The 144,179-nt window shown below is 43.3% G+C and overlaps 4 protein-coding genes across 7 annotated transcripts; 2 read left to right on the top strand and 2 right to left on the bottom strand.

The window, feature by feature from the left end:
• The first annotated feature begins 58,548 nt into the window (after nt 1–58,548).
• NR2C2AP (nuclear receptor 2C2 associated protein) lies at nt 58,549–68,503 on the top strand. The gene is made up of 5 exons (XM_056518201.1): nt 58,549–58,738; nt 61,119–61,209; nt 62,984–63,089; nt 63,179–63,247; nt 68,015–68,503. The coding sequence occupies exons 1-5, from the start codon at nt 58,701–58,703 to the stop codon at nt 68,128–68,130; spliced, it is 420 nt and encodes a 139-aa protein (XP_056374176.1). The 5' UTR covers nt 58,549–58,700; the 3' UTR covers nt 68,131–68,503.
• Nucleotides 68,504–84,200: 15,697 nt separating this feature from the next.
• Nucleotides 84,201–110,328, bottom strand: RFXANK (regulatory factor X associated ankyrin containing protein). 2 transcript variants are annotated; one of them, XM_056518196.1, is made up of 9 exons: nt 110,188–110,328; nt 103,871–103,999; nt 103,534–103,614; nt 96,287–96,352; nt 96,101–96,201; nt 95,189–95,314; nt 92,030–92,096; nt 91,572–91,652; nt 84,201–87,790 (listed from the first exon to the last, which is right to left on the bottom strand). In XM_056518196.1, exons 2-9 carry the CDS (start codon nt 103,995–103,997, stop codon nt 87,738–87,740), a joined length of 702 nt encoding a protein of 233 aa, XP_056374171.1. In that variant the 5' UTR covers nt 103,998–103,999; nt 110,188–110,328; the 3' UTR covers nt 84,201–87,737. The 2 variants fall into 2 exon arrangements, with proteins under 2 accessions (XP_056374171.1, XP_056374172.1); XM_056518197.1 differs by having other exon boundaries at nt 110,194–110,309.
• On the top strand, nt 110,319–122,690 carry BORCS8 (BLOC-1 related complex subunit 8). Of its 3 annotated transcripts, XM_056518198.1 has the most exons (6): nt 110,319–110,437; nt 110,511–110,639; nt 113,178–113,290; nt 116,149–116,213; nt 118,234–118,355; nt 119,554–122,688. In XM_056518198.1, exons 2-6 carry the CDS (start codon nt 110,603–110,605, stop codon nt 119,568–119,570), a joined length of 354 nt encoding a protein of 117 aa, XP_056374173.1. In that variant the 5' UTR covers nt 110,319–110,437; nt 110,511–110,602; the 3' UTR covers nt 119,571–122,688. The 3 variants fall into 3 exon arrangements, with proteins under 3 accessions (XP_056374173.1, XP_056374175.1, XP_056374174.1); XM_056518200.1 differs by lacking the exon at nt 118,234–118,355 and having other exon boundaries at nt 110,332–110,437; nt 119,554–122,685; XM_056518199.1 differs by lacking the exons at nt 110,319–110,437; nt 110,511–110,639 and adding an exon at nt 111,382–111,521 and having other exon boundaries at nt 119,554–122,690.
• Nucleotides 122,691–123,869: 1,179 nt separating this feature from the next.
• On the bottom strand, nt 123,870–138,674 carry TMEM221 (transmembrane protein 221). Its single transcript, XM_056552079.1, has 3 exons — nt 137,501–138,674; nt 126,830–126,915; nt 123,870–124,880 (listed from the first exon to the last, which is right to left on the bottom strand). The coding sequence occupies exons 1-3, from the start codon at nt 137,785–137,787 to the stop codon at nt 124,327–124,329; spliced, it is 927 nt and encodes a 308-aa protein (XP_056408054.1). The 5' UTR covers nt 137,788–138,674; the 3' UTR covers nt 123,870–124,326.
• Between the last annotated feature and the right edge of the window lie 5,505 nt (nt 138,675–144,179).

Here is a 144,179-nt window from a genome sequence, read left to right as displayed (position 1 = left end):
ACACCAGAAGGCTTGTTTCAATACAAGGTGTTACCCTTTGGTCTACATGTCGCTCCTGCTACGTTCCAAAGGCTAATGGATATTGTGCTTCGGCCTCATCATCGGTAGGCCTCAGCTTATCTAGATGATATCATCATTCACAGTACAGACTGGGAAAGTCACCTACCAAAAGTGCAGGCCGTTGTAGACTCCCTCAGGAAGGTTGGGTTAACTGCTAACCCCAAAAAATGTGCAACTGTATTAGAAAAGACCAAAAACCTGGGGCATGTCATTGGGCGTGGAGTTGTCAAACCCCAGGTAAACAAAGTAAAGGCCATTCGGAATTGGCCATGACCTGTTACTACCCAACAGGTGAAGTAATTCCAGGGGATGGTGGGTTACTATATGAGGTTTATCACCCACTTTGCTACAATAGCTGCACCCTTAACAGACCTCTTGAAGGGACGCAAGTCGGTAATGGTGCATTGGAATGAGCAGGCAGAGCAGGCTTTCTCTGCTTTGAAGTCGGCCCCATGTGGGTCTCCGGTTTTGGTCACACCCGACTTCAAAAAGGAGTTTGTAGTACACTCGGATGCCTCTGAGGTAAGTCTCGGTGCTGTACTTTCACAGGAAGTCAACGGGGAGGAGCATCCCGTTGTCTTTCTCAGCCGCAAACTTACCCTGGCTGAGACCAGGTATGGTATAGTGGAGAGAGAGTGCCTGGCCATTAAGTGGAAACTCGAGACTCTCCGCTATTATTTGTTGGGGAGGAAGTTTCATCTCATTCCCCTGTCAAGTGGATATGCCAGGCTAAGGACAAAAATGCCAGGGTAACCCAGTGGTTTTTGTCCTTTAACCCCTTAAGGACCCAGCCCATTTATACCTTAAGGACCCGGCCATTTTTTGAACATCTGACCACTGTCACATTAAGCATTAATAACTCTGGGATGCATTCGTGACATATTCTATTTTATGTTTGTGGTAAAACTTTGTCGATACTTGAATCATTGCTTGGTGAAAAATTCCAAAATTTGATGAAAAAATTGAAAATTTTGCATTTTTCTAATTTTGAAGCTCTCTGCTTGTAAGGAAAACAGACATTCCAAATAAATTATATTTTGATTCACATATACAATATGTCTACTTTATATTTTCATCATAAAGGTGACATGTTTTTACGCATGGACGACATCAAAGGGCTTCAAAGTTCAGCAGCAATTTTACAATTTTTCACAACATTTTCTAAATCGGAATTTTTCAGGGACCAGTTCAGACTTGAAGTGGATTTGAAGGGCTTTCTTATTAAAAATACCCCATAAATGACCTCATTATAAAAACTGCACCCCTCAAAGTATTCAAAATGACATTCAGAAAGTTTGTTAACCCTTTAGGTGTTTCACAGGAATAGCATCAAAAGAGAAAATTCTAAATCTTCATTTTTTACACGCATGTTTTTTCGCATGTTCTTGTAGACTCAGTTTTAGAATTTTTACAAGGGGTAATAGAAGAAAAAGCCCCCCCAAATTTGTAACCCAATTTCTCTCGAGTAAGGAAATACCTCATATGTGGATGTCAAGTGTTCGGCGGGCGCAGTAGAGGGCTCAGAAGGGAAGGAGCGACAATGGGATTTTGGAGAGTGAATTTTGCTGAAATGGGTTTTGGGGGGCATGTCACATTTAGGAAGCCCCTATGGTGCCAGAAAAGCAGAAAACCCCCACATGGCATACCATACCCACATGTGACCCCATTTTGGAAACTACACCCCTCAAGGCACATAACAAGGGGTCCAGTGAGCCTTAACCTCCCTGGCGGTATGATTCTGTCTGGAAATTTGTACCGAAAGTGGTACAATTTTTTCACTGAATTTCACATCTCCCCCGTCACATTCCCCCTCCCTTGTCACATTCCCCCTCTCCCTTGTCACATCCCCCCCGTCACATTCTCCCCCCTCCTTGTCACATTCTTCCCCCCTTGTCACATTCCCCCCCTTGTCACATTCCCCCCTTGTCACATTCCCCCCTTGTCACATCCCCCCCTTGTCACATACTCCCCCTTCATGTTACATTGCCCTCCCCCTGTCACATCCCCCCCTTGTCACATCCCCCCTTCATGTCACATTCCCCCCCCGTCACATCCCCCCCTGTCACATCCCCCCCCCCCTCTGTCACATTCCCCCCCTGTCACATTCCCCCGTCACATTCCCCCTGTCACATTCCCCCCATCTGTCACATTCCCCCCCCCGTCACATTCCCCCCGTCACATTCCCCCCCTGTCACATTCCCCCCCTCTGTCACATCCCCCCTGTCACATTCCCCCCCTTGTCACATCCCCCCCCCCTGTCACATTCTCCCCCCTCTTGTCACATTATTATCCTGCAGCAGCATACACTAGGTTTGCCAGGCAGATTTCAAATCTAGTGTATTTGCTGCAGAACAAGCCCTTTCCCCTTCAGCCAATCACAGGCTTTACACCACTGTGGCCTGTGATTGGCTGAAAAGTGAAAGGTCCTGTAAGATGAATAGTGAAGAGAGCAGGGACCAGAGCGCACGGAGGGGAACAACATCTTCAGGGACCGGGATTAGGCAAAAGGCTTTTTTATTTTATAACTTTTTCCTTTTACACTTAGCTCAGTGTTTTTCTAACAGGGTGCCTTCAGCTGTTGTGAAACTACTACTCCCAGCATGCCCGGACTTTTAGTATTTTTCTTTACCTGCTCTGGCCGGCCCCCGCAACGGGAGCCAACCCGAGCAGATAATCGCATGTTTTCCCGGGGGCCGCATCGCTATATCGCATTGCTTTTTTTTTTTTATAATATATTTTTATTAACCATTTTGCAAAACAAAATTATAAACATACAAAAAGTGACAGTATAATAAACTGTTCTAAGAGTAACAATAATAAAGAACCAAACAATCCCCTTCTTTCACCCCTCGACTCCCATGGGAGTCCATTTGTCATCTAGAGTCATTGATCCATCAGCTCCTAACTGTCTGGAAGCTGTAGCGCTCCCAAAGTGCCCTTTAGGAGCTCCAAAATATACCACTCTGTGTGTCTGAATGGTCTAACTATGTCAGCTGTCCCCTGGGAATCAAAGTGTGTTACAATAAAGGACTTCCATTTAGAGAAGAACTTCTTTGTTCCTGAGTTGCGATGGCGTTCTGCATCTAAACGGTCTACTCCCATATAAACCTTCAATTGGGTTATCAATAAGCTTAAGTCTGGAATCAGCAGTTCCAACCACCTCAAAAAGAGACACCGCAAAGCCACCAGTAGCACAACATGAATGATATGCGGTATATGTCTACCCTCCCCCCCCCCCTCCCTCCGGTGGCCTAAATTGGTGAAAGAGCAGGGCCTGAGGTGTGAAAGGGAGAGTAATCCTCCACTTATCATGTATATAAGTACATACCATCCGCCAGTAGTCAGCCGTGTCCGGACAACTCCAAACTCCATGATATAGATTAGTCAAGGGTGTGGTACATTTGGGACAACTCGTGAGTCTATCAGGAAATGTGGGTGAGGGTAGGATATTAAATCCGTAAAGAGCTGCGTGAGATAATTTGTAATAAGTCTCCCTTCATCTCTCGTTGATGATGTGTTTGCGCACTAAACCCCAACCCGACAAAATTATATTGTGTATATTCGTGTCCCCCGTCCAGCGTTCCCATGTGGGGAACAGTTTCTGCGGGTCCAGTTTAAGAAGTCTATTCCGAAAAGAGGAGTAGAGCGAAGAAATAGACGCTCTCCTCGGCTCCAGGCCAATAACATGGTCAAGGGGGTGATCGACAGCTTCCCCTGATAGATCTCTCAACCTGGACGAGCAGAAGGAGTACAGTTGGTTGGCATAGAGTAAATGTGACTGGGGCAAACCAAAGGTCCTTAAGATATCCCTGGGTGAAAGCCATTGTGCATTGTTCTTGTCGATAAGGTGACCCGCCGTCAGTACCCCCCTAGATTCCCAAAGTCGTAACCAGTGAGAGGTGACACAGTGGGGCAGTTCGGGGTGGCCCCTAAAGGGCATGTGTTTAGAAAGGAGAAAGGGAAGGCGATACAGCTTGCGCACTTCCCTCCAGGCCACTATAGTGTCTCGTAACAAGATAGAAGACTTGACCATAGGAGGCAACTTAGCATACGATGTGTGAAGTAACGCACTCAGAGACCAAGGTGCCGCCAATGCTCGTTCTACCAATATATTAGAGTAATAGGTTGTGCCATGCAGCCAGTCCCTTACATGCCGGAATAAGCACGCCAAATTGTATCCCCGCACATTCGGGAAGTTGACTCCCCCCTCCGCCTTGCTCAGCATGAGTTTTTGTAGGGCAATTCGTGGGCGTTTCCCCTGCCATAGAAAGCGGGTGAAATCAGCATTAAGTTGACGAATATCAACATGTCGCAAAAGTATAGGCAGCGTTTGGAGAGGGTATAGGAGGCGAGGAAAGCTAATCATCTTGACCAGGTGACAACGTCCCAGAAAAGATAGTGGTAAATTTTCCCAGCGTTTTAGTTCCAATGAAATCTTCTTAAGAATGGGGGCGTAATTTAATTTATACAGGGTGTCAGACGTGCGCCCTATGCGGATCCCCCGATAGGTGATATGAGACATTGTTACTGTCACCCCCAAGTCTCCCGTGGAGAGTAAGTTTCTAGGGGTCCCAGTACCCAGAGGTAACAGCATGCTTTTGCTTGCATTTACCCTATAACCCGTGAATTGACCTACTTCCGTTAGAAATTCCAATATTTTAACTACATCTCTCACAGGATTATTGAGATAAAGTAGGACATCGTCCGCAAACATGGAAAGTCGTAATTCCCTGGAGCCTACCATGATCCCCTCAAATACATCACCCGATAAAAGTGCTCGAGCCAGGGGCTCGATAGCTAAGTCAAACAATAAGGGGGATAATGGGCAGCCCTGTCTCGTGCCCCTCAACAGCGGGATAGGGGGAGATAGGAAGCCTGGGGTTGATACCTTGGCAGTTAGACCATCGTAAAGGCCAGATAAAAAGGAGCTAAATTTCCCACTGATCCCGAATTTAGATAAGACCAGTCCCAGCCAGTCCCAGCGAACATTGTCGAAAGCCTTCTCGGCATCAAGCGTCAGCAGTGAAGGCTGGGTGTCCGGCTGCGACTGACCCCGGATCCCATCCATCACCGCCAGCACCTTACGTATATTGGTTACCGCAGATCTGGATTTTACAAATCCAACCTGGTGATCCCCCACTAAATGAGGCAAAAACCGAGCCAATCTATCTGCTAATATCTTAGAGAGTATTTTCACATCCTGATTGATGAGGGAAATGGGACGGTAGGAGCCAGGGTCCAGGAGGTCTTTCCCCGACTTGGGCAATACCTTGATGTATGCCAATTTGGCAGTCGGGGAAACACTTCCCGTTCTATAAATTTCGTTGAAGTAAGCCGTCAGGGTGGGGGATAGTTTGTCCTTTAATGCCTTATAAAATTCTCCCGGGTAACCATCAGGTCCCGGGGCCTTGCCCCCAGATAGGGAGCCTATTGCCTGACGTACTTCCTCCTCCGATATCTCAGCGTCTAGTTCCTGACGCTGTTCGTCCGACAGAGACGGCAAAGTCAGTGAATTAAGAAATCGTTCGCCCTCTCCATCGGAGTCTCGGGGTGCCGCATATAAATCGGTATAATAAGAACACAAGATATGGTTCAGCTCACGTGGGCCATGTTTAGTCTGACCCTGTAGGTCACGTAATGCCAGGATTTGGGATGGGGCCAGCGTCGCTTTAGCTAACCTAGCCAACAGCCGTCCCGATTTGTTACCATATTTAAAAAATTCCGTTTCTATGTGGGACCTATATATCCGTTCCCTCCTATCAAGCCATAACTCATAGTTAGATCAAGCTTCCTGCCATTTCAATTTGTTAGGCGGAGTGGGGGAGCCAACAAAGCGAGAGTACGCATCAGATAACTTCACACTAGCAGCCTCGAAACCCTCCCTGGTCTTACGTTTTAAGGAGGAGCAATACATCATAATTTTTCCACGGACCACTGTCTTGGCTGTTTCCCAATATAAAACTGGAGTGTCCCTGTGAGCTGCATTGTCAGTCTCAAACTCCACCCACCACCCCCGTAGCAGGTCCAAGAACGAGTCATCAGTGTGTAAATAGGTCGGGAATCGCCAAAGGAAATCAGTGCCCTTGGGACTGGTTGGCATGATGTCTAAAGTCACAGGAGAATGATCAGACAAGACCATCTCCTGGATGTGTACCTCCAGTATTCTAGAGCACAGGGATGGGCTCACCAGAAAGTAGTCAATCCGGGACCACGTGTTGTGTGCGTGGGAGAAATGAGTGTACTCACGAGCGTCAGGGTGAATGTGACACCAGGCGTCTTGCATACTGGTTTGGTCGAGTAGAGGGGGGAGAACCTTGTCACTTTGACGGATGACCACTGGCGGGTTCGATGTCCCAGATCTATCCAACAATGGGTTCGCCACCGTGTTGAGGTCTCCACCCAGTAGAGTGAGCGGACCTGCAACGCGATTGATAGTATCTGTTAAAGAGGTGAAAAAAGAAGCATTATCATCATTAGGCGCGTATACATTAAAAACATCATATGTCTGACCCTCCTGTTCAAGTGTGATATGGGATATACGACCCTCAGCGTCATGTACGTGAGAAATCAGTCTGCAGGGAAAAGCCTTGTGTATTAGCGTTAACACCCCAGACTTGCCATCTACTGCGGGCGAGCCTACTACCTGTCCCACCCATAGTTTGCGCATCCTCTGATAATCACCCTCCATGAGATGCGTCTCTTGCAGTAATACAATATCGGGGCGGAGACGTTTGAGATACCTCAGAATGGACATACGTTTCTGTGGCGACTTCAGGCCCTTAACATTCCATGAAATGACTCTACACATGTTTACAATAGCCCCCTGTCCCCATAGGCACAGGAGGACAGATGATAACAGATGATACTCGTCCTCTCACCAGGGACATCCCAGCATGTGGAGAAAAAGAGTGGGAGCGGCAGACATAGTAGCAGGCGGTGCGATGAGGATGAGAGTAGTTCAGGAAGTTGTACTGAGGACAGTAGTGGAACAGAGTGCGGTACAGCAGAGAGGAGAAACAATCGAACCAGATCAGCACAGAGAATGCGAAGGAAGATAGGAAAGAAATAGGAAACAAATAACATCAGAATAATAAACAATATTAAGAACAATCCACCATATAGAGGCGTCCAGGATGACACTATGGACGCCATCAGGGTGGTATGAGACTTCTCTTTTTTCGGACACATAGCGAGGCCAGTACTCCCGCCCCCACCTCGCTGAACAATGGACAGTGACCACCCCATGATATCTTGTGAATAACTCAACTAGCAGTAACTTTTCACTGCAAAGACAGTACCTAGTGTTGGGTCCCCGGAGTACCCAGCGCATCAGCAAATTTGCCCCGGACTACTCACAGCAATGACAGGAATACAGGACCCATAACCCATGAACATTAATAACTGATATAACTGGATCCCCATCTGTCTCCTCTCCTACCTGTACCACCACCCCTGAGCAAATGTCATAACAAGAGAAAGACAATCAGTCCTCAGTCCGGGGAAGAAGATCGGCTGCTGCGGCTCCTGCTGCGTCGATTTGGCGACTTCCTCCTTTTCCCATGGTCATACAGCGACCGAGCTCTATCGTCCCGGCCTGGAAGATGTTTCACCCCTGCCCACCGGGGGTGTTGAGGAGCGTTGGGTGGGAGTCTGAGGTCGATCAGTCGTCTGAGTTAGCAGTTCCCGAAGCATGGTCGAAGCATCCTCTGGGGTCTGAAAGGATCTGTAGGAGCCATCCGGCAAAAAGACTTTTAAAATGGCTGGGTATTGCAAGGAGAAGTGCTTCTTCGCCCTGTACAGTGCCGTGCATACGGTGCTGAAAGCCTTGCGGCGCTTGGTAATTTCTGCTGAAAAATCTTCAAAAATCTAAATTTTTTTGTTGCGATAAGTCAATGGGGAGGTGCGCTTTCGGAAAGCCTTTAGGATTTCAATCTTGTCGTTGTAATCCAGCAACTTCAGGATCACCTGGCGTGGGCGAGAAGCAGCGTCATCTGAAGCTTTCGAGCGGCTGGGCTGTAATTTTCCCAGACGATGTGCCCTTTCAACTCGGCACTTGTGTTGTAATCCCAGAGCTTTAGGGAGGTCACCTTCGCAGAATGCTTGTAAATCAGAATGTAGGAGAGTTTCACTCACCCCCACCAGGCGGAGATTGTTACGCCTGGATCTATTTTCCAAGTCATCTAGTTTCTCGCTGACGTTGCATAGGTCTTTTTCCACTTGCCGAACTCTGGCGACTAGCCCTCCATTCACTTCTTCCAAGGTAGTTATACGTTTTTCCGCCTCTCCCAACCTGATATCATGATCTTGCACTGCAGACTGCAATTGAGATAATGACGAGTGAATCGTGTCCTTCACAGTGTTCTGTATAGTAGGGGCGATCAGTTGCATTAGGGCAGCCGCCAGAGATTGAAGGTCAGCGGGACAGTTCAATATAGCATCCGCCGCCCCCCCCCCCGTGACTGGGGGGTGATGTGGAGGCGGGGCAGAGGTGTCTTGACCTGGTGCGGTTTGGGAAAAAAGCAGTTGGCTGCCTGTCACCTCCATCCGTTCAGAGGGAAAGTTTACACCCGCAGGTATTGTCTGTTGCGAGGACACAGCCAGTGGGGGGTTAACTTGTGAGGCCTTCAGGCCACCCACCGGGTCCCGTGCTTGACCCTTGGTAATATAGCGGTCCATAGGCTCAACAATATTGCTGGAGTGAGGACAGGAGGATCCTACCAGTGTGGGAGAACGTTCAATGGATGGTTGTGATAAAAGCTCCCTCCAGAGCAAGTACTGTGAATTGCAGCAGTGAGGAAAATAAAGATGATCAGGAACCACCAGATCTATATATGAATATAGCTCCTAGTAATCTGGACCCTTGAAGGTAAGTATGCAGTCTGTGTAGTGGCTGTGGATCACCACCAAGAGATATAATAGGCAGCAGGAGCTTAAATTGAGAACGTTCCTTATATTGTCCTCATCCAGGACAGGACTGATCAAAGGGCAGGGCACAGCACCCAGAGGCGCAACAGGGCTATATAACAGTTCCAGCAGTGGCACCCAGATAATGGAAGAGGTGACCAGGTCGTGAGGGTAGGTACAGTTGCTGTGCACCCCAGAGATACCTTCTGTGTAATTCCGGGATCCACTCCTGATCGTAGAGCTGCTGTGCTCCCCTCCTGTGGCGCGATCTCCTGCCCGCTGTAGATAATGAAGATGGCGGCGGGTTGGAGCTGCGTGCGGCCGCACCTGAGACTCCCTGCTGCCGTGCGATCCCGGTGTCCGGGTGGGCCGAATACAGAGTCCCCGGCAGTGCTGGCGTGTCCCGGGGCAGTCCGGTACGTACAGGGAGCGGGGCCGGTGCTGGTACTTTGCGGGTACGATAGTGGTGAGCAGGAGCTCCGTCTCCTGGCTCACTACAAGGCCGCGCCGGAACCGGAAGTCATATCGCATTGCTTTTGTGATATATCGTGCAGCCCAGCCGGGAACTCTGCAATTCTACCCCGACTCGGGGTTACCGATCCTGGCAGGGAAAATTAACCCCGAGTCACGCTCGGGATTACCGCGCAGGAGGTTAACACCCCACAGGTGTTTGACGACTTTTCGTTAAAGTCGGATGTGTAAATGAAAAAACATTTTTTTACTAAAGTGCAGTTCCCTCCCCCCCAAATTTATCATTTTAACAAAGCGTAATGGGAGAAAATACCCCCCAAAATTTGTAACCCCATCTCTTTTGAGTATATAAATACCCCATGTTAGGATGTAAAATGCTCTGCGGGCGAACTAAAATGCTCAGACGAGAGGGAGTCATATTTAGCTTTTGGAAAGCAAATTTTGCTGAAATGGTTTTTGAGGAGCATGTCGCATTTAGGAAGCCCCTATGGTGCCAGAACAGCAAAAACAAACCACATGGCATACTATTTTAGAAACTACACCCCTCAAGGAACATAACAAGGGGTACAGTGAGCCTTAAAACCCCACAGGTGTTTGACGACTTTTTGTGAAAGTTGGATGTGTAAATGAAAAATTATTATTATTTTTTTACTAAAATGCATTTTTCCCCAAAAATTTTTACATTTTTACATTGGGCAATAGGAGAAAATGACCCCAAAAATTTGTAACCCCATTTCTTCTGAGTATGGAAATACCCAATGTGTGGACGTAAAGTACTCTGCTGGCGCACTACAATGCTCAGAAGAGAAGGAGCACTATTGAGCTTTTGGAAATAGAATTTGTTTGGAATGGAAGTCGTGGGCCATGTGCGTTTACAAAGCCACTGGCGTTTGACAGACCTTTGGAACAGTGGGCTGTGCAAATGAAACATTTCATTTTTCATTTTCACGCACCACTGTTCCAAAAATCTGTCAGACACCTGTGGGGCGTAAATACTCACTGTACCCCTTATTACATTCTGTGAGGGGTGTAGTGTCCAAAATAGGGTCACATGTGGGGGGGTCCATTGTTCTGGCGCTATGGGGTCTTTGTAAACTCACGTGGCCTTCAATTACGGACAAAATTTCTCTTCAAAATCCCAATGGCGCTCCTTCTCTTCTGAGCATTGTAGTTCGCCCGCAGAGCACTTTACAACCACACATGGGGTATTTTCTTACTCAGAAGAAATGGGGTTACAAATTTTGGGGGGCTTTTTTCCTATTTTCCCTTGTGAAAATGAAATATTTAGGATTTAGGGTTTAGGATTTTCCCATCCAACTTTAATGAAAATTTGTCAAAAACCTGTGGGGTGTCAAGGCTCACTATACCCCTTCTTACATTCCGTGAGGGGTGTAGTTTCCAAAATGGGGTCACATGTGGGTATTTAATTTTTTGCATTTATATTAGAACCGCTGTAAAATCAGCCACCCCTGTGCAAATCACCAATTTAGGCCTCAAATGTACATAGTGCGCTCTCACTCCTGAACCTTATTGTGCGTCCACAGAACATTTTATGCCCACATATGGGGTATTTCCGTACTCAGGAGAAATTGCGTTACAAGTTTTGGGGGTCTTTTTTTTCTTTTACCGCTTGTGAAAATAAGTATGGGCCAACACCAGCATGTTAGTGTAAAAACATTTTTTTTTTTTTTTACACTAACTGGTGTAGCCCCCAACTTTTCCTTTTCATAAGGGGTAAAAGGAAAAAAGCCCCCCAAAATTTGAAGTGCAGTTTCTACAGAGCACAGAAATACCCCATGTGTGACCCTAAACTGTTGCCTTGAAATATGGCAGGGCTCTGAAGTGAGAGAGCGCCATGCGCATTTGAGGACAGCATAGGGATTGCATAGGGGATGGACATAGGGGTATTCTACGCCAGTGATTCCCAAACAGGGTGCTTCCAGCTGTTGCTAAACTCCCAGCATGCCTGGACAGTCAGTGGCTGTCCGGAAATGCTGGGAGTTGTTGTTTTGCAACAGCTGGAGGCTCTGTTTTGGAACCACTGCCGTATGATACATTTTTCATTTTTATTGGGGGCGGAACAGTGTAAGGGGGTGCATATGCTGTGTTTTACCCTTTATTATATGTTAGTGTAGTGTTTTTAGGGTACATTCACACTGGCGGGCGTTTAAGGTGAGTTTCCTGCTAGGAGTTTGCGCTGAGGCGAAAAATTTGCCGCAGCCCAAACTTGAAGCAGAAAACCTACTGTAAACCCACCCGTGTGAATGTACCCTGTACATTCACATGGGGGGGGGGGGGGGGGGGCAAACCTCCAGCTGTTTCAAAACTACAACTCCCAGCATTACTGACAGACCGTCCAGGCTGGGAGTTGTACTTTTGCAACAGCTGGAGGCACACTGGTTGAAAACCTTCAGTTATCTAACTCAGTATTTTCCAACCAGTGTGCCTCCAGCTGTTGCAAAACTCTCATCATGTACTGATCGCCGAAGGGCATTCTGAGAGATGTAGTTATGCAACAGCTGGGGGTACTCAACTACAACTCCCAGCATGCCGAGACAGCTGTTTGCTGTTTGGGCATGCTGGGATTTGCAGTTTTGCAACATCTGGAGGGCTACAGTTTGGGACCACTGCACAATGATCTCCAAACTGTGGCCCTCCAGATGTTGCAAAACTACAAATCCTAGCATGCCCAGACAGCAAACTGCTGTGTGGGCATGCTAGGAGTTGTAGTTTTGCAAGATCCAGAGGGCCACATTTGGATCACTGCACAGTGATCTCCAAACTGTAGCCCTCCAGCTGTTGCAAAACTGCAAATCCCAGCATGCCCACACAGCAAATAGCTGTCTGGGCATGTTGGGAGTTGTAGTTTTGCAACATCTGGAGGGCTACAGTAGAGAGACCACTGTATAGTGGTCTCAAACTGTAGCCCTCCAGATGTTGCTAGGCAACTCACCGGCTTCCGTAGGATCCAGGGAGTCACATCGCCGTCCTCTTCTTCCTCCGATCCCTGTCCCGATCGCAGCCCGCAGTCATCGCCGATGGGTAAGTGGCCGATGGGTAAGTCGGTTTCCCCGTCCTGCACCGCCTATTGCGGGTGGGCAGAACGGAGAAAACGAAAGTTAACCCCCGCCCCCAATCTGCTATTGGTCATCGCGTCTTGACGACCAATAGTAGGGATAGGAGGGGTGGCATGGACAACCGCAATCCCACTTATATTCCGGGTCACCATAGACCTGTATGACCCGGAATTGGCGCAAATCACAGGTGTGAATTCACTTGCGATTTGCCCCAATCGCCGACATGGGGCATTTGCGCGGGGTGCCTGCTGATCGATATCAGCAGTCCCCCCGGTCCGGTCCCCGCCAGTCGCACGGCAGGGACCAAAATTTCCGCGGGCGTACAGGTACGCCCTGGGTCCTTAAGTACCAGGGACCGAAGGCATACCTGTATGCCCTAGGTGCCTATGTGGTTAAGTTCACAGTTGAACACAGGGCTGGCCAGTTGCTAGGCAACACCGATGCCCTTTCACGGGTCCACTGTTGCACATGTGTCCACCCCCTCAGGGTTGAACAAAGGGGGAGGTATGTGAGAAAGTGAAAGGGATAATAGTGGACAGTCGATGTGTGTCACCGAGGTTCCTGGCCTCGGTGAAGTGAGAGCCGGTAATTATTTCAGTGTCTGTGCTGCATGTTGCATACTGACACTGCAGCTGTAGTATAGCTGCAAAGCTAATCAGATACGGCTCTTACTGGGAATGGTCAAGTGTTGGGTGGGGGCCATTCCCCACAATCCAGGCAACCTTTTGTTCGCCTTAAAAGCAGCTTGCTTCACCAGCTGGGAGAGGATTTGCTAGTTGCAGCTCACACTGCCAGAGAGAGCAGTGTGTAAAGATCTTCCCTGAGAGTTTGGAAGCTGGTGAGCAGACTGCCTGGAGGCTTGGAAAAGACTTGCTTGATGCCGCATGGCGTGTGAATAAAACACTGAACTTTTATTTGAAAAGTCCTGTTTCCGTACCTCTATACTGCAACCGCACCTGTCTGCATGAGCAAGTCATGACAGAAGCGACTGATTACAGTTATTTTTTCCAAAGGGTGTGCAACCAAATATTAAGTTAAGGGTGCCAATAATTTTGTCCAGCCCATTTTTGGAGTTTGGTGTCACTTTATGTCCAATTTTCTTTTTTTTTGTCCCTCCCTTTTTCAGTTTAGTTTCAATACACAGAAAGAGAATAAACATGTGTATAGCAAAACATGTGTTACTGCAATCCTTTTCTTTGAGAAATACTTAATTTTCTAGAAAAATGTCAGGGGTGCCAACATTTACAGCCATGACTGTTGTACTTTGATAAGGCATCTGTTTACTGCAGTTGTAGTTACCGCTTGTTTCCTGAGATGGGAAAGAGATGGAGAGAGATAACAGTTAGAGGTGTGTGAAGTTGAGAGGTGTTAAATTTTTTTTACATCATGAAGATTTTCCAACAGCTTTTAATTACCATCAGTAGCTATAAGATGGGTAAATTAATGCAGTGATTCTTCACTGGCTCGAATGCTGTGATTGTGAGGGGGAAGGGGATATTTCAGATTTGATAGTAACATATCCTATCACATTTACATAGAATTGTTAATATTCTATCCACAACACAGTCAATGGAAAGGTTGAGAAAATCTTTATTCATCACCAGAGACTTCAAATAATAATAATAAGTGTATTGGGAAATACAGGTACATTCTGTTTTATGGGTTATTGCAGTGTATTGAATGGCTGTTCAGATCATGATAGCTGTGTATTATTGGAGCTGCAACTTAAATTTTAGTGAAAATATCATATACTAAATTGTGACCATAACCAATGTAACAACTGATTAGTAATGTAGAAATATTTTAAAGGGGTATATCAAAGGGGAAAAAAATATCCAATGGTTAGTATTAAAAATCAGGTGAGATAATATTGAGCAGAGGGAGATCTGTTTACTAGATTAGTGATTTTGCATCTGCCAAATACTGTAACTAGACTCATCCAACAGATAAATACATTTCCATGTTCACACAGATGGTTACAGCCACTTTAAAGGGGTTTTCCAGAAGGGGGGGGGGTCCTAACCATTGGCATTGTGTGGGATATAAAAAAAAAAAAAAAAACTCTACTTACCACCAGCACTCCCACAGTGCATCCAGTGTTCTTCTCTGGTCCTCCAGTGTGATCGCCTACCTGAGCTGCAGCGTGACATGTCTAGCCCGGAAAGCACCTGGGCCCAATGTGTCATACTGCCACACAATTTTAAATATCCCACACAATGGGCATAGTTAGGAAACCCCCTCCCACTTTATAACCCCTTTAAGTTATACACTTAGCACTTGCACCTTAAGATTGTTGGATTAATTCTCTTGAACAGTTGCATAACATTAACTTGAACTTCCACTTTATAGCAGTTTCTAGGGGCTAGAGAACCATAAGCAACTCTTTAAGATGCCTGTGAGCTTTTTCTTGTACCATCTGTGCCACTGTCAGTCTCTGAGTGGCCACACCCTGCCACAGCCTACCCCACCTAGGCATTTATCTGGGTCACACCAGTCACTTATGTATGTTTTACCAGTCATCTGATAACTGTGGAGGTCATTGGAGTACAGTGAACTCATTGTCATGTTCAAGAAACCAGTTTGAGATGACGTGAGCTTTTACATGGTGCGTTATTCTGCTGGAAGTAGCCTTTAGAAAATGGGTACACTGTGGTCATAAAGGGATGATATGGTCAGTAACACTACTCAAACAGGCAGTCATGTTAAAACAATGCTCACTTGGTACTAAGGCACCCAAAGTGTGCCAAGGAAATGTTCCCCACACCATTTCACCACCACAAGCCTGAACTGTGGATACAAGGCAGGATGGATTCATGCCTTCATGTTCTTAACCCCAAATTGTGACCCTGCCATCTGAATAATGCATTAGGAATACTCTGAATTTGAACTGTTTGTAATGGTACCACTTTTATGTGTTGACATTTATGTTAACACATAAAAGTGGTACCATTACAAACAGTTTAAATGCTTTCTACTATCCCAAGTATGGTCAAGATGCACTGTTTAGACTTTATTTCTCTTATATGTAACTTATAGTAGAGTTTTGGAACAGCTGTAATTGTATTCTTTCTGGACAGCTTAGCTTAACTATTCATAACTAATATGTCATCAATCACTAAATATTCTTCATATAACAGGATACAGGTTAAACAATATACTGTAAACTTGTACAGCTGAAGTAAGAGATGCACTCAAAAGTTGGTGCAAGTATCACTGCTGAACTCTGGCTGTCAATTGCTCCTGTCTGCATGGGAGGGGCATGGCAAACACAACTGTAACAGCATGCTGTGACTGTATAACCAGTCATGACTGCCGCATATAAAGTTACATTTCTGCTCTCTGCAGCATCACAGACAGCTCAGGAGAGCAGCATCGTAATGCTGTCCTCCTGACCTGTCAGTTCCTGGGGCCAGTAAGTTAGGCCTCAGGAACTGATAGGTTCTCTGTAAGAACTTATAGACAAGGGTCTATCCTAACAGGATCAGTGCCCACTAACCAAAATATGGGCACTTGTAAAGTGAAATCCCAAGGACATGGCAAACGTTTTCATCAGTCGGCGTCTCATTGCTGCGACACCCAATGTTCAAGGAGAACAAGCCAAGAGAAATGTATGGCATTGCTGTTTACTTCCTAGCTTATAGTGATCTTTGTCTCGCTCTACATAGATTTATAATGGAGCAGCAAGGCAAAGATCGCTACAAGTCAGGGATTGAACAGCAATGACCTGCACTTTTCCTGGCTCATTCTGCTGGTCAGTGGGGGTCTCAGCATTGATACCCCGACCGATCAAAGCTTCTGCCAAGTCCTGCAACAGAAATGTATAGAAATGTATACACCATTCACTTGACCTGTCTGGTTCTGTATGTTTTACTAGTGTAGTCTTTGTTATGTCATAAAGATATTGGTGATAATTTATCATGTGTATATACTGGTAAATTTATCAAAATGGCACACGATGTATAATAAATCTGAATGTAAACCATGTGCACAGTGAATGGCTTCAGACTGTTTGCCGGAGTCAACTTGTGCAAAACAATTAGTCTTTTTTTAAGGTTACCTTTTATAAATCTAGATACCTAAAAGTGAGGCAACATAAAAATCATTTGTGGGGAGCATACTGATAACAAAAGTCACATTTTTACTAACCTAAATGCTTGTGAAAATATTTGCGACAATTTCACATCTAACCTTAATTGTACAGCGTTGATAAATTCCCCCAATGTAACATAAAATATAAGTGAAGGATGTGTGCTTTTTTGGATACCATATTTTTTTATTATTATTGAAACAATGCTTTATGAGACTGGTCACTGAGAAATGTCCCCCTCGTTGGTTGTTATATTGCCTTAGTGCAGATGTCTATTGTGCTTGGGGATGAGCATTGTAACATCTTCTGCAAACATTCTAGAAAACAACTTGGAAGTTATAGTATGATTAAATGTGAAGTGTAATTACTGAGCCAGTGAGCTTGCATAATTTGCACTAAAGGTCCATCACAAACAGGTGGTATCCCAGCAGGCAGCCAGTTAAATGCTGCATATATTTCTTCCATAAAAACATGTTGATAAAACATATTTGCAATAGATTTTTCCAGAGAGTCTATTAACAAGAGAACAAAGGAAGATCCTCAGGCAAACAAAAGAAACGTGCAAGATCCTACTTCTAACATGATAATTAATGCAGTGTTCATGCATCACCAATGGCAAACTACCTAACATGGAAAGAAACAGCAGATTAACTACAACAAATGAAAATATGTGTATATATAGAAAGATAAACACCAGTAGAAAAACACTACCTGGTCCATATAGTCTACCCTTACATTATTTTCTTTTAATTATCTTAGAATAGACATATGTGTAATGCCCTCGAGAGAGGCTCAAAGCAAACAGGTTGGGTGGCACAGCAGGTCCTATACCTCTTGCCAGTTACAATATATTTATCCCAGGATTTTTTAAATTAACCCCTTAAGGACCCAGCCATTTTACACCTTAGGACCCGGCCACTTTTTGAACATCTGACCACTGTCACTTTAACCTCTTAAGGACCCAGGACGTACGGGGACGTCCCCGCACCCTGGGCCTTAAGGACCCAGGACGTCCCCGTAGGTCCTGGCGTTTTCCGGTCTCTGCCGCTCGCCGGGCAGAGATCGGAACTGGATGCCTGCTGAAATCCTTCAGCAGGCATCCAGGGCAAACGCCGAGGGGGGCCATGTAGGCCCCCCATGTCGGCGATCGCCGCAAATCGCAAGGGAAATCGCCCTTGCGATCTGCGGCGATACCGGCTGATCGGGTCTCTGGGACCCGACCGCCCGGTAATTTCGCATGATCCCGGCTGTCACAGACAGCCAGGACCATGCTGGAGTATCGGAGCGAGGTGGCAAGCCTGCCACCTCCTCCGATCCCCTGCGATCCGTCGGTTAGTTAACCGACCAATCGCAGGAGGGGGGGCGGTTACTTCCTCCCGTCCTGCCCGGCCCCTGAAAGTCCGGAGAGGACGGGAGGAAGACCGGAGGACGCGGCGGGGGACGGGGGAGTGCTCGGGCCCGGCCCCGGTACTTACCTCGTCCCTGAAGACCCGGATCCAGACGATGAAGATGGCGGCGGCGGCGACAGGTGAGTTCCTCTTCAGCCGCGGTCGGGCCCTTTACAGCAATGCACGTCGCCGTAAAGCGACATGCATTGCTGTAATAGGACCCTGTAAACTACAACTCCCAGCATGCCCAGACAGCCCTTGGCGTCTGGGCATGCTGGGAGTTGCAGTTTTGCAACATCTGGAGGTCCACAGTTTGGAGACCACTGTGCCCTTCCAGATGTTGCAAAACTACACATTCTCAGCATGCCCTTACTGTCCAGGCATGCTGGGAGTTGTAGTGCTGTAACATCTGGCCCTTCAGATGTTGCAGAACTACAACTCCCAGCATGCCTGGACAGTTTTGGCATACTGGGGGTTGTAGTTTTGCAACATCTGGAAGGGCACAGATTGGGAACCACTGTATTAGTGGTCTGCAAACTAGTCCTCCAGATGTTGCAAAACTACAACTCCAAGCATGCTGGGAGTTGTAGTTCGGCAACATCTGGCTCTAAAGATGTTGCCGAACTACTACTCCCAGCATGCCTGAGAATGTTTGGGAGTTGTGGTTTTGCAACAGCTGGAGGCACACTGGTTGGGAAACATTGTTTCCTAACTCAGTGTTTCCCAACCCGTGTGCCTCCAGCTGTTGCAAAACCACAACTCCCAAACATTCTCAGGCATGCTGGGAGTAGTAGTTTTGCAACAGCTGAAGGTCCCCCCCCCCCCCGTGAATGTACAGGGTACACTCACATGGGCAGGCGGCTTACAGTGAGTATCGGGCTGCAAGTTTGCAATGCAGCAAATTTTGCGCAGCAGCTCAAACTCGCTGTAACCCCCCGCCCATGTGACTGTACCCTAAAAACACTACACTACACTACCACATAATAAAATAAAAAGTAAAAAACACTACATATACACATACCCCTACACAGCCTCCTCCCTCCCCAATAAAAATGAAAAACGCCTGGTACGCCACTCTTTCCAAAATGGAGCCTCCAGCTGTTGCAAAACAACAACTCCCAGTATTGCCGGACAGCCGTTGACTGTCCAAGCATGCTGGGAGTTTTGCAACAGCTGGAGGCACCCTGTTTGGGAATCACTGGCGTAGAATACCCCTATGTCCACCCCTATGCAAATCCCTAATTCAGGCCTCAAATGCACATGGCGCTCTCACTTCGGAGCCCTGTCGTATTTCAAGGCAATAGTTTAGGGTCACATATTGGGTATCACCGTACTCGGGAGAAATTGACTAACAAATCTTGGGGGTCTTTTTCTCCTTTCACCCCTTATGAAAAGGAAAAAGTTGGGGTCTACACCAGCATGTTAGTGTAAAAAAATAAACTTTTTACACTAACATGCTGGTGTTGCCCTATACTTTTCATTTTGACAAGAGGTAAAGGGGAAAAAAGCCCCCCAAAATTTGTAACGCAATTTCTCCCGAGTACGGAGATACCCCATATGTGGGCGCAAAGGGCTCTGGGGGCGCACAACAAGGCCCAGAAGGGAGAGTGCACCATGTACATTTGAGGTGATTTGCACAGGGGTGGCTGATTGTTACTAGTGTTGAGCGGCATAGGCCATATTCGAATTCGCGAATATTCGCGAATATATGGACGAATATTCGTCATATATTCGCGAATATTCGCATATTCGTTATATTCTCGCTTTATTTTCGCATATGCGTAAATTAACATATGTGAATATTAGAATATATTCAAAATTAGCACACGCGAAAATTCGCATATGTGAAATTTCGCATATGCGAAGATTCGCATATGCTAATTTTCGTATATGCGAATTTTCGCGCACGCCAGTCTCACACAGTAGTATTACAGCCTTCTTTACACCACACAAGCTGGAAGCAGAGAGGGATGATCACTGTGATGTGTACTGTGAAAAAAAAAAAAAAAAAAAAAAAAAAAACGAATATTCGTAATTACGAATATATAGCGCTATATTCGCGAAATTCGCGAATTCGCGAATATGCAATATTCGCAAATAATATTCGAATTGCGAATATTCGTGAGCAACACTAATTGTTACAGCGGTTTTGACAAACGCAAAAAAAAAAAAAAACCCACATGTGACCCCATTTCGGAAACTACACCCCTCACGGAATGTAATGAGGGGTGCAGTGAGAATTTACACCCCCACTGGTGTCTGTCATATCTTTGGAAGAGTGGGCTGTGCAAATTAAAAATGTTGTACAGCCCACTGTTCCAAAGATATGACAGACACCAGTGGGGGGTAAATGCTCACTGTACCCCTTGTTACGTTCCTCAAGGGGTCTAGTTTCCAAAATGGTATGCCATGTGGGGGTTATTTTGATGTCCTGGCACCATATGGGCTTCCTAAATGCGACATGCCCCCCGAGCAAAATTTGCTCTCAAAAAGCCAAATATGACTACTCCTCTTCTGAGCATTGTAGTTCGCCCGTAGTGCACTTCAGGTCAACTTATGGGGTACCTCCATACTCAGAAGAGATGTGGTTACAAATTTTGGGGGGTATTTTCTGCTATTAACCCTTGCAAAAATGTGAAATTTGGGGGGGAAACACACCTTTTAGTGATTTTTTTTTATTTTTTTTTTACGTATGCAAAAGTCGTGAAACCCCTGTGGGGTATTAAGGCTCACTTTATTCCTTGTTACGTTCCCCGAGGGGTCTAGTTTCCAAAATGGTATGACATGTGTTTTTTTTTTGCTGTCCTGGCACCATAGGGGCTTCCTAAATGCGACATGCCCCCGAGCAAAATTTGCTCTCAAAAAGCCAAATATGACTCCTTCTCTTCTGAGCATTGTAGTTCACCCATAGTACACCTCAGGTCAACTTATGGGGTACCTTCATACTCAGAAGAGATGGGGTTACAATGTTTGGGGGGTATTTTCTGCTATTAACCCTTGCAAAAATGTGAAATTTGGGGGGAAACACACATTTTAGTGAAATTTTATTTTTATTTTTTTACATATGCAAAAGTCGTGAAACACCTGTGGGGTATTAAGGCTCACTTTATTCCTTGTTACGTACCTCAAGGGGTCTAGTTTCCAAAATGGTATGCCATGTGGGGGATTTTTGCTGTTCTGGCACCATAGGGGCTTCCTAAATGCAACATGCCCCCCAAAAACCATTTCAAAAAAACGTACTCTCCAAAATCCCCTTGTCGCTCCTTCGCTTCTGAGCCCTCTACTGCGCCCGCCGAACACTTTACATAGACATATGAGGTATGTGCTTACTCGAGAGAAATTGGGCTACAAACATAAGTATACATTTTCTCCTTTTTCCCCTTGTAAAAATTCAAAAATTGGGTCTACAAGCACATGCGAGTGTAAAAAATGGAGATTGTGAATTTTCTCCTTCACTTTGCTGCTATTCCTGTGAAACACCTAAAGGGTTAAAACGCGGACTGAATGTCATTTTGAATACTTTGGGGGGTGCAGTTTTTATAATGGGGTCATTTGTGGGGTATTTCTAAAATGAAGACCCTTCAAATCCACTTCAAACCTGAACTGGTCCATGAAAAATTGTGAGTTTGGAAATTTTGTGAAAAATTGGAAAATTGCTGCTGAACTTTGAAGCCTTCTGGTGTCTTCCAAAAGTAAAAACTTGTCAATTTTATGATGCAAACATAAAGTAGACATATTGTATATGTGAATAAAAAAATAAATTATTTGGAATATCCATTTTCCTTACAAGCAGAGAGCTTCAAAGTTAGAAAAATGCAAAATTTTCAAATTTTTCATAAAATTTGGGGATTTTTCACCAAGAAAGGATGCAAGTTACCACAAAATTTTACCACTATGTTAAAGTAGAATATGTCACGAAAAAACAATCTCGGAATCAGAATGATAACTAAAAGCATTCCAGAGTTATTAATGTTTAAAGTGACAGTGGTCAGATGTGCAAAAAAAGGCCGGGTCCTGAGGTGTAAAATGGCTGGGTCCTTAAGGGGTTAAACATTAATAACTCTGGAATGCTTTTAGTTATCAATCTGATTCCGAGATTGTTTTTTCGTGACATATTCTACTTTAACATAGTGGTAACATTTTGTGGTAACTTGCATCCTTTCTTGGTGAAAAATCCCCAAATTTGATGAAAAATTTGAAAATTTAGCATTTTTCTAACTTTGAAGCTCTCTGCTTGTAAGGAAAATGGATATTCCAAATATTTATTTTATTTTATTCACATATACAATATGTCTACTTTATGTTTGCATCATAAAATTGACAAGTTTTTACTTTTGGAAGACACCAGAGGGCTTCAAAGTTCAGCAGCAATTTTCCAATTTTTTACAAAATTTTCAAACTCACTATTTTTCAGGGACCAGTTCAGGTTTGAAGTGGATTTGAAGGGTCTTCATATTAGAAACACCCCACAAATGACCCCATTATAAAACTGCACCCCCCAAAGTATACAAAATGACATTCAGTCAGCATTTTAACCCTTTAGGTGTTTCACAGGAATAGCAGCAAAGTGAAGGAGAAAATTCAAAATCTTAATTTTTTACACTCGCATGTTCTTGTAGACCCAATTTTTGAATGTTTGCAAGGGGTAAAATGAGAAAATTTTTACTTATATTTGTAGTCCAATTTCTCTCGAGTAAGCACATACCTCATATGTCTATGTTAATTGTTCGGAGGGCTCAGAAGCGAAGGAGCGACAAGGGGATTTTAAAGAGTACGTTTTTCTGAAATGGTTTTTGGGGGGCATGTTGCATTTAGGAAGCCCCTATGGTGCCAGAACAGCTAAAACCCCCCACATGGCATACCATTTTGGAAACTAGACCCCTTGAGGAACGTAACAAGGAATTAAGTGAGCCTTAATACCTCTCAGGTGTTTCACGACTTTTGCATATGTAAAAAAAAAAAAAAAAACTATTTTCAATAAAATGTGTTTCCCCCAAAATTTCATATTTTTGCAAGGGTACTCACTGTAAGCCCCCTGCCCATGTGAATGTACCCTGTACATTCACGGGGGGGGGGGACCTCCAGCTGTTGCAAAACTACAACTCCCAGCATGCACAGTCTATCAGTGCATGCTGGCAGTTATAGTTTTGCAACAGCTGGAGTCACACGGGTTGGGAATCACTGAGTTAGGAAACAGACAATGTTTCCCAACCAGTGTGTCTCCAGTTGTTGCAAAACCACAACTCCCAGCATGCCCAGGCAGCCGAAGGGCATATTGGGAGTAGTGGTTACGTAACAGCTGGAGCAGAACAGTTTGGGGACCACTGTGTAGTGGTGTCCAAGCTGCAGCCCTCCAGATGTTGCAAAACTACAACCCCCAGTATGCCAAAACTGTCCAGGCATGCTAGGAGTTGTAGTTCTGCAACATCTGAAGGGCCAGATGTTACAGAACTACAACTCCCAGCACGTCTGGACAGTAAGGGCATGCTGAAGATGTGTAGTTTTGCAACATCTGGAAGGGCACAGTGGTCTCCAAACTGTGGACCTCCAGATGTTGCAAAACTGCAACTCCCAGCATGCCCAGATGCCAAGGGCTGTCTGGGCATGCTGGGAGTTGTAGTTTACAGGGTCCCATTACAGCAATGCATGTCGCTTTACGGCGACGTGCATTGCTGTAAAGGGCCCGACCGCGGCTGAAGAGGAACTCACCTGTCGCCGCCGCCGTCTTCATCGCCGGGATCCGGGTCTTCAGGGACGAGGTAAGTACCGGGGCCGTCCCCAGCACTCCCCCGTCCCCCGCCGCATCCTCCGGTCTTCCTCCCATCCTCTCCGGACTTCAAGGGGCCGGGCAGGACGGGAGGAAGTAACCGCCCCCCCCCCCTGCGATAGGTCGGTTAACTAACCAACGGATCGCAGGGGATCGGAGGAGGTGGCAGGCTTGCCACCTCACTCCTAGGCTCCAGCATGGTCCTGGCTGTCGGGATCATGCGAAATTACCGGGCGGTCGGGTCCCAGAGACCCGATCAGCCCGGTATCGCCGCAGATCCAAGGGCGATTTCCCTTGCGATTTGCGGCGTTTGCCCTGGATGCCTGCTGAAGCATTTCAGCAGGCATCCGCTTCCGATCTCTGCCCGGGGCGCGGTAGAGACCGTAGAAACAAAAGGACGTACTAGTACGTCCTGGGTCCTTAAAGCCCAGGGTGCCAGGACGTTCTAGTAAGTCCTGGGTCCTTAAGGGGTTAAAGGGGTACTCTGGTGGAAAGCTTTTTTTTTTTTTTTTGTTTAAATCAACTGGTGCCCGAAAGTTAAACAGACTTGTAAATGACTTCTATTAAAAAATCTTAATCCTTCCAGTACTTATTAGCTGCTGAATACTACAGAGGAAATTCTTTTCTTTTTGGAACGCAGAGCTCTCTGCTGACATCACAAGCACAGTGCTCTCTGCTGAAATGTCTGTCCATCTTAAGAACTGTCCAGAGTAGGAGAAAATCCCCATAGCAAACATATGCTGCTCTGGACAGTTCCTAAAATGGACAGAGATGTCAGCAGAGAGCACTATGCTCCTGATTAAGCAGAGAGCACTGTGTTCCAAAAAGAAAATAATTTTCTCTGTAGTATTCAGCAGCTAATAAGTACTGGAAGGATAAAAAATATTTTTAATAGAAGTCATTTACAAATCTGTTTAACTTTCGGGCACCAGTTGATTTTAAAAAAAGTTTTCCACCGCAGTACCCCTTTAATGTTTTGTGGACTTACCAAGCAAATCTTCGAATCAAGTATCCACTAATATTTCAGCAAAGTAATATTTTCTGACTTCTAAAGTCCTTTAACTTCTCCCGGGGACATAAACAAAAATTCTACACTAACAATCCAGATTACAGATTACATAGTAACATAGTAACATAGTTCATAAGGTTGAAAAAAGACCAGAGTCCATCAAGTTCAACCTATAACCCTAATAAGTCCCTACTGAGTTGATCCAGAGGAAGGCAAAAAAACCTTCATACTAGAGGTAAAAATTCCTTCCCGACTCCAAATATGGCAGTCAGAATAAATCCCTGGATCAACGTTCTGTCCCTATAAATCTAGTATACATAACCAGCGATGTTATTCTGCAAAAATGCATCCAGACCCCTTTTAACTCGCTAACGACCACGGATGTCTATGCTCGTCCAATGGCCGTTAACGGGGTATGACGCAGGCTCCCGACTCGAGCCCACGTCTCACCAGCTGGCGGCCAGCTATTAAACCTTTAGATTGCTGCTGTCAAAGTTGACAGCGGCGTCTAAAGGTGCCTGTATCCAGTCCCTGGTGGTCCAGTGGGGTAGATCGACCACCCCCCTCACCCTGCAGCGCGATCGCGGGGGGGGGGGATCCACTTCTGAGGTAGCCTGAGGGCTTACCTTTCCTGCTGCGGTGGCTCCGGTGCTCAGAATGATAAAGCCTGGCAGGGCCAGGTTTTATCAATCTAGCGCAAAGCACACAGATCATTGGGATTGTATAAAAGTGTAAAAAAAAAAAAAGTTAAAAAAAACACACATTAACCCCTTCCTTATTAAAAGTTTTAATCACCCCCATATAAAAAATATATAACCATAATAAAAATAAACATATATGGTATCGCCACATGCATAAATGTCTGAACTATAAAAATATATCATAAATTAAACTACATGGTCGATGGCATACGCGCAAAAAAAAATTCAAAAGTCCAAAATAGCATATTTTTGGTCACTTTTCATACCATAAAAAAGGAATAAAAAGCGATTAAAAAGTTTGATCAAAACAAAAATAGTACTGATTAAACCTTCAGATCACGGCGCAAAACATTAGCCCTTATACCCCCCCGTACGTGGAAAAAAATAAAAGTTATAGGGGTCAGAAGAGGAAAATTTTAAATGTATTAATTTTCGTGCATGTAGTTATGATTTTTTCCAAAAGTACAACAAAATCAAACCTATATAAGTAGGGTATCATTTTAATCGTATGGACCTACAGAATAAAGATAAAGTGTCATTTTTACCGAAAAATTTACGGCGTAGACACGGAAGCCCCTTAAATTTACAAAATGGTGTTTTTTCTTACATTTTGTCGCACAATGATTTTTTTTTTCTGTTTGACTGTAGATTTTTGGGTAAAATGACTGATGTCATTACAAAGTAGAATTGGTGGTGCAAAAAATAAGCCCTCAAATGGATTTTTAGTTGCAAAATTGAAAGCGTTATGATTTTTAAAAGGTAAGGAGGAAAAAACGAAAGTGCAAAAACAGAAAAACGCTTGGTCGTTAAGGAGTTAAATTCTTTTACAGAGTTCACCATAACCACCTCCTCCGGGAGAGAATTCCACAGTCTCACAGTTCTTACAGTAAAGAACCCGTCTGTGCTGGTGTAGAAACCTTCTTTCCTCTAGACGGAGAGGATGCCCCCTTGTTATAGATACAGTCCTGGGTATAAATAGATCATGGGAGAGATCTCTGTACGGCCCCCTGATATATTTATACATAGTTATTAAGTCTCCCCTAAGCCTTCTTTTTTCTAAACTAAATAACCCCAATTCTGAAAATCATTCTGGGTACTGTAGTCCTCCCATTCCCTGTATTACTCTGGTTGCCCATCTTTGAACCCTCTCCAGCTTCACTATATCTTTCTTGTACACTGGTGCCCAGTACTGTACACAGTATTCTATGTGTGGTCTGACTAGTGATTTGTACAGCTGTAGAATTATTTCCTTGTTATGGGCATCTATGCCCCTATTGATGCACCCCATGATTTTATTTGCCTTGGCAGCAGCTGCCCGACACTGGTCACTACAGCTAAATTTACTATTAACTAAGACTCCCAAGTCCTTTTCCACGTCAGTCGTCCCAATTGTGCTCCCATTTAAGGCTGGGTTCCCACTACGTTTTCTCCCATACGGGAGCGCATATGGCAGGGGAGAGCTAAAACCTTGCACTCCCGTATTTAATTCCTTTCAATGAGCCTGCCGGAGTGAAACGTTCGGTCCGGTCGGCTCATTTTTGCTCCGCATGTGCTTTAACAACCGGACCTCAAACCGTGGTTGACCACAGTTTTAGGTCCAGGGAAAAAGCGCATACGGTGCAAAAATGAGGCGACCGGACCGAACGTTTCACTCCGGCCAGCTCATTGAAATGAATTACATACTGGAGCGCATACAAAGGCATACGGGAGAGCGAGGTTTTAGCTCTCCCCTGCCGTATGTGCTCCCGTATGGGGAAAACGTGAAGTGAACCCAGCCTAATACATAATCCCAGCCCGGATTTTTCCACCCCATGTGCATTACCTTACATTTATCAGTGTTGAACCTCATCTGCCACTTTCCAGCCCAAACCTCCAACCTATCCAGATCCATTTGTAACAGTGCACTGTCCTCTATTGTGTTTACAGAGTTTAGTATCATCTGCAAAGATTGCTACTTTACTATTCAACCCCTCGACAAGGTCATTAATAAATAGGTGGCCTGACGAAGCGCCGGAGGGCGTGATACGGACCGTGTTCAGCGTCTGAGAACTCCCCCACTCTATCTCCTGCGATATTCCTGATGGACCGAGGATAACCGATGCTGGAATCTCTGGTACGGCCACTGACTCCGGGTGAGTGCGCTCTGAATTCTTTGGATGTATCATATGTAATACCTTGTTTCTGATAGAGGAGCACCACCCACAGTCATATTGCAGTCTACCCTCATGCCATAGACTTTATGTGCTAAATATATGTACCTATATGTACCGGATTAGAGGACGTGTATGTGGCCGTACGACCGGATGAATATATAGCTGTGTATGTATCTAGCGGTGCCGGTGATTTCACCTCTTTGTATGTGTAGTCATTAATAAATATATTAAGTAGAATAGGACCCAAGACTGGCCCCTGTGGTACCCCACTAGTAACAGTCACCCAATCAGAATAAGTACCATTAATAACCACTCTCTGTTACCTATCACTGAGCCAGTTACTTACCCACTTACACACATTCTCCCCAGCCCAATCCCTCTCATTATATGCACCAACCGTTTATGTGGCACCGTATCAAATAATTTAGTAAAAATCCAGATATGCGACATCCAGCGATTCCCCCTGGTCCAGTCTGGAGCTCACCTCTTCATAAAAGCTGATCAGGTTAGTTTGACAGGACCGACCCCTCATAAAGCCATGCTGATATGGAGTCATTCATTTATTTTTATCAAGATATTCCAAAATAGCATCTCATAGAAAACCCTCAAACAATTTACATACAACAGAGGTTAAACTAACAGGTCTATAATTCCCTGGGTCAACTTTTGTCCCCTTTTTAACCCCTTGGGGACGGAGGGTTTTCCAGTTTTTGTACTTACATTTTAAAAATCATAACCCTTTCAATTTTGCAGCAAAAAATCCATATGATGGCTTATTTTTTGCGCCACCAATTCTACTTTGTAATGACATCAGTCATTTTACCCAAAAATCTATGGCGAAACGGGAAAAAAATCAATGTGCAACAAAATTTAAGAAAAAATTCAATTTTGTAAATTTTTGGGGGTTCAGTTTCTACGCAGTACATTTTTCGGTAAAAATTACACCTTATCTGTATTCTGTAGGTTTATACGATTAAAATGATAACCTAGTTATATAGGTTTGATTTTGTCGTACTTCTGGAAAAAATCATAACTACATGCAGGAAAATTTATGCGTTTAAAATTGTCATGTTCTGACCCCTATAACTTTTTTATTTTTCCACGTATGGGTCGATATGAGGGCTAATTTTTTGCACTGTGATCTGGAGTTTTTAGCGGTTCCATCTATGTATTGATCGACCGTTTAGATCACTTTTTATTCATTTTTTCATTATATAAAAAGTGACAAAAAATAAGCAATTTTGGACTAAGAAATTTTTTTGCGCGTACGTCATTGAATATGCGGTTTAATTAACGATATATTTTTATAATTCAGACATTTCTGCACGCGGTGATACTACATATGTTGATATTTATTTTTATTTACACAGTTTTTTTTATTAAATGGGAAAATGGGGGTTATTCTAACTTTTATTAGGGAAGGGGTTAAATAATCTTTATTAACTTTTTTTTTCCACTTTTTTTTTTTTGTAATGTTATAGCTCCCATATGGGGCTATAACACTGCACACACTGATCTTTTAAATGGTTCAATGGTTTCTCATAGGAAACCATTGATCAAAGATTCTGCCGCTTGACTGCTCATGCCTGGATTTCAGGCACTGAGCAGTCATTCGGCGATCGGACAGCAAGGAGGCAGGTAGGGACCCTCCAGCTGTCCTGTAAGCTGTTTGGGATGCCGTGATTTCATCGCGGCGATCCCGAACAGCTTTCTGAGCTAACCGGCAGTGCTTTACTTTCACTTTAGCCACGGCGTTCAACTTTGAACGCCGCGTCTAAAGGGTTAATAGAGCGCGGCACCACGATCAGTGCCGTGCGCTATTAGCCCCGGGTCCCGGCCGTTGTTAGAGGTCGGGCGCGACCCGCTATGATCCCGCATTATACAAAGGGAGTGGGCTGAGGGCGTATAGGTACGCCCTCCATCCCCAAGGAGTTAAATATTGGCACCACATTTGACATGCACCAGTCCTGGGGAATAGTCCCTGTTACTATAGAGTCCCTGAATATGAAAAATAGGGGTCTGTCTATTACATTTTTTTATTTTTCTCTCCACCTCTACCTCTACCCATATTGACTCCACATTATCGTTTCCCTCCCATATATCCTCCCGCAGTGTAGCCTTCAGACTGGACCTTACATAAAGACAGACTCCTCCCCCTTTCCGTTTTGTCTGATCCTTCTTGAATAGACTATAACTCTGTATGTTGACCGCCCAGTAACAGGTATTGTCCAACCAAGACTCTGCTATACCCACTATGTCATAATTCTCATCAGACATCAACCCCTCCAGTTCCTCTGTTTTATTCATCAGACTTCTGGCATTAGTCAACATGCAATTTAATGATGTATGTTTTTTCTTACTATGAAGCCTATCCCTATTAACTATTCTAACCCCTCCCTCCGGTCCACCCCCAGGTACATTAATAAGTCCCCCCTCTCTATCTACAGTATCTTCCCCCTCTATGTTGTAGGTTCCCTCCCCCCCCAGTCCCTAGTTTAAACACTCCTCCACCCTTCTAGCCATCTTCTCCCCAAGCACAGCTGCACCTTCCCCATTGAGGTGCAGCTCATCCCTACGGTAGAGCCGGTAACCGACAGCGAAGTCAGCCCAGTTCTCCATGAACCCAAACCCCTCCTTCCTACACCAGCTTCTGTACCTCCCTGATCTCCCTCTGCCTCTCTGGTGTGGCTCGTGGTACAGATAATATTTCAGAAAATATTACCTTGGAGGTCCTTGCCTTAAGCTTGCGGCATAAGATTCACAATTCTTATAATAAAGAAGGCTTGTCGCTTTTGGAGATTAAACCTTTCTTTCTTTAGGCTGAGGTAGCACCCTCTTGTCTTTTGAAGGCAGAAGGGGGGTTACCTGGAACAGCCTTTAACCATATTTTTTGAACAGGCCATTTAATGTGTACCTGTCAAGAGATTTAAAAATAAAATAAAAAGATATATAAATAACTCCTCCCTCACTCCTCAGAGCAGACAACTGGCTGCTCTGTCCACTGGGGCTCTGTGATATGCCCCCGGCTCACACAGCAGGCTGATTGACAAGCTGAGAGCATGCACAGAGCCCTGCTTGTACCACCCACACTTCCTGTATTTTGTCTAAGCACTGAGACACAGGCATTTGCTACAGGCACAAGACAATGGAAGGACCCTAGTAGAACGAAATAAAAAGAAATTACTCACCCAAAAATATACACATTTTTTAACCAATGTATATTACAAATATACATATATTTTTATTACCTACATGATATAAAACATGTTTTGCAAATGACAGTGCTAATTTAAAAGGGTATGCTGGAGAAAAACAAATGTTTTCAAATCAACTGGCAGAAAGTTATACAGATTTGGAAATTACTTCTATTTATCAATCTTAATCCTTCCAGTACTTATTAACTGTTGTATGTTCCAGAGGAAGTTGTGAAGTGCTCTCTGATGCCACCTCTGTCTAAGTCACAAACTGCAGAGGCGAAAGCTTCAGGGGTGCAGGAATACAGGCGCTGACCAAGAAGGGGACCAGTGAAGTCAGGTAGATATCAAACAGCTTTAATCCAATGTGACGCGTTTCACCGCGCTTCCTGCACCCCTGAAGCTTTCGCCTCTGCATTTCTGTCGATTCCAGGAAGGCTGCAGACCCAGTTCACTATACTACAAACGCAGATCCTTGTTGTGTGGGAATTTGCACAACCTGGCAGGGTGAGCCTTCATTTTTACCCTCCCTTCTCACGCACCTGTGATCCCGTTGATTCTCCACAAGGGAGCGCCTGTTCTTCTTTTGTTTTAAGTCACAAACTGTCCTGAGTAGGAGCAAATCCCCATAGCAATCCTGTCCAGAGTGGGAGCAAATCCCCATAGCAATCCTCTCCTGCTTTGGACAGTTCCTGACATGGACAGAAGTGGCAGCAGAGAGCACTGTGGTAAGATTGGAATGAACTACACAACCTTCTCTGGAGCATATAGCAGCTGATAAGTACTGGAAAGATTAATCTGCACAACTGTCTGCTACCATTTTTTCCCTTCAGAGTACCACTTCAAATACTTAAATACATTAATCATTTCTTCTCATACTAAATAAGACTAAATAACTAAAATCTGACCTATCCTAAGGTCATAGATGCTTGGGTGCTGGAGTATTTTTTGCCCCCCCCCCCCCCCCAGAGAGTGTGGCTATATTATTACCTACTCCCCTTTACAAAAGATAATTTTCCATTCTAATCCCATATTCCTCTAACTAGACCTGTAATTACCAAATAACACCAGTATACAATGAGAATTACATCATACTCCAAATATATTATCCTCATACTGTTACTGGCCAAATCCTGTATACTAAGACCATTATTACCAATATAAAAGGAGAAATATTACCACAAGAGATATTACATAATACTGTTGACCAAATCCAGTATACTTAGACCAATGTAACCAATAACACAAGTATACAAGGAGGAATATTATTACCATACAGATTACCATAATATTGTTACAGACCAAATCCTGTATACTGAGACCAACATTACCAATAATTCAGAAATACCACGACCACCATCAGGTAATGACTATTACCACCACATTTCTACTGAAATAAATTTACTATGCAAAGACTAATACTCCCCCTATATAATGACCGCATAGAGGTAGATACCAGCACTACACAGGCTCTACAGACCATATAATTCAGTGACTCACAGTTGACATCTTCTATAAGTGAATGACAGGTGAAGTCTACTTTATTTGCAGTTGTCAACATTTCCTTTTCTTCCCCATTTGGTCCAGTGGCATATTGAAGATTTCTCCCGGTTACGACTTGTCTTCACAGAATGTTCCACACAAGCATTTTAGGCTTTTTGCTTCGGCAAAATCCGAAGAAAGATGAGAGAGGCCTGTCATTTTCATTATAGGTATACCTCAACTATAAGAGACATAATGAGAAAAAAAAATCCATAAAATCCCATTGTCTGATTTTTAAAGAATTTATTTGCAAATTATGGTGGAAAATAAGTATTTGGTCACCTACAAAAAAGCAAGATTTCGTCCCTCTGCTTAAGCCAGTATATGTCCGGGCCCATCTGAAGTTTGCAAGAGAGCATTTGGATGATCCAGAAGAGTATTGGGAGAATGTCATATTGTTATATGAAACCAAACTAAAACTTTTTGGTAAAAACTCAACTCGTCGTGTTTGGAGCAGAAAGAATGCAGAGTTGCATCCAAAGAACACCATACCTACTGTGAGGCATGGGGGTGGAAACATCATGCTTCGGGGCTGTTTTTCAGCAAAGGGACCAGGACGACTGATCCGTTTAAAAGAAAGAATGAATGGACCATGTAGTGTGAGATTTTGAGCGAAAACCTCCTTCCAACAGCAAGGGAATTGAAGATGAAACATGGCTGGGTCTTTCAGGATGACAATGATCCCTAACACACCGCCTGAGCAACTAAGGAGTGGCTTAGTAAGAACCATTTCAAGGTCCTGGAGGGGCCTAGCCAGTCTCCAGATCTCAACTGCATAGAAAACCTTTGGAGGGAGTTGAAAGTCTGTGTTGCCCAGCAACAGCCCAAAAACATCACTGCTCTAGAGGAGATCTGCATGGAGGAATGGACCAAAATACCAGCAACAACGTGTGTAAGAACCTTGTGAAGACTTACAAAAAATGTTTGACCTCTGTGATTGCCGACAAAGGGTATATAACAAAGTATATTATGTCTCTCATAGTTGAGGTATACCTATGATGAAAATGACATGCCTCTCTCATCTTTTAAAGTGAGAGAACTTGCACAATTGGTGGCTGACTAAATACTTTTTTGCACCACTCTATGTATATTGCCCCACACAATAATAAAGCCCATTTTGTGTCCCCATATAGTAGTTAGGTCCCCTATACTACAACCATATAGTTCTTAATCTATATAGTTGTTGTATGACATGTAATCTCTTGGAAGACCAAATAAAGTATTGAGGAGAATCTCTGTGTGGACATCCCGCATACTGCTGCATAATATGCTGGTGCTAGGACTGCACAAGAATACGCCATCTCAGATGGCTATGCATTCCGTGTGGACTCCGCACAAAGAATGAACGTGTTCATTATTTGTCCGGACACAGAAAATGGAATTTCCGTGCTGGAAATATCTGGCACGAAAATTCTGCCATGTGCACAGACCAGAAGAATCCTGTGAAATTCAACGGGCACTATATATGGAACGCCATATGGGGGCACTGTAGCTATAGGGGGAACTGTATTAATGAGGACACTGTATACATTGGGGCACTATATTCTGTATTTATGGGGGGCACTGTATTCTGTATTTATAGTGGGGCACTGTATTCTGTATTAAAGAGGGGCACTGTAGATATGGGACACGTTTTGGGGACACTGTATTCTGTATTTATGGGGGCACTGTATATTTGGGACACTATATGGGGGCACAGTAATTATGGGGCACCGTATTCTATCTATATAAAAAAAGAAATGGGTATTCGGCACTAACACTTTATTCAACTAATGCATAAATCATGTTCACGATAATCCTTAATCTGTATTAAGAGGTGCGTCCCATAAAAAGGGGTCAAAAGGTGAACCCGGGAATTAAAGAGCTGTTAGTTTAACCTCGGTTGTATGTAAATTGTGTGAGGGTTTTCTAAGCTATGCTATTTTGGAGCATCTTGATAAAAATAAATGAATGACCCCATATCAGCATGGGTTTATGATCAGCTTTTATGAGGAGGTGAGCTCCAGAATGGACCAGGGGGAATTGCTGGATGTCGTATATCAGGATTTTTCCAAAGCATTTGATACGGCCACATAAAAGATTGGTGCATAAAATGAGAAGGATGGGACAGGGAAGAATGTGTGTAAGTGGGTAAGTAACTGGCTAAGTGATAGGAAACAGAGGGTGGTTATTAATGGTACTTATTCTGATTGGGTGACTGTTACTAGTGGGGTACCACAGGGGTCAGTCTTGGGTCCTATTCTACTTAATATATTTATTAATGACCTTGTCGAGGGGTTGAATAGTAAAGTAGCAATCTGCAGATGATACTAAACTCTGTAAAGTGGTCAACACAATAGAGGACTGTGCACTGTTACAAATGGATCTAGGTAGGTTGGAGGTTTGGGCTGGGAAGTGGCAGATGAGGTTCAACACTGATAAATGTAAGATAATGCACATGGGGAAGAAAAATCCAGCCTGGGATTATGTATTAAAGGGGTTCTCCGGTGCTTAGACATCTTATCCCCTATCAAAAGCTGTCACGCCCCCTCCCGTAGGCTTACATTGAGGGGCGGAGCGTGACGTCACACGGGGGCGGAGGCGTGACGTCACACGCCGCCGGCCCTGTAGTCGCCCGTAATCAGACCCGGAGCGAACACGCTCCGGGATTGATTACAAATGGGGTGCCGCGTGCAAGATCCCGGGGGTCCCCAGTGGCGGGACTCCCGCGATCAGGCATCTTATCCCCTATCCTTTGGATAGGGGATAAGATGTCTAAGCACCAGAGAACCCCTTTAAATGGGAGCACACTTGGGATGACTGATGTGGAAAAGGACTTGGGAGTCTTAGTTAATAGTAAATTTAGCTGTAGTGACCAGTGTCAGGCAGCTGCTGCCAAGGCAAATAAAATCATGGGGTGCATCAATAGGGGCATAGATGCCCACAACAAGGAAAAAATTCTACCGCTGTACAAATCACTAGTCAAACCACACATAGAATACTGTGTACAGTACTGGGCACCAGTGTACAAGAAAGATATAGTGGAGCTGGAGAGGGTTCAAAGACGGGCAACCAGAGTAATACAGGGAATGGGAGGACTACAGTACCCAGAAAGATTATCACAATTATGATTATTTAGTTTAGAAAAAATAAGGCTTATTGTATGAAATACTTTTGTTTTTACATAGTTGAATGTGCTGACAACAAAATCACACAAAAATGATCAATGGGAATCAAATTTATCAACCCATGGAGGTCTGGATATGGAGTCACTCTCAAAATAAAAGTTCAAAACCACACTACAGGCTGATCCAACTTTGATGTAATGTCCTTAAAAGAAGTCAAAATGAGTCTCAGTACTGTGTGTGGCCTCCACATGCCCTCCCTACAACGCCTGGGCATGCTACTGGACAGTCTGTGGTGCAACGTGGCGTTGGTGGATGGAGCGAGACATGATGTACCAGATGTGCTCAATCAGATCCAGGTCTGAGGAACGGGCGGGCCAGTCCATAGCATCAATGCCTTCCTCTTGCAGGAACTGCTGACACACTCCAGCCACATGAGGTGTAGCATTGTCTTGCATTAGGACCAACCCAGGGCCAACCGCACCAGCGTATGGTCTCACAAGGGGTCTGAGGATCTCAGTACCTAATGGCAGTAAGGCTACCTCTGGCAAGCACATGGAGGGCTGTGCGCCCCCCGCCCGCCCAAAGAAATGCCACCCCACACCATTACTGACCCACTGCCAAACCGGTTATGCTGGATAGTTTTTATGCAGTGCACTGTAAAACTGAAAGTATTTTTTATTATGTGTGTCAATACAATTATAATGCTACCCAAATAATATTTTGTATATATTATATCCATGCCGTATATATATCCATAGAAAGAAAGGAAGGCGCCTCATGTGCGGGATCAGCAGATCTTGCAGGTGGGGGTAGGGGAAAGTGATTCCCAAGCCGCTTACCGAAGTTGGTTGTGCGCCCACACACAACAAGGTTAGGAGCAGAAGAAATATGAAGGCAGGTCCACTGCAGCCCTCCTGGATAGGCGTAGAATCAAAGGCGAATGACCAGGGAGTCAGGAGTTTGTCTGGCGCAGAGAGGAACCATCAGACAGCCAAGTAAAATCAATGGATTTATTAGATGCAACGCGTTTCGCTGCGCATGCGCAGCTTCATCAGGCAATTGATGCCTGATGAAGCTGCGCATGCGCAGCGAAACGCGTTGCATCTAATAAATCCATTGATTTTACTTGGCTGTCTGATGGTTCCTCTCTGCGCCAGACAAACTCCTGACTCCCTGGTCATTCGCCTTTGTATATATATCCATATATACAGTGCCCAATAAATAAAGAATACAGTGCCCCCATAAATACAGAATACAGTGCATAAATGAAGAGAAATGAGAAGAATGGTTCACTCACCAGATATTCTAGTAGCTTTTCTTTATTTCAGTCCATAAAGTGATAATGCGTGCTGTACAGATGGGAATAAAAAACGGAAAGGTATAGCCGGGCGGCTGGATGGCAAACAGCGGGGGTACAAACACACCTGCAACAATTGTTTCGCGCTCTGTTTGCGCTTCACCAGCCCGTTGAAGCGCAAACAGAGCGCAAAACAATTGTTGCAGGTGTGTTTGCATCCCCGCTGTTTTCCATCTTGCCACCATGCTATACCTTTCCGGTTTTCATTCCTGTCTGTACAGCCCGCATTGTCACTTTATGGACTGAAATAAATAAGAGTTATGTCACTTAAAAGGCAAAGTGGAGAAAAATAATACACAAAAATGAAAATAGGCCCAATCCTTAAGGCCAAAACAGGTTGCATCATTAAGGGGTTGAATTATGAGACATATTCTGCAACAGAGCTCCTGGCCTGATGTGTAGCCATTGATGTTTCTTTTGCTGTTGCACATCAAATAGGATCAAATACTTGGCTCATGGTTGCTAGTAAAGCTTCTAGATCATCAAACAATATGTCGGGCTGGGATACTTGGCTGCCCCCCTCCATCTGGTAAGATTGTAGCTTACCTCCAATTATGAGGTCCCTGCAAATGCACTGTTCACAGGTTCAGGTTGGGGAGACAGATGTGCTGAGCAGCACTTGTCAGCCAGGGTGGTGTCTGGAGCAGGATGTGCTACATTCTTCCCTCCTTACAGACCCGCTTTTCCTCGGCAGCAACTCCTTCTCCCGCAGTGGGTTACTGATCCAGGGATTTATTCTGACTGCCATATTTGGAGTCAGGAAGGAATTTTTACCTCTAGTATGAGGGTTTTTTGCCTTCCTCTGGATCAACTCAGTAGGGACTCATTAGGGATATAGGTTGAACTTGATGGACTCTGGTCTTTTTTCAACCTTATTAACTATTTTACTGAGAGTAACCAGCGGTTCAGAGTTTCAGTTGGGGGGGCTGTGCTCTGGTGCTGGATCAGTGGTCCGTCAGCGGCGCTCGGTTTAGTGAGGCGAAGTGCTGGTTTGGACCTGGTGCTTGGTCCCCTGGCAGAGTGTTCCCCATGGGATATTGTTTCCTTAGGGGTAACGTTCTTAGAACTAGTACTAAGTTGCCTGGCTTATGAATCTATAGGGTCACTCACTGTTTGGCACTTGGCACGTCATCTTGCGTGCTGCTGGCGGCTTCTGACCTCTGCTGGGTCCCGCGCCTGGTCACATGTTCCTCAGCTGGAAACACTGCGTTCTGGTTTGAATCACCCGTGCGAGCTTTAGCAGTACAGCTGGCAGTTGTCAGGCTACCGAAACACTGTTTTTGTGGCCTTAACTGTTAGTATATCTTCCTTAGTATCTCCTTTCTAACATGGGATTCCAGCTAGCAGGCAATTCCTGCTAGTTCCCGAGTAGGTGTGGGTTAAGGTTCTGGGAAGTGGGAAGGGGTAACATCCAGTTCACAGTATACATCTCCAAGGGAAAGAGTGCACTATCTACATCCTAATGCACTGTGACGATCTCTTCAGCTGTGGTAAAGGTATTTACCACCCCCAAATACGTGCACTATAACACGTTATACATATGTCATTATTCCACGTACACATTTACAAATACATTCACTATGCTACTTAGCACACAAGTTACTTTACCACGCACGCGCTCACTATCATGTTCACCATGCATGCGTTATTATGCCCCACTTATGTTATTATGACTCAAAGACACAAGGATGCAAGTTATTATCCATGAATACACATATAGCAGGTTGACATTATTATACTGTATAAATAAAATAAAAATCATCATTGAATTTACAAGGATCATACGCGCATAGCATTTAGTATAGATATATACGGTTTTGTAGCATATATAAGGTGTACATGTTATAGCATTACTAAGTATCTGTTCATAGCATATCATAGCATAGCAATTATACTATTTATAAGCTCATAGCATACATATGGTGCATACATTCATAGCATGTATAATATGTACAGGTCTTCATGACATTATGATGTTTTGTTCATAGAATTTAAAATGTTTTTCGCTTATAGCATTGATAAGGCATATACGTTTATAGCGTTTTAATATGTAGGCGGTCATAGTGTTTATGATGTTACAAGTCAACATTACAATGTGCATATGTTGTCATGCCTTTAGAAGGGTATACATTCATAGCTTTTAGTGTATATGTTTCATAGCAGTTACAGCATTTACAGTACGTATACCTTCATAGCATTTATTGTGTGTATGTTCATTGCATTTAGTATTTATACGTCCATATCGATCAGTGCGTATTCGATCATAGCATTTATAGTGCATATACGTTCATAGAATTTAGTGTGTATACTTGATAGTGTGTATAGTGGGTATACGGGTTAGTGTTTTAGAATGTACACTTTATATTGGTTCATAGGAGGAGATTTATCAAAACCTGTCTAGAAAAAAGTTGCTGAGTTGCCCATAGCAACCAATCAGATTGCTTTTTTCATTTTTAACAAGGCCTCTGCAATCTGATTGGTTGCTATGGGCAACTAGGCAAATTTTCCTCTGCACAGGTTTTGATAAATCTCCCCCATAGTGTGTATAGGACTGTGTTTTGTTTCTGTGTACATGTTCATACCTTTAATATTGTGCATTCATAGCAATTATATTGTGCGTTTATTAGTTGTGTTTATACAGTAGCACGTAGCTTGTACATAAGCTCATAGCTTTCATACGGTACATGTACGTATGCTAATAGTTATACTGTACATCAGCTTGTATACTGTACTTATGCTTATACCATGTATACTGTACATACGCTCAGAACATTTATACGGTATACACGCTTGTGTCAGTTATTCTGGACATAAGCTTGTAGCATTTTACTGTAAACATGCTTGTAGTATTTTCTGTTATACACTGCATTCTTGTACGTAACAATTTACTGTACATGGTTTTGTACTGTATATATGAATTTAGCATCTATTTTGTTCATACATAGCATTCTTACCCTTCATACTACATATATGATCATAGCACTTATACTGTATATGCTTTAATTCTCTGCATTAATATGATGCATACGGTCGTACTTTATTTAATTCGTCATAGCTTCTACTTGGTGCATACGTTTGTAGCTTCACAACATATTGTGTTCTTTGCATTCATTCATATTTAGCATGCGTTTCATAGCATGCATGCAGACAGTCATACCATCATATCGTTTATATGACCATGGCATTTATTCTGTGTGTACGTTCATATACAGATATATGCAAAGATAAAAAGAAGCAGACAGGGGAAGGCGCTGCCTTGTGCCATTACCGGGGGTGAGAGGGTTAAACAGGGTAGCTGATTTCAAATGTATCTGGTGATGCTGGGCTCAGAGCTCAACATCTATAGCAGCATAGAACATACAGTGCGGGGCTGCCTCCAGACCCGGGTCCACCTGGGAAGGGTGGCTGGAGAATGCTTGAGGTTCCGCTGGCGGTTGCCGAATGGGGAAGAAAAAAAAAACAGTCAATTTTCGGGGCGCACACCACAAATTTCAAAGAACCATGGATGCCGTTAGTTAGATTATAGTTCTTTTATTACCATAGACAACGCATTTCGAGAGCGGTATGCTGTCTTTTTCATGTCCTTTACAGAAATTACATACAAACAATGCTTTATACATAAAAGATTTTTTTTTTTAAACAGGATTTTTGCAGGATAAGTGACGTAACGCACCACAGCATCACATCCTGTTTACACAGGTAAGTTTGTGTGGCCAATCAGAGCATAGTATAGGTGTATAAAAAAAGGTGTATATAAAGGGGACATCAGCTGGAAAATACAGTTAAAAATGCAATTGGCCATTGTTATAACAGAAAACATTACAATAAGAAAAAATGGTTTAAAATGTTGTGTGAATCCAGTGATTAAAACACAGGTTTTTTTCTCTTTATTAAATCAAAAAACTGAAAATGGCAGGGGAAAGAGGAAAGTGGGGAAGCGGGGGAGACACAAAGTCCTCCACTTTCAGTGTCATAAAGTGCATTAAACTTTATAAATTAGATTAAAAAGCTCCTATTTTTTATTTATTGTATAAGGAAATGGGTATAAATATAAGTTCCAAAGGGCCAGTTTTCAAAGAAAGGCCTGTGAGCTACTGATAGGGAATTGCCTTTTGGTGTTAAGAGTTTGAACCCCTGATGGGGGTATACGGCCATAGCATTCGGGCATTTGTTCATTAGAGTATACTGGGCATACATTTCATAGATTACATTCATCGTAATTATGTCATGTTTTTAATAGTTTTACCAGTCTTATTTTACAAAGTATATATCGGGTTGTAGGTCATAGCGTTGCACCACGCACATGGTTATAGGGGGAGATTTATCAAAACCTGTCCATAGGAAAAGTGGCTTAGTTGCCCATAGCATCCAATCAGATCGCTTCTTTCATTTTTGAAAAGGCCTCTGAGAAATGAAAGAAGCGATCTGATTGGTTGCTATGGGCAACTCAGCAACTTTTCCTCTGGACAGGTTGTCATAAATCTCCCCCATAGTGCTTATATCATTGTGCACAGTCATAGCATTTGTCGTAGGCATGGTTAGGATTTGGTCAGGTATACAGTTGTGGCAATATATCATGCATGTGGTCATAGCAGGTATACAGTATCATGTAGGTGGTCATAGCTTTACATTCATGTATACTTTGATAGCACCTATTATGTATAGGATAGCAGTTTTATAAAAATGTGTTCATGTCATTTACATGTACACAGTCATAGCATTTACATTGAGTATACATTCACAGCAGTTATCATTTATCTTCATAGCATGAATATTGTGTATTCGTTCTCAGCATTCACAGTGTGTATATACTCATAGCATCCATAATGTGGATATGTTCCTAGCGTTGTATTGTGCATATTTTTCATAGCTGTTAGTTTGTTTGTGTGTGTATACAGTTTGTAGCTGTTATGACCCATAGTATAGTATGACTCATAGCATTTGGTGGTTGTTAAAGTGTGTATGGTCCGCATTTTTTGTGACCATACGGTTCGTAGCATTTAGCATGTATATGGTTTATTTAATGTGGATACGTTTCATAGGGTGCACGTCTGTAGGGGGATATACTGAGTAGTTGTTGTTGCTGACACGTCTTTGCAGCAACAACATCTCAACACATAGGTGGTTGTATACTCTCCATACCTGCCACGTCTGCAGGGGGATATACTGATTAGTTGTTGTTAATGACATGCCTTTAGAGCAACAACATCATGACACATAAGCGGTTGTAAACCCTTTAAACCTGCCACGTCTGCAGGGGTTTACACTGCATAGTTATTGTTACTTACAACACCTTCAGATCAACAACATCACAACACATAGGTGGTTGTATACCCTTCATACCTGCCACGCCTGCAGTGGGATACACTGCATACTTTGTTGTTACTGACACGTCTTCAGAACAACATCACGATACATAGGTGGTTGTATACCCATCATACCTGCCACGTCTGCAGGGGCATACACTGCATAGTTGGTTTTACTGACACGCCTTTAGAGCAGCAACATCACAACATAGGTGATTGTCTGCAGAGGGATGCACTGTAATTGTTGTTGCTGACACACTTCAGAGTAATAATTTAATGACACACGGGTGGTTGCAAAACAATGATGGTTATACAAAGACCTGTCAAGGTCTACAGGCACAATGGTTATGCAAGACCTGTCACGTCTACAGGCAGGATGGTTACACAAAGACCAGTTACGTCTTAAGGCACGATGATTACTCTAAAAATTGTCATGTCTACAGGCACGATGGTTTACACAGACCAGTTACGTCTAAAGGCACGATGGTTATGTATAGAACTGTCAAATCTACAGGCACGATGGTTATGCTAAGACTTGTCACATCTACAGGCACAATGGTTTCGGAGGATCTGTTAACTGTAGCGGGTTTTCACTCTCAATACCAGTGTTGTGTCAGAATGTTGAAGATTTACGGCATGGCTGACTGTACACTCCGGTTAAATCTTCAGTAAGGTGCTTACATGAGTCTCATTTTTGTCTACAGGTGATATAAGGCCAAGATCCCTGTCACCAAAGGTCTGTCATGTAGTTGGGGTACTTGCGTATCATTTAGCTAATAGTTTATTTTTGCCTCTTAATAACAGGGGCTGGGTTAACTCTATGTTAAGCCTAACAGGTATCTATTAGTTTCCATTGCCACGATAGTGCAGGCAATTTAGTTTTATGTATATGTTTGTCAGGCTGGTCCTGTTTCAGTGTCGGCTCATTTTTTTGGAGTAGGCATGCCTACTGTAGCTTCTCAGTTTTTGGTACCGCCTCCTGTGATTGTCAGGTGGCACATGCAACAGTCTGTCGCTCTAGAATGAGTCTAATATAAGGTGTTGTGATGGTCGATGCAGGTAGTGCGTGGTTTTGGTTATGATATTTATGAATACTATTATTCATCCTATAAGGTTGACTTTTGCCCCCTAAAAGGCACAAATCTGACCGCTTGGTTAAGTTTCTATGTTTTTCTTACAGGTAACATTTGCAGTCAAGAGCACGAGTATCAAGCCCCGAGGACAAGCATAATAATACACAGAAACTTTGATCAATAAAAAATGGAGTGCGCACCAAAAGGAGATTTTTTATGCTTACCGTGAAATCTCTTTCTCTAAGGATCCATTGGAGGACACAGACCATGGGTGTATGCTGCTGTCCCTAGGAGGCTCGACACTATGGCAACAAGAGAAGTCGGCTCCTCCCAGCAGGGTATACCCGCCCACAGGCACCTGAGGTAATCAGTTTTAGTCCCAGAGCAATAGGAGAAGGCCAACAGGTCAAGAGAAAACCACAAACTCTCCGAGCAATCAGAAGAAAAGGCAACTGAACACACCTTCGGACAGGTAACTGAAATAGGAACACCAGAAAAAAGTGCAGGAGCTGTGTCTCCCAATGGATCCTTCGAGAAAGAGATTTTACGTTAAGCATAAAAAATCTCCTTTTCTCCATCGGCTCCATTGGGGGACACAGACCATGGGACGTACCAAAGCCGTCCCTTGGGTGGGTAAGGAATCAGACTGGTGGATGGTTGGACCACCGCCGTCTGCAACATCTTACAGCCAGAGTAGCATCAACTGATGCAAAGACATGAATCTGGTAGCACCTTGAGAAAGTGCACAAAGACGACCACGCGGACTCCTTACAGAACTGCAAGGCCGAAACCACGTAGCAGAGAGCCCAGGATGCCCCAAAAAACGGGTGGAATGAGCCATACCCTTGAAGGGTGGGATCTTGCCCTTGTAGCGGTAAGCTCCCAAAAAGGGCAGACCGGATCCACCGAAAAATGGTGGTCGTAGAAGCAGGTTGTCCTATACAACGACCTTCCGGAAAAACAAAAAAAAGGGGGTCACACTGCTGAAAGGAAAGAGTGACTGAGAGATAACTCCGAACAGCCCTCACCACAACCAGGATGTGGAACAAACGCTTCCAGGGATGAGAAGGGGCCGGACAAGAACGGTAGGACGATGTTCTCATTGAGATGAAAAAGTCAAAAACCATCTCAGGTAAGAAGGACAGACCTGGACGGAAAATAACTTGTCCTGGTATACCACCAGGAAGGGAGAACGGCAGGAGAGAGCTACCAGCTCTGACAACCTCCTAACAGAGGTAAGGAACGCCACCTTCCGGGGAAGGAGGCGAAGAGAAATGTCCCTGAGAGGGTCAAAAGGGGCATTTTGCAGAGCACCTAAGACCAAGTTTACGTCCCAAGGGAAAAAAGGGGACTGATAAGGAGGGGCAGCTTGTGCCACACCCTGAACTAGGTTCGGACATGATAATTGAACGCCAAAGAACGTTGAAAAAGAATGGAAACGGCCGAACCTTTGACCCCTAAGGGAGCTGAAAGTCAACCACGACCGGAGAAAAAGGCTGAGTTTCACACCAACAGAAATAAGACCGACCGGTATGATGGTAAATCTTTGCAGAGGAAGGCTTGTGAGCCCTCAGCATGGTGTGAACCACTTGGGAAGAGAAACCGCGGGTCCTCAGAACCACTGTCTCAACCGCCACGCCGTCAAAAGCAGAGACGGTAAATAGGGGTGGCACAGGAGACCTGATATTGGAGGTCTGGACGATAGGGAATGTGCAGAGGTAAGTAGTACAGGAGTCAGACCACGACGATGTACCACGCCCGCCGGGGCCAGTCTGGCGGGAACGCCCTCTGCTGTGAGTTTCCTCAGGACCCCGAAAAGAGAGGAAGGGGAGGAAACAGATAAGGTAGGGCAAAGCCTGACCAAGAAAGAGGAGCGCTTGGTTGGAGGAGCGCCCCAGAGGTTGCAGATCACTGCAAACACCTCCGGATGTAGGGACCACTCGCCTTGTATGGCTGAGGACCAGCTGAAAAAGACCACATCCCAGAAACGCCCGGAATGAAAAGCGCTGAGATGGCCAGAAACCTGAGTTCTGCCCAGAAGGGAATTCCCCAAGAAGCAAGCAAAGAAAGGATTGCCCTAGGCCCCAACATGTTGAAGGGAAAAAAGGGCTTCTCGAGGGACCAAGGCCCCAGACCGGCCGGTCCTTGAAAACACCTCCCTAGCCCGACAGCCTGGCAGGGAGGGGCAGGAAGGAGCACCCCCGAAAAAGCAGGGGGGAAACGAAGCCACCATAGAAGGGACCGACAAGACTGCCGAGTGACAATGGAGACCTGTCCCACCGGAAGAGAATCACCAATTGAAGAGATCGGTGATTAAACTGGGCAAATGGCACGGCCTCCACGGCCGCCGCTAACCGACCCAGGACATCCATGCAAAAGCGAATGGAAACTGGAGCAGGGTGCCGAAGTCATCGGACTCTTGATAAGAGAGTGAGCCGATTGGTCGGCTGAGTTGAAAGCGGCAGAGGCCGCGTCGAACTGGAGCCCCAGGAAAGCGGTAGGACTTGTCCCGAATGACCATCCAACCGAAGAGAGACAAGGTCTGGAGGTTGAGACTAAGACTCTCCAGGATCTGAGCCCTGGCTGGAGCTCTGATCAGAAGATCGTCCAAGTAAGGAATTACGGAAACAACTGTTGTCCGTAAAAGGGGCTATCACAGGCGCCAGGACTTTGTTAAAGGTCCGCGGAGAAGTGGCCAGACCAAAATGGAGAGCCACAATAGAAAATGACCATCCGGAACTGCAAAGCGGAGGTACCGCTGATGACCGGAACAATAAGATGTGGAGGCAGGCATCCTTGATGTTCACCGAGGAACGAAAATTCCCCATGAACCAGGAACGCCAGCACCGAATGGAGAGACTCCATTCGGGATGGGAAGCAGAAGATGCTGGCTGAGATACTCGAGAACCAAGATTGGGCGAACAGAAACGCCTTTCTTGGGGACCACAAAGAGGTTGGAATAAACCTTGAAAACGTTCCCCTGAAGGAATCGGGACAATGAATGTGCGTGGTCCAGGAAACCCGGAAGAGTAAGAGGCGACCAACCACCCGAGAAAGGTCGGCGGGTGGGGGCGGCCCATCAGATCGAGGAAGGCCTACAGGTGCCTGATGGGGCCGCAAAACGGCCTGAACGGATAGCCGACCTCCGGGAGGGACAGGTCCTGGAAGGAGGGAGCCCTCTTTCCTTGAAGGCGCCTGGCTGGACCCTTTGTTGGCACCTTGTGGTGGCACCAAAGGTCCGCAGAACCCGAAGGAGGACTTACGACGGAAAGGACTTACGACGGTTTTGTGAGCCGTATCCAAAAGGTAATAAAGAACTCTTTTACGCTCGACGCCTCACTTCCTGAAGGTGGCGTCCACATTCCAGGCTTTAAGCCACATGGAGGGACGGTGGCTACCAGGTAACTTGTGGCATAGGCAGCACAGTGGCTGCGCATGGAACAGAAAATCTCCAGCTGCGTAGGATCGGAAGCTAGATTAAATAAATCCTCCAGAGGGATCTTGAAGACTACCCTGGCTGAGATGGGAGACCATACTGAAAGGGCCCTTGACCCCCAGGCCGAAGCAAAAGCAGGAAGATCCTGCTGTCTCAAAGGCAAAAGTTTGCCAAAGTCTCCACCTTCATGTCGGCTGGATCTTGAAGGCAGCCGCATCAGCCAAAGGCCTGGTAGGCGCCTTAGAGAGGCGGGAGACCGGCAGATCCCTAGTTGGAGAGGAGGTCCACCGAGCAATGAAGTCCTTGGCAAAGGGATACCGCGCTTGAACCTTCTATGTTTCCTGAAACTTCTTGTCAGGGTGCCTCCAGGCAGATACCATCAGGGCGTAAAATTCAGCGTGAGAGCTGAAGGTCTCGAGTGCCGGTCGGGCACGAAGAAAAGGAGACTTCTGGAGCCATGTCCGAAGTTCCTGGGTCCTTTAGTTGGAAGGTGTATCTTATGGCCGAAACCAATGAGCACACCACATTAGGCATCCGTGCGTTCCTTTAAGTCGGAGGCTGAATAAGAAACCTCATCCGCAAGTTCTCCAGGTGAATGGGAACGAGGTGAGGCCACCCTGGAAGAGGTCGGGCACGATGAGAGGAAACTCCTGGGTCCGAAGTTCCTGGGTCCTCTAGATGGAAGATGTCTCTTGTGGCTGAGACCAATGAGTGCACCATGTCCGACATATCCGTGTGATCTTCTGAATCAGAGGCCGAATCGGAAACTGCATCCACAAGTTCTCCAGATGAATGGGAACGTGTGAGGTGGCCCTGGAAGAGGGGGAGACTGACCAGGTACGCGGGTCTGGAAAGCCAGAGCGGCGACCATGGGAGCGTCCTCTAGGGGAGCGATGCTTGTTACAGGGCGGAGTAACGGAGCGATGCCTGTGAGGGGAGCGCCCATGCCTGCCAGAAGACTTGGAGGATGAGTCAGATGAAAAAAACACCCCCATGATGCTGCGAGAGCATCAGTATAGGGGGAGAGTGGGACCCTCCGGAGGGCCGGGAGGGCCTCTCCAATGCAGTCACCACATAACAGGAGACCTGAGCCAAGTCGGATATAGACTGGGGGAGGGAGAGAACCCAGGCTGGAGGGGCGGCCGAACCCACCGGGTCTGGTAAACAGCCGGGGTAGAATAGCAGGGGGGTCTGGGGGAGCAGTGGAGCAGGCAGAACAAGTGGTTCTGCAGAACTAGACATTTTTGAGATACAGCTTTTACAGATGTAATGAGTGGCTAGCGCTTCAGTTAACTGTTTAGAGGGAGCAAATGGGTTCTGCAGAACCAGGCATTTTGAAATTACAGCTTTTAGGCTGGGTTCACACCACGTTTTGTAACTACTGTTCCCATATATGGCTGGGAGGAGGGAGGGCGGGGCTTAATCGCAGTCGACCACGTTTTTGCCTGCGGTCGGGAAACCACATACGGCCGAAAACAAAGCCGATCAGAGGCTGCAGTTCACTCCGGTCGGCTCGTAGACATGCATTAAATACGGTTCCCGAATACGGCTGAGTGCGGGCGCTGCGATTAAGCCCCGCCCCCCTCCTCCCAGCCGTATAGGGGAACCGTAGTTACAAAATGTGGTGTGAACTCTACAGACAAAATGATGAACTAACGCTCCAGTTGTCTGTGCAGCCCTAGTCTGTGATCCCAGGGCAGCTGCTGTGAGGAGAACTCCGTTCTAGTGAAGAAATGCCAGCCAATAGCAAAAAAGGGGCAGGCCAGGAGCAAGGGCACTGCTGATTGGCCCCTGCCTCTCACAAACGCGCGCACAGCGCTGATTGGAGGCTAATTTGCGCTTCTTAGAAGCCCCAACAGAGGGGGCGGAGCTATAGTGCCCTCAGCTTCTGACAAGAAGGTCAGTAATGGCGCCCACGCCCGCTCCTCTCCCCGAGCGCACTGTCATTCGCATATGCGCTTGCGGGGAAGCGAGTGAGACACAGCTGGCAGCCGACTGCTGCCGAAAGCGAAAGTAAGCCAGCGCTTCATGCGCCCGCATAGTAAAAACGCAGCGGCTGTTAGCCGCTTAAAGAAACACACACACCACACACACATAAAAAGTTAAAAGTATGAATAAAGCTGTGCCCAAAAGCAGTCCAAAAATGCTCCTGCTCATCCCAGCAATAAATATAGAAAAAAACCCTGTCCAGGCAAGCCCCAGTCTCGAGAGGTTGCAAGGCTGTACCTAAGGTGAAAAGGGAATATACTCACCTCAGTCAGAAGAACTTACCTAATGGAGTCTTCTCTGAAGTCTTCAGTCAGCTTTCTGTTACCTGCATCACGCCGAGCTACCATGTGCGAGCGAAGCGAGCAGGGAAATAGGGGGACCCGGACCCATGAGGTACAACCCCAGGTGCTGACCGTTGGCGAGAGGGGGTTAACAGCGCATATACGCAATGTCTGTGCCCCCTCAATCGCAATGGGCAGTTCCTGAATCCCCACCTGAAAACATGAAAGAAAAAGGAATAAAAAACTAACACATCAATAACTAGAAAAATAATAAAACAGACCATGTCCACCTCCTTCAGACACTAAGCTAAAACGGATTACCTCAGGTGCCTGTGGGAAGGTATACCCTGCTGGGAGGAGCCGACTTCTCTTGTTGCCATAGTGTCGAGCCTCCTATTGACAGCAGCATACACCCATGGTTTGTGTCCCCCAATGGAGCCGATAGAGGAAGTATAAATTGCACAGATTGTTAAAGGGGTACTCGGTGAAAAACTATTTTTTTTATTTATTTTTTTTAAATCAACTGGTGTCAGAAAGTTAAAAATCTTAATTTTTCCAGTACTTATCAGCTGCTATATATTCAACAGGAAGTTCTTTTCTTTTTGAATTTATTTTCTGTCTGACCACATTGCCCTCTGCTGACACCTCTGTCCATGTCAGGAACTGTCCAGAGCAGGAGCAAATCCCCATAGCAAACTTATCCTGCTCTGGACAGTTCCTGAAACGGACAAAGGTGTCAGCAGAGAGCACTGTGGTCAGACTGAAAATAAATTGAAAAAGAAAAGAACTTTCACTGAAGTATACAGCAGCTGATAAGTACTAGAAGGATTAAGATTTTTAAATAGAAGTAATTTACAAATCTGTTTAACTTTCTACCCCTTTAAATCCACAATACTTGTTACTGTCACCATCAAAACTGGATGGTAGAAGCGGAAGGAAGAGAGATGAAAGGCTGGGGCTGTACACTGATTTTGAAATTCCCGGTTCTGCTCTGCCTTGCTCAGGCACTCGATGAGTTAGATCTTGTACAATACTTTAAAAATCCTGGTTAGTTGCCCAAAATGTTGAAACTCTGTCAGTGCAGATGTTAGGGAGATCTAGATCATTAGGTTTAGATAAACCTCCAAGTCCAATGTCCTGTTGATTCCATAAATAGTTAGTTATGATGCTGGGGAAACAGTTCTGGAAACCAATGGCCTGAAGAAAAATGAGCAGACCACAATGATGGACTAAGTAAACATTTCCAGAAGAACAGCTTGAGGGTCTATTCACATGTACAGTATTCTGCACAGATTTGATGCGCAGGATCTAAAGCTGTGTTCGGTCATTTAGTTTACATTGAAATCTGCAGCAGAAAATCCTGCGTATCAAATCTGCGCAGAATACTGTACATAGAATACTGTAGGAAGCAGGCTGGTTCCTATTAGCAACAACTTTGGCCATCTCTGTTTAGGGCAATATTAAGAGAAAAACAAGTGGTTAAGTGTAGCACAAACTCTTCACACTGAAAAAGCAGCCACAAGTGGTCAATTCTGAGAAAATCAACAATCCTGACACATACAGAGCTCTGCAACATTCCACCGTTCAAAAAACCGGCCAAGCCAAGCAGGAGGCTCATTGCCCTGCATGTGGCCAAACAGAACATTAAAATGAGTTATCTCTGCAAGGTAAGTAGAATTTTGTGATATAGGGTGATGCTTGACTGACAGCAATCATTTCCCCCACCCTCTGTCAACTCTAAGGATAGGTTCACACTACGGAATTTCTGTCTGGAATTCTGCTAAGGAATTTCACTTGGAAATTTCGATGCAGCAGAATCCCTTTGCTGGCAAAGGGACTCTGCTGCTCAATGCAAACCACAAAATTGGGTATTCTGCCGTCAGAAGAATGATCACACATTCTCTAGGCGGAATCCTCACCAAAGACATTGTCGTCTATAGGGATAGCAATGTCCCCTCGGTCCTGGATGCACTCAGAATCTCTGGATGGAATTTTTCTGTCCAGAGCTTCCTCAGTGTGAACCTAACCATAAGGGCCCATCCACACTGCGGAATTTCAACCAGCAGAATTCTGCTTGCAGTAAAGTCCATGCATAAAACAAACATATAGGAACAAAATAATAAAAAAAAACATGAAAAGGAACCTCAGAAATCAGGGTCTCAACATCTAGGGACGTTTAGCATTCTCTTTTCTTGCTGGTACTGTCTGGTCAGATATGCAAATGATCTTTCTGGTCAGAACCAGAATTCTTCGCTGAATTTTCCCAGCAGAATTTCCACTGAAATTCTGCATCAAATCATCTCCGCAAAGAATTAAAAAAAAATAATAATTCCTCTCATCTTTGAAAAGTGTTGGATTAAATTCAGAGCAGACAAGCTGAATTTTAGCACTGTGGACTGACCCTAACATTCTTGCTGTTCAAGTGGACATGTTCATTTGTGATTTTTTCTAATTGCAGATAGGTTAGGAAGGGATGATTACATACCTGTTTACTCCCTGTTCCGAGATATGGGGGTTTTATTTCTATCTGATGGTCTGTGAATCCGTCAGATGGGCAGGCGCTTCATTACAACAGAGGCCATGTGTCACAGTGCAGGCTATGAGGGGGGCATGTATATAAAATTGCAGGCGTGTGTAAAACCCCCTGTCTCAGGAAGAGGGGGGCTGAACCACATACTGTAACAGGTGATCAGCCCCCAACCTATTGGCACATACTAAAAACAACTGCTATTTATGATTCAGCCACAGGTCCTCTTTAACAATACAGAAAGCACTTTATTACCTTTCCCATATAGCTCTCATTTCTAGCTGCTATATCATTAAAAAATGTCATGAAGCATTACTATAATACCATAACTTACCCTAGGAACTTCTTTTAGTGCATCACTATTAGTGATCTGAGAGGGATCTTGAGAGGGATATTCGCCAAATTCTTTAAGGGCCTCTGTCAAATAAGTATCCAAATGACATTTGCATGATTAATTAAAGGGTTTACCAACTTTTTAAATAAATTGCCAGGCAATTAAATATACATGAACAGGAATTGACTATAACACATTTAATGGGTACTCAAATAAATAAAAACATTTTGGTTCAACTGGTGCGAGAAAGTTAAACAGATTTGTAAATCTTAACCCTTCCAGTACTTATCAGCTGCTGTATCCTCCACAGGAAGTTCTTTTCTTTTTGAATTTCCTTTCTGTCTGACCACAGCGCTCTCTGCTGACACCTCAGTCCATGTCAGGAACTGTCCAGTGCAGGATAGGTTTGCTATGGGGATTTGCTCCTACTCTGGACAGTTCCTGACATGGACAGAGGTGTCAGCAGAGAGCACTGTTGTCAGACAGAAAGGAAATTCAAAAAGAAAAGAACTTCCTGTGGAGCATACAGCAGTTGATAAGTACTGGAAAGCTTGAGATTTTTAAATAGAAATAATTTACAAATCTGTTTATCTCTCCGGCACCAGTTGATTTGAAAACATTAGTTTTCCACTTGTTTTTCACAGAAGTATCCCTTTTTCAGCCCATTTTCACCTTAAAGGGGTACTCCGCCCCTGGCATCTTATCCTCTATCCAAAGGATGGGGGATAAGATGTCAGATCGCCGCAGTGCCGCTGCTGGGGAGGCCCGGGATCACCGCTGCGGCACCCCGCCATCATTACAGCACAGAGCGAGTTCGCTCTGTGCGTAATGACGGGTGATACAGGGGCCGGAGCAGCGTGATGTCATGGCTCCGCCCCTCATGACATCACAGCCCGTCCCCTTAATGCAAGTCTATGGCAGGGGGCGTGACGACCACCACGCCCCCTCCCATAGACTTGTATTGACGGGGCGGGCCGTGACGTCACGAGGGGCGGAGCCATGACATCACGCTGCTCCGGCCCCTGTATTGCCCGTCATTACGTGCAGAGCGATCTTGTTCTGTGCTGTAATGATAGCGGGGTGCTGCAGCAGCGATCCCCGGGGTCCCCAGCAGCGGGACCCCGGCGATCTGATATCTTATCCCCTATCCTTTGGATAGGGGATAAGATGTCTAGGGGCGGAGTACCCCTTTAACCCCTTAAGGACCACGGGTTTTTCCACTTTCATTTTTTCCTCCTCACCTTTTAAAAATCATAATCTTTTCAATTTTGCACCTAAAAATCCATATGATGGCTTATTTTTTATGCCACCAATTCTACTTTGCAGTGAAATCAGTCATTTTACCCAAAAATCTACGGCGAAATGGAAAAAAAACATTGTGCGACGAAATTGAAGAAAAGACGCAATATTTTTTACTTTTGGGGGCTTCCGTTTCTACGCAGTACATTTTTCGGTAAAAATGACACCTTATCTTTATTCTGTAGGCCCATACGATTAAAATGATACCCTACTTATATAGGTTTGATTTTGTCGTACTTCTGTAAAAAATCATAACTACATGCAGAAAAATGTATACGTTTAAAAATGTCATCTTCTGATCCCTATAACTTTTTTATTTTTCCTCATATGGGGCAGTATGAGGGCTAATTTTTTGCGCCGTGATCTGAAGATTTTAGCGGTACCATTTTTGTATTGATCGGACTTTTTGATCGCTTTTTATTCATTTTTTTCATGATATAAAAAGCGACCAAAAATATGTTATTTTGGACTTTGGAATTTTTTTGCGCGTACGCCATTGACCGTGCGGTTTAATTAATGATATATTTTTTTAGTTCGGACATTTACACACACGGCGATACCACATATGTTTATATTTATTTTTATTTACATGGTGTTTTTTTTTATGGGAAAAGGGGGGTGATTTGAACTTTTATTAAGGAAAGGGTTAAATCACATTTAACTTTTTTTTTTTTTACACTTTTTTTTTGCAGTGTTATAGCTCCCATAGGGACCTATAACATTGCACACACTGATTGCCAGCACTGTTCACTGCAAAGCCATAGCTTTGCAATGATCAGCGTTATCTGCGGTCGATTGCTCAAGCCTGAATCTCAGGCTTGGAGCAATCAATCGCTGAGGGGACACGCTGGAGGAAGGTAAGAGGACCTCCGCTCGTGTCCCAGCTGATCGGGACACCGCATTTTCACTGCGGTAGTCCCGATCAGCCCCGCTGAGAAGCCGGGCAGCTTTCACTTTCGGTTTAGACGTGGCGTTCAACTTTGAACGCCGCATCTAAAGGGTTAATAGCGTGGCACCGCGATCACTTCCACGCGCTATTAGCCCCGGGTCCCGGCATCAGATACATGCCGGGACTGACCTGATATGACGCAGGGTCACCATGTGACCCCGCGTTATATCGCGGAAGCCGGCCAAGGACGTAAATATACGTCCTTGGTCGTTAAGGGGTTAAAGGGGTACTCCTGTGGAAAACTTTTTTTTTTTTAAATCAACTGGTGCCAGAAAGTTAAACAGATTTGTAAGTCTCTTCTATTAAAAAATCTTAATCCTTCCAGTCCTTTTTAGCGGCTGTATACTAAAGAGAAATCCAAAAAAAGACCACAATGCTCTCTGCTGACCTCTGCTGTCCATTTTAGGAACTGTCCAGAGCAGCATATGTTTGCTATGGGGATTTTTTCCTGCTCTGGACAGTTCCTAAAATGGACAGCAGAGGTCAGCAGAGAGCACTGTGGTCATGACATCAGAGGAAATGCATTTCTTTTTTGGATTTCTCTTTAGTATACAGCCTCTAAAAAGTACTGGAAGGATTAAGATTTTTTAATAGAAGGGATTTACAAATCTGTTTAACTTTCTGGCACCAGTTGATTTAAAAAAAAAAAAGTTTTCCATGGGAGTACCCCTTTAACCTCTTAAGGACCCATGACGTATGCATACGTCATGAGTCCCGGTCCTGCGATATAACGCGGGGTCACACGGTGACCCCGCATCATATCGCGGCGGGCCCGGCGTCATAGTGAAGCCGGGACCCGCCTCTAATAGCGCGCGGCACTGATCGCTGTGCCGCGCGCTATTAACCCTTTAGCCGCGCGCTCAAAGCTGAGCCGCGCGGCTAAAAACGAAAGTAAAAGTACCCGGCTAGCTCAGGGAGCTGTTCGGGATAGCCGCGGTATAATCGCGGCATCCCGAACAGCTGTAGCACAGGAGGAGGTCTTCTTACCTTCTCCTGTGCTGTCCGATCGCCGAATGAATGCTTCAAGCCTGAGATCCAGGCCGAAAACACTGATTGATCCATTCCTATGGAGATGGATCAATCAGTGTAAAAGATCAGTAAATGCAATGTTATAGCCCCCTATAGGAGCTATAATATTGCATAAGAAAAGTGTAAAAAAATCATTAACCCTTTCAATTATCCCTTCCCCTAATAAAAGTTTGAATCACCCGGCATTTCCAAAAATAAAAAAAACATTATGTAAATAATAATAAAAATAAACATATGTGGTATCGCCGCGTGCGGAAATGTCCGATTTATAAAAATATATCTCTTTTTAAACCGCTCGTTCAATGGCGTACGCGCAAAAAAATTCCAAAGTCCAAAATAGCGCATTTTTGATCACTTTTTATACCACAAAAAAGTGAATAAAAAGTGATCAAAAAGTCTGATCAGAACAAAAATGGTACCGCTAAAAACTTCAGATGACGGCGCAAAAAATGAGTCCTCAAAGCGCCCTGAACACAGAAAAATAAAAAAGTTATAGGGGTCAAAAGATGACCATTTTAAACGTATAAATTTTCCTGCATGTATTCATGATTTTTTTCGGAAGTGATACAAATTCAAACCTATACAAGTAGGATATCATTTTAACCGTATGGACCTACAGAATAAAGATAAGGTGTCATTTTTGACAAAAAATGTACTGCGTAAAAATAGAAGCCCCCAAAACTTACAAAATAGTGTTTTTTCATCAATTTTGTCGCACATTGATTTTTTTTCCCGTTTCACCGTCGATTTTTGGGTAAAATGACTAATGTCATTACAAAGTAGAATTAGTGACGCAAAAATTAAACTATTATATATAATTTTAGGTGAAAATTTTTAAGAGTTATGATTTTTTAAAGTTAAGGAGGAAAAATTGAAAATGAAAAAACGGAAAAAGCCCGGTCCTTAAGGGGTTAAGGACACAGCCAATTAAAATGTTGTGTTTGTTTTTCCTCCTCGCCTTCTAAAATTCATAACTTTTATATTTCCATTCACAGACCCATATGAGTGCTTGTTTTTTGTGTGACCAGTTGTACTTTGTAATGACATCACTTATTTTACCCTCAAATGTATGGTAAACGCAAAAAAATTATTTTTTGTGTAAGGAAACAAACAAAAATTATAATTTAGCAAATTTGTGGGGTTACGTTTTCACGCTGTACACTTTACGGTACAAAGTACATGTTTTCTTTATTCTCTGGGTCAATATGATTACAATGATACCATGGTTACATACATTTCTATTGATGTACTACTTTTAAAAAATCTCAAACTTTTTTTTACAAAATCAGTATCTTTATAATTGCCCTATTTTGACCACCTGTAACTCTCATTTTTCTGTATTCAGGGATGTGTGAGGGCTAATTTTTTGCACCATGATTTGTAGTTTGTTTTGGTACCATGGTTGAGTATATGTGACTTTTTCATCGCTTTTTATAACATTTTTTGCAGTTTGAGGTGACAAAAAAGCTGCAATTTTTTCCTTTGTTTTTTCTACGTTTACGCCGTTCGCCATAGGGGATCATTAACATTATATTTTTATAGTTCGACATTTACGCATGCAACGATACCAAATATGTTTATTAATTATTGTTTGTTTTTTTTAAAGCTTTTTTGTATTAATATGGGGATAAGGGGTGATTTAAAACTTTACTGGGGGAGGGGCTTTTTCACATTTTTTTTTCACTTTTTTTACTTTTATTTTTACACTTTTTTAGTCCCCATAGGGCACTATTTATAGCAATCATTTGATTGCTAATACTGTTTAGTGCTATGTATAGGGTATAGCACTGATCAGTATTATCGACGATCTTCTGCTCTGGTCTGCTGGAAGGCAGATCAGTGCAGAAGACCACGGGAGATGGATGGAGGCAGGTGAGGGGACCTCCGTCCGCCATCTTGGTTGATCTGATGCCGCGTGCAATCAGATCAGCCATTATAAGTGCCGCACTGCCATGATCTGTATTGATCAAGGCACCTGAGGGGTTAATGGCAGACATCAGTGCAATTGCTGCAGACATCCACCGGGAATGAATCACAGCTGTGCCATAAATGTACGGTGCTGTGCGCTGTGACACTATGCAGCGCTGTACATTTACGGCGCATGTCCTTAAGGGGTTAAAGGAAATATCTACTTCATGCTTTCCTCCCTGGGATATGCAGTAGTAACAGGCACACTGGGGGAGATTTATCAAAACCTGTGCAAAGGAAGAGTGGTGCAGTTGCCCATAGCAACCAATCAGATTGCTTCTTTCATTTTCCACAGGCCTCTAAAGAGGCCTGTGGAAAATGAAAGAAGCAATCTGATTGGTTGCTATGGGCAACTGCACCACTCTTCCTCTGCACAGGTTTTGATAAATCTCCCCCACTGAGACTAAACCTAAAGTGAAAGATATCTCATTAACCTCTTAAGGACCAGAGTGTAGATTCTCTGCTGAGTTTGAGCTATGGAAGAATCCACAGAAGTATACATTAAAGCAAAAACAAGCTAATAGATCTGCCCATGTAAACGTACCCTAAAAGGCTGCTCACACAGGCAGATTTCATGCGGATTTTCTGCAGCATAGTGGCTGCGGAAAATTACAGATTCTACTACCATTGGCTTTAATGAGTCAGCAGAAAATCGGCAATAGTGGAAGATTTGCAGGTTTTATGTGGACCCATAAAAATGAATGGTATTAAAAATCCTCAGCAGACTTTCTTTAGCAAATAAGCTGTGGAAAATTCACCTATGTGAACGGACCCATAGGGTAGATTTTCTGCAACAGATTTTTCTTTCCATTGAAAATACTCATATGTGAATGTCCCCAGCAAAATATTCACACGTGAATGTACCCCAAAGCCATGTTTACATGTGGTCTTCCTGCAATTTTTCTTTCAGAAATAAAAGGGCTTTTTTTTTTTTGGGGGGGGGGGGGGGAACCAAATAGTGATCAGGATCCAGATTTGCCAAAAACTACCTTGCAGGTCTGTATCTCAGCAAATCCGTGTGCTGGTCACTGTAGCCTCATGCAAGTCTCGGGCTCCGAAATTGCTGGGTAATTTAATTTAAACACCTATTCTGCTGCCGGAGCCATCATTGGATGTATGCTGTAAAATGAGCCTGAAAAACTGTTGTGTGAACAGAGCCTAACAGTAAAAACACTGAAGGAGAACCACACCATGGTACTGTCGTCCTCCCCCAGAGAGAAGCAAGTACATGGCAAGCTCCAGTCTTCTCTCCCAGGCCCCTGACACCGTGTAGCGTCCATTTACAATGACAGTAATGGACGGAGTTCTTTCTAATGAATTAATAACAAAAGCGTTTGTGAGGTGTTGTGCATTTCCAAGCGCTACAACTGTTTACGTCAGGACACCGAGAGTCTCCCGCCTGAAAAAGACACAAAACCAATGCTACATCTCTGCTGCCACCTGCCGGTGTGAGGTGAAAAAATCACCTCATACCGGCAGCACTTCCTTTTTAATCGAAGCGCCGCACAGATAAATCAGTCATTCTGAGCTGCCACCTGCCGGTAGCGCCTCATTAACACAACGCCGCACATAAACCAGTCATGCTGGACTCGAGGTTTGGAACGCACAACCGATTGCTTTACGGCACTCTGCATGGCATAGAAAGCTCTGCTTCACGACATCGGCATTTGGTGCCATGTAGTGTACGGCAACATGGTGGAGTCAGTGCTCTGTTCTGGAGTAGTAAGCAGGTGAGACTTGTTATTTGTGATCTTTTGTATGTGTATATATATATATATATATCTCAGAGAGAACATGTTCAATCTTACAGCAAAATCCAGTTCCTTGTCGGAATTTATTTGTACTGCAGCACTACAGTATGACCTGATCAGCTGCACACAGTAATATATATATATATATATATATATATATATATATATATATATATATATATATATGATCCAGCCTCTCCCAGGCTTCTGTAGTAGGCAGACCGGAGGCCATGATCTGACCTCCTGGTGTGATAGCAACCAATGACGACCCGCGATCGTATTGCGGTGCCGCCGCCTTTGGTGAACAGGGGTAGCACGCTCCCCGTCAACACCATAAATGCAGTGATCAGGATTGATCACGGCATCTATGGGGTTAATGCTGCCCAGACTGGCTCGATGACTGCCCCGGTAGCTGCGGCGGGACTTCCATCTGTGATTGACAGCTGGCTCCCGCCGCTGATCTCTAGTGCTGCCCACGGCAGTGCAGGCGATCGCTCGGATGTATACATACGTCCCAGCGCGTGAACACATCGGGTGCTGGGACATATGCATACATCCTATAGCGAGTAGGGTGCCTGTGACTAAATAAACTTTTCTAAACTAAGGCTATGTTCCCTAACTACTCCTAACACTAGCCCCATGCCCTTAAACAGCATAAGATGCCTGATCGTGGGAGTCCCGCAGCTGGGGACCCCCGTGATCTTGCACGCAGCACCCCGTTTGTAATCAGCCCCCGGAGCTAGTTCACTCCGGGTCTGATTACCGTCGACCACAGGGCCGACGGCGTGTGACGTCACGCCTCCGCCCCCGTGTGACGTCACGCTCCGCCCCTCAATGCAAGCCTACGGGAGGGGGCGTGATAGTCCCCTCCCATAGACTTGCATTGAGGGGGCGGAGCGTGAGGTCACACAGGGTGGAGGCGTGACATCACACGCCGCCGGCCCCGTGATCGACAGTAATCAGACCCGGAGCGAACACGCTCTGGGGACTGATTACAAACTGGGTTCTGCGTGCAAGATCACGGGGGTCCCCAGCTGCGGGACTCCCACGATCAGGCATCATATCACCTATCCTTTGGATAGGGGATAAGATGTCTAAGCACCGGAGAACCCCATTTAAAAAGTCCTCGGTGCACGGAGCCCCGCGGGGTATGCGTGTGAGCACAGTGCTCTTGCCTATCTGAATGACAGGTGAAGAGCTGTGCTGAATTGTCACGTGCTCAGCCAGCACTGCGTTTTCGGACTCGCTGCTAGGCCAGCGTGAGTCTGAAATCAATGAAAAAGCTTGCGGCCAGGGACTCCATGGGAAACCCCTAATGGCCGCATTTTCTAAATGAAAATAAATAAAATAAAAAAAGCTTCCTTTTATGTGTATTTATTAAATGCAATAAAAGTTGTTCTATATACAATCAGCTCTAACATTTCAAAAACATTTTTGATGAAAGGTACTCTGTTTAAAGAACTTCCAACATGTGAACTAAGCAGCAGAATCCCATTGAGATCAATGATAGACTGATGTGAGAGGAATCCACTCAGAAGTTTCTTGTGGAAATCCCAAACTTCATAGTGTGAAAGGGGCCTAAATGAAAGTAGCAACGTTTCCCCACAGCTCCTATGCTATTAAAGAACTGACACTCTCAGTTGGGAGATGAGGGGACAGTAATAACTGACCAACAGGGGAGAGATGAGGCAACAGTGAGGACTGTGATATGTGGGTGGGATGAGGGGACAGCAATGACTGACACTTGGGGGAGGGGGGGGGATGAGGGGTCAGTAATGACTGACTCTGGGGGGGGGTGAGGGGACAGTAATGACTGACACTGGGGGGGGGGGGATGAGGGGACAGTAATGACTGGGACACTTGGGGGGGGGAGGGGACAGTAATGACTGGGACACTTGGGGGGGAGGGGACAGTAATGACTGGGACACTGGGGGGATGAGGGGACAGTAATGACCGGGACACTTGGGGGGGGGGGGAGGAGGGAGATGAGGGGACAGTAATGACTGACACTGGGGGGGGGGGGGGGAGATGAGGGGACAGTAATGACTGGGACACTTGGGGGGGGAGGGAGGGAGATGAGGGGACAGTAATGACTGACACTGGGGGGGGGGAGATGAGGGGACAGTAATGACTGGGACACTTGGGGGGGGGGGGAGGGAGGGAGATGAGGGGACAGTAATGACTGACACTGGGGGGGGGGAGATGAGGGGACAGTAATGACTGGGACACTTGGGGGGGGGGGGGGAGATGAGGGGACAGTAATGACTGATCATATGATTTCATATAACCTCCCGACATGTGGCATCCAGAACTGTGCTTATATTTGGTAATAATAATCTTCTTGCTTTGCTTCCTACAGAGTGAGTTCAGTTCTACAAAGGGATGTTAAGCAGTTTGGCAAACAGTTCCTCTTTGACCGTAAGGAGGAAACGTGCTGGAACTCTGATCAGGTACAATCATATCATATGTTGTTTGGTGTAGTAAATAGACATACACATTTGTACTGCCTCATGGACTAATCTGACTCCATGTATAGAAGATTTGCCATATGGCAACCAAAGACTTACAATAGACTTGACAGCAACTTTGAAGGAGAACTCTTTTAACTTTCCCTGTGCCCGGGCTGCAAAAACGGGGGAAAAAAAAAAAAAAAAAAACATCATCAAAGGGGTACTCCGGTGGAAATTCTTATTTTATTTTATTTTTTAAATCAACTGGTGCCAGAAAGTTAAACAGATTTGTAAATTACTTCTATTAAAAAATCTTTACCCTCTCCGTACTTTTTAGCAGCTGTATGCTACAGAAGAAAATCTTTTCTTTTTGAATTTCTTTTTTGTCTTGTCCACAGTGCTTTCTGCTGACACAGGAACTGTCCACAGCAGCATAGGTTTGCAATGGGTATTTTCTCCTGCTCTGGACAGTTCCTGATACGGACATCAGGTGTCAGCAGAGAGCACTGTGGACAAGACAAAAAAGAAATTCAAAAAGAAAAGAATTTCCTCTGCAGCATACAGCTGCTAAAAAATACTGGAAGAGTAAATATTCTCTTATAGAAGTCATTTACAAATCTGTTCAACTTTCAGTTGATTAAAAAAAAATAAAAAATTCCACTGGAGTACCCCTTTAACTCCCCTTCCTACATTCCCCCATTGCTCCAATATCGGCATCCCGTTCCTCCTTCTCCGCTTCTTAGTGTGACTATCTGAGCCTAAGAAGCATGAAGCAGAGCAGCAGCGACGCAACGGGGGGCATAGGAAAAGTTAAAAGCAGCCCGGGCATAGGAAAAGTTAAAAGATTTGTGCTGCAGTTCTCCTTTAATGCAATTTGACACTTTAAAACCATAGAGAAACCGTAACCTCAATAAGATAACGCTGCCTACTATCCTGTGCACAATGTGGGAGATTTATCAAAACCTGTGCAGAGGAAAAGTGGCCGTCACGCCCCCTCCCATAGACTTGCGTTGCTGGGGCGGAGTCGTCACGTCACGATACATTGCTAACCTAAATATACAGGTTAATAGTGCAGGTGATGCACTATCCGTTCAGCCATTCCTGAGAAATCTGTATATTTTGGTTAGTGTGGGTGATGCTGTTGCCTGTTTCTCTTTTTAATGGCCTATGCTGTACTGTATAAGCAAAATAAATCCTGTACTGCTGCTTAGGTACACTTTTTTTTTTTTTTTTGTATTATCTTGGGGAAAAAAACTGTACTAAACTAAAAGAAAAAACATGTTCTGATCATCATCTTGACAGCAGAGTCAGTCACTTGAGTAATTTAAAGGGGTTATCCAGGAAAAACTTTATTTTTTTTATATATCAACTGACTCCAGAATTGTAAACAGATTTGTAAATTCTATTAAAAAACGTAATCCTTTCAGTACTTATGAGCTGCTGAAGTTGAGTTGTTCTTTTCTAAGTTTTCTAAGTCTTTTCTAAGTTTCTATGATGACACCTGTCTCGGGAACTGTCCAGAGTAGAAGAAAATCCCCATAGCAAACCTCTTCTACTATGTGCAGTTCCCGAGACAAGCAGAGATGTCAGCAGAGACCACTGTTGCCAGACAGAAAGCAACAATTCAACTTCAGCAGCTGATAATTATTAGAAGGATTAAACATTTTTAATAGAAGTAATTTACAAATCGGTTTAACTTTCTGGAGCCAGTTGATATATAAAAATACATTTTTTTTTCCTGGAATACCCTTTTTATGTACTTTTTTTATCCTAGGGATCATCTCAATGGATTTTGCTGGAATTCCCACACAAAGTCTGTGTATCAGAAATTCATATCCAGTTCCAAGGTGGCTTTTCCAGCAGGAGCTTCATTCTACATGGTAAGGATTAGGATAAGGACTTCATTGACATAAAGGATTTTCCTAAATGCAAGCACAAACATCTTTTCATTGACTGTTCTTATTTGCAGGGTGCCTTAGCCAAAGTGAATTGGTGAAAATTGCTGAATTTTACCCAGAAGATAACAATGCTCTTCAGATATCCTTTGTAGCATGGTCACCATGATGCCGCAAGCCCTTCAGTCTATTCCCATTCACACACGGGGAGATTTATCTTGTCTTCTGCAAAGGCAAGTTGGAGTAGTTGCTATAGCAATGAATGTAAAATATATAAGCTGCTATAGGCAACTGCTTCACTATTCCTCTGCACAATGACTGATAAATCTCCCCCATAATGTCTAGCTTTATTCAGATCATTACCACGTGTAATCTCTCCTTCAGAAAGACTGTGACTTTATTTGCACTTTCTATAACCTTTTCTGTTTTGGATAAAAAAAAAAATTAACATTTAGGGGCATGTACACCAGTTTCATGTGCACAAAAACATAATTTTTTTTTTTTTTTTTTTTTTTTAAATAGGCTGATACGACTATTGCCACTTTTACGAAAGTGGGTGGGCCTTAGCCAAAGGTGACATGGCCTCCTGTGAAATGACATACTTACTAAAAGTTATGCCAGTAACCCCCCATGCATGTGATAGCTTCACTGTGAGATGCTATTTGAAATGAGCCAAACAAGACAACTGGTCCATGGTGAAATGTTGTAGGGAGGAGAACAGAGATTCATTGTTTTAACCAGTATGGTTCATCCCTGCCTCCCTAGAGATTAATAATTTTTCACCGTGCGGGATCATTAACATTATATTTTTATAGTTCGTACATTTATGCATGCAGTGATACCAAATATGTTTATTATTTATGATTTTTTTTAATGCTTTTTTTTTTTTTAATAAAATGGGGAGAAGGGGTGACTTAAATCTTTATTGGGTGAGGGGCTTTTTCACTTTTGTTAGTCCCCATAAGGAACTATCTATAGCAATCGTTAGATTGCTAATACTGTTCAGTGCTATGCATAGGGAATAGCACTGATCAGTGTCATCGGTGATCTTCTGTTCTGATCTGCTGGAAGGCAGATCAGAGCAGAAGACTCCGGGAGACTGACGGAGGCAGGTGAGGGGACCTTAATCCATCTTGGCTGATCTGATCCCCACAGCAGTGTTGCAGGCGATCAGATCAGCCATTTTAAGTGCTGCACTGCAGCAGATGCGATCGCTTCATAGCCGCGCCGTAAATGTACGGCGCTGTGTAAGAAGTACCTCGCTGTAGCACCATACATTTACAGCGCATGTTCTTTAGGGGTTAAGGGCTTTTTTGCCAGAATATGTTGTAATTTTTTTAATAGCACTGTTATGTATTAAAAAACTGTTTTAAATTATTATTACACTTCAAATAGTAGGGACACTGGCACTATCCTATAGTTGAAAATTTTGAGACAACAACCTACACTGTTGGGAACCACGGGCGTGTGGATACGCCCCTTGCGTCCTGGTACTTAAGGACCAAGGCGTACCTGTACGCCCGTGGGAATTTCGATCCCCCGCCGCTAGCCGGATGGGGATCGGAATGGGATGCCTGCTGAAATCATTCAGCAGACATCACGTGCAAATGCTTGGGGGGGGGGGTCCTGAGACCAACGCCATGTGGGCGATCGGCGCAAATCACCGATCAATTCAGATCGGCTATTCGCGACTTTTCTGGGCTGATCGGATCTCTGATAACACGGAAAATAGGGATGATCGGAGCTGTCAGAGACAGCCCCGATCATCCTAGAGGATAGGAGCGAGGTGGCAGGGTGCCTCCTCCTATCCCCTGCGATTGGCCGATGCGGCGAATCGCAGGGGTGGGGGGAACGTTCATTTCCCCTGGATGTTGGGGCAGAGCAGGGGAAGATGGCGGCGAAGTACGGGGGCCGTTGCGGGGACCGCCGGTTACCTGGGCTCACGCGGCGACAGAGGACCGGCTGACAGGAGGCGCAGGCAAGTGGAGGCGGCGGTTTCCTAGATACAGCTGTGAAGATCGCCGTAAAGTGATCTTCACTGCTGTATCTCTGAGTTTTAAAACTACAATTTTGCGAATGCCCAGACAGCCTTTTGAGCATGCTGGGAGTTGTAGTTTTGCAACATCTGGAGGGCCACAGTTTTGAGACCACTGTCCTTCCAGATGTTGCAAAACTACAACTCCCAGCATGCTTGGACAGTTTCAGCATGCTGGGAGTTGTAGTTTTGCAACATCTAGAAGGGCACTATACAGTGGTGTCCAAACTGTAGTGCTCCAGATGTCAATTCAAAGCATGCCAAGACTGTCCAGGCATGCTGGGAGTTGTAGTTCGGCAACATGTGGCCCTTCAGAAGTTGCCAAACTACAACTCCCAGCATGTCTGGGCTTGCTTGGAGTTGAAGTCTTGCAACATCTGTAGGGCTACAGTTTGGAGACCACTACACAGTGGTCTCCAAACTGTTCTCCTCCAGTTGTTGCATAAGTACAACTCCCAACATGCCCTTCGGCTGTCTGGGCATGCTGGGAGTTGTATTATTGCAACAACTGGAGGCGCACTAGTTGGGAAACTATAACTCCCAGCATGCGCTGTCAGACCATGCATGCTGGGAGTTGTAGTCTTGCAACAGCTGGAGGCACATGGGTTGGGAAACACGGAGTTAGGAAACAGACAGTAGTGCGGAAACACTGCGGTAGTCTGTTACCTAACTTAGTGTTTCCCACTCCCAACCAGTGTGCCTCCAGCTGTTGCATAACTACAACTCCCAGCATGCACGGTCTGTGCATGCTGGGAGTTGTCTTCCCCCCCCCCCCCCCCCCCCCCCCCTACAGGGTACATTCATGCGGGCCGGTTTACAGCAAGTTTCCCGCTTCAAGTTTGAGATGCGGCTAATTTTCCGCTGCTGCGGGAAACTCCCTGTAAATCTCCACCCGTGTGAATGTACCCTAAAACACTACATTACTCTACAATAACCCTAAATAAAGAGTAAAACACTACACCCTTACACTATTTCTTCCCCCCCCCCCCCCCCAAAAAAAAAAAATTTTAAACATCCTGTACGTCAGTTTTTCCAAAACGGAGCCTTCAGCTGTTGCAAAATAACAACTCCCAGTATTGCCGGACAGCCATTGACTGTCAAGGCTTGTTGGGAGTTTTGCAACAGCTGGAGGCACCCTGTTTGGGGAAAACTTGTGTACAGTATTTTTGGTGGAGAAGGCAAGTGTAACACTTACATCCGGGTACACCCCTATGAAAATCCCTAATTTAGACCTCAAATCCGCATGGCGCTCTCTCACTTTAGAGCCCTGTATTTCAAGGCAACAGTTTAGGGCCACATATGGTATCTCTGTACTTGGGAGAAATTGCGCTGCAAATTTTGGGGGGCTTTTTCTCCTTTACCCCTTATGAAAAGGTAAAGTTGGCGTCTACACCAGCATGTTGGTGAAAAAAAAATTTTTATTTTTTTTTTTACTCTAACATGCTGGTGTTGCCCCATTCTTTTCATTTTCATAAAAGGTAAAAGGAGAGAGAGCCCTCCCAAATTTGTAACAATTTCTCCCAAGTATGGGAATACCCCAAATGTGGATGTTAAATGCTCTGCGGGTGCACAACAAGGCTGAGGAGTGAGAGCACCATGTACATTTGAGGCCTAAACTGGTGATTTGCACAGGGGTGGCTGGTTACAGCGGTTCTGACATAACCGCAAAATAAATAAATACCCACATGTGACCCCATTTTGGAAACTACATCCCTCACGGAACGTAACAAGGGGTATAGTGAGCCTTAACACCCCACAGGTGACTGACAGATTTTTGAATCAGTGGTCCGTGAAAATGAAGAATGTAATTTTTCATTTGCACAGCCCTCTGTTCCAAAGATCTGTCAAACGCCAGTGGGTGTAAATGCTCACTGCACCCCTTGTTATGTTCCTTAAGTGGGTAGTGTGCCATGTGGGGTGTCTTTTGCTGTTGTGGCACCATGGGGGCTTCCTAAATGTGACATGCCCCCAAAAACCATTTCACCAAAATTCACTTTCCAAAAGCCCAATGTCGCTCCTTCCCTTCTGAGCCCTCTAGTGCACCCACAAAGCACTTTACATCCACATATGAAGTATATCCTTACTCGAGAGAAATTGGGTTACACGTTTTGGGGGTCTTTTTCTCCTTTTACCCCTTGTAAAAATAAAAAATATGGGTCTACAAGAACATGTTAGTGTAAGAAATGAAGATTTTGAATTTTCGCCTCCATATTGATGCTATTCCTGTGAAACACCTAAAGAGTTAACAAACTTTCTGAATGTCATTTTGAATACGTTGAGGGGTGCAGTTTTCATAATGGGGTCCATTATCAGGTATTTATAATATGAAGGCCCTTCAAATTCACTTCAAAACTGAACTGGTCCCTGAAAAATGCAGATTTTGAAATTTACTTGAAAAATTGGAAAATTGCTGCTGAACTTTGAAGCCCTCTTATGTCTTCCAAAAGTAAAAACATGTCAACTTTATGATGCCAACATAAAGTAAACATATTGTCTATGGGAATCAATGTATAATTTTTCTGGAAAGTCTATTTTCCTTACAAGCAAAGAGCTTCAAAGTAAGAAAAATGCAAAATGTTAAAATTTTGCATGAAATTTTTGAATTTTCACCAAGAAAGGATGCAAGTATCGACGAAAATTTACCACTAACATAAAGTAGAATGTCACTGAAAAACTATCTCTGAATCATATTCCTAAGTAAAAGCATTCCAGAGTTATTAATGCTTAAAGTGACAGTGGTCAGAATTGCAAAAAATGCTCTGGTCCTTGGGGTCAAAATGGGCTCTGTCCCCAAGGGGTTACATTTTTTTTTATTTTTATTTTTTCTTAATTTGTTCTTGGCTCAAGTATTTTTCCTTAACTATGGTCCTGCACAGATTTGATTTTCCACAGCACTGTGTTAAAAAACTCCGTCTATGTTTTTCAAACAGTACAGATTTTTTTGGAAGGATTGTGGTTTACCACCTTGATGTGCTTGGCAGTAAGACATGAAAATGCAGTATACATGGTAACACGGCATGCATAGTATTCAGCTATTGGTGCCATATGCTGTGGATTTTCTAAAATACAGGAAACCTTTATAATAAAGGTGCTACAGAATCTACAACTAACACAAAGGACAGTATCGCGTGCCTTCTTTTTTGTGCTTGGACCTCTGTACTGAACTTTTACAGACGCATGAAAGAACATGTACGTTAGAGACTCTAACATCCAAAAACAAACCTTTTACTCTTTTCATAAAATTATCATCTTATTCACAGCTATGTTTCATTTACTGCAAAATCTTCAGTAACAAGGCAACAATGTTGTTTTAAGGTGAACCAAAACAATGTAACATGTTTTATATTAAAATGATCAAAAAGCATCATGAGCGTTTGTGTCCTTTAATATAGTGGTTATGACTAGTTAGTGTTTTTTGTCAGTATTAGATGACTGCTTTGACCCAACACAGATCCTAAAGATTGGCTGGTTTTGATCCCAAGGCTGCACTAAAAGGAAAACCAAGTGACGGGCTGAATGTGACTGACACCATTTTATTTTTTAAGGGTGCTTGGGAGGAGGGGGCCACCCAGGGACTCTTTGTCGCTCTGCTAATGTCTAATTTTAGGTGACTTAAGTGCAATTTTCTTTAATGAAAAGAAGAATTATAAAAAGACAAAACAGGAACCATTTGCTTATGTCTAATGCTTCCACTCTCCCTTTTGCTTTGACCCACCTTTTTTTAATAAAACATTTTCATGCTTGCAATATTGGGATCAGTGATAGGTTTATCATTGGTCTTTATGGGCACACTAGACAATATTTTAAAAGGCATTAGCAGTACAATGGAAATTCTGAAGCTGTCACTCAATAACAGTATATGCACTACTACAAAACTTAGAATGCAAAAATATATTGTGAAACCATTAACACATTTCTATGTCCTAGAAAAATATACCCTGCATGTATATGTACATATTGACCCATACTGTAGCCGGCTTGCTGGATATCATCTCTATTAAACATTTCATGACTTATCAGATATTCAAATAGGAAAAAGTATCTGGATGAAATATCTTCCCACTAATTGGTTCTTAGCCAATGGCTAAAAAATGATGTCACTGGTTGTTCTTTACTTCACACTAGCTGAGTACCCGGCGTTGCCCGGTTTTTCCTTCCTAATCCTTTTTGGGGAGGAAAATAAAGGAGGAAGCTTTTGACTTTATATGCAGTACTCATATATTGTTGTCATGTCCCGACCTCCTATCCCGTCCTCATATCTTGACCTCCTTTCCCGTCCTCATATCTTGACCTCCTATCCCATCCTCCTATCCCGACCTCCCATCCCATCCTCATATCCCGACCTGTAATATATGTACCAGGTAATGAAATGGCTCCAGCCGTACGGAAATTATATGGGAACATACATTTCCCATTGATTTGCATGGGACTTTAAAAAAAAAAAAAAACCCTGACCCTCACAAATGGGGGTAGTTAAGGGTTAAATTAACTATCCTATATTTTAAGTGGACATATAAGTAACATGTGACCAAGTATTATCGAAATATCTCCAGCTGTTTGGAAGTTATGCAGTAACATATATATCCCATTGACTTGCATGGGACGTTAAACATAAGCCCCGCCCCTGGCAAATGGGGGTGAGTAAGGGTTAAATTACCTATCCTATGTTTGTTGTTGACATAAGTAACATGTGTGCCAAGTTTCATGTTAAAATCTTTAGCCATTTGAAAGTTTTTGTGGAACATACACACACACACACACACACACGTTGAGATAGATAGATATATATATATATATATATATATATATATATATATATATATATATATATATATATTGGACAAACTAAGTTTCTGCGAGCATAAGTTCAGGGGGGTTAGATTAGCTGTAGTCTTAAAGATAATCTGTCAACAGTGTCACCTGCCGCTACAGTCAAGTAGTGCAGGTGACACTGATGACAACCATACTTACCTGGTCCCGTTCCATGCCCTGATTCTCTCACCGTATGTTCTGTCCCGGAGCAGATTTGAGTATTGGCGGAGCTTAGTGATGTCACAGCTACTGCTTCTCTGCTAGCAAACAGCAGCAGTGACATCACTAAGCTCCGCCCATGCTCCAATCGTCCCTGGAAAAGATGACTGCAGGAGAACCAGAACACTGAACAGGACCAGGTAAGTATGGTGGTCATCAGTGTCACCTGCACTACCAGTCTGCACCGACAGGTTAGTGCCGGTGACACTGACTGATTTTCCTTTAAAGACCTTTGTGACAGAGAAACTGATTACTGCGCCGTATGACTTATATTGTGTAGTACAGCTGTTCTCCTGATATCCTCATTGATATAAAGGACAGAGAAGTAGTTCTTCCTATTATGTGCATGTACTCTGTGTAGTCTCTGTAATAATAATGAGGACCCACTCTCCTGGCAACAAAGCACATGTTCGCTCACTTGTGTATTAGAAGAATGGTGGCATTACAAAATGTAAGTAAAACATAATTGCAATCTGCATTAATGTCATTAGGTTATGCTGCTGCTCAATAGGGACGAATTAAAAGCTAGTGACAGTCTCCCTTTAAGGCAGCCATAAACATACAATAGCTGTTGGCCAAATGTTTGTACATCCCAACGCTCTCTCCCTACTCCCCCCATAGAATTCTTGCACACTGGTACCCAGTACTGTACACAGTATTGTGGTCTGACTAGAGATTTGTATAGTGGTAGAATTATTTCCATGTTGTGGGCATCTATGATGCACCCCATGATTTTATATGCCTTGGCCGCAGCTGCCCGACACTGGTCACTACAGCTAAGTTTACTGTTAACTAAGACTCCTAAGTCCTTTTCCATGTCAGTCATCCCAAGTGTTCTCCCATTTAACACATAATCCCAGCTGTATTTTTCTTCCCCATGTGCATGACCTTACATTTATCAGTACTGAACCTCATCTGCCACTTCCCAGCCCAAACCTCCCACCTATCCAGATCCATTTGTAACAGTGCACTGTCCTCTATAGTGTTTACTGCTTTACAGAGTTTAGTATCATCTGCAAAGATTGTTACTTTACTATTCAACCCCTCTACAAGGTCATTAATGAATATATTAAATAGAACGGGACACAAGACTGACCCCTGTGGTACCCCACTAGTAACAGTCACCCAATCAGAATAAGTACCATTAATAACCACCCTCTGTTTCACTGAGCCAGTTACCCATTTACAAACATTCTCCCCAGTCCCATCCTTCTCATTTTATGCACCAACCTTTTATGTGGCACTGTATCAAATGCTTTGGAAAAATCCAGATATACGACATCCAGCAATTGCCCCTGGTCCAGCTCAGCTCCTGATAAAAGCTGATCAGGTTAGTTTGACAGGACCGATCCCTCATAAAGCCCTCATACATTTGTTTTTACCAAGATACTCCAAAATAGCATCCCTTAGAAAACCCTCAAACAATTTACAAACAACAGAGGTTAACCCCTTAAGGACATGTGCCGTAAATGTATGGCGCATCTTTGCGTACAGCGCCGTACATTTACGGCGTGGTGTTCCGGGATCGCCATGTCAGCGGATGGTGATCTGTCCGGGGCGGCTGCTGTTATCTAACAGCAGCCATCCCGACATATTGCCCAGTCCTGAGACCCACCCATGTCGGCGATTGCCGCAAATCGACGGTCAATTCAGATCGGCGATCTGCGTTGATTCTGGGTCATACGGGTCTCCAGTGACCCGGAAAATAAGGGGGATCGGGGTGTCCAAGAAACCCCCTGGCCCCCTGAAGGGATAGGAGATAGGTGGCAGGGGTGCCACCCCTCCTATCCCTTCTATTGGTGGGTCAGAAGCGACCTACCAATAGCAGATTGGGGGCAGGGGGGGTTAAAGTTCAGTTCCCCCGTTCTGCCCACCAATGGTAATCCGGGCAGAACGGTCCTGTGACCAGTGCCGGTTGAGGTCCCTTACCGGTGATCCTCTCTCCCCCTGGTGCGGCGTGCAGTGATCCTACAGAAGCCGGTATGTTGCCTAGCAACATCTGGAGGGCTACAGTTTGGAGACCACTATACAGTGGTCTCTCAACTGTAGCCCTCCAGATGTTGCAAAACTACAATACCAGCATGCCCACACAGCAAACTGCTGTGTGGGCATGCTGGGATTTGTAGTTTTGCAACATCTGGAGGGCCACAGTTTGGAGATCACTGTGCGGTGGTTTCTAAACCGTGGTCCTCTAAATCTTGCAAAACTACAACTTCCAGCATGCACGAACAGCAAACTTGCCATGCTGGGAGTTGTAGTTGCGTACCTCCAGCTTTTGTATAACTACATCTCCCAGCATGCCCTTTGGCGATCAGTACATGCTGCGAGTTGTAGTTTTGCAACAGCTGGATGCACACTGGTTGGAACATTAGGTTAGTTGGAACATTAGGTTCAGTTAGGTAATAGAACCTAACTGAAGGTTTTCCAACCAGTGTGCCACCAGCTGTTGCATAAGTACAACTCCCAGCATGCACGGTCTGTCAGTACATGCTGGGAGTTGTAGTTTTGAAACAGCTGGAGGTTTGCCCCACCCCTGCTTCAAGTTTGAGCTGCGGCAAGTTTTCTGCCGCAGCGCAAACTCCTAGCGGGAAACTCACCGTAAACTCTCCTGTGTGAATGTACCCTAAAAGCACTACACTAACACATAATAAAGGGTAAAATAGTACATATACACCCCTTACACTGTCCTCCCCAATAAAAATGAAAATGTATCGTTCGGCAGTGTTTCCAAAACGGAGCCTCCAGCTGTTGCAAAGCAACAACTCCCAGTATTTCCGGACAGCCACTGACTGTCCAGGAATGCTGGGAGTTTAGCATTGGGAATCACTGGTGTAGAATACCCCTATGTCCACCCCTATGCAATCCCTAATACAGTGGTCCCTCAACATACGATGGTAATTCTTTCCAAACGACCCATCGTTTGTCGAACCCATCATATGTTGAGGGATCCGTGCAATGTAAAGTATAGCAAGTTATACTTGCCTGTCCCCGCCGCTCCGGACCGCATCCTCACCGCTCCCGATGCTGTCCTGCTGCTCCGTTGTCTTTTTCGGGATCCTCCGGCTTCTTCCCCATCTTCTGCAGGGTCCGGGCCTCGCTTTCTGGTGATGTTATTACGCTGCTGCGCCGACACGGCGTGCGTAGTGACGTAATAACGATGCCGGAAAGCGAGGCCCGGACCCTGGAGAAGATGCGGAAGACGCCGGAGGATCCCGAAGTTGACCTGGAGCAGCGGGAATAGGTGAGCGAACCTGTCCGAGATGCCTAAACTGCTATCCGACAGCAGCTTAAGCATTTTGCGCTGTCGGATAGCAGTTAATGCGATGGCCCCGACATATAAAAGCATTGTATGTCGATGCTGACATCGACATGCGATGGCCTCTGAGAGGCCATCGTATGTCGATTTCATCATATGTCGGGGCCATCGAAGGTCGGGGGGTTACTGTACAGTCCTTAAATGCGCATGGCGCTCTCTAACTTTGGAGCCCTGTCGTATTTCAAGGAAACAGTTTAGGGCCACATATGGGGTATTTCCGTACTCGGGAGCAATTGCGTTACAAATTTTGGGGGGCTTTTTCTCCTTTTACCCCTTATGAAAAGGAGAAGTTGGGGGCTACACCAGCCTGTTAGTGTAATTTTTTTTTTTTTTTTTACACCAACATGCTGGTGTTGCCCCATACTTTTTATTTTCACGAAGTAAAAGGAAAAAAAGACCCCTGAGTATGGAAATACCCCTTATGTGGACGTAAAATGCTCTGCGAGCGCACAACAAGGCTCAGGAGTGAGAGCGCACTATGTACATTTGAGGTCTAAATGCACAGGGGTGGCTGATTTTACAGCGGCTCTAAAATAAACGCAAAAAAATAAATACCCATGCGTGACCCCATTTTGGAAACTACACACCTCACGGAACGTAACAAGGGGTATAGTGAGCCTTAACACCCCACAGGTGTTTGACAAATTTTCGTTAAAGTTGGATGGGAAAATGAAAAAAAAATTATTTAACTAAAATGCTGGTGTTACCCTAAATTTTTCATTTTCACATTGCAAAATAGGAAAAAAAAAGCCCCCCAAAATGTGTAACCCCATTTCTTCTGAGTAAGAACATACCCCATATGTGGATGTAAAGTGCTCTGATGGTGAACTACAATGCTCAGAAGAGAAGGAGCGCCATTGGGCTTTTTGAGAGAAAATTTGTTCAGAAATGAAGGCCACATGTGTTTACAAAGCCCCCATAGTGCCAGAACAATGGACCTGCCCCCCCACATGTGACCCCCATTTTGGAAACTACACCCCTCATGTAATGTAACAAGGGGTGTAGTGAGCATTTACGGCCCACAGGTGTCTGACAGATTTTTGGAACAGTGGTCCATTACAATGTAAAATTAAATTTTTCATTTGCTCAGCCCATTGTTCCAAAAATCTGTCAAACGCCAGTGGGGTATAAATACTCACTGCACCCCTTATTAAATTCTGTCAGGGGTGTAGTTTCCAAAATGAGGTCACATGTGGGGGGGGGGCACTGTTCTGGCACCACGGGGGCTTTGAAAACGCACATGGCCCACGACTTCTATTCCAACCAAATTCTCTCTCGAAAAGCCCAATGTTGCTCCTTCTCTTCTGAGCATTGTAGTGCGCCAGCAGATCACTTGACGTCCACACATGGGGTCCATACTCAGGAGAAAATGCCCCCCAAAATTTGTAACCCCATTCCTTCTATTACCCCTTGTAAAAATGTCAAATTTGGGGAAAAACCATCATTTTAGTGATTTTTTTTTTCTTTTCATTTACACATCCAAATTTAACGAAAAGTCATCAAACATCTGTGGAGTGTTAAGGCTCACTGTTCCCCTTGTTACGTTCCTTGAGGGGTGTAGTTTCCAAAATAATATGCCATGTGCCATTGTCGCTCTTTCCCTTCTGGGCCCCCTAGTGCACCCACAGAGCACTTGACATATACATATGAGGTATTTCCTTACTCAAGAGAAATTGGATTACAAATTTTAGGAAGATTTCTCTCCTTTTACCCCTTGTAAAAATTTAAAAATTGGGTCTACAAGAACATGCGCGTGTAAAAAATGAAGATTTTTAATTTTCTCCTTCACTTTGCTGCTATTCCTGTGAAACACCTAAAGGGTTAACACACTTTGAGGGGTGCAGTTTTTATAATGGGTCATTTATGGGGTATTTCTAATATGAAGGCCCTTCAAATCCACTTCAAACCTAAACTGGTCCCTGAAAAATTCCGATTTTGAAAATTTTGTGAAAAATTGGAAAATTGCTGCTGAACTTTGAAGCCCTCTGATGTCTTCCAAAAGTAAAAATATGTCAACTTTATGATGAAAATATAAAGTAGACATATTGTGTATGTAAATCAATATATAATTTATTTGGGGAGTCCATTTTCCTTATAAGCAGAGAGTTTCAAAGTTTAAAAAAATTCTAAATTTTCAAATTTTTAATCAAATTTTTGAATTTTTCACCAAGAAATGATGCATCGACGAAAATTTACCACTAATATGAAGTAGAATATATGTCATGATAATACATTCTCGGAATCAGAATGAAAACTAAAAGCATCCCAGAGTTATTAATGCTTAACCCCTTAACGACGCAGGACGTATATTTACGTCCTGCGCCGGCTCCCGCGATATGAAGCGGGATCGCGCCGCGATCCTGCATCATATCGCGTCGGTCCCGGCGCTCATCAACGGCCGGGACCCGCGGCTAATACCACACATTGCCGATCGCTGCGATGTGCGGTATTAACCCTTTAGAAGCGGCGGTCAAAGCTGACCGCCGCTTCTAAAGTGAAACTGAAAGTGACCCGGTTGCTCAGTCGGGCTGTTCGGGACCGCCGCGGTGAAATCGCGGCGTCCCAAACAGCTGACCGGACACCGGGAGGGCCCTTACCTGCCTCCTCGGTGTCCGATCGACGAATGACTGCTCCATGCCTGAGATCCAGGCAGGAGCAGTCAAGCGCCGATAACACTGATCACAGGCGTGTTAATACACGCCAGTGATCAGTATAGGAGATCAGTGTGTGCAGTGTTATAGGTCCCTATGGGACCTATAACACTGCAAAAAAAATGTTAAAAAAAAGTGTTAATAAAGGTCATTTAACCCCGTCCCTAATAAAAGTTTGAATTACCCCCCTTTTCCCATAAAAAAAATAAAACAGTGTAAAAAAAAAAAAAAATAAACATATGTGGTATCGCCGTGTGCGTAAATGTCCGAACTATAAAAATATATCATTAATTAAACCGCACGGTCAATGGCATAGGCGCAAAAAAATTCCAAAGTCCAAAAAAGCGTATTTTGGTCAGAATAATCATAAGGTGTAATTTTTACCGAAATATGCACTGCGTAGAAACGGAAGCCCCCAAAAGTTACAAAATTGCATTTTTTTTTCCGTTTCGCCGTGCATTTTTGGGTAAAATGACTAATGTCACTGCAAAGTAGAATTGGCTACGCAAAAAATAAGCCATAATATGGATTTTTAGGTGGAAAATTGAAAGGGTTATGATTTTTAAAAGGTAAGGAGGAAAAAACGAAAGTGCAAAAACGGAAAAACCCTGAGTCCTTAAGGGGTTAAAGTGACAGTGGTCAGATTTGCAAAAAAGGGCTGCGTCCTTAAGGTGAAAATGAGCTGCGTCCTTAAGAGGTTAAAAGGGTACTCCGGTGGAAAACCTTTATTTTTTTTAAATCAACTGGTGCCAGAAAGTTATACAGATGTGTAAATTACTTCTATTAAAAAAATCTTAATCCTTCCAGTACTTATTAGTTGCTGAATACTACAGAGGAAATTCTTTTCTTTTTGGAACAGAGCTCTCTGCTGATACCTCTGTCCATTTTAAGAACTGTCCAGATTAGGAGCAAATCCCCATAGCAATCATATGCTGCTCTGGACAGTTCCTAAAATGGACAGAGATGTCAGCAGAGAGCACTGTGCTCGTGATTCAGCAGAGAACACGGTGTTCCAAAAAGAAAATAATTTCCTCTGTAGTATTCAGCAGCTAATAAGTACTGGAAGGATTAAATGGCCCTGTCAGATACAAAAACTTTTGATATGTTTCATACTGAAAAAGCCAGTCAAACAACTGCCCTCCCTGCCTGCTTGGGCACATACTAGTCCTGTTGTGTCCATGCATCATCACCTACGTCATGGACACACTTCCTTGATTGACAGCTGTGAGTGCAGGGCTCACAGCTGGAGGAAAAATCTTCCCACTGTCAGCTTGTGTCCTGCTATTGTCAGTGAGGACAAGCTCGGAGTTGTAGTTTTGCTAATGCTAGGGGAGATGTGAGCAGACAGCATACTAAGGGATGGGGCGGAGACCTGCACAGTGAGGCCACGCCCCCTCCCTTTGAGAGGAATTCAGACTAGTGAGCTAAACTCAAAGTGTAATAAAAAAATAAATAAAGGTGCTAGACACAAAAATTAGATGTACATGGTCAGGATTAGGTACTGAGTGATACATTTAAAAAATAAAAACATTTTTTGTTGGATCTGACGGGTACGCTTTAACTTTCTGGCACCAGTTGATTTATGAAAAAAAAAAAAGTTTTACACCGGAGTACCCTTTTAAACGAACAGGCCTATAATTCCCGGGTAGTCCTGGGGAACAGTCAATGCCAGTAGTCCTGGGGAACAGTCAATGTTACTATAGAGTCCCTGAATATTAAAAATAGGGGTCTGTCTGTTACATTACTTAATTCCTTTAGAACACGGGGGGTGAATGCCGTCTGGACCTGGCGATTTGTCTTTTGATTTTTTGTAGGCGGCACTGTACTTCTTCCTGGGTTAGACAGGTGACCTGTAAAGGGGAGTTTGCCTTATCTCACTGTATTTCACCTGGCATTTCATTTTCCTCTGTGACTAAAGTGGAGAAGAATTTGTTTAATATATTTGCATTTTCCTGATCCCCGTTTATAATTTCTTCCTCATCATTTTTTTAAAGGGCCTACACTTTCATTTTTAACCTTTTTGCTATTTATATAGTTAAAGAACATTTTGGGGTTAGTTTTACTCTCTTTGGCAATGAGTCTTTCTGTCTCTATTTTTGCAGCTTTTATCTGTTTTTTTTTACATATTTTACATTTTTCTCTATAGCTTTTTAATGCTTCATCACTGTCATCCTGTTTTAGTAATTAAAATGATTTATTTTTGTCATTTATTGCCCCCTTAACATTTTTATTCATCCATATTGGTTTTCTTTTATTTCTGACCCTTTTATTCCCATAAGGTATATACATTTTTCAGTGAGAACTTAAAGGAATAGTTCAGTGGTGGAAAACTTATCCCTTATCCTAAGGATAGGGGATAAGTTTCAGATCGCGGGGGGGTCCGACCGATGGGGCTCCCGCGATCTCCTGTACGGGGCCCCAACAGCCTGCGGGAAGAGGGCGTGTTGACCACTGCACGGAGCGGCATTGCCTTCGGCAATCTCCAGCTCTGCCATAGAGTTGTATTGAGGGGGCGTGTCAGCCGCCGTTTCGTGCGGTGGTCAACACGCGCTATCTGGCCAGCGAGCCGGGGCCCCGTACAGAGAGATCGCGGGGGCCCCAGCGGTCGGACCCCCTGCGATCTGAAACTTATTCCCTATCCTTTGATTGGACTTTTCATAAAAACAAACTCCTCCCCCTTTCTATTTTGTCCGATCCTTCCTGAATAGACTAAAACACTGTATGTTGACCGCCCAGGCAAAGTTAATGTCAAACTGATGGGGATGACCCTTATGTTTCTAATGATTGATCAATAAATAAATATTAAAATGCCATTGCTGCTGGAAAAATATCTGTTCCCTTACCCTTTAACCCAGATACATCAGAATGCTAAATGCAAAACATTTCATCTTATCGCTTTACCTGTAACTAAGACTAGAGCCTTGAGATGGAGACTATGGATACAAGACGTTTAAACATTGGACTGTGTGGAAAGATGCGGAAATCTTAAGCTAAGAGGACTTGCAAGATAATGATTTATGCCAAGCCACTCTCAAATGACCAATCAGCATACAGAACAATGCATAATTTTACCTTTCACCCTCCCCTTTTTCTCCATTTGTAAAAACCAAATTTACTTCCTGTAATAAAAAAACTCCCTGGGGTACCGAGGAGAGAACCCATACCAACGTGGCCTGAATTTTCTTACCTCGGAAATTAGAACAGCGGTAGTCACTCACAGATTAAGGCCACACATTAATCCATCCCTAACAAAACCATGTCTCTGTTATTCCCATTATGTTTACATTTTTCTCAGATATTATCAACGTCAATTTTTTTGTCAGACTTCTGGCATTAGTCAACATACAATTAAAAGGTGTATGTTTTTTATTCCTATGAAGCCTATCCCTATTAACTATTCTAACCCCTCTCTTCACTCCACCGCCAGGTATATTAATAAGTCCCCCCTCTCTATCTACACTATCTTCCCCCTCTACATTGTAGGTTCCCTCCCCCCAAGTCCCTAGTTTAAACACTCCTCCACCCTTCTAGCCATTTTCTCCCCAAGCATAGCTGCACCCTCCCCATTGAGGTTCAGCCAGTCCCTACGGTAGAGCCGGTATCAGACAGCAAAGTCGGCCCAGTTCTCCATGAACCCAAACCCCTCCTTCCTACACCAGCTTCTGAGCCACTTGTTTACCTCCCTAATCTCCTGCTGCCTCTCTGGTGTGGCTCGTGGTACAGGGAATATTTCATAAAATATTACCTTGGAGGTCCTTGCCTTAAGCTTGCGGCCTAAGTCCCTGAAATAATTTTTAAAGGACACTCCACCTACCTCTTACTTTGTCATTGGTGCCAATATGTACCATGATTGCTGGGTCCTCTCCAGCCCCACCCAGTAACCTGCCAACCCGATCTGCGATGTGCCAAACTAAAGCGCCAGGAAGACAACACAATGTTCAGCGATCCCAATCTTTGTGACAGATCGCCATGTCTGTCCCCCTAATAATTGAGTCCCCCACTACCAGTATCTGTCTGACCTGCCCTGCACTCCTCCCTCCCTCCTTACTGGAGCAGACACCCCCCTGGTGGTCAAAGGCAGAGTCCTGCTGCAGTACTACTACCTCTGAAATGGCATCCCCCTCATCTGCCAACCGGGCAAACTTGTTGGGGTGTGCCAGTTCAGGACTAGCCTCCCTGACACTTTTCCCTCTAACCAGTTTTCTAACTGTAACCCAGCTAGCTGCCTGACTGTCCAGCACCTCCATCCCCCTTTTTTCCCCCACCTCTACCTTAGAGAGTACTTGCTCAGTGAGCAGGAGACTCCTCTCCAAGTTGTCAATGCGTCTCAATGTTGCCAGTTGCTCCTCTAGATCCAGGATCTGGGCTTCCAAATGAACAACTCGCACACATCTCACAACAATATGCACCCTCAAACTGTTGTTCAAGGATTGCATACATTGTGCAAGATGCACACTGGACTGCCTTTTCCAACATGGAGGCCATACTCGATGTGGGGATTGCAAGAATTAACAGTAAAAAAAAAAAAAAAAACACAAATATTTCAATTAAACTCCCTGAATTTAAAGTCCCTTAATTTTAAGTCCCTCTCACTTTTATACTTATACACTATCTTGTATACTTCAAACAATTTCTTAGTGTACTTGCTTTTATAGTTACCAGACATCACCTCTGTCTTCCACTGCCTGGAAGTGAATGCAAAAGGGCTAGATGGCTGCAAACAGCTGCAATTTATCAGCTGCTAATTAACTTCTCCACCCACTCTCCACCTGTATTCCTCCCAGACAGAGGGGGAAAAAACACAGAAATGTACTCAATGCTCACAATACTTCTTACAGTATTCCCTTAATTTTAAGTCCCTCTCACTTTTATACTTACACTCACTTGTATACAGACACACAATCAGTAGCTCAAACAATCGCTTAGTGTACTTGCTTTTATAGTTACCAGATATCACCTCTGTCTTCCACTGCCTGGAAGTGAATGCAAAGGGCTAGATGGCTGCAAAGAGCTGCAATTCATCAGCTGCTAATTATTTAACTACTCCACCCACTCTCCACCTGTATTCCTCCCAGACAAAGAGGAGAGAAAAAACACAGAAATGCACTCAATGCTCACAATACTTCTTACAGTATTCCCTTAATTTTAAGTCCCTCTCACTTTTGTACTTACACTCACTTGTATACTTCACACTCTTGGATACAGACACACAATCACAAGCTTAAAGGGGTTCTCCGGTGCTTAGACATCTTATCCCCTATCCAAAGGATAGGGGATAAGATGCCTGATCGCGGGAGTCCCGCCGCTGGGGACCCCCGGGATCTTGCATGCGGCACCCTGTTTGTAATCAGTCCCCGGAGCGTGTTCGCTCCGGGACTGATTACCGACGACCACAAGGCCGGCGGCGTGTGACGTCACGCCTCCGCCCCCGTGTGACGTCACGCTCCACCCCTCAATGCAAGCCTGCGGAGGCATGACGTCACACGCCGCCGGCCTTGTGGTCGTCGGTAATCAGACCCGGAGCGAACACGCTCCGGGGACTGATTACAAACGGGGTGCCGCGTGCAAGATCCCGGGGGTCCCCAGCGGCGGGACTCCCGCGATCAGGCATCTTATCCCCTATCCTTTGGATAGGGGATAAGATGTCTAAACACCGGAGAACCCCTTTAAACAATCGCTTAGTGTACTTGCTTTTATAGTTACCAGACACCACCTCTCTCGTCCACTGCCTGGAAGTGAATGTGAAAGCCCCAATATACATTAGATGGTCAATGGTACAACTGGCATGTCTAATGTGTATTGCTAGGTTTACATATTATGGGGGAGATTTATCAAAACCTGTGCAGAGTAAAAGTTGCCCATAGCAACCAATCAGATTGCTTCTTTCATTTTTAAAAGGGCCTCTCAAAAAGAAAGAAATAAGCGATGCGATTGGCAATGGTCAACTTTTTTGCTAAATCTGCACCTGTCTATTATTATCTGTGTTGAAAACTCTGTTCATTGCCTCCGGCGCAGAATTCCTTTTTAATAATTAGTAAAATGATGTTGCCCATTACAGTCGATAGGGTCTGTTGGGGTCCATTGGTGTTGTTATGCAGCAGACCTGCTGGCACCTTTTCCCAACTCCGAATGAAGCCTCTGTCAGGCTTCCTTCACACTGCCGTTCGCACACAGCTGTGTGACGGCCATCGGGAAAACCCATGGAAATAGCGGGAGAAAAATTACTGCTTGATGCTGTATTTTTCTTGTTATTTCTGTAAAAAATAAAAAAGGACAGCGCCCTGCGACCCAAAATAGTAAATGGGAGCCGTTGTTGCCTTCTACTCCCTTGGAAAACTTTTTTTTTTAAATCAACTGGTGCCAGAAAGTTAAACAGATTTGTAAATTACTTCTATTAAAAAAAATATTAATCCTTCCTGTACTTATCAGCTGTTGTATGCTCCACAGGAAGTTCTTTTAATTTTTGATTTTCCTTTCTGTCTGACAACAGTGCTCTCTGCTGACACCTCTGTCCACTTTAGGAACTGTCCAGAGCAGGAGAGGTTTGCTTTGGGGATTTGCTCCTACCCTGGACAGTTCCTAAAATGGACAAAGGTGTCAGTAGAGAGACTGTGGTCAGACAGAAAGGAAATTCAAAAATAAAAAAAACTTTCTGTGGAGCATACAACAGCTGATAAGTACTGGAAGGATTAAGATTTTTAAATAAAAGTAATTTACAAATCTCTTTGACTTTCTGGCACCAGTTGGTTAAAAACATTTTTTTTCCAGGGGAGTACCCCTTTAAAGTCACAAATGAATAAAATGCAGATATAGAAGGCCATATACTGTAAAGTGAAAGCCTCTAGTTTTTAACTATCGGCCAATAATGCAAGTGAAACACAAATTATATAAAACCATTACTTTATTTTAAAAGCGTAAAATAATTCTTTATTTTTCAGGGAGAAAAGTCAATTGAATCTCATTTAGAATTTTTTTTTGCCTTACAAACTATACATAAAACCTGAATTGTGTAACTGGAATACCTGATTTTCATGTACTAATACAATAGCTGCTGTAAACCTGACACTAGTGGACCCCTTGTGGAAATGGTAGTGTTTGTGAATTACCACACTAACTCAAATATTAAATGGCATTCTAGTTCCAAGGATAAAATTATTCACTGTAATAAAAATACAACTTTCTATTCTATTTTGTGTTTTAGTGACTCTGAAACTATCCTAAATTGTACCAGTCAATAGAAGAAACCACTGTTTATATCTACAAGCTGAAAACCTGTTCTCACAATGTGCTACCAACATAGATGTTCTGATGTGATAGTCCAATATTTCGATCCTGTGCGATCTTCAGCTCCACTGTGGGGAGACAGAGGCCACGCTGGGTATTGTGGTTGCCACAGTAGTCACGCTTTATGTGCACAAGCCCTTTTCTTATGAAAGGGACTCATGCATTGAACTTTGCTGAGCGTGCACTTGCCTAAGCCAGCATCTCCCCACACTGGAGCTGAAGATCATGCAGGATCGAAGTATTGGACTTTTGCTTAAAATTTCCCTCACTGTTCCAGCATTTTTGACAATAATAGTATAGTCTACAGTGCTATTCTAGCTGTTAAAATAGAACACCAAAGAAAACGTGACACACCATTAAAAGATAAAGGGGTATTCTGGGCAAAAAATATCATATCCCCTATCGAAAGGATAGGGGATAACATGTCTGATGGCGGGGGGGCCCGCCGTTGGGACCCCCCGCGATCTCCCTGCAGCAGCCCACATTCTATGCGTAGCTGCGTCTGAAGTTTCGGAAACCTCCGGGCTTCCGAGACGGGGACGTGACATCACGTCACGCCCCCTCCATTCTTTTCTATGAGAGGGGGCGTAGCGGTCACAACGCCTCCTCCTATAGACATGAGTGGAGGGGGCGTGGTGTGACGTCACGTCACCATCTCAGAAGCCCGGTAGTTTCCGAAACTGCAGACGCAGCTACGCATAGAATGCGGGCTGCTGCAGGGAGATCGCGGGGGGGCCCAGCGGCAGGCCCCCGCGATCAGACATCTTATCCCCTATCCTTTCGATAGGGGATAAGATGTTTTTGCCCAGAATACCCCTTTAATGTGGTTTGCCAACATTTGTGGAAAGGATCAGTTATGAATGCTAATATGAACAGAGCCTTACCTCTTCATGCACCTGTGTCACTTAGAAATAAACAGGAAAGGTCTTCAACATCTCAGGTGTTTCAGTCATAAAAAACAATAAGCTTTTGACATGTCTAAAGTTTTGCTTAGTCATAGTCTAGGTGCTGAGAATGGGGAGAAGCACTCAGCTGACTTTCCATAGAATCAGTCTCCTGCAGGAAGAGGAATCGCTCAGCAAGACTCTTCTCCCTAGTCATTCTAGTAATCTGTGGGGGTCTCAGCACCCAGACCCCATGAAGCAAAAGATATTTTTGACAGTAACATTTAACATGTATCATATGTTTTCCATTCTATGCAAGCAGAGAGACCAACATAAAATATATTAGAAAGTTGCATTCATTAATCTATAGAAAACTGGAATGGATGAACATATTTCTGAAAAGTACAACTATGTATAAAGCAAGTCTGCTTCCTATTTCCTCTGAGCTTTATATTGCTGTCTGTATCCTACAGATGGACTGTCATGGGTGCACAATTTCATTTAAAGAAGATGTCCAGCTGTAATAAACTCATCTCTATCCGCAGGATAGGGAATAAGTGTCTGATCGCGGGGGTCCGACCGCTGGACATCATCTTTAATATTATGGCTTTTGCCTCTGACTCTGAACTGCTGCATCTCCTTCCAATAAAGCCTTGATCTGAGGATGAATTTGTCATACCCTTCAGTAATTCCAGCTCTATCACAATGCAATTTCCTTCTTATCATAAAATCTGTCATTTGAATAGTTCTCATGAACAGGGCACAAGCTTCAAGTGCATGTCCACCTAGAACAGATGCACTGTAAAAGTACTGATACATAAAGTCCCTTGCAAAAGTATTCACCCCCCCCCCCCCCCCTTTGACTTTTTTTCGGATTCCAGTGCCTCCCAACCTGGAATTAACATGGATTGTTTGAGGATTTTGATCATTCTCAATTTACATACCCACGACTTTGAAGATTTTTTTATTTATTGTGAAGCAAACAACAAATAGGAAAAAATAACAGAAAAAGTCAATGTGCATAACTATTCACCCCCCTAAAGTCAATACTTTAGCGGCAATCACAGCTCCAAGTCGCTTTGGATAAGTCTCTATGAGCTTGCCACATCTTACCATTCCTCCTTGCTAAACTGCTCCAGCTCCTTCAAGTTGGATGGTTTTCGCTTGTGAACACAATCTTTAAGTCGGACCACAGATTTTCGATTGGATTGAGATCTGGGCTATGACTTGGCCATTCCCACACATTTACATGTTTCCCCTTAAACCACTCAAGTGTTGCTTTAGCAGTGTGTTTGGGGTCATTTTCCTGCTGGAAGGTGAACCTCCATCCAAGCCTCAAATCATGCAGAGTGGTACAGGTTTTGCTCAAGAATATCCTTGTATTTAGCACCATCCATCTTTCCCTCAACTCTGACCAGTTTCCCAGTCCCGGCTGCTAAAAAACTGATGCTGTGATGTGATGTGTTTGGTTTGTGCCAGACATAGCGTTTTCTTTGATGACCAAAAAGTTTAATTTTAGTCTCATCAGACCAGAGCACCTTCCTCCATACATTTTGGGAGTCTGCCAGATGCTTTTTCACATACTCAGAACATGCCTTTTTGTTTTTAGCTGAAAGTAATGGCTTTCTTCTGGCCATAAAGCCCAACTCTATGGAGCGTACAGCTTATTCTACAGATACTCCAGTCTCTGCTGTGGAACTCCAGGGTTACCTTAGGTCTCTGTGCTGCCTCTCTGATTAATGCCCTCCTTGCCTGGTCCGTGAGTTTTGGTGGGCGGCCGTCTCTTGGCAGGTTTGCTGTTGTGCCATGTTCTTTCCATTTGGTTATGATAGATTTGAAGGTGCTCTTTGGGATCATCAAAGATTTGTACATTTTTTTATAACCTAACCCTGACTTGTACTTAACAACATTGTCCCTTACTTGTTTGGAGAGTTCCTTGGTCTTCATGGCAGTGTTTGGTTACGGATGCCTCTTGCTTGCTTAGGTGTTGCAGCATCTGGGGCCTTTCAGAAAAGGTGTGTATATGTAATGACAGATCATGTGACACTAAGATTGCACACAGGTGGACATCATTTCACTAATTATGTGACTTCAAAGGGGGTGAATACAAACGCACATGGCAATTTTCTGTTTTCTATTTCTAAATAGTTTTATTTATATATTTTTCTCATTTCACTTCACCAACTTAGACTATTGTGTTCTGATCCATCACATAAAATTCAGGTTAACAAAACATTGAACTTAAGGCTGTAATGTACCAAAATACAAAAAAGTCAAGGGGGGTGAATTCTTTTGTAAGGCACTGTACATGTGCTTTTTTCACAGCCCTAGCATAATTTCTTGTGGCTTTAGACTACAATATGTAATCAAATTAGACCTAGCAATGTGATCTGTATGACAGATCATTCCCATTTAATTTTAGAGGAATTTTCTTTTTAAATACCAGCTGCCTAGAAATTTCATTCAAACATCAATAGTGAACATGTAAAAGAGCTTTAAAATAGCATCTAGAGGTAAGCAAAACTACACTATGTAAGCCGGAAACCAAAACAGCTCGGTCATGGACATGTCAAGTCTGAAGTTGTTCCAAGGTTGCCCTATGCTGTCAGGTATAACACTCTGTATCTGTTGATTTCGGGCCCACATATTGTAGTTGTGCTTACCTCTACTAGCAACTATTAGATATGGAAGGGTACTCCTAGTACAGGAACACAGTTTGCCTGATTTGGTGTACAACTGGTATTTGCTAAGGGCCAAGACTATAATCTATATCTTAAAAATAGGGTAAGGCCGTGTACACAGTGCTGAAATTCAGCAGGTGTAATTCTGGTAATTCTGGTGAAATTCTGCCCAAAGAATGAACATGTTCAATCTTTAAATGGATGACCTTTCTGCTGGCAGAATTTCGCAGTATGCACAGAGAAGCAGAATCTTATTTAAAACAATGGGACTCAATGCTGCAAGTGGTATTCTGCCAGCTGAATGTCCGGAGTGTGGATGGGGCCTACATGTTTGTCATATATATGATCTCTTGGCTTCAACTTTGAAGGTACTAAAATGACATGTATGTATATATGTTGTTATGAGAGATTTTTTTTTATCTTTAATTCTGTAATTTTACAAACTTAATACTGCTGGAGATCATGTTTTCCCACTCACAGAGGCCCAAACCTTCAAGGTTAGACAAGGCACATTTAGAAAGGAAAATGGCAATGATTGGCTACTGCTCCTTCAAGCAGAATAATACAGACTAGGTTTATCTAAAGCATTTTCCTCTTCTTGGATGAAGCTTAAATACCATTCTTGATTGTTAGAGATCAGGTGTTAATGTTGCATTGTCCTCTGTGCATTACAGAAACTGTCCACATTCTATTCTCTCCATCCAACGAAAGGGAACTGACAAACGTCTCCAAGTCTTCTCTCTTCTGCCCTTCATGGTTGATTCTGAAACAGTTTCAGGATGTGATTTTCGATTACCTGTTGAACTAAAGAAACAAAAAAATATATATATTCTTAATAAAACCGATTGTATTGTTGTCTACGATTAAGCTTTGCCCATAATAGGCCAAGCCATGAAAATAGTATTTCTCCTGCACAATGGCTCTCTATTTCCTACAGTAAAGAAATAATCAAAAGAATTAGTTTACCATGGACTGGAAAAGCACCAAAGACAAATTGGGAAAACTTCAGATGACAATCATTTATATCTAATATATTCCACTGGTATTGGGAATAGCTTTACCTCTAAAATAAACTCTAAGACTGCATTAAGGGGAGTAGCAGGGAGAAGACATGATTGCCCCCAAAGAATAGAAAGGAGGACCTGATCTCCACAATCTATCTACAGTGCACTGGATTTATTGTTTGCTTCGATACGGTTGACTTCACTTACACAGGCCATACCCCACCTTCTCATAGTGCTTATCAGTTTCAGCTTTGCATCCACAATAGGAAATATGTATATTCTACAAGTGAGTTTTTTTTATTAACTCCTGAACATTTAGGGTGAGATTTATCTATAAAAAATGTTGTTGAGTTGCCCATAGCAACCAATCAGATCGTTTCTTTCATTTCTCATAGGCCTTTTTAAAAATGAAAGAAGCGAGAAAGTTAAACAGATTTGTAAATTACTTCTATTAAAAAATCTTAATCCTTCCAGTACTTATTATCTGCTGAATACTACAGAGGAAATTATTTTCTTTTTGGAACACAGTGCTCTCTGCTGACATCATGAGCACAGTGTTCTCTGCTGACATCTCTGTCCATTTTAGGAACTGTCCAGAGCAGCATATGTTTGCTATGGGGATTTTCTCCTACTCGGGACAGTTCCTTAAATGGACAGAGAAGTCAGCAGAGAGCACTCTGCTCGTGATGTCAGCAGAGAGCTCTGTGTTCCAAAAAGAAAATAATTTCCTCTGTAGTATTCAGCAGCTAATAAGTACTGGAAGGATTAAGATTTTTTTTTAATAGAAATAATTTACAAATCTGTTTAACTTTCTGGCACCAGTTAGTCCAGATGTTCTTTACTAGGCAACACTTTTCTTTGTTTTGTTTTGATAGATTACATTTTCCCCATTCTGCACTCAATACCCCATAATGAGAATGTAAAAATAGAATTTTACTAATTTGCTAAAAGGAAAAAAACTATAATTTCACATAGACATGAGTAGTCAGACTCTTTACTATGACACTTGAAATTTAGCTCTGGGGGATGTTTCTACACGTTGATTGGAGTCACCTGTGGTAAATTCAGTTGATTGGACATGATTTGGAAAGACACACCCCTGACTATATAAGATATCACAGTTGACATTGTATATCAGAGCAAAAAACAAGCCTTCAAGTGGAAAGAACTGCCTGTAGAGCTCAGAGACAGGATTATGTGAATTTATTGATCTGGAGAAGGGAACAAAAAAATTCTGCTGAACTGAAAGTTCTTCATAGCACAGTGATCTCCATCATTCTTAAATAGTTGAAGTTTGACACAATTAGTACTCTACCATGAGCTGGCCACTCCACCAAACTAAACCATTAGGGGAGAAGAACTTTGATAAAAGAGGTAACCAAGAACCCAATGGTCACCCAATGGTTTCTCCCATCTGCACACTCCAGATGCAGATGGGAGAAACTTACAGAAGGCCAACCCCCACCGCAGCACTCCACCAATCTGTACTTTATAGCAGAGTGCCCAGAAAGAAGCCTCTCCTTAGTAAAAGAGACATGGAAGCCCAACTGGAGCTTACAAAAAGCACCTCTATCTCAAATCTCAAACTCTGAGAAACAAAATTCTCTGGTCTGATGAAACCAAGGATGAACTTTTAGGCCTCAATTCCAAGCATCATGTCTGGAACAAACTATCACCTGCCCAACCATCCCTACAGTGAGGCATGGTGATGGCAGCATCATGCTATGGGGGTTGAGGAAAAGCTGAATGGAGCAAACAACAGATATATTCTTAATGAAAATCTGATCAAGAGTGCTCTGGACTGTACAAAAAAGGCCAATTTCCCAGTGTGTGAAATTGGTCCTTGTTTCTGCTCTATTGATCAGATTTTGTACATATATGGTGATTGACATTCCAGTAGGATATAGTCTATTTGTTCAAACAATTGGACTTCAGACTGGGCTTGAGATGATCTGCAAAGAAGAATGTCAGACAATCCCCTAATACAGGTGAGCAAACCTTGTGGTATCATACTCCAAGAAGACTGGAGGTTGTAATCACTGACAAAGGTGCTTCCAAGTAAGTACTAAGTAAAGGGTCTAAATACTTACATCAATGCAATATTTAGTCTTTCCTTTTCAATAAATTAGCAAAGATTTCTAACATTCTGTTTTCACTTTATCATTATGGGGTAATGAGTGCAGAATGATGGGGAAAAAACTTGATTATTTTTAAATTTTAAATTTTTAAATTTAGCACAAGCCCTCAACGTAACAAAATGTAAAAAAAAAAAAAGGTCTGAAAACATTCCGAATGCATTGTACATCATTGTTGACTGCATATCCTCTGTTTACAAAGGAATTACTTTAGGGCTATTTAGTGCTACAGGATCCCAGTGATCAGCAGATGAAAGGGCATTTTCTAGTTTCTTGCCTGATCTCTGGGCTTTTTAGACAGGACAATAATTGACCCCGAATAATCCATGCCGGATTACTGTTGAACACAGTACAAAGTTGTGGCCAACACATCCCCTGCATATATCCCTATGGGAAATCCGGAGATACACGAATGCTGTATGTCCATCTCTCCTATGGACAAGGATGGAGGGGGTGTGTCGACCACGGCCATTTTGAAGACTGGCACAGCCAGCCTTGTGAACATAAATGTTATAAATTTACAAACTGTAAGTTACAAAATCCACTAAAGCTCAATGAAGTCCTGTTTTCAGGAATTACTTGCACTGTACATCATCAAAATGTCACATACCTGATGTGTTCCTTTTTGACATTTTACTGACCTACAGCCTGACATAGACCTGACAATGTAGTGTATATGCAGCCTAATACTGATTTATGCAAAAGGAAGTTGTAATGAAATATGCAAATTCAAATAAAGCTGGGTTCACACCACGTTCAGGCTGCACAACATAGGGATATGACAGGATACTTGCAAAAAGGAATGCCAATGCAGACCCATTCACCAAAATGGACAGAACATATTCCTCTAGTGAATATGTTCAGTCCAATATATTTATATTTTTATTTGCAGAATATCTAGTCTACCATGATTCTGAGTTTTACAATTAAAACATATATGGTTGCAGAACAGTCCAAGTGTAAAGTCTATGGCCACACCACAGTATCCATTAGAATCCCTTTTTGAAGGGATCGCAGTATCTAGAAACAGTCTACACCCAAAACAAGATGTGAATCCAGCCTAAGGGTACGTTCACACGCGCGGATTTACAGCGTATTTTATGCTGCAGATCCGCTGGTGAAGACCCGGCAATACGCCGCTACCAGCAGGCACACTGCGATGTGCGAGTCGCAGTATACATAGCTCTCTGCCTAGCTCAGAGCAGGGAGAGCGGCCGCGATGTGCGAGTACGCCGCGCACATCGCTGCACTGTGTCTGCTGGTAGCGGCGTATTGCCGCTACCAGCAGGCACATGTAAAGCCAGCATAGAGCGGGGCCTTCACCAGCGGATCCGCAGCTAAATATGCAGCGAAAATCCGCGCGTGTGAACGTACCCTTAGCTTGTAAAGCAACATTTGCTCCTTCTGTTGTGGACTAGAATAACTGCTTACTATACTATACTATACCTTTTTTATGTCCCAGTGCAACAGCAAGATCCATTGGAGTATATCCAGAATCTGCCTCCATTGTTAAATCAGCTCCCAGCTCTGTACATATACAAGAGACAAATCTTACAGAAAGCCTATCACATTCTGTAATATTATTGACATTTCAGTTTGCATGCTGAGACTATTGTTCTGGCCCCCTACCATTTCTGTCCTCTTTAGGAAACAACAAATCGTGGATTCATAATATTTATGTACATTCATTGCACTTATTTTCTAAAATATTAGCCAATATCTGTTGACCAAACACATTCTTTTAATGGTTAAAAAGGGCAATATACCTTTAAACCCAAGGGCTACTGACTCATCTCCCAGCCAAGAGTTAGGCCCTCTGTCACTTTTCAAATATATGTTTTTATACTTCTTTATTTACTTATAAAATATAACAGTGCTCAAAGAGAATAGGAATATATAGATACCTAACAACACCTCCACACATTTTACATGATTCCCTCTGACTGCATACAGTAATGGTGTTCCTCCATTCTGCAAAGAAAGAAAAGAAAAATCACATCTAATTCACGTATATTTTTACACATTCAAAGGCACATTTCTGCTTAGTCAAAGCCCAGTTTTATTCAATTACAGTGTAGAATAAGGCATCTCCCCAAAATAAAGGGATGACTACAGACCCAGCTGTTTTGTTATTGTAAAGCTGATGGGCTTTATTTCACACTGGGATTCTGCAACCTGCATAACGAAATTTCCAGTGTAGACGGCAATGTATTCCGCTTGGCATTCCCCCAAAAGAATGATCGAGTTCACTTTTTCATAAGATGAATTTTAACAATGGAAATTCCATCACGCACCGGAAAATCCGAGCAGAATTTCGAAGAGAAATTCCTCAAGGAAATTCTGTGGCGTATTTTTGCTGCTGCACATTGACTTCAATGGGAAGCAAAATCTGCTGAAGCAAATCAGCAGCAGACAATATGCACGTGTGAACGCACCCTAAGGGAACGTTCACACGGGCAGATTATCTGCGGAATTTCCACAGCGTATTTGCAGCGGAAAATCCGCAGTGGATTTTGCTACCATTGACTTCAATGGGTCCGAAGGAAAATCTGCAAATCTGCCTCTATTGCGGATTTTCTGCTGACCCATTGAAGTCAATGATAGCAAAATATGTCAAAATCGCTCTGTGTGAACGTTCCCCAAGAGGAATGTACCAATGGCTTTCCACAACAGTTTTGGTAGAGAAAAGTTGCACATTTTGTGTTTTCTGCAAAAATCTGCAACTTTTTTTTGATTTTCGTAGGGCTGGGCGGTATAACGGTTCATACCGAATACCGAAATTTTTGTCCTGCACAATATGATTTTTTTTCCCATACCGCAATACCGTTTTGGCCCCTCCCCCTCGGGAATTAATGAATTATCAGCCTAACGCTGCGCTGTCCCCCATCGGGGAACTAATCATATGTGACCCGCGAGCGCTGTTCTGCTTCTCCCCCAAATTAATCATCAGCCCAGTTCTGCTCTGTCCCCATCGGGGTACTACTCAGATATTACCCGCAAGCGCTGCCCTCCTCGTTCTCCTGTTTCTTGCTGAGCTCACTGTCGTGTAAGGAGCACTGGACGGCTTCTTACATGACAGTGTGCTCAACCTATCTACGGCCGAGGCGGAACATCGCTGCAGCCGGTGATAGGCTGACGGCCGCATAGGGATACAGCATAGGGATACAGCTTACAGTACACAGTTCCAGCCGGCGCAGATGGCCCGCAACAAACAGGAGAATGAGGAGGGCAGCATTTGTGGGTGACATATGTGAGTAGTACCCCGATGGGGACAGCGTTGTGCTGATGATTAATTTGGGGGGGGGAGCAGAACAGCGCTCGCAGGTCACATGATTTAAGGGGGGGGGGAATATCGTTATATACCATGGAACCGCCATAAGTTACAAAAATACTGTGATACACATATTTGGTCATACCGCCCAGCTCTAATTTTTCGGTACTTTTCAAAAAGATGGAGGGAGTTAGCGGGAGGGGACAGGCCTCCTGTGCCTCAGCAGATTTACTATAATTGGCATGTATTTTTGTGAAAATCTATGCCATGTCATATCGGCCATTAATTTCAGTCTGTAAAAAACTGAGCCAAAAGTGTGCTAAATGTTTAAAGATTTTGTTGAAAACTTTATTTTATTTATTTTTTTAAATCAACTGTTGCCAGAAAGTTAAACAGATTTGTAAATTACTTCTATTAAAAAAATCTTAATTCTTCCAGTACTTATCAGCTGCTGTATGCTCCACAGGAAGTTCTTTCTTTTTGAATTTCCTTTCTGCCTCACCACAGTGCTCTCTGCTGACACCTCTGTTCATTATAGGAACTTTACAGAGTAGGAACAAATCCCCATAGAAAACCTCTCCTGCTCCGGAGAGTTCATTACATGGACAGTGGTGTCAGCAGAGAGCACTGTGGTCAGGCAGAAAGGAAATTCAAAAATAAAAACTTCCTGTGGATCATAACAGCAGCTGATAAGTATTGGAAGGATTAAGATTTTTTAATAGAAGTAATTTACAAATCTGTTTAACTTTCTGGCACCAATTGATTTAAAAAAAATAGTTTTTCAGTGGAGTACCCCTTTAAAGACTAAGATTGTAGAAGAGTTGTTATTATGCAAACAGCATCAGTTTTAATAGTTTTCATTCATTGTTGAAACAAATAAATGTGATCTATTGCTGTGACTATGCACAAATGATATAACAGAATCAAAGTAAGGCTGAAGAATACACTGTAGGACTTAGGTCTGCTTCACACGAGTGTATGGGAATACATTTGTAATATGGATCCAAAATACAGACATGTTATAGATAAAATACCATCAGTAGGTCATCCATATTTCTTTACAATACAGCCATTTTTTAAGCAATCGAAATACACTTTGAAAAATGGAAGAATACTCCTAATATATGGAAGCAAAATGGATCGAATACTAATGCATCCATATTTTAAACTTTCTCCACAGACTTCAATGGGTGTTTCTCATGCAAAATGAATGTAAGTAGCATTTTTCAAAATATGCACATATTTTAATACGCCCATGTGAACAGCCCCATAAGATTAACATTAGCTCCATATTAAGGTCTGCAATAAACAGATGTGATACAGAGGCAAAACATGTTCATGTGCAGGTGGCCTTTGGTTATGTTCAAAAAGAGAAAAACTAAAATGGATAAACCACCTAAAAAAAAAATAGTAACCCAATTTGAACATTGCCTACTAAAATCGATTTTTTTTGGAGAAGTTACCTTATCATGGTGGGATGGTTTACATTATTTGGCCAAATGTGTGCTGCTGTATTTTGTTTGTTTGCATTTATATTTCAGCCTTTCTGATATCTTTAAGTTTGTTTTTTCATAGACTAAATATGGCTATTTTTGAGGCCATGTTTGTTTTTTGGTAATGTGCATTGAAGGCTTTTTTAGGTATCACTATGTAGTAGATTTAAGTCAGTGTTTAACTTCCATGATGCTTTCTCTTTATCAATGTCAGAATGCATAAAAAACCCAAAACCTTATTGTTTTACCCCATTTCTGACACACGAGTCATTACTGCATATAACAATGCATTGCCTTACCCAGTCATAAATATTAATATCTACTTTCTTATTCAGTAGTAAAGTCACAATATCGGAATATCCTCCAGTGCTTGCCAGAGACAAAGCACTTTCTCGTTCCTTGGCCAGGATGTGGGGGTCTGCTCCCTGTGGACAGATAACATTGCAGCAATGTGCTTATTATACAGTAGCAATATTCATACAAGTGTCAGATGCAGAGTTTGAGAAAAAGACAGTTATCAGAGATCTTGTCTACACTGTTAAGTCCATCATATGTCTTCCTCTGAAAGTAATCAATGAGGGCTCCCATTCAACAACAGTAACCAGAGATCTTGAAAATGATGTAGACTACATAAAAAAAGCATGTCTTATAATAGCTGAAAATGAAATACCCTTTTAAAGGGGTACTCCGCTGCTCAGTGTTTGGAACAAACTGGTCCGTATGCTGGAGCTGGTGCCGGGAGCTTGTGGCGCCATAGCCGTGCCTCCTCATGATGTCACGCCCGCCCCCTCAATGCAAGCTGAGCAGCAGAGTACCACTTTAAACAAATAGAGCCACATGTCAAAACAGTCTCGAAGAAATGATGGTCTTGTTGGTCATATACACCCCAATGCACTTTATATTTTTCTTGTTAAGCTAAGAAAGAAAAAGCAAATTACTGCTTGGTTGCATCGGTCAACAACTCATCTTAGAGACAGTTTTGATACTTGAAGACCATAGTTCTTATGTCTGGAACTACTTGGCTTCCTAATGCTAATTTAGGAAACTACGAACCCTAGTTCATTGGCTGCACATCTCCCCGTGTAATAGAGAATGTGCAGCTGATTAATTATGGATGTAAAGGGTGTAATGCACTTTACCACTGCCTTAAGTCTTTATCTGTATAATAGTGTCTTTCTAGAAACAGAGCAGTAAATGTCTGTCTTATTTACCATTTCCAGGAGGTAACGGACAGTCTCTATCTCACCAAAAGCAGCCGCCCACATTAAAGGAGTAAAGCCTCGCTCGTCCGGTCGGTTTAAAAAGGTATCATCTAGATGAAATCAAAAGGCTCAATAAGAAAGGAGTTTGTCCAAATACAGTAGACAGACACATATCATTGGGCTTATGTCACATACCTTTTTGCAGATATTCCTTTAACTGAGTCAGCTCTCCCTGGGCTGCAAGCTGTTGCACAGAAAGGGCTAGAGTGAGGTAAGATACACAATTACTCAATGGTCTTTCTGTTCATTAAAAGTGCAGAATTTAAAGGGGTTATCCAGGGGAAAAAAACTTTTTTTTACTTTTTTTTTTTTTATAAATCAACTGGCTCCAGAGAGTTAAACAGATTTGTAACTTACTTCTATTAAAAAATATTAATCCTTTCTGTACTTATGAGCTTCTGAAGTTGAGTTGTTCTTTTCTGTGCTCTCTGATAACACCTGTCTTGGGAACTGTCCAGAGTAAAAGCAAATCCCCATATCAAACCTCTTCTACTCTGTGCAGTTCCCGAGACAAGCAGAGATGTCAGCAGAGAGCACTATTGCCAGACAGAAAAGGACAACTCAGCTTCAGAAGCTGATAATTATTGGAAGGATTAAGATTTTTTAATAGAAGTAATTTACAAATCTGTTTAACTTTCTGGAGCCAGTTAATCTATAAAACATTTTTTTTCCTGGAATACCCCTTTAAAGGGTTTTCCAACTGCTTCCTATTTAAGAGTTGTGCCATGAAGACAACCCCTTTTCAGAATGCAGCCAGCAAACAACCACCTAATCTCCACCAATCCAGCTTTAGAAGCTACAGCCAGCCCCTCTAGAAGCCCATTATACACAGACAGGAATATATCATAATAGGAGGACAAGTATAAAGGCTGAGACTTTTATCCTTTTTAAACCAATTCCTGGCTTTATATTGAAAAGCTGCATCTAAAAACCTGAGAATGTGAACACTCCCTTATTCATAAATGTATACAAAAATTAGATTTTGCTTAAATAAAAGCAATGAATTGCAGGACACAGAGGTTATACAATGCATTTGGAACATTTTCAGACTCTTTTCCTTTTTTCACATTTGGTTATGTTGTGGCCTTGTGCTAAAATAAAATTTAAAAAATCTAATTTTCCCTCCATTATTCTGCACTCAATACTTCATAATGACAAAGTAAAAACAGAATTTTAGAAATGCTTGCAAATTTATTAAAAATAAAAAATGTAATTTTGCATGGACATAAGTATTCAGACCCTTTGCTATGACGCATAGCGCTGGTCCCCCCCCCCCCCCCCCCATTTTTATTGGTTATCTCTGAGATGTTTCTACACCTTAGTGGGAGTCACCTATGGTAAATTAAGGTGATTGGACATTATATGGCTTTATATTCCTGCCCTATCTATATAAGGTCTCACAGCTGACAATGCAAAGACCAAACCATGATGTGGAAAGAACTGCCTGTAAAGCTCAGAGGTAGAATTGGGTGGAGGCACAGATTTGGAAAAAAAAATCTCTGCTTAAAGTTCCTAAGAGCACAGTGACCTCCATAATTCTTCTATGGAAGAAGTTTGGAGAAACTAGGACTCTTCCTAGAGCTGACCAACATACCAAACTAAGTAATCGGGGAAGAAGAGCCAAAGAGCCTTAGTAAGGTGACCAATAACCCAATAGTTGAGCTCCAAATATCCTGTGTGCAGATAGGAGAACCTTCCAGAAGGTCAAAGTCAACTATTTCTGAAGCCAGAGTGGCCAGAGAGAAGCCTCTTCTCAGTGAAAGACACATGAGCCCACCCGGAGGACTCTAAGACTGTGAGAAACAAGATTCTCTGATGAAACCAAGATTGAACCTTTTGGCCTTAGTTCTAAGTATCAAGTATAGAGGAAACCAGGCACTGCTCATCCCCTGCCCAATACCATCACTACATTGAAAAAACACCAACCCAATAGGTAAAACAGGGCTAGGGGTGAAATGTGTTCAAATCAGATGGCCAACAGGAAGGTGAAGTCTAAAGAGTAGAAATTAAATTATGTGATGTTCTTAATGAAAACCTGATCCAGAGTGCTCTGGACCTCAGACTGAGCCAAAGGTTTTCCTTCCAATGATCCTAAGCACACAGCCAAGACAACACAGGACTGGGACAACTCAGCAAATGTCCTTGAATGGCCCAGCCAGAGCCCTGACTAGAACTCAATCGAACATCTCTGGACCATCAACGGTCCCCATCCAACTGACAGGGCTTGAAAAGATCTGCAGAGAGCAATCCAGGTGTGCAAACCTTGTGACGTCATACCTAAGAAAAATGGAGGCTGTCAACACTGCCAAATAGTAGTACTGAGAAACGGATCAGTATACTTATGTCCATGTAATATTCTTGTTTTGTTTCTTTAAGAAATAATAACAATTAGAAAAACCCTAACTGATCAAAACTTTTGAGATGTCTCTGTGACTTGTCAAATTTCTTTTTTTTTTTTATTACAGGGACACTAAAATCCAACTGCAAATCTAACTCTACCAAATTATAACAAGTGATTTAAAGTGTACCTGTCACCAAACCCTTTCAGGACACAGCGTTTTTCCTTTTTTGCACTTTCATTTTTTCCTCCTCCCCTTCTAAAAATAATAACACTTTCAGTTTTCCACCTACTGACCTATATGAGGGCTTGTTTTATGCACTAACAATTTGACTTTGTAATAACATCAATCATTTCACCACAAATTCTATGGAGAAACAAAAAAATAAAAAATTTGTGGGACAAAATTGAAAAAAAATTTGTGATTTTTAGCGGCTTCCGTTTCTACGCGGTGCATTTTCGGTAAAAATGACACCTTATATTTATTCTGTAGGACCTACAGAATAAATATAAGGTGTAAATTTTACCGAAAAGTGCACCGCGTAGAAACGGGTTACAAGGATACCCAATCTATGTAGGTTTTATTTTATTACAGTGACCCCCCGACCTACGATGGGCTAATATATGATGAAATCAACATACGATGACCTCTCAGAGGCCATCGCATGTCGATGTCAGCATCGACATACGATGCTTTTTTATGTCGGGGCCATCGCATTAAGTGCTATCCGGCAGCGCCAAATGCTTAAGCTGCTGCCGGATAGCAGCTTAATGTTCCCCGTGTGGTGCGGTAAGTATTACTTACCCCTCCACGATGCTCCGGGGTGCCCTCCGGGTCCAGCGCTGGTCTTCTGGTGTCTTCTCGGCCCTCTCCGATGACGTCAATACACTGCTGCGCACGTCATCCAATAGGAATGTCGTACGCAGCGGCGTAATGACGTCGCTACGTAGGCCCAGTAAGGCCTTGCGGAAGACAGAAGAGGATCGGTGAAGACAGAAGAGGACCGGAGAAGACAGCGGAGAGCCCAGCGGAGGCTGGGGTCACCATCGGGAGCGGCGGGGACACCATCTCGAGCAGCGGGGACAGGTGAGTACAGCTTCCTATACTTTACATTGCACGAATCCCTCAACATACGATGGATTCGACAAACGATGGCTCGTTTGGAACGAATTACCATCGTATGTTGAGGGACCACTGTATACTAAAAAAAAAAAATAATAACTACATGCACCAAATTAATATGTTTATATTTGTCATATTCTGACCCCTATAACTTTTTTTTTCCCCGTATATGAGGGCTATTTTTTTGTGCCATGGTCTGTAGTTTTTATTGGTACCATTTTTGTTTTGATGGGACTTTTTGGTCGCTTTTTATAAATTTTTTTATAGAATACAAAATTACAAAAAATATGCAATTTTGGACTTGGAATTTTTTTTTAGGTGTACTCCATTAACCGTGTGGTTTAATTAACATTCTATTTTTATACTTCGGACAATTACGCACGCAACGATACCACAAATGTTTATGATTACTTTTGTTTACATTTTTTTTATGGGAAAAGGGGGGGTGATTCAAACTTGTATTAGGGAAGGGGTTGAATAACATGTAATAATTTTTTTTTATTTTTTACCTTTTTACACTATTTTTTAGTTCCTGTAAGGGACTATTACAAGCAATCTTTTGATTGCATATACTGTTCAATGCTAATGCATAGCATTGATCAGTGTTATTGGCGCTCTGCTGCTCCAGCCTGCTAAGCAGGCATGGAGCAGATCACCGATCGGATGACGAGGAGGCAGGTAGGGACCCTCCCCCCATCCTCTCAAATGTTCGTTTCACCGTGGCGGTGCCAAACAGCCCGACTGAGCTACCGGGAACGTTTTACTTTCACTTTAGACGTGGCGATGAACTTTGGGTTAATGCCAGTGTGGTGAAAATTTCTGTGTTTTGATACAGAATGTGATAGAGGACTCAGCACTTTTCAGTATTGGACTAAGGCTGCTTTATTGACTTGTGCACACCTGCCCTTGTGCACCTCTACCATTGGTTCCTAGGGGGGGGGGGGGTGCACATGTCACGTGACCTATACTGTGTGTGTAACAGTTCACTTCAGTCCTGGGGGAAAAAAAGTGTGGGAACTCACCCAAGATTTCTACTCAAGGGCTGATTCTGCAAGACTCCTGCTAATGGGAATGGTGTCCTTGCTGTGGAAAAAGTGGAGGAACTCAGTTCCCATGCGTTCCTGCAGGACTTGAGCCCTGTGTGTTAGGCTCCCACAGCAGGAGGATGTCTCCTGCTGTGATAGCACAAGCGCTGTGGCAGCCAGTTCATTCATTCCCCGCTATGGGGATAGCGTGGGAAAAGCTGACAGCAGGAGGCTGTCTCCTCCCGCTATGAGCCCTGAGCCCGCAGGTGACAGTAGCGCTGCGGCTGTAGTTCATTCATTCCCCGATGTGGGGATCTCGCTTGTGGGGGCGAGAATCTGAGCTGTGCCTGCGGGTTACATATCATTCATTCCCCCATGTGGGGACAGCGTGCTTGCGTGGGAAGAAGCTGAGCTGCGCACGCGGGTCACGTATCATTGAATCCCTGATGTGTGGACAGCGTACTTGCGGGGGGGGGGGGGGGGAGAAGCTGAGCTGCGCTGCAAGTCACATATCATTCATTCCCCGATGTGCTCAGCTTCTCCCGCCACAAGCGCTATCCCCACATTGGGGATTCAATGATAAGTGACCCGCAGCGCAGCTCAGGTTCTCCCCTCGCAAGCGCGCTGTCCCCACATGGGGCTATGGGGATCACGTTTGAGGGGGAAAGACTGACAGCAGGAGGCGGCCTCCTCCCGCTATGAGCGCTGTGCCCACAGGTGACAGTAGCGCTGTAGCTGCAGTTCATTAATTCCCCAATGTGGGGAGAATTTGAGCTGTGCTCGCAGGTCACATATCATTCATTCCCCCATGTGGGGACAGCGCTTGTGGGGGGGGGGGGGGGGGAGAAGCTGAGCTGCGCCCGCGGGTCACATATCATTAATTCCCCGATGTGGGGTCAGTGTGCTTGCGGGGAGAGAAGATTAGCTGTGGCCGCGGGTCACATGTCATTGAATCCTCGCTGTTGGGACAGCGCTTGAAGGGGGAGAAGCTGCGCCCGCGGGTCACATATCATTCATTCCCCGATGTGGAGACAGCGCACTTGCGGGGGAGGGGGGGGGAAAGCTGAACTGCGCCGCAGGTCACATATCATTCATTCCCCGATGTGCTCCGCTTCTTCCCCAACCCCCCCCGCAAGCGCTTTCCCCACATCGGGGATTCAATGATAAGTGACCCGCGGTGCAGCTCAGGTTCTCCCCCCCCGCCAACACGCTGCCCCACATCGGGGATTCTATGCACTGTCACCCACGGTCGCAGGGCTCTCAGCGGGAGGAGACATCCTCCCACTGTCAGCTTTTCCCCTGCAAGGGCGATCCCCATAGCGGGGAATGAATGAATTGGCAGCCACAGCGCTTTTGCTATCAAAGCAGGAGACATCCTCCTGCTGTGGAAGCCTAATACACACTGAAGAGTACTGTGTTACACACACACACACACAGTACAGGTGGTCACACAGTATAGGAGGTAAAAAAAAATTTTTTTACAAGTCACAGACACATGTCAAAAATTGTAATCAGTCCCCCAGCTATTAACAATACAAACAGGAAAAAACAAGCAGAAGTGCATTTTATTTCCAAACTGTCATCAATAGGAAAGCAAAAAACCCTAATAAGGCTGATGTCAACTGCCCCATACTACAGGAAAAAAAATTCCTTTCCTTTCTATCCACATAAATCCAGTATCCATAACCTGTAATGTTATTACTCTCCACAGATGCATCCAGGCCCATTTTGAACTATTTTATTTGCTCACCATGACCACTTCCTCTGGCAGAGAGTTACAGTCTCACTGCTCTAACAGCTAAGAACCCCAGTCTTTTTTCTTTAAAAAAAAAAAATAATAATAATTTTGATAATACTTCTGGGTACTGTTGTCCTTCCATTTTATATATTACCCTGGTTGCTCGTCTTTGTACGCTCTCCAGCTCCACTATATCTTTCTTGTACACTGATGCCCAGTACTGTACACAGTATTCCATGTGTGGTCTCTGATTTGGACAGTGACAGAATTTTTTCTTTGTCGTTGGCATCTATGCCCCTCTTGATGCACCCCCATGATTTTATTTGCATTGGCAGCAGCTGCCTAACACTGTTTGCTACAGGTAAATTTACTCTCAACTAAAACATCTAAGTCCTTTTCCACGTCAGTAGTCCCCAGTGTTTTCCCATTTAATACATAATCCCAGCCCGGATATTTCTTCCCCATGTACATGACCTTACATTTATCAGTGTTGAACCTCATCTGCCACTTCAAAGTCCAAGCCTCCAACCAATCCAGATCTATTTGTAACAGTGCACTGTCCTCTTTTATGTTATCCGCTTTACACAGTTTAGTAACATCTTCAAGGATTGATACTTTAAAATCCCTCTACAAGGTCACTAACAAATAAATAAAAAATAACAGGACCCAAAACTAAACCCTGTGGTATCCCACTAGTAACAGTCAACCAAACAGGGCATGTACCATGAATAGCCACCCTCTGTTTTATATCACTCAACCAGTTACTTACCACATAAACACATCCCCCCCCCATCCCAAACATTCTCAATTTATGTACTAGCTGTTTATGTGGCACAGTATTAAATCAAGACATGACATTCAGCGATTTGCCTAAATCCTGGAGCTCACCTCCTCATAAAAGCTGATCAGGTTAGTTTGACAGGACCGATCCCTCATAAACCCATGCTGATCTATCTCGCTGCTCGATCATAAAAGTATATGGGGCAGTGAGATAAAGATTGCTACAATGTGCTTATCCCCTCTCATTCTGAAGATCAGTGGGCTTCTCAAAACTTTTCACATTTCTCTGAGCCATGTCAAAAATCTTTTTAAGTGACAGATACACTTTAACTATATCTAAAATTATAACTACAATTAAGCATTGGATTTGTAACTCACAGTCCAAAGTTGCTGGTAATACAGATACCATGTTTCCTCTCTGCCTGTTGGTTAGGGTTGTGGAATATTTTAATGGACCCACTGTGAAGAGAACAATCAGTATTCAGATCAATTACAGTCAACTACTGTCTAAAACATATGTTTCATTGTTAACTATGCTATACAGTAAAAAAAAAAAATTATAATAATAATGCACAGTGTCTATTGTTTTGTATACGGACAACATATGCCAAATGCCTAAATAGTGGAATACACTGTAAGATTCCATCGGAGGTATATGTTAGGAAATACTTGTGTGAATGAACCTTTACGTCATACAATTCCATGTTTACGTTACCATTTAACTGAGTGACCTCTTCCTCAGTGTCTGAGCCATCCTGGGTTTCAGGATAAATATTTAGGATAACAATTCTCTGATCATCAAGAGTTGGACAGGCTACGGTATCTGCAATATGGTCTGCCATTGCTGAAAAAAAGAAGGAAAAAAAGAAAAATGTTATATTGTTTAAATATGAGATTATTCTACATTACAGTATATTTTACGCTCACAGTATTGTTACTTCTCATTAAACACAAATCTATCACATGTTCCAGATTACAATATTGGCTTTGAGGTATTGCCTTTAATAACAAGGTTACTCTATCACGTAATTCCGCACACATATTTTGTTTATCAGAAAAGGCAACAAAGTACTATTCCACCCAATGTCGCCATCACCTCCAGCATGGATCAGAAGCCTTTGACCATGGCAAATCCAGAGGAAGAAGGAAAATTCAACACAGTGAGGAACAAGATGCTGTATTCAGAACATATAAAAGACCGGCAATGTCGTATTTTAAAATAATGTTGTATTTCTTAAAGAAATCAATGCGTTTCAACCGCACCGTGTAGTCTTAAAGGGGTATTCCAGGCCAAAATTTTTTTATATATATCAACTGGCTCCGGAAAGTTAAACAGATTTGTAAATTACTTCTATTAAAAAAATCTTAATCCTTTCAATAGTTATTAGCTTCTGAAGTTGAGTTGCTGTTTTCTGTCTAACTGCTTTCTGATGATTCGCGTCCCAGGAGCTGTGCAGCTCCTATGGGGATATTCTCCCATCATGCACAGCTCCCGGGACGCGACATCATCATTGAGCAGTTAGACAGAAAACTTCAGAAGCTAATAACTATTGGAAGGATTAAGATTTTTTAATAGAAGTAATTTACAAATCTGTTTAACTTTCCGGAGCCAGTTGATGTATATAAAAAAAGGTTTTGCCTGGAATACCCCTTTAATCATGGCTTCTAAACAGAACTAAAAGATCTGCTTACATAAAAGAGGAGAAATTACATGATAAACCACTCCTCTGCTACAATTATATACAAATACTTTTAAAATATATGCCAAGATGACGCATCATGAAAATATACATATGGCTATAAACAGAGTCATATACACCCCAGTAATAAGTGACAAGTCAATAATCCATAATAATATGTTCACAAATTACAGAAAACCTCAGTAATGGGACGCACATCTCAGATAAAGGCCAGCTGGAAATCTGATTCCGAGATGGTATATCCAAAATTCCTCCCTGTCTAAAAGATGACAGGAGAAATCACCACATTTAACTCTTTTTGAACCTGTTCAATGATGAATCTGAATGTTCCCAGCACGCTTGTTTCTCTATAAAGTGCTAAGATGTCATAGATGGGCTGAAATTACAATTGTTAAAGGTTTTAATTGGAAATTTGCGCGTTTTATTGAGATTCAAAAAATTTTTTGTTTGAATTGCAAATTGACACACTTCACAGCAGGATAAGCCATATCTAAAAAAAAATCTAGGATATTGTAACCAATTACTGGCTTGACTGCCCTTAGGCAGCGGTCCCTGTTCTGACTAAGTGCAGGGGAGTAGATAAATCCAAAACAATAAACAACACTGTACACAAGTCAGGAAAGCAGGTCAGGACACACTGATTTAACAGACACAGAACAAGATAAAAAAAACACTCAAGAAACAGACAAACAGTAAAAGCATAATAAGACAGGCCGAATTCAAACCAAGAAAGCTTGCAGCACCAATATGGAAACAAGAAGAACAGTCAAATTACTTAGCCAAGGGTCAGAATACACAGGATTAATCAAGAAAGGAGTCATACAAAAGATAGACTGAAACAGACAACTCAATCACACACTGACTGGGATTTCTATCCACCTGAGAAGGGTGTGGATGCCGAGACCAGATGTGATTGGCTCAATGTCCAAGTCCTCTAATAGGCCCGGGCGTCATCATAACAACGCAGGATGCGTCACCCAAACACCAGAGAACTTAAAGGGGTATTCCAAGATCTTTTTTTATTTGACTATGCTACAGGAGCTGTATAGTTAGAGTAGTTCATTATATAGTGTCTGTACCTGTGTGTGATGTTGATCTTGCAATTCTTCTGTGATTATCACCCCAATATTTATTTTTAACAGCATACAAAATTACTCATGTCTCGGGATTTCCCAGGTTGCACTGCTTTGACACCTGATATCACTAGTTAGGTGATCAGAAGGAGCCTGTCCTGCTTCAATTTAGCAACAGTGTAGGCCCCCTGGTTAGAAAACACTGTGTTACAAATGGGTGGGGTGGCTGATGTGTGGGAGGAAGGAAAGTGATCTCAAACTTTCAAGCATGGAACTGTGGTATGTGTAGTTTAGAGAACAAAATGCAACAGGAAATACCCAGTTCTGGCAGTTAAGTACTAAAATCACCTTATGTTGGATAACTCCTTTAACCCTTCTGCCAGAACCAGATCAAGTAATACCTCTGATTTGAGAGAACTGTTTGCTATAGTGTAATTCAACTGCGGGTGCATAATTCCATAAAAGGTAGTACCGTAGATACTTGACTACTATAATTTAAGCTCTATTGAGCATCCACTGTAGGTAATCCCGAGATTTAAGACACTGGCAACATGCATGAGCCACTTGCTCATATGGGCTATTATCAGAACAATTTCTTTTAAAGCATTCCAAAAACAATAATGTTTCTCAGTACCTAATGCTAACCATGTACATCTAATTTTTATGCCCATATCACCTATATTTATTATAAAAATACCTCTTTTCATTAGCTCATAGTGTTAGACATCCTGTCAGGGGAAGGGGGCGTGTCCCTCCCTTGTGGTGGTGGGAGGAGATTTGTGTGTCTGCTCATGCAGCCTTGTCCATCAGTCATCTCTTGTCTATGACTCATGGCCAAGCCTGATGCTGCTGCAAAGTGGTTAGTGTCCCAGTAGGTATGGGGACCCATAGTGGTGGGATTTTCAGGAGCAGTTTTCTTTATTAAATCTTCAAAAGATTGTGTATATTTTTTGGTGAAAAAAATGCTGTCCCTGCAGATATTGTCTGTGTGTGTGTGATGTATGAGCAAGGAGCATGTTATAGATCAATCATCCTGATTCATGAGCCAGGAGCATGTCACACTGTCCTGCTTTTTCTTAGTGCACAGAGCCCTGCTTGTCCACCTTCACTTCCTGTATTTGGACTCCTCATAGAGACACATATGCAATAGTTGCAGGGTAAAAAAAAAAAATACACATTATTTAACCAATGTATATTACAAATATACATATAATGGTATTATCTACATTTTATAAAAAGTTTTTGTTTATGACAGGTACACTTTCAGCCTGCCATGGCCGAGCATTGGAGCACCAATCGGATGGAGAGGTTGCAGGTAAGGGCTCTCCCACCATCCTTTCAGCTGATCGGGACACTACGGTTTCACTGCAGTGGTCCCCATCACCCCTTTGTCAAATTGTTACCCAATTTGTAGACACAATGATCAACTTTGGGTGCAGCGTCTAAATGGTTAATACTAAGTATCACCGCATTCAGTGATGTCTGACATGGATCCCGGCAGCTGACAGCTGCCAGGACCAGCTCCTGAGTGTGCATTATAGAGGTGTGGTAGTATCCCAGTACTATTGGTCCAGCTACTATTGGTCCAGCGCCGTGTGACGCCACACGGAGCCCCCTCAATGCAAGCCTATGGGAGGGGGCGTGACGCGCCCCCTCCCATAGGCTTGCATTGAGGGGGCAGATCGTGACGTCACAATGCTAAAGCCCCAGTGATCGCCAGTAATCAGACCCGGAGCAAACATGCTCCGGGGACTGATTTTTACACCGGGTGCTGCGTGCAAGATCACGGGGGTCCCCTTTGGATAGGGGATAAGATGTCTTAGCGCCGGAGTACCCCTTTAAACTTTGCATTTACTGTATACAGATGAAACATGTCTTGGTCATGTAAGCTTTCCAACCAATGGCTGTGGGAGAAGTCCCTAGTTCAGCCTCCCTCTCCCATGAGAAGGGGTGGTCACAAAACCTACTCAGTAGTCTAGGCCTGGCTTATACCAGAGCAACATCTCCAAGCTTTGCTCTTGCTGGTTAGTCTATAATCAAATCACTGTTCCAGTTCAGGCAGTGAGTATAAAATGTTTATCATCTACAAGAGGAAGATTATTGTCTTTGACTGAGAAAATAAGGCTGCAAATTTACTCCATAGACGTTAATAGTATACTTGACTACATTTGATAAGTTTTATTTGGAAGACTCAAAAGCATAATCTACCACAAATTTGTATTCTGCAAATAAAACATATACAGTTGTGAAACATCAGTCAGCAAAGTGTGCATATTTCCTAGCTTTTGCTATTGCTAGGGATACATAAACTGCTCAAAAAAATAAAGGGAACACTAAGATAACATATCCTAGATCTGACTGGATGAACTAATGGTATGAAATACTTTCATTTTTACATAGTTGAATGTGCTGACAACAAAATCACACAAAAATTATCAATGGAAATCAAAATTATCAACCCATGGAGGTCTGGATATGGAGTCACACTCAAAATCAAAGTGGAAAACCACACTACAGGCTGATCCAACTTTGATGTGATGTCCTTAAAACAAGTCAAAATGAGGCATAGTAGTGTGTCTGGCCTCCACGTGCCCGTATGACCTCCCTACAGTGCCTGGGCATGCTCCTGATGAGGTGGCGGTCTCCTGAGGGATGTCCTCCCAGGCCTGGACTAAAGCATCCGCCAACTCCTGGACAGTCTGTGGTGCAACGTGGCATTGGTGGATGGAGCAAGACATGATTTACCAGATGTGCTCAATCAGATTCAGGTCTGGGGAACGGGCGGGCCAGTCCATAGCATCAATGCCTTCCTCTTGCAGGAACTACTGACACACTCCAGCCACATGAGGTCTAGCATTGTCTTACATTAGGAGGCACCCAGGGCCAACCGCACCAGTATATGGTGTCACAAGGGGTCTGAGGATCTCATCTCTGTACCTAATGGCAGTAAGGCTACCTCTGGCAAGCACATGGAGGGCTGTGCGGCCCCCCAAAGAAATGCCACCCCACACCATTACTGACCCACCGCCAAACCGGTCATGCTGGAGGATGTTGCAGGCAGCAGAACGTTCTCCATGGCATCTCCAGACTGTCACATGTGCTCAGTGTGAACCTGCTTTCATCTGTGAAGAACACCGGGCGCCAGTGGCGAATTTGCCAAACTTGGTGCTCTCGTTTGAGTGGACACATGTACATTTGTGGCCTGCTGGAGGTCATTTTGCAGGGCTCTGGCAGTGCTCCTCCTTGCACAAAGGTCAAAGGTAGCAGCAGTCCTGCTGCTGGGTTGTTGCCTTCCTACGGCCACCTCCACATCTCCTGATGTACTGGCCTTAAAGTCCTGCCTACAGTCAAGTCACTGGGGGAGATTTATCAAAACCTGTCCAGAGGAAAGATTGCTGAGTTGCCCATAGCAACAGATCAGATTCCTTCTTTCATTTTTCAGAGGCCTTTTCAGAAATGAAAGAAGCAAGCTGATTGGTTGCTATTGGCAACTCAGCAACTTTAAATCTCCCCCACTGTTTCTGTTCATGCTGTAAGGATAAAGTGCTCAGGTTCTTCAAGAGGGAGTTTATTATCTTCGACAGAGAGAATAAGGCTGGACAAGGGTCTCTCTGCAACACACTAATCTCTTCTTTGCCCCCATATTGCAGTAAGTGCTGCTTTGCTGTCACGTCAAACATTTTCCTGCGTTCCTATGGGCAACAATTTGTAGAAAACTCGTTCACCTACACCACCCTTTAAAGGAATTCCCCCTATAGACGTTAACAGACCAATCATAGAATACTTGACCACATTTGGTCTGTTCTATACATTTTATTTCAAGGACAGAAAAGCGTCATCTACCACCCTTTCGTATTCCGCACATAGAACATATACGGTAGGGAAACATCACAAATTACAATTAGATTACATTTAGTCCGCTGTAGAGCGACTACGCCATGGTATACAGTGGAATACATGTATAACAGTGACCAGGGAAGGCATGTGAATGGCATGGCTGATAACAGCGAACAATAGAATATATCCAACCACACTGGCATGTAGGTAAGCCTCAGTGCAGTGTTTTCCAACCAGGGTGCCTCCAGCTGTTGCAAAACTACAACTCCCAGCATGCCCAGACAGCCTTCGGCTGTCTGGGCATGCTGGGAGTTGTAGTTTTGCAACAGCTGGAGGCACCCTGGTTGGGAAACACTGCCTCAGTGTATAATACACTAGCAGCATACATTATCAACACACTCAGGTCATTCCACACCACCCACCCGTACAATGGAATGGTCAGCGTCCGTTATCCGGGCTCTTAAAAACGCAGCTCCCTCCACCTAGGCGGCATGGCAAGAGTTAACAGGTCGGTCCGCACACTCTTCCTGGTTGGGATATGAGGCGCCTTCTGATTGGATAGCAGCACGCGGCTCCTGATTGGTCGATACCACAGTTTTGTTAGCTGTATAGTTTTCATGGAACAGGCGTCCTGATAGTCTATGGTGACCTGCTGGGATCAGTAGTGCCACGGTAACTAGTGAATGCTGGGCTAATACATGTGATAGTTGAGCGCGCATGTTTTATGGGTTGCTTTCGTTTACAGGCGGAACTTTGAACCTTGTTGCACCCGGACTTGTATTGGTGACGGACCGGTCCTGTGCTGTCATTAGATCTGCCCGTGTGTGAGCGGTGGTCATGGAGGAGCAGGAGATGCAGATAAAGGTGAAGAAAGGTAACGTGGCTGAGACCAGGGTGCCCACTGCTGCCCCTTGACCTTTAACTCCTAGGCTGTCCAGGAAAACGTCACTTATCAGCCACATTGCAGATAAATGGGGAGAGGAAGAGTGGTGCAGTTGCCCATAGCAACCAATCAGATTGCTTCTTTCATTTCTCAGAGGCTTCTTTAAAAAAGTGAAAGGAGCAATCTGATTGGTTGCTTTGGGCATCTGATCTCCTCCAAAGTGTTTGTAAAACACCCAGTAGAGAGCAGTGTGCACTGGTGACAGGTTGGGTGGGTCTGAGGGGTTTTGTGTGGTATCTGATGGGCATTAGTAGGGTCTTTTTATATTGACAGGGAAGTGTTCCGCGTCAGGCGAAACAGCGTCCCGCCTCGGACCAATCTCCGTCAGGCATCAGCCGCAACTCCCTCATCCGAAACTCCGTCATCCCTCAGATGAAAAACCTTCCTGTCGTAGCAAAGCCGAGTCAGTGTCGGCTCTCTGCTTTACAAGTTGTGCTATACATATGCTATTCAGTGTCGGCTCTGCTATACAGACTCTGTAGCACATGTAGTGTCTGTAGTACACGTGCAAGTTTCACAGTTTCGACTCTGCTATACATGCTGTGCAGCGTCGGCTCTGCTATGCGGCAGGAAGTTGCGTCTGAGGCATGACAGTGTTTTGGAAGAGGGAGTTGCGGCTGAAGGAGGATGGCTTTTGGTGTGAGGGAGGAGGCGGGGAGCTGTTTCACTTGACGGGGGATGGAGATGCGACTGACGGAGATTGGTCTGAGGGAGGAGGCGGGATGCCGTTTCACCTGGCACGGGACGGAGTTACGGTTGACTTTGTCCTAAAATGGATGTCGTGAGCCTGGACCTGGACAATGGTGCCCTATTGTAAGTGTTATATGAGCGCTAGAGATGAGCGAACTTACAGTAAATTCGATTCGTCACGAACTTCTCGGCTCGGCAGTTGATGACTTTTCCTGCATAAAGGAGTTCAGCTTTCAGGTGCTCCGGTGGGCTGGAAAAGGTGGATACAGTCCTAGGAGACTCTTTCCTAGGACTGTATCCACCTTTTCCAGCCCACCGGAGCACCTGAAAGCTGAACTAATTTATGCCGGAAAAGTCAGCAACCGCCGAGCTGATAAGTTCGTGACTAATCGAATTTACTGTAAGTTCGCTCATCTCTAATGAGCACCATTACTGACCGGACACTGCAGCACAATAGATAAGCAGTGTCTTTGTAACGCTTCTCTTTGACCTACCTTGACCTTCATCAGTTATGACCATTTCCACAAAACAGTAAGGATACTATAATTCTCCATTCTAATTAGCCTTACATTGCAAGTTCATTGAGTTGCTTCTTACAAAGATTTTGAGCTATATCGCATTTTGTTCACCATTCACATCCAGAGTAAAATAAAACCTGCTGCTGGTTCTTTCTTGAAGTCTGTACAGAGTTTATATGATTTCTCCAAACTGCTGTCACAGCTTCTCCTACCGTGCTGAAGGGAGTCTGAAGTGTTCTGTCTGAATGGAGAATAAACCGTCTTGCAGCACTACATCCAACAGATTGGAAAACACTGGTCTAGAAGCCCCATGATGCCAGTGGGTGATACAGAGTACTGTCATTGCCTGGTCTTCCTACCTAAACCTTGTGGGAGAGGAAAAGAAACAATGACTCTTTTGTCCTCATATTCCATCCCCCCCCCCCCCCCCCCACAGGATGTTTAAAAGTCCTGGGCAATCTCTGCAGCCCAAGAGTAAGGCTAGCTTCACACTATGGAATCTCCAAGTAACTTTTATTTATTTATTTTTTTACTGAAAATTACTTTATTATCAATCATCAATCACTTATACAATAAATAATACATTCACCGTACATAGCATGACAGCGCAATACACAGCATCCCTGTGCTATACATCATACCACATGCTACAATAACACTCCTGCATACATTATAAGAGCGTTACTAAAAACAACAGTATGTACAATATCCAACAACAAAGCATAGGGGTCCGCGATAGGGAACGGGGGTTGGGAAAATGGGATAGGGAGGGGAGATCACAAGCCCGAAGCTTTATTGAAAGACAAAAGACACACAAGTGAGAGGGGGAAGGAACTGGGTGTTATTCCTCTACGTCCAGACTGTCCCTGATGGAAAAGTTGCTAATCAGGTTGCAGACCAGTCTGTGCAGTCCTGGATGTACATCCTCTAAGTAAGTTTGCAGCTCCCATTGAAATCTGTAGGACCATCATGACAGGACCCTGCCATGCACACCGCAGCTCAGAGAGAGCCATGACCCAGCACTGCACACTTTTCCTACATGTACCTACCCTAATTCCGCTGCCGGATAGTATCCATCTATGAGAATGCAGGTGACGGTCAGTGTTACTAGACGTGTAACCATTGGTTGAGAGTTTTTTCCTTGTTACGTATTGGCTATAGTAATTATGTATGTTTGTGTCCCCAGGTTTATATAGCGTTCTGCAGCTGACATCCCTGATGAGATTATATGTGAATTGTTATGCTTTTTTTTTTCTGCTAGTAACGGACAAGTTTACAGAGAGCATGTATGTCCTTGCCAATGAGCCTTCTGTGGCTTTGTATAGGCTTCAAGAACATGTCCGCAGGTCTCTTCCAGAACTGGCTCAGCACAAGGTTGGTACTATAACATAAGCTTGAGGTGTACCTGCATAACAGGGTTTCCCTGTGCACCTCTGAGAGGGCCTTATGTAGAATTAAGACTTCCTACCCTCTAGGTAATGCTGTGCTCTTCATTGATGGCTGTGTTGCAGATTTTTAGCTCTGCTGTACTAGGGGCACAACTTTAACTATTAACCACAACATAGGCTGCTTGTTGGTTCCCCCCCCCAACCTTTACACTTACACTGCCAGGTAATAACATAACGTAGCTAGAGGGTTGGATAATGAGACAGCTACAACTTTTTTTAAATGTCTACATAGCAAGACAGAAACAAAACCCCAAAACCTAGCAAGAGCCATGACTCTATTTTACCATTGGTCTAGCCATATGGGGGCTTGTTTTTTTTGTTTTGCCAAGCAAATTGTATTTTTTTTTTTATTGCACCCTTTACTGACCATATAATACTTGAAAAATGTAATAATTCTGACTTTTATGGACACAGTTATACAAAAATGTTTGTTCTTATTGTATAACTTTTTTTTACATAAGTGCGAAAATTTTTACAGCTTTTTGGGGTTTTTTAAAAATTTTTTTTTACTTAGTAAATTTTTATATATTTTTTTCAATTCCCACTAGGTAAGTGCCATAATACACTGCAATGTTATGTATATTGCTAGAGATGAGCGAAGTTAAATTGATTCGATTCGTCCCAAACTTCTCGGCTCGGCAGTTGATGACTTTAGCCTGTATAAATTAGTTTAGCTTTCAGGTGTTCCGGTCGGCTGGAAAAGGTGGATACAGTCCTAGGAGAGAGTATCGTAGGACTGTATCCATCTCCTAGGACTGTATCCACTTTTTTTCCAGTCCACTGAAGCACCTGAAAGCTGAACCAATTTATGCAGACTAAAGTCAGCAACAGTCGAGCCGAGAAATTCATGACGAATCAAATTACTGTAAATTCGCTCATCTCTATATATTGCAGTGTAATGAACCTGATTAAATTATCCTGCTAAGCTCTACTTCTTTGGGGCCAAAAAGAGTACTTAGATGGCAGACCTGGGGGCCTTTATTAGGCTCAACTGCCATGACAATATATATGTACCCTCTGATCATTGTGGGGAATTAAAGCACAGTGTCGACTGTTCTATACACTTTCTTGTGCCTTCCACTGTAAATGTATGACAGATGGCTCCAAAGGGTATAAGAGAACTCCTGACCTGTATGTATTTACATGAAGTAATAATGCTGGAGCTTCGTGTCTTGTAGCTCTGCATTGTGCTGATCCAGAATTATTATTTCATGGAGAATGTACTAAAACAGCCATATACGAGAGCTGTCAAGCCTACATAAAAGGGGGTTTTCCACTTGAGGAAGTGATCACTATGTTACACTATCATTCCTTAAAACAGAGGAAAGAGAATCGGTGAACGATAATGAAATATGCTCACCCGTGGTGGTTGTACTCAGCCAAGCACAACAATGGTAAAGGCATATAGAGAAGGAAAGTTCTCTGATCTAGCAGCCGCTCCTGGGATAGATACAAACAATCACAATATTTCCTCCAAAACGAACCACAGGATCAAACAGGCGCTTGGATCTTGTTGGGAGCAATCAGTTTATTTTACCCACAATGCAACGCATTTCGCGGTAAAGACCGCTTCATCAGCGGTCATGAAGCGGTCTTTACCGCGAAATGCGTTGCATTGTGGGTAAAATAAACTGATTGCTCCCAACAAGATCCAAGCGCCTGTTTGATCCATTTAGTTTGTTTTGGAGGAAATATTGATTCCTTAATGGTGGGAGCCCAATTGCAGGGTCCCCTCTGATCCTTAGCATGAATGGGCTGCAATTCTAGTTACGTGCTGCAGCTGCTACAGGGTCGGTCGTGTTAGGGATTGACATAATAGCCCTGTTCAGTTAAATTACGCAAAAAAAAAAAATTATATTAAACTTACACTAAGAAAAAATTACATAGAAAGTCCAGATTGGTAAACTAGGCTGCAGTTTTTATTAAGGGTTACTAAAAGGATTAGTAAAACAAATTTATGAAATTGAATAAGAATTGAATTAATCATAAACACTCAAAAATCCACTCATCCGATCTAGAAACCAAGTTCACCCTTTAATATTGGACAACTAAATCCCTCTAATAGGAACCGAGACAATAAGGGAGAGCAGCACACTGGTCACAGGCTTGATTTGTCGCTCTGCAAGGGGTTAACACACGGGACCCCGGAAATTTAAATTGAGCTCCGGTTCGCTTCACTGCAATGTCCACCAAGCAGGATGTTACTCGTGGACACCACACCTGGAACTATGGGAGGGAGTTAACTGGGAGAGACAAGACAGTGAAAAGGGGGAAGGGATAAGGAACAAATAATGAACATGGGGGAAGGGCTCGGTTCTGGTGTGTCCCCACCCCAATTTGAGATGGGGGGGGGGGGGGGCCCTGACAGGTGGTCAGGAGTGCCCCTGTGCAGAAGACGTGCTGAAGGGACATCTTTCCCTTAGTATCAGGAATTGGTGGGGGTCATGGAGGTAGGGCCCCTCATCTTTCAAAAGGGTATGCCATGTCTTAAAGCTAAATGCTATAACATTATTCAGTGGTATTAGGCCTTTATTGGTGGTCATGCTGGCTGTTGTCCTAAGGCTGATTTTACATTTTTCTAATCCACACTGATATTTTTCCTTGTGTATGCATCTGGGGTTTTGTAACCCTGTTCTTATGCATTCTACTATACTTTAGTTGCAAATTTTTAGTGCTCATCTCATACAAAAAATTTGCAACCCAATCGTAGCTAATCTGCGGCATGAGCATATAGCCTTTTTTATTTAGGGTTGCTGTGTAACAAAGACTGTTTTCTTGGTCTAGGCAGATATGCAGAATTGGGAAGAGCAAAGTCAGGGGTCTGTATATACTGTGGAGTATGCATGCAGGTATGTGTTCTAATTTATTATTTTTATTTTTTTGTCAGTAAGTGAATGCTGTAGGATTTTTTTTTTCTTCTTGTTCTCTTCCATTTTAAACAAGTGAGCACCATTACATAACCTCATGTCTTTACAGCATTGGGGTGGGATATTTAAAGAATTTAGCACCGATTTTTTTTCTGCTTTAACTGATCCACATTTGCAGAAAATGTGAAGCACGCTATTAGCGCCAAATATTCAGATATTTAGCACTCGGTTAGCCAGTTTTTTTTAAACGGGCGTGGCTAGGCTTTTTGAGCTATAAACACACCTATTTTCAAAGGTTTAGCACAACTTTCCGGTGCACAAAAGTGTTGCAGTTAATTCAAAGTATACCTGGTATTAAATGATGTGCTATTTGCCCCAAAAGACCAAAGACACTTCTGAAAATGTGGCGCACTCTTTGAGGCAAAAAAAAAAAAAAAAAGAGCCCTAGTAACACAAGTCTTTTAACTTTGGGGTTTTTGCAGGCGGTTTTTATTCTTTTTTGGATCCAAAAAGTGATGGAGATACCTTTTTTTTAATAAAATTTCGTAGGGTACCATTAAAAAATAAAAATAAAAAAGAAGGAAATAATAGTATCTAACAAAATGTATCTTTTTTTATAACAAAATTTTTATTAATTTTTAAACAGGGATCAATTTATGTGGGCGGGCGGGGACCTAAAAATGTAGCCGACTATAATAAAAATGTAGTGTGTGTGTTTTTCCCTTTTTTTTTTTCTTCATTTTTTTTTTTTTTTAGGTAGTACTACACTACTACTCCCAGCATGGAACACACTGTTCCATGATGGGAGTAGTAGTACCTGTGCTAATTGACAGATCACCGGTTGCAATCCTCCTGTATAATATATAGATGCGGCCGGCCGCTCTTCTATGGTCAGGAGTGACATCCGCTGTGATCTTTCCTTAACTGCAAGTACTACTACTCCCAACATGGAGCACACTCTGCTCCATGCTGGGAGCTGTAGTACCTGCATTAATAGACAGATTGCAACAGGTGTCAGAAGTTACACTCGCTGCGATCTGTCTATTAATGCAGGTACTACAGCTTCCAGCATGGAACAGAGTGTGCTCCATGTTGGGAGTAGTAGTAGCTGCAGGTGAGAACAGATTACAGCGGGTATCACTACTGACATCCGCTGTGATCGTCCTGCCTGATGCAGAGATGGAGTGGCTGTATACCTCACTCACATCACTGCACTATACTCCGGCCGGCCACTCACTCATTATATTTCCCTCAGAGCTGTGATTGGCTGCAACTATCCTACCAATCATCACTTTGGGCAGAAAATATGATTCTATTCCCATCACTGGCTGGAGTACAGAGCAGAGATGTGAGCGCTGTATAGAGCCGCTCCTCATCTCTGCTGTATTATGGACGGTCGCATCAGGTGTCACGACTGACACCCGGGGCGATATGTCTATTAGTACATGTACTACTACTCCCATCATGGAACAGTTTGTTCCATGCTGGAAGAAGTAGTACTACTTAAAAAATTTCAAAAAATAGAGTAAAAAAAAAAAGTGAAACCCACACACACTTTATTAACTTTGTTATAAAATATAAATTTTGTTAAATAAAAAATTTTCCATGACTACGGCATCCTTTTTTTTTTATTTATTTTTTTAAATTTTTTTTTTTGGTACCCAACAAATTTTGGGTACCAAAAAAAACTGCCAAGTTGCAATTTCCACACAAATGAGAAAAGGCCAGGAAAAAAGGCAGATGCAGGAAATTGCATTTTTTCATGCATTTTTTTTTTTTTTAACCCAAAAAACGCAGGACAAAAAAACAAGTAGAAACTTAGCCTAAGGAAAAATAACTTTGAGAAATAAACTTTTAGCATTTTGGTTATAGGTGTCATTTCTTGAAGCAGAAAATGTTTCTATTATATTTGCATAGTGCTAGTATACAAATGGTAGATAAGTAAAAATAAGTGACTTTACCTCCATTTCTATTTAACACATCTGTCAAAAAACAAATACAGGCGTATAACGACAGATGCTATACTGTGGCATGTTATGACGGACATCTACTTTGGATACCAGGCGTGCAATTGTTGTCTACATTTTGAAAAGCAGCCTCAAGGAGAAGAAATACTGCAGATATGTAAGGCCCCTTTCACACTACCGTTGTCACCCTGCTAAACCTCCCTTCTGAAAGTCCCTAAAACGGCCGTCAACATATCCCATGTCAATGGGATTTTTTGACCATCCTGCAGCACCAGTTATGTTCCCATCATGACTAACAGCCTTTATTTTTGATGGCACAAAAGACGGTGCATGCAGTAATTTTCGTCCCGTCAAAAATGACGGTGGAATAACAGACGTTAAAATTTTAACATTGAAGTCTATGGGTTACGGATGTTCACATATGACATCCGTTAGTGCCTGTTAATTTAACGTCTGTTATGATCCATTATTTGTACTGCGCATGCTCAGAACATGGAAATAAAATAAAGGACATAAAATAATGGACTAGAACGGATAAAAAATAAAGGACATAAAATAATGGACTATAACGGATAAAATGTCGGGTGATAATGGATGGAACATGTCCATTATTTTGACAGAATGCCCGTTAAAATAACAGACATTGGTCAACCATTATCACGCCTTATGAGTTAATATGTCTATTGTTTCATGACCTCTTTCAGCAGAAAAACATCTGTCAAAATGGAGGAACATGACGGCAGTGTGAAAGAAGCCTAATACAGTTTTAAAGGAAAACTGTCATCAGTGTCACCACGCTAACCTGTTGATACAGACAGTCAGTGCAGGTGACACTGATGATAACCATATTTACCTGTCCCCCCATCCGTGGTCCTGGTTGTATCACTATCTTCCTCCAAACTGGCGGCAGGCTAAGGGCATGGGCGGAGCCTCCTGAGGTCACTGCTGCTGCTTCTCTGCTGGGCCACATTGCAAGCAGGCTTGGGGAAACAGCAGCGGTGACATTGGGAAGCAGTTCACACAGTGAAATATCACCCAAACTGAACTTAGAGAGGATGCACAGTGGTTTTACCTACTCTCTGAATTGGCTAAATACATGGTGCAATTTTGAGGGAAATCCTGGCAAACTCGGAGCTCTGTAAATAATGTAAGTGTCTTGAAGATGCTAAGTCCTATAGTCTATGGATAGGCATAACTTTTCTCACGCTGCACCCCCTACTGCATGTTACCTACTATATCCCACATTGTACAGTTTCTGTTTGACATGCACCATATATGCCCTGTATTTTTAATTGTTAGCAAATTGTTAAGTGAATGTGTTAATAACATTTTCATGTATTTTTTTTTTCCTCCAGTGCTGTTAAAAGTATGACTTTCAGCAGTGTGCACTTCAAGAGCATTGATGGCCTACTAAAACAAGCTATCAATCTAAAGCATCAGCTGAATACTATTCAGAGCCGCAGGTAGCACATAGGGACTGTCTTAGTGGCTCTGCTGCTGCCGCCTTCCAGAATCTGAGGACTACCAAAGGATTCCCTTTGCTCCCTGACTAAATTCCTCTATGCATGTGTTGGGGACTTGTCCTGCTATAGCGATATCATTTATGAAGGTGTCAAAATGGGTTAGAAGCATGTGAGGACTTGATGCTTCATACCGATTTTTGTGGTATATAGTATTTCGTTTTATTTGATACTTTGTTACGGCAAATGAGGAGACGATTATACAATATTTCAAGCAGTTATGAGTACCATAATATTGGCATGTGAAACTTATTCTTAAAGGATTTGAATGGTTGCTTTCTCCTAGAAAGAGCACTCTGCTTGTGCATACACTGTGTTTAACATTGCAGGTCAGCTCCATTAATGCGAATGGTGCTGGGCTGCAGTACTGCATACAACCTTTGCATAAGCTGTGGCACTTTTTTTGAAGGGTAGCCATATATGTCTATTCCTATGGAAGCCCTTTAAAGCTTTATTCATATTTAACAGAATAAAAAAGTTGGTATAGTAAATGCTCCTAGAATTGATTCCTTGGCATTCCTTTGACACATTTTGCCCACTGATGTTTAGGTCAAGGTCACACACAGCAGTTTGGTGAATGTGTTTTTTTTTTTTTTTTTTTTTTATTGATAGCTAAAATCAAGAGTAGATCCTTATGGGATGAGAGGGAAAGGCAGTTTTTTGGATCCCCTCCTTGTTTTAGCTAAATAGTCCACATGGTTTGTGCTATGTAAAGTGAACAGAATTTTGTAAAGTCCTCATCACTGCTGCAGAAGTTTTGCCTGACACCTCCCCCGCCCCCCTTTCATTATGTGTCAGAATGAGAGCCTCTGTGTAAGAGCACCTCCTGCTCTGTCAGGCCTGTTGTGTCCATGCATTACATAATTGTCCAATTCCATGAATGGCTTCCATTGTGAACACAGGGCTTAGACACAATAGACCAGCTGGCTTCTCTTCAAAAAAGGGATTGTCTGAGTGAGACTGCCCCTTTTAGCGTTTTATGTTATTTGTCTGGTTCTGTCCCTTTAGAGGTAATTCCTAACTGCATAACTTTGTGATATGATTTTATGTTTTTTTTATTAAATGTCAGTTAAACACAATGAACTTGTATAACTGTGTAAAATGTATTCCACTCATTTGAATAAAATACATTTTATTTAAAAAAAAAAAATTATTCCATATGGAGCATTTTCCTTGACCTTTAAAAATAGGAGTTGATGGTAAAAAAACACAACAAAACAACATACAATATCATAGACAAGAAGGCGTAAATAAACCAGAATTTCACATTTTCCTTTTTTTAATTTCTATCTGTTGCTTTTTAATTTTTGTTTCTGTACAGTATTGTTCTTCAGGTAGTTTACAATCATCCAGTATAGATTTTTGGTCACGGGACCATATTATAAGAATACTACAGCTCATTTAGGCTCATGTCATTTATTTCAAGTGACTATAGTGTCCTTACAGGAAAGAAGAAAATGTCAATCTGTGTCATGTCATAATATGTTAGCGACAGTTCGTCATTTTGCTAATAATGCCTGTGGATCCATTCTTTTAGATTTCAAGTTGTAGTAACGATGATGAATATTTTACAATAAGTCTTCCAACATTCAAGACTGCAGTATGAAGCCAAATGGAACCTCACATAGGCTACTGATTTAAAAAAAAATATGTGGGAGTCCAGGTGTTTATAGGGGTCTCCTAGATCCCCCACCAACCACCCCGGTACAATAACTTAGATGGGCATGCGTATTTTTTGTTTGAGTTGAAACAAATCTCATGTTCGTTCCCAGTTTTGGATAGTACATTGCTCGTACTTAGTGATGCATACCAAATGTGCATGCTCTCAGTAGACCAGAGTGGGCTTTCCATTCTAGCGTTCTTACTAGCAAACACCAGTAAGCACTACGTCTGACATTTCTGTATTAAAATAAACACCCTTAGGGTCTATTCACATGGCAGAATTTCTGCAGGCGGAATTCCACATGCGGATTCCACCTGAAATTAAAGCCCAATAGACTTCTTGGGATTCTGCACTCCCATTGACACTTCTGAATTTACCCATGCTGATTCCGCACCAATTTTGCGCAAAATCCGCACAAGCCAGAAGTCACCCAAATGAATGCGGAATTGGTGCGGATGTGTGGAAATTTTGCCGTGTGAATAGACCCTTAGGCTGAGCTCACGCTAGCCTTATAGAGTTGGACTGTTAAGTCCCAACTCAACCGTGGGTCTGATAACTATTAGATTATCATTAGACCTGCAATTGGGCCGGGACTTGTGGTCGTAATAAGGGAGGAAAAAATATGTTCATGTTAGGCTAGTGTAAACCCCCGCCTCAATGGTACGTATAGTACCATTTGCAGTGAACACCCTATTCACATGAGCAAAAATGGCTCTGGGAAAAAACTCTGAGGGAGATTTATCAAAATCTGTTCAGAGGAAAAGTTGCTGAGTTGCCCATAGCAACCAATCAGATTGCTTCTTTCATTTTTCAGAGGCCTTTTCAAAAATGAAAGGTGATCTTAGTTGAAAGGTTGCTTTGGCTAACTCAGCAACTTTTCCTCTGGACAGGTTTTGATAAATCTCACCTATAATCCATGGAATTTGTTGTGCAGATTTTGAAGCAGCTTTTTTTCCACGTTCCAATAGATTTGAACATGAGCTTCTTGGAAGAACCTGACTTTTTTTCGGTGTTTCTTTTTGCCTGTTTTAGCATACCTTCAAAATACAGTTGAAACTAATTTCTACAAGTGCACTTATTTACATTATTTTTTTACACACCTTTCCCTAAAATAATTATCTGACCTGCATAACATTGTTACATTAATCCTGTACATTCAGATAGCAAAAAGGGTGCAATGGCAGTCATTTTAAAGGGGTACTCCTGTGGAAAACTTTTTTATTTTTTTTTTAAATCAACTAGTGCCCGAAAGTTAAACAGATTTGTAAATCACTTCTATTAAAAAATCTTAATCTTTCCAGTACTTTTTAGGGGCTGTATACTAAAGAGAAATCCAAAAAAGAAATGCATTTCTTCTGATGTCATGACCACAGTGCTCTCTGCTGACCATTTTAGGAACTGTCCAGAGCAGGAGAAAATCCCCATAGCAAACATATGCTGCTCTGGACAGTTCCTAAAATGAGCAGCAGATGTCAGCAGAGAGCACTGTGGTCATGACATCCGAGGAAATGCATTTCTTTTTTGGATTTCTCTATAGTATACAGCCCCTAAAAAGTACTGGAAGGATTAATATTTTTAATAGAAGTGATTTACAAATCTGTTTAACTTTCGGGCACCAGTTGATTAAAAAAAAAGTTTAATTTACTTGATGTTTTTTTTTTTTTTCTAGCAACATTCTTTTGTTTGTATACTCGATAAAAGGAATGAGTGATGCTCCAACATATTACTGTATTTATCGGCGTATAACACGCACTTTTTAGGCTAAAATTTTTAGCCTAAAGTCTATGTGCGTGTTATACGCCGATACCGCCCCAGGAAAGGCAGGGGGAGAGAGGCCGTCGCTGCTCGCTTCTCTCCCCCTGCCTTCCCTGGGGTCTAGAGCCCTGCTGTCGGCCCTTCTCACTCCCTGGCTATCGGCGCCGCTGCCCGTTCTGTCCCCCTGACTATCGGGAGCGGCGCCGATAGCCAGGGGGAGAGAAGGGGCAGCGGCACCCATTGCTGCCCTGTTGCACCGCTGCCCTGTTGCCTCCCCCCATCCCCGGTGGCATAATTACCTGGGTCGGGTCCGCGCTGCTGCAGGCCTCCGGCGTGCGTCCCCTTCGTCGTTGCTATGCGCTGCGCGGCGCATGACGTCAGTGCGCCGCGCCGTGCATAGCAACGACACAGGGGACGCACGCCGGAGGCCTGCAGCAGCGCGGACCCGACCCAGGTAATTATGCCACCGGGGATGGGGGGAGGCAACGGGGCAGCGGCGCCGGCAATGGGTGCCGCTGCCCCTTCTCTCCCCCTGGCTGTCGGCGCCGCTTCTCTCCCCCTGGCTATCGGCGCCGGCAATGGGGCGCCGGTACCGATAGTCAGGGGGACAGAACGGGCAGCGGCGCCGATAGCCAGGGGGAGAGAAGGGTCGGCAGCAGGGCTCTAGACCCCAGGAAAGGCAGGGGGAGAGAAGCGGGCAGCGACGGCCTCTCTCCCGCTGCCTTTCCTGGGGGTGTATCGGGGTATACACGCGCACACACGCACCCTCATTTTACCATGGATATTTGGGTAAAAAACTTTTTTTACCCAAATATCCTTGGTAAAATGAGGGTGCGTGTTATAGGCCGGTGCGTGGTATACCCCGATAAATACGGTATTTCAAAACTTAAAACACAAAAAGCTTTAAAAATAAAATAAAAATCATAGATTTGTATCATTTATGTGTCTTGCTGAATTGTATCCTGATACATTTCAGAGATGGTGGTGGTTCCAGTAAAGAATGTAAGCTTAGATTGTGATAACAAGCTGCTGCTATGCAGTTCTTCAATTTAAAGTTCCATTTTGTTGATGATGTCTTTGGTTAAACACATAGTTATAAACCGTATTTAGTGAGTTTTCTTCCTCTCTCAATAGTAAACAAAGTTGATTCATAAGACACAATAATGAGTATAGTGCCCAACTAAAAGAGTTCATACTAATGTGGAGTCCTTCCCGATCACTCCTGGTTTTCTTAGTACCATTGTTCTCATCTCTTGTGTTCCACCATTCCAGGGTCTGGTGTTTGGTTGTGTGAGTCCAGATTCAACAGAAAGTGTTCGCTGCATTCTAGGAATGTTATAGCGCTCGTCCCTGTTGCTGTTGCACATGCTCTCACTCTGTTTCACAGCCCGCTGTGCATTGTTGAAAAGTGGAGAAAGAGTTTGGGGTTTCAGTTGTTGCTGCTGAAGAAATGGCGGGTAGGAGAATTCACGGTGGATCTCCGGATGTGGCCGTACTGGTGTCATTTCTTTATCATTATGGAGGTCAGAAGAAGGGGTAGAATCATTAAGGTCTGCGTCGTTGGCTGAATCATTTTCATAGAGTGTACTTGCTGCCTGGTCGTGGTTCTGGCAGGTGATCTGTGAAGCTTTATGTAGTGTATGAGCCACTGTTACTATCATAAAAATAGAACCCATGCTGAGAATACAGGAGCTGGCTATTCCTGTTTCCATTTCAAACAGGATTAGTATGTAGAGTGAAAGAGCTGCAGAGACATAAGAAAAGATACAAAAAGTTACACATATTATGTGTATGTGCAGTAAACGTGTGGATATCGTAGATTTCAACAGTCTTTCCACTGACTAAGTTGGCTGCATCCTGTTTTCTGACTTGTCCAGGTGTTTTAGCTTCCTACCATTGGCTGTGTAGTATGTGTTTAAATCAGAACCAAATGAGTTGGCAATCTGAAAAGGAAACACACCATGTTGTTCTCCTCTATTGCCAACTGTAGTTTAATGTAACTTTGGATGGTAAGAAACATGTTCCTTATTTAAAATGAATAGGGCTTAGCCACAATACTGAGCACTACACATCATAACATCATACAACCCCTTTAAGAGGACCTGTCATGTCTTCTGACTTGTCTGTCATAGGAAATATGTATATTCTTAATAAAATGTAATGAAACTTATATTAAAAAATTATAGATTTTTTTTTTATAACTCTTCAATGTGCTGTGTTCTTGTTGTTCAATCTATAAATTGATTTACTTGGTGTTACCATTCTTTTTCACCGGTGTCCCAACATAGACTGGAATTGTCAGCACTAATTGGACCATATAGGACTTTAGGGACACTCCCTCAACTGTTGTCAATTTATTCATAACTTTCAAAGAGGAATGGCATAATGCAGAAACGATGCTCCATTATTGTTGTTTTTTTTTTGTTGTTGTTTTTTTTAATGAAGAATGCAAGTATATACTAAAAGAGATCAGTAGAAGTGACTGGATCAAGTGTCAAATAGGCTGTACTGAGCTGCAGGATTTACACCTCCTTTCTCCCCCATCCTTCCTACATTGATTGATTGGATGGATGCACAGGGCTCATCATCTAGCACTAAGCCATGTCAACCAGTCGAGGCAAGGAGGGTGGAGGAGGGAGAGCACAGCCTGATTGACACTCTAGCTTTGAGCATGATCTAAAGCTGACAAATTCCTAAAAAAAAATAAATACCAACTTAAGTGGAAATGGCTGAATAATTAATGTGTATGGGGGCCTCAAAACGTTCCTCCCCACAGGTAAAGTCAGGCATATTGGATTTCAACTGTACAACCCTATTGTACCCAGAGAGATAAGCTGCCACCAGAGGACTTTGGCTGTGGATTCTCCCTTTTCTCCCTTATTTAGAAAACAAACATTTAGTCGAGCTGAAAGCTCAAATGTATGGAGGGATCGGGAGTGATAACAGTTGGACTAACAAACATTTAGGGCATGTCCCCACTTGGCGTATACGCAGCTTATTTCAGGGGCAAAATCTGCAGGAGCAGCGGGAAATGCGCTGCGTATCCCTTGCTCACCATTCACACAGGGATTTCCGGCGGCAGCCCTGTGTGGGTAGTGATTTTTGGAGGTGGAGCCAAGCATCACAGTCATGCCGACACACGGCCCCGCCTCCAAAACTCACTGCACACATAGGGCTGCCGCTGGAAAGCCCTGTGTGAATGGTGAGCGAGGGATACGCAGCGTATTTCCCGCTGCTTCTGCAGATTTTTCACAGATTGAAATACGCTCCGTATACACCAAGTGGGAACGTGCCCTTAAGCTTAAAGTTTTATTTAGAAACATTCTACAGTCTATTTCACACTCCAATCTCTCTGGGGCGGTATAGAATTTAGCTTAATTTATCAGTTTTGTATAGGACTGAATAGCAAGTGTGTCTTCTTGAGGAGACTGACAGATCAGTTTTTGGAGACTTGCATGAGACTTCGGTCAAATCTGTATCCTGATCACTGTAAACACACATCCTGTTGCCAGAACTGTCTGATTTCCCTTTAAAGGAAATGCAGTGCTCCAATAAAATAAAATAAAAATCATGCAAAGTATCTCTCCTCCAGAAGGAAAGGTCTATATTGAAATGCAATGCACCTGCTGCATGCTCAGGTTACATTTAATAGCATGTGCCAGTTCACAACAAGGTATGGCAATAATATCTCACCTGCCAAGTAAAGTGAAAGTCCAAGACAGAACAGGCAGACTGCGGATTGCCGTATACTCCGGTTATCAAGCAGAAACCATTCACACCTGCATAATAGAAGAATAGACCAGTATTTTTGTGTGATACATAAGAGAACAATACCAAATATGATAGAATTGATGGCACTTTTATGCATTAGTGCTCCACTGCATTTTCTTGTTCCCATTGCAGTAAGATTGCCCAGACAGTGAGGTGGTACTATATCATGATCACCACATGCAGATAAAACCATGGCCAAAATGTGACTGCCAAAGTGCAAATAATGCTTCCGCAGCATGGCAGCACGCAGTGATCACAATATAGTAACACCCCACCATGTCAGCCTGCTCACTATAATAAGGTATCTGGCAGAGACAACAGCAAGCCAGAAGTGAGCCACTAGGGAAGGAGGAAAGGTAGCACTTTTTCTGCTCCCCATATCCTTTAAAACACAGATTATCTGTAACCTCTCAGAGGCCATCGTATTTCGAAAGTAGCATCAACATTTGATGCTTCTGTGTGTCGGGCCATTGCACAAACGGCTATATGGCAGCACTGACTGCTTCAGCTGCTGCTGGATAGCCGTTTAATGTGCCCCATACTTACATATCCCTGCCGCTCCAGCCGTCATTTCACCAATCCTCTACTGCTGCTGCCATGCACCGTTGCAGACATCACGTCGCCACTCACGCTGCCCCGTCATCCAATAGGGGTGGTGTGAGCGGCGATGGCACATGGCAGTGGCGATGTAGTGATACAGCATCAGAGGAGCAGCGAACTGACAGGCCGGCGTGGCGGGGACATGTGAGTATGATTAAGCATCCATGGTACGAATCCCTCAACATATGATGGTTTCAACAAGCGATGGTCCACCTGAAACCAATTACCATCGTATGTTGAGGGACCACTGTATATACAGAACAGTAGGATATTTTTAATCAAGCCTAATTTGAGTGATATTTTATTTTTGATACATTGGAGAAATAAAGTTAAAAAAAAATGTAGGTGGCAAAGGTCAGAGCACCTGAATGTATAAGGAATAGCAGTCAAAGAATATAGGGGAATGTTACACAATTTTTTTAATGACAGGAGGGTATACAGTAAATTCTATAAATTTCGAGTATGAAATTCAGTAATGACCTGGAAACTCCCACAAGAATCCTTAATCTTTACCATGGATGACACTGTCTCTCTTTTTACTGTATAGTATGGGAGAATTTATATGATGTAGAGGCTGAGTGTCTCTGAACTAGTCATTTGTGTGTATATATATATCCTTCCTGCTGTTTCCACACCTCAGCAATGCACCTGCACACAGTGAGATACCACAGGTAACCATAGTAACTGGAATTTATACATGGGCACGAAAAAAAATTGAACTCCATTTCCCCCCCCCCCCCCCCTATACTTACTATATGACATGGATCCCGTTTGGATTTTGTGGACACTATTTACATACAGTGGGGCAAAAAAAAGTATTTAGTCAGCCAACAATTGTGCAAGTTCTCCCACTTAAAAAGATGAGAGAGGCCTCATAGGTATACCTCAACTATGAGAGACATAATGAGAAAAAAAATCCATAAAATCACATTGTCTGATTGTTAAAGAAATTATTTGCAAATAATGGTGGAAAATAAGTATTTTGTCAATAACAAAAGTTAATCTCAATACTTTGTTATATACCCTTTGTTGGCAATGATAGAGGTCAAATGTTTTCTGTAAGTCTTCACAAGGTTTTCACACACTGTTGCTGGTTTTTTGGCCCATTCCTCCATGCAGATCTCCTCTAGAGCAGGGATGTTTTGGGGCTGTCACTGGGCAACATGGGCTTTCAACTCCCTCCAAAGGTTTTCTATAGGGTTGAGATCTGGAGACTGGCTAGGCCACTCCAGGACCTTGAAATGCTTCCTACGAAGCCACTCCTTCGTTGCCCGGGTGGTGTCTTTGGGATCATTGTCATGCTGAAAGACCCAGCCCCATTTCATCTTCAATTCGCTTGCTGATGGAAGGAGGTTTTCACTCAAAATCTCACGATACATGGCCCCATTCATTCTTTCCTTTACACAGATCAGTTGTCCTGGTCCCTTAGCAGAAAAACAGCCCCAAAGAAGGATGTTTCCACCCCCATGCTTCACAGTAGGTATGGTGTTCTTTGGCTGCAACTCAGCATTCTTTCTCCTTCAAACACGACGAGTTGAGTTGTTACCAAAAAGTTCTACTTTGGTTTCATCTGACCATATGACATTCTCCCAATCCTCTTCTGGAGCATCCAAATATTCTCTAGCAAACTTCAGATGGGCCCGGAAATGTACTGGCTTAAGAAGAGGGACACGTCTGGCACTGCATGATCTGAGTCCTTGCCAGCGTAGTGTGTTACTGATGGTAGCCTTTGTTACTTTGGTCCCAGCTCTCTGCAGGTCATTCACTGGTTCTGTGATTTTTGCTCACCGTTCTTGTGATCATTTTGACACCACGGGGTGAGATCTTGAGTGGAGCCCCAGATCAAGGGAGATTATCAGTGGTCTTGTATGTCTTCCATTTTCTAATAAATGCTCCCACAGTTCATTTCTTCACACCAAGCTGCTTGCCTATTGCAGATTCACAGATTCAGTCTTCCCAGCCTGCTGTAGGTCTACAATTTTGTTTCTGGTGTCCTTGGACAGCTCTTGTCATTAATACAGGTAATGAGTGGAGGACAGAGGAGACTCTTAAAAAAAGAAGTTACAGGTCTGTGAGAGCCAAAAATCTTGCTTGTTTGTAGGTGACCAAATACTTATTTCCCACCATAATTTGCAGATAAATTCTTAAAAAATCAGACAATGTGATTTTATGGATTTTTTCTTCTCATTATGTCTCTCATAGTTGAGGTATACCTATGATGGAAATTACAGGCCGCTCTCATCTTTTTTTTTTGTGGGAGAACTTGCACAATTGGTGGCTGACTAAATACTTTTTGCCCCACTGTATTTTCTTTGCAGGCTAACCCTAAGGTCAGGTCCAGTTTTAGGCAAAGTGTGGGCGTGGGCATAACTAAAAGTGGGGCTCCAAATGCTAAAATATTATAACAACAATGCGGTCACATTAAGCCAATTCAGGTAGAGTGGCATGCTAGGAATGTTGCTATTGTCTTAAACAATCAGGGGCACACACCACAAGAAATATGTCCCCTCTAAAAACACACTAAATACATGCATAGTTATCAAATAATAACATTACAGTGGTGTGGAATTCATCTCACCTAACGTCCGGGACACTGGAAGGGTGAATTTGTTTCATGTTTAGCCCTGCTTCAATCAAGCTGCAGAGCCAGACAGAAGGGCAGTGGCAGCTGCCAAACATATTTAGTGTATGTTCACACAGCGGAATGTCTGTGCGGAATTCTTCAGGAATATTCTGGACGGACATTCGGCTGCAGAAGATTTCTTATTGGTTTCAATGGAATTCTGCTGCACTGTTCACATGGTGGAATTTCCACAACAAAAACATCTTTTTGCCACGGAAATCCCAATTCCGAAGTTCACACAAAGAACAGACGTGTCTATTTTTATGTGGATTTAGCTTGGAAATGCATTGTCGACTATTTCCGAGCGGTCCTAGTGGATTATTCAAATGTGCGAAAAGTCAGCACATGTTTTCCAGGCAGTTATTCTGGACATTTTTTACACTGTGTGAATATAGCTTTACAGCCACAGCTATCCCTGCGTGCCCCCTCCACAGAAGATAATTACTGGCCCTGAGGGTATGGAGTGATGTTCAACATGTGTGGGGTTAATTTACTATATGTCCTGTTTCTTTAAGTAGCACAGGGTAACATGGCATAACGTCCTGCAAATTCCACCCACATTCCCACACCACAGACCCGGTGTGAGGTGGTTTTTTGCGCCCTCGTAGATCCATGCGTCCGCTCCTCCCCCAGCTCTCCGAACATTTCCGAAGCTAGAACTGGGGGAGGGCAGAGCAAGGGGAGAGAGAAGGTTCACGCCCCCTCCCTCATCTCCCCTCCTTGAGCTCGGCTGGACGCAGATCTCTACGACACGCCCCCTCCCTGAGGACTTAGATTGCCACGGCAGGTCCCTCCCTCATCTCCCCTCCCTGAGGACATAAATCTCCACGGCAGGTCCCCTCTCTCATCTCCCCTCCCTGAGCTCGGCTGGACGCAGATATCTACGACACGCCCCCTCCCTGAGGACATAGATCTGCACGGCAGGTCCCCTCCCTCATCTCCCCGAGCTGAGGACATAGAGCAGTGCTCCCAATGAGCTCTATGTGTAAAGGGGGACATACTGCACGGGCTAAAGGGGGACATACTGTACGGGCTAAAGGAGGACATACTGCACGGGCTAAATGTCCCCCTTTAGCCCGTACAGTATGTCCCCCTTTACACAGAGAGCTCATTGGGAGCACTGCTCTACGTCCTCAGGGAGGGGAGATGAGAGAGGGGACCTGCCGTGGAGATTTACGTCCTCAGGGAGGGGAGATGAGGGAGGGACCTGCCATGGAGATTTATGTCCTCAGGGAGGGGGCGTGTCGTAGAGATCTGCGTCCAGCCGAGCTCAGGGAGGGGAGATGAGGGAGGGGGCGTGAACCTTCTCTCTGCCCTTGCTCTGCCCTCCCCCAGTTCTAGCTTCGGAAATGTTCGGAGAGCTGGGGGAGGAGCGGACGCATGGATCTACGGGGGCGCAAAAAACCACCTCACACCGGCATCTATAAGTTATGTACCACCCTCAGACTTTCATCTAGAGTCCCAACTGACTGAGCTTACCCAGGGCTGGCGTCACGCTGTGTCCACTGTGCACACGCAACTTCTTGCTGTCTCCTCTACCCGCCATCATCTGGTACTAGTGTACCAAAATGTTATGTGACATTGTACAATGGCCGCTGACTGGACATGAATAAATATACAGTGCCCAACTGCCCACCGCCCAGACCACCCACTACAGCAGTGACATTTCTATAGTGGTGCAGATTTGCCTTTCAGGAGCGGGAGCTGGCTTACCCAGCTTTTCTGGCTCCTGAATGGCACATGTGCTTACAGCAGTGTTTGACAGTCTTTATAGGGTTTAACTGTCACACACACATTTCTCAGGCTCCTAAATGGCACAAGTGCTTAGAACAGCAACCATATGACTGCTATTTAACCCCTAAAGGACGGACCCATTTTTTACCTCAATGACCAGGCTCTTTTTTTTTTTTTTGACATGTATCTCTTTAAATGGTGATAACTTTAGAGCGCTTTTTCTGAGCAGAGCGATTCTGAGATTGTTTTTTCATGACATATTGTACTTTATATAACTGGTGCATTTTTATTGACACTTTTGTAAAAAAAAAAACTCTAAATATTGTGAAAAACTGGAAAATTTCTGGTGTTTAAATTTTTTTTTATGGTGTACATTGTGCGGTAAAAGTGATGCTATATTTATTCTGTGGGTCAGTACGATTATAGCGATACCCATTTTATATAGCTTTCTATGTTCTTTTTCCTTTTCTGAGCAAAATTCTTTTTCTGCCATTCATTTTCCAACAGCCATAACTTTTTTATTTTTCATCTGACGCCATTAAGTAAGGGCTTATTTTTTGAGGGATGAGCTGTACTTTTTATTGGTATCATTTTTGTGCTACATGCTACCTTTTGATCTTTTTTTATTCTGCTATTTGTACCAAAATTGGTGAATTTTGCACTTTTTTTAATGTTTTTTTTTACGGCGTTCACCGTGCGGGATAATATACATTATAGTTTTATAGTACATGTCATTTCGGATGTGGAAATACCTATTATGTATATGACTTGTGTTTTTGATCTTTTTTGGTGATAATACAGGGCTTTTATTGGGAAAGGGGCATTTTTATTTTATTTTTTTACACTTCATACATTGAAGAACTTTTCATTTTTTTACAGGTTATACTATGCTGCAATACATTTGTACTGCAGCACAGTATGACCTGATGAGCTGCACACACTACAGCCTCTGGCTGGATCTCACAGGCTTCCGTAGCAGGCAAAGAGGAGGTCATGATCTGACCTCTTGCTGCCATAGCAACCAACGGCGACTCGTGATCGTATCACGGTGCTGCCATATGAGAACAGGGGGAGAGCGCTCCCCCTATCAACACCATAGATGCCGTGATCAGGATTTATCACAGAATCTAGAGGGTTAATGCTGCCGGGACCGGCGCGATCGTGGCTCCGGCAACTGCGGCAGGACTCTGGCTGTGATTAACAGCCGGGTCCTGTCACCGATCTCCTGCGCTGCCCGCGGCAGTGCCGGAGATCGCTATGACATATGCATACGTCCAAATGCGCGAACATGTCGGATGATTGGACGAATGCATACGTCCTATTCCGGGAAGGGGTTAAGGCATCATATGATTTCTGAAGTTTGCATGTGAATAAATGGATCCAGGTATATGAAGACATGCAATTCAGTAGAATAGAAAAGTTAGATGAGAATATCTGACCTAGCTTTTCCATGCTCCTGAATGGCATATCTGCTTATAGCTGAATCCCTTTATGAACATGCAAACTTCAGAAATCATATAATTATCCCTGCAATAGTGGCCATGTGATTGCTGTACTTAGCAGATGTGCCATTCAGAAGCCTAGAAAAGCTGGTGGATAATGTAAATTAAGTTATTTGCATAAATAATAGCAAGAGCGAGCAATATTCGACACAGGTTGCAGGGAGCGGGCAGGATTGGACAAACGTGGTGGGTCAGAATGGTCAGAAATTTGAGAGCAGACGCAGTAATAGTACCTTACAGTAAGTGGTTTGTTCTGGCATACTGCTATACTATTACAGTGCAGAGTGAGAATAGCAATTACACCTGCGCCATAACTCGCAGGTGTCTGCAGTATTATACAGTTGATTCCCTGCTCAAATAGGGTTATTACATTTACATTTACGCCTTTTCTTAAATTTACATACACACATACGTGTGATTTGTAATTATAATGGGCCTTACAGGGTTGTACAGTGTCGCTCCACTGGGTATGGAGGGAGACTGCTGCATTCCAGGTGGCAGAGCTGCTGCAGTACGCTGATTGCAGCTCCCCTGTCTGTTGGTACACGGCACCCTGCTGCATTTTTATTATGCACCGAAGATGAATAAAGTGTAATGATGGGTGAGTGCTGTTATTTCAATCTGCCTCATGATTGCTTGATGCCCTGTTATTGAGCACCACCCTGAATGTAGTGAAAGTTTTTGCACACCCTATTTGTGAACACTGCCTGATTACACTGATAGTGCCAGACTAGCTCTACTATTGTAAACACATAAAGATATTCACACATACATAAACACATTATAGATTTGTATAAACATACAGTATACAGGTCACTCATACACAATTTGCACACATACACAATACATTTACGCACCACTTATAAATACGCTTACCAAAAAAAAAAATAGTTGTGTACACTGGAGAAGCAGCTAGGGGGCAGGGCCATAAGCCTCATGGTGCTGCACACAACCTCCTGTCCTCTTCGTCTCGACAGCAGGAAGACGGAAGAGGAGAGGAGCCGGGGAAGGGGATGGATGGTGGGTTCTTAAAGGAGCGGAGCACTGGCAGCACACACTACACTGTGGAGTGAACCTCTGCTGTTAGCAGTATTCAGCTACAGCGAGGTGTACTCCCAAATGCTACAGGCTGCTGCTGATGCACTCTGCCCAACCCATGTGAGTCAGGGTATCTGTAGGGGGCCCTCTGGGGGCCCTGGGCAAATGCCCTGTTTGCCTACCCCTAACGCCGGCCCTGCCTACGGTATGTTACACATTTGTTTGAATTTCACATTTTAGGTATTTTCTGGAATTTATTTCATACTCACTTGCAATTAAAAGACCAAGATTCTGGCTGATGTTTGATATTCTGTGGTTTATTGGTCATATAGCTGTGACCCTATTCGTGGATATAGTCTGTCCAGACATGCTGCAAGTTGTAGTTTTGCAACAGCTGGAGGCACATTGGTTAAGAAACACTGCTATAGAATGTTTGTGTGGTAGTACAGCCTAAAATGAAAGGTTCACATAGCCTAACCTCTACCCCCCTCCCCTCCCCCTAGGACTACTGAATGCACTAGCCAAATAATACCCTCTTTTTGTACCACTTGCACTTGAAAGTGCAGCTGGTCTATGTCAGTGCATTCCACCAGGCAGACATCACCAAATGTTTAACACTTTTTTGTGGTACCCATAGAAAATAACTATGCAAACATATTTGCACCACTGCTTAGCAAAAAGCAGACATAATTTCAAGTCCCCAGAGCTCCCCTTTATGTCCTCATGCAAGACAACTCCCGAGGGACTTATACAGTCATGGCCGTAAATGTTGGCACCCTTGAAATTTTTCAAAAAAATGAAGTATTTCTCACAGAAAAGGATTGCAGTAACACTTGTTTTGCTATACACATGTTTATTCCCTTTGTGTGAATTGGAACTAAACCAAAAAAGGGAGACAAAAAAGCAAATTGGACCTAATGTCACACCAAACTCCAAAAAAGGTCTGGACAAAATTATTGGCACCCTTTCAAACTTGTGGAAAAATAAGATTGCTTCAAGCATGTGATGCTCCTTTAAACTCACCTGGGGCAACAGGTGTGGGCAATATAAAAATCACATCTGAAAACAGATAAAAAGGAGAGAAGTTCATTTAGTCTTTTCACTGTGTGTCTGTGTGTGCCACACTAAGCATGGACAACAAAAAGCAAAAAGAGGAGATCAACAATCTCAAGGTTACAAGTCCATCTCCAGAGATCTAGATTTGCCTTTGTCCATAACATTATCAAGACATTTGCAGCTCATGGCTTTGTAGCTAATCTCCCTGGGCATGGATGGAAGAGTAAAATTGATTAAAAGTGCCAATGCAGTATAGTCTGGATGGTGGATAAGCAGCCCCAAACAAGTTCCAAAGGTATTCAAGCTGTCCTGCAGGCTCAGGGAGCATCCATGTCAGCGCAAACTATCCGACGACATTTAAATGAAATGAAATGCTATGGCAGGAGACCCAGGAGGACCCCACTGCTGACACAGACATAAAAAGCAAGACTACATTTTGCCAAAATGAATTTGAGTAAGCCAAAATCCTTCTGGGAAAACGTCTTGTGGACAGATGAGACCAAGATAGAGCTTTTTGGTAAAGCACATCATTCTACTGTTTACCAAAAACGGAATGAGGCCTACAAATAAAAGAACACAGTACCTACAGTGAAATATGGCTGAGGTTCAATGATGTTTTGGGGTTGTTTTGCTGCCTCTGGTACTGGGTGCCTTGAATGTGTGCAAGGCATCATGAAATCTGAGGATTGCCAATGGATTTTGGGTCACACTTTACAGCCCCATGTCAGAAAGCTGAGTTTGCGTCCGAGATCTTGGGTCTTCCAGCAGGACAATGACCCCAAACATATGTCAGAAAGCACCCAGAAATGGATGGCAACAAAGCGCTGGAGAGTTCTGAAGTGGCCAGCAATGAGTCCAGATCTATATCCCATTGAACACCTGTGGAGAGATATTAAAATTGCTGTTGGGAAAAGGGGCCCTTCCAATAAGAGAGACCTGGAGCAGTTTGCAAAGGAAGAGTGGTCCAACATTCCGGCTGAGAGGTGTAAGAAGCTTATTGATGGTTATAGGAAGCGACTGATTTCAGTTTTTTTTTCCAAAGGGTGTGCAACCAAATATTAAGTTATGGGTGCCTATAATTTTGTCCAGCCCATTTTTGGAGTTTGGTGTGACATTATGTCCAATTTGCTTTTTTCCCTCTCTTTTTTGGTTTAGTTCCAATACACACAAAGGGAATAATCATATGTATAGCAAAACATGTGTTACTGCAATCCTTTTTGTATGAGAAATACTTAATTTTCTTGAGAAAATTCAGGGGTGCCAACATCTACAGCCATGTCTGTAAAAGGGATAATTTTTTGTACACCAAGAAGCATCACAACCGAGCATTCTCTGGCTTTCCAGTATATAGTGTTCATGGGCATATGCCTTAGATTTAAACTGCTACTTCCTCTAATATTCTCTGTGTTGGGACTGTTCCCAACTATGGACTGTGAAGAGTTAATAGTCATGTGGAGTTTAACAAGCTGAAAGCAGTTCCATGCTGGGACATTGTTTTTAGGAGCTGCTCAGAACAAAGGGTGAGCATCTGAAAACTGGGGCAGAGACTATGGAGGCAAAGAGCAGGTTCTTAAAATGCATGGTTGGAGCGTGAGCTACATGTAATGAAGGGGTTGATGGAGGCCACTGCGTACTATGCTGGGAAACAATGTTCTCAGCATCACATCCATTTTATAATATCTCAATAGAAGAGGGTTGGAACCCTGCTCTGGAGACTGCTCAGAAGAATTGGGTTGAAGAAGAAAAGATACTGAATCTCAGTGACAGGTTACATGTAAAAATTGGTAAAGAAATTTGGCAGTACCCATTTTTTTGTCCAATGCCACAGTGGTGAAACTAAAAATTTGTCTTGTAGTCTACATTAACCAAATTCCAACAATTTCTAATGGTGGTATTGTATGTATTATGCAAGTATACATGTAACTCTGTCTAAATATGCCACAGTTTGTACTTCTATAAGCTAATGATCACTCTCTATAAAAAGTCTGCAAGTGCATTTTACATAGTATTATATCTGTGTATCAACTTTAATGTACTCACCTCCTGGAATCTGGGTCCTCCCGACAAACCTCAGCAGTGAAATAGGAATGGAGCAGGCACAGCAATAGGCAACTGGTATTGAGTGCAAGACATAGGGCAGCCAGTACTGCAGAAGCTGGCAGTAAGATCCTACCAGCGGCAGGGCCTAACCCAGCAGTGAGCTCCCCTTGTTTTGTAGCAGTTTGAACTTGGAAGATTAAGATAACCGAAAGAGAGGCCATGATGGCAGCCAAAATACCGAAAAGAGCAAGGACTATAATGGATTGGTGGCTGTAGTGAGAAGGCATGTTTGCTCTTGCTGTAGAGGTGTCTTAAAAGACTATGCAGAATTACCCAACAATTGACTTTTACCCCAAGGGAATTTTACCAACAAATATTCTATACTAACTATACAATAAAAAATCATACACAATGAAATACAAATTCCTAAAATGGCAATACCTAGTACAGTAGGATCCTAACACATATTATACTGTCTATGGCTATAACATTAGCTGTGTTACCAGTCATTGCTGTGCTATGTCATACACTTATCAGCAGGATAAAGTACCGAGTATATTGCCATATTAATCAAAAGATCTAAGCCACTCAAGATAATACTGTCCTATAACCTTTGGCAGAAACCCACAAATGTACAAATTCAAAATTAGTATTACTATTGTCTAAGGCATATAAAAACCATGCTGTATTTGCTGTACATACTGACAGATACAAGCAACAAAGTAGCATATACATAAAGCTTATTATACAGCCAAAAAGACAAACTAGGACTGCACAATATTCATTCTGACAAACCTAATTTGCTAAACCTAGATATAGTGCTAGATACAAAAATCACTTTAAATGTCGGGTATAATCACAAAACATGTAAGGGTTAACATATCATCAAATCCTTAAGTCTCTGAACCTGCAACCAGAAGTAACCTGGGAAAATCTGAAAGCCTCTGAAATTACAGAACGTCCCTAGACATATTACTATACTTTTATATTAATATCGCTTACAACATTGGAAAATAACAACTCCTCATTTTTATCTTACCCCCTGAAAAGTACCTGCCTTTTAACCTCTTGATGGACTTGTAAAAATCAGCTCTTGTTATTGTGTGGTCAGTTATAGGGAGAAAAATATATAAAATTTGGACAAAAAAAAGGAGAGAGTCCTGAAATGTATGCCTCGTTTCCCAGATTCTTAGAAACTCTGGGGTTTCACTCAGGATAAAAGAAGGAATCTCTGAATTGTTTGGTCCAGGCACAGAAGGAGGGGGCATGGGCGGGAATTTCAACCGTCTTTTTTAACCTCTTCCCCATTTAGAAATCATTGTGGTGACAGGGGGGGGGGGGGGGGGGGTTAAAGCTAACACTAAATTCAATGTACAGAATTCTCAGTTGATTTGACAAATATCCCATATAAGCCAGAATCTTCAGAGTATTAAATATAAGATTGTTGTTCTAGTTTTCTTTATGAAATGTATCAGTATGAACATATTTATTACCAACTAAACAATGATGTTTGGAACATGCGTATCAATAAAATACCACACAAATGCACACCAAAAATGATGTCTTCTAGGCTAGACCTGTCATATAATGCAGTGCTACATGGAAGAGTTGTTGTCAATGTTGCAACTTGGCACACAAAGGAAACTTTTCATTGGTGACCCTCATAAGTTTTATACTGGGAGCGGAAGGGAATTCTTAGGACATCTGAATTGTTTTTTCTTTTCATTTGAATTTTGAAAAACCAACATATTCTTTTATGGAGAAATGATTGGATGATATGGAATAGACTATTCAAAAGGAAGATGAAGTTGAGGGCCAGCACACATTGTCAGTTACCCATCTGTTACCTTTTCTTCTGTTTTCAAAAACCCATTTTTGACCTATCCATCACACTGCTGTTCACAAAGACAAGGATTAGCTTCACTGATCTTCAATGAGAGGTAGCCTCCAACTTTGATTGTAACTGGTATATTTCATAAATATAACCTATATCAAGTAGCAATGTCTAACTGTGTTTAGATGATCATAGCACACTTTTTGGTGACTCTGTAAAGTTTATTCTTAGTTTAATATTAAGTTATACAGTTAAAATAACTAAATTTTCCACATCTCTGCTTGCAGGCTTTCAGTAGGAATTCTTATTGTTTACTTACAGTGGATTAAAATCTATTCTAGTAAAGGACCCCTGGGTTGGTTGACTTATTGCAGCAAACAGTTTTAATACACTGTACTTTTAGGCTTTTTTCACCCTATAAAAATACCTCTGTTATAAACGCCCGTCATAAAAACCCTGGAAATCGGCCGTTAAACGGCCGCTAGAAAATCCCATTATAGTCTATGGGATTTTTCTAATAGCCGTTTTAACCCGTTATCGCCTGTTATTAATAACAGCCTTTATTTTGTGACGGGCGAATGAACGGAAGAAATAGTGCCGATTTTCAAGATTTTTATGACAGACGTTCATTACGGATTAATTTTTATAGTGTGAAAGGGGCCTTACTGTTACACGCTGTATATCTTTGTGTTTATCAGCTTGCGTATATAAACAATGAAGGCTATCATTCAGTGATAGCTGAAACACAAAGACATTTATTTAAATAAAAAGCTTTGTATGTTAAGAACTCACTTTAGGCAACCTTCATGTCTCTATCCTCTAATATACCAGCCTGTTAATAAGTCATTATGGAGGAACGTGTTAAGTGGCCGACATTAGTAAACATTACCTGTATTTATGCACAGAACATGGAAGAGAAAGTTATCTATAAACTAGGATTACTATGGTTCCGAGGTCGGGTAAAAGTCACATAGCAGATGGGCAGATTAAAAACTGGTGCCTTATTTTGAACATTACTGGAAATCAAACTGTAATCATTATGTTTAATGTTGTAAAATGTGTTCCATCAGTTCAGTGTATCCAGAAACTTGTTCCTACAGAAAAGGTGTCAGTCAGACAACAGAAATCGTAAGGAGACTATAGGAAATTTCATCAGAAGCAGCAAAATAGCCACAGATCTAGGCATCAACTCTATGTATACTTCTAGGGTTACCTTGACAGACGGCTACAGTGGCTAGTGACAAAGGGCAGGTGACGCACAAAATGTCGAGGATAAGGGGCATTATAGGTGCTGACAAAGTGAAACACAAATGTTCATACAATATAAACCACCATGCTTGGAAAGAGTGGAAATGGAAGAACCTCTGGCAGAAATTTCAAGCACAGTTTGCTAGGAAGCGTAAACTGCTAAATTTGGCAAACGGTTGACCACGCCCCATTCATATAAAGCCACACAAATACAACACAACCTCACTCACCAAAAAGTCACATCATTTCTGCTCAAGGGCCTTCCTTTCGCAAACATTGTGCAGCTTTTTCAAAATTTTCCCCGCAATTTAATTGATAAATGCCCCCAAAGGGTATAACAGAATTACTTTCCTAAAGGTACATGATGTTGGACAAATCTTGGCTACCTCTAGGACCCATTTAGACTTGTCATTTGAAGTGATGTACATGTAAGTGTGTATATGTATGTGTAAATTTGTATGTTGCATATCCTTGTTTGTACATGCACATATACACTATAGTGGGAATTTATCATTAATATACTCTGTGTACTTTGCTTTGAATTGTCGCAAAATGTAGTATAATTTATTATGTGCAACGTTTAGTTTTACCACAAAGTGGAGCCACACTGGGGATGATTTATTTACTAGTTTAAATCAAGGTATGCTATACAACATAGTTTAGGTCACCATTTCCTAAAATGCTGCATATTTGAAAGAAAAATATATCAATGAAATTTGATGTAATAGAGCAGTGGTCCCCTACCTTTTTTTGTCTGAGTACCCTTTGGTAGCCCATTTTAAAAATAATACCTCCCATATTAGCAATATGTTTGTAAGTAATATAGTTGCTGTTATTTATATTGATATGCTTTTCTTCACTCCATACAGTATATTCTCCCTGGCCCCCTGCCAACTGCACCCACTTTTATGTCAAATGTTTGTTAATAAATAGCCACATAATGGAGCTTTAGGGTACATTCCCACACGGCGTATTTGCTGCGTATTTGCTGCTGCGTATTTTATTTTCTCTGTTGAAGTCAATGGGTAGGAAAAAACGCAGCACCAAATACGCAGCAAATACGCAGCAAAATACGCTGTGTGGGAACGTACCCTTAAAGGCACAAATTGAAGCAGATGTCAGAGTTACACCTCAGGTATTCTTCAATGGACACATCAAAAGGAAACATGAAATGTAATATGAACAAAGCCCAATCCATACCAGTTGGCATCACCCTGTGGATTCTAATGACAGAAGTGTATCAGGGAACTGCTGTAAATATGCTATAAATACAATCCTGTGTAAGCAAAGTAAAACGGTAGAGAGGGCTATCCATAACCAGCAACACGAGGTGAAGATATGTGGGGAGAAATATAGACCGGTAGGAAGCAGAGTTACAATCGGACAGAGAAAAGGTGGCGTTAGCAGAATACAACACTCATCACTGCAGAAGACACAGGTGGTGGGCATGGGGTGACCATAGACAGGAGATTTATCAGTTCTTGTGCAGAGAAACAGTGGAGTAGTTGCCCATAGCAACCAATCATATTAAGCTTTCATTTCTCAGAGGCCTTTTTTAAAATTAAAGCTGCAATCTATAAGTTGCTATGGGCAACTACTCCACTGTTCCTTGGCACAAGATTTGACGAATCTCTATGTCTCGCCTGCCTTCTCCATATAATGGCAGTAAGATAGCCCTGCTACATGTGCCTTCCTATGTAGTGCCACAGGGGTGCTAGGAATACCTGATCACTTCGTGATGCCAGGGCACCGTTATCCTATACACGGTCCGAGGTTGGAGACAGATTCTCCTGGGCCAGACACGGGGAGAAAAGAAACACACCGATGTCAGGTTACGGATAACTGCCTTTTACTGAGCAGGTTGCAGATGGTATTACACACCAACAGTATGGTGCAGAGTGGAGAGGATGCAGTGTAACTCCTTGGGAGCCCTGTTGCCTTGCTGGGACTTATGGTGCTTTCACCCAACTAATTAATACTGACTTGATATAAGACTGAAGACTGTTCCAGGTCGCTAGGGTTCTGACAAGGTCCTGAGACTTTCTCCGCCAGGCTTGAATTTTCTCTTTGCATGGGGGATCCTTGCAGAATGGGTGGATAAGACTTGAGATTAGATTTGTTCTGGACTTCCCTCAGAGCTTCTCAACACACAGCTCACACCTTTACCACACTTAAACTCAGCACACTAAGAACTAGACTGGGGCAACTCCTCTCCCAACAGTGGCGTACCAAGGGGGGGTCGGCCCACCCCGGGTGCCACTCACAAGTGGGGGCCATGCCAGGGCCGGACAGGCCCCCCCCCAGGTCCGGACAGGCTATCGGGCACATCGGGCCGTCCTCCTGCCCTGTACAGTAACATGGGCCGGACTGGCCTATTGGGCAACTAGGAAATATCCCTGTTCGGCCGCTCACCCTGTCGTGCGAGAGCCTGGCATCGGAGCAGGAGGCAGAGCGTAAAAAAACGCTCGGCCTCCAACTCCCATTTTTTTCCTAGCATTTGCTCTCCAGCTCACCTATAATTGCTCCGCCCCCAAATAAGAGCCAGCACAGCTAAGCGCGTCGGTCGGCCGCCACGTAATGACACTCTCATCACGCTCCCAGAATTCAAGGGCTGACGCCGGCCCCAGGTATTCTGAGAGTGTGACATGACCGAGCATCATTAATCAGGGGATACTACCTGCCTACTGGGGGGGGGGGATTTCCTGGGGGTGCTGCCTGCCTACTGGGGGGGGGGGGTAATCTGAGGGTACTACCTGTCTACTGAGGGGGAGGATTAATCTGGCTGTGCTCCCTGTCTACTGGGGGAGGGGGTTAATTTGGGAGTACTACCTGCCTACTTAGGGGGGGAGTTAATCTGGGGGTACTACCTGTCTACTGGGAGGGAAGGGGGTTAAACTGGGGGTACTACCTGTCTACTGGGGGGGATTAATCTGGGGGTACTACCTGCCTACTGGGGGGAGGGGGTTAATTTGGGAGTACTACCTGTCTACTTGGGGGAAGAGTGTTATTCTGGGGGTACTACCTGCCTACTGGGGGAGATAATCTGGTGGTACTACCTTTCTACTGGGGCAGGGATTAATCTGGGGGTACTACCTGTCTACTGGGGGGATATTAATCTGGGGATACTACCTACCTTCTGGGGAGAGGGGGTTCATTTGGGGGTACTACCTGTCTACTGGGGGGGTTGGGGTTTAATCTAGGGGTACTGCCTGCCTACTGGGGGGATAATCTGGGGGTACTACCTGTCTACGGGCGGGGGGGATAATCTGGTGGTACTACCTGTCTACCGGGGGGATTAATCTGGGGGTAATACCTGCCTACTGGGAGGGGGAGGTGGTTAATCAGGGGGTACTACCTGCCTACTGGGGGGGATTTCCTGGGGGTGCTGCCTGCCTACTGGGGGGGGTAATCTGGGGGTAATACCTGTCTACTGGGGGGGGATTAATCTGGGGGTACTACCTGTCTACTGGGGGGGGAGGGGGTTAATTTGGGGGTACTACCTGCCTACTTGGGTGGGGGGTGGGGTGGGAGTTAATCTGGTGGTACTACCTGTCTAGTGGGGGGGATTATTCTGGGAGTACTACCTGCCTACTTGGA

Source organism: Hyla sarda, chromosome 1, assembly GCF_029499605.1.
Source record: "Hyla sarda isolate aHylSar1 chromosome 1, aHylSar1.hap1, whole genome shotgun sequence".
NCBI classification, from domain to species: Eukaryota; Metazoa; Chordata; class Amphibia; order Anura; family Hylidae; genus Hyla; species Hyla sarda.
Note: the sequence above shows the minus strand (reverse complement) of the source record. Positions and strands in the feature narration are given on the sequence as shown.

What these genes read in the sequence shown, in the direction of transcription:
- NR2C2AP (XM_056518201.1), top strand. Translation starts at nt 58,701, where the DNA reads ATGGTGGAGTCAGTGCTCTGTTCTGGAGTAGTAAGCAG. An exon ending in TGTTCTGGAGTAGTAAGCAG is followed by an intron (nt 58,739 to 61,118) that starts GTGAGACTTGTT and finishes TGCTTCCTACAG; the next exon opens with AGTGAGTTCAGTTCTACAAA. An exon ending in AGATAACAATGCTCTTCAGA is followed by an intron (nt 63,248 to 68,014) that starts TATCCTTTGTAG and finishes TGGTCCTGCACA; the next exon opens with GATTTGATTTTCCACAGCAC.
- RFXANK (XM_056518196.1), bottom strand. Translation starts at nt 103,997, where the DNA reads ATGGCAGACCATATTGCAGATACCGTAGCCTGTCCAACTCTTGATGAT. An exon ending in ATATTAATATTTATGACTGG is followed by an intron (nt 92,097 to 95,188) that starts GTAAGGCAATGC and finishes CTTTCTTTGCAG; the next exon opens with AATGGAGGAACACCATTACT. An exon ending in TGCACTGGGACATAAAAAAG is followed by an intron (nt 87,791 to 91,571) that starts GTATAGTATAGT and finishes TTGTTTCTTTAG; the next exon opens with TTCAACAGGTAATCGAAAAT.
- BORCS8 (XM_056518198.1), top strand. Translation starts at nt 110,603, where the DNA reads ATGGAGGAGCAGGAGATGCAGATAAAGGTGAAGAAAG. An exon ending in GCAGATAAAGGTGAAGAAAG is followed by an intron (nt 110,640 to 113,177) that starts GTAACGTGGCTG and finishes TTTTTCTGCTAG; the next exon opens with TAACGGACAAGTTTACAGAG. An exon ending in ACTGTGGAGTATGCATGCAG is followed by an intron (nt 116,214 to 118,233) that starts GTATGTGTTCTA and finishes AAACAAATACAG; the next exon opens with GCGTATAACGACAGATGCTA.
- TMEM221 (XM_056552079.1), bottom strand. Translation starts at nt 137,787, where the DNA reads ATGCCTTCTCACTACAGCCACCAATCCATTATAGTCCTTGCTCTTTTC. An exon ending in GAGGACCCAGATTCCAGGAG is followed by an intron (nt 126,916 to 137,500) that starts GTGAGTACATTA and finishes TCTATTATGCAG; the next exon opens with GTGTGAATGGTTTCTGCTTG. An exon ending in ACTTTCACTTTACTTGGCAG is followed by an intron (nt 124,881 to 126,829) that starts GTGAGATATTAT and finishes ATGTCTCTGCAG; the next exon opens with CTCTTTCACTCTACATACTA.